General features: G+C 44.0%; 2 protein-coding genes, 2 long non-coding RNA genes and 3 other non-coding genes across 15 annotated transcripts in view; 2 read left to right on the forward strand and 5 right to left on the reverse strand.

Annotated features, from left to right (window-relative positions):
* The window catches only part of LOC147822191 (uncharacterized), a 6,532-nt gene extending 1,279 nt beyond the window's left edge, over positions 1 to 5,253 (forward strand). Inside the window, exon 2 of the long non-coding RNA XR_015446043.1 lies at positions 1,264 to 5,253. This is a non-coding gene — a long non-coding RNA (uncharacterized LOC147822191). The remainder of the gene's footprint in view (positions 1 to 1,263) is intronic.
* A 20,754-nt stretch (positions 5,254 to 26,007) lies between these two features.
* LOC101704035 (uncharacterized) lies at positions 26,008 to 29,800 on the reverse strand. Of its 3 annotated transcripts, none has more exons than XR_001184297.3 (5): positions 29,551 to 29,800; positions 29,039 to 29,148; positions 27,407 to 27,472; positions 26,832 to 26,907; positions 26,008 to 26,182 (listed from the first exon to the last, which is right to left on the reverse strand). It is a non-coding gene; the product is annotated as an uncharacterized LOC101704035 (long non-coding RNA). The 3 variants fall into 3 exon arrangements; XR_205779.4 differs by having other exon boundaries at positions 29,488 to 29,575; XR_015446045.1 differs by lacking the exon at positions 29,551 to 29,800 and having other exon boundaries at positions 29,039 to 29,226.
* Positions 27,228 to 27,317, reverse strand: LOC147822192 (small nucleolar SNORD12/SNORD106). Its single transcript, XR_015446141.1, has one exon. It is a non-coding gene; the product is annotated as a small nucleolar SNORD12/SNORD106 (small nucleolar RNA).
* On the reverse strand, positions 27,544 to 27,635 carry LOC147822193 (small nucleolar SNORD12/SNORD106). Its single transcript, XR_015446140.1, has one exon. It is a non-coding gene; the product is annotated as a small nucleolar SNORD12/SNORD106 (small nucleolar RNA).
* LOC147822194 (small nucleolar SNORD12/SNORD106) lies at positions 29,215 to 29,306 on the reverse strand. Its single transcript, XR_015446139.1, has one exon. It is a non-coding gene; the product is annotated as a small nucleolar SNORD12/SNORD106 (small nucleolar RNA).
* A 171-nt stretch (positions 29,801 to 29,971) lies between the features above and the next one.
* Positions 29,972 to 58,361, forward strand: Znfx1 (zinc finger NFX1-type containing 1). 5 transcript variants are annotated; one of them, XM_004858075.4, is made up of 15 exons: positions 29,972 to 30,228; positions 31,371 to 31,408; positions 33,139 to 33,249; positions 36,094 to 37,899; positions 43,169 to 43,300; positions 44,683 to 44,831; positions 45,010 to 45,159; positions 46,464 to 46,578; positions 48,194 to 48,441; positions 49,933 to 50,072; positions 51,302 to 51,456; positions 51,858 to 52,003; positions 53,726 to 53,836; positions 54,140 to 54,235; positions 54,899 to 58,361. In XM_004858075.4, the coding sequence occupies exons 3-15, from the start codon at positions 33,162 to 33,164 to the stop codon at positions 57,338 to 57,340; spliced, it is 5,778 nt and encodes a 1,925-aa protein (XP_004858132.1). In that variant the 5' UTR covers positions 29,972 to 30,228; positions 31,371 to 31,408; positions 33,139 to 33,161; the 3' UTR covers positions 57,341 to 58,361. The 5 variants fall into 5 exon arrangements, with proteins under 5 accessions (XP_004858132.1, XP_004858133.1, XP_021094759.1 ...); XM_021239100.2 differs by having other exon boundaries at positions 30,095 to 30,228; positions 33,144 to 33,249; XM_004858076.4 differs by lacking the exon at positions 31,371 to 31,408.
* A 1,485-nt stretch (positions 58,362 to 59,846) lies between these two features.
* Ddx27 (DEAD-box helicase 27) lies at positions 59,847 to 77,656 on the reverse strand. Of its 3 annotated transcripts, none has more exons than XR_015446044.1 (21): positions 77,460 to 77,656; positions 76,381 to 76,527; positions 73,773 to 73,832; positions 73,428 to 73,593; positions 72,583 to 72,629; positions 72,383 to 72,469; positions 71,531 to 71,636; positions 69,513 to 69,686; positions 68,562 to 68,712; positions 67,044 to 67,143; positions 66,789 to 66,930; positions 65,964 to 66,117; positions 64,837 to 64,918; positions 64,553 to 64,738; positions 62,890 to 62,996; positions 62,596 to 62,698; positions 61,496 to 61,590; positions 61,292 to 61,415; positions 60,837 to 60,924; positions 60,152 to 60,226; positions 59,847 to 60,032 (listed from the first exon to the last, which is right to left on the reverse strand). XR_015446044.1 is itself a non-coding variant. In XM_004858077.4 (21 exons), the coding sequence occupies exons 1-21, from the start codon at positions 77,550 to 77,552 to the stop codon at positions 60,014 to 60,016; spliced, it is 2,298 nt and encodes a 765-aa protein (XP_004858134.2). In that variant the 5' UTR covers positions 77,553 to 77,656; the 3' UTR covers positions 59,847 to 60,013. The 3 variants fall into 3 exon arrangements, 2 of the variants coding, with proteins under 2 accessions (XP_004858134.2, XP_021094696.2); XM_004858077.4 differs by having other exon boundaries at positions 64,561 to 64,738; XM_021239037.2 differs by lacking the exon at positions 77,460 to 77,656 and adding an exon at positions 76,987 to 77,057 and having other exon boundaries at positions 64,561 to 64,738.
* Positions 77,657 to 101,920: the final 24,264 nt, after the last annotated feature.

Consider the following 101,920-nt stretch of genomic DNA (forward strand, 5'->3'; position numbering starts at 1 on the left):
GCTGAGGTGAGACTTCAAGAGTATAAAATACATGAAAGCTTTCAGTAAAGAGCTTGAACAATCACCTGCTGTCCTACCTGGGCTGTACAGTCACTGCGGCCTCTCCATGCCTCTACCCCATTCTCACCAGTCATTTCCAAGCTTCCTCCTGCTCAGACTAAAAGTATTTCTTTCTTTCACAACTACCTTACTCCCAAAAGGGGGCTGTAAACTTGAGGGGCACCAGAACCTCACCCTTGTTTCCAGCTCCTAGCTGAGCTGGGCACAAAGCAGGAGACCAACAACTGTAATCAAACTAAATGTGGCAGGTGTCCAGGGCTCCTTTTGCTTGTGGGCTCAAGGCTCTTCCCTCCTACCACACCTGAATCTCTCCCATACATATTGAGTTCCAGAGCCAGATGCCTGGGGTTCAAATCCCAGATCTGCTAACAGCTCTGCAAGCTGTGCAACCCAGAGCTGGTCACACAAGCTCTCTGTGCCTCAGTTCCTCATCTATAAAATGGGCATAAAGCTAGGCATTGGTGTTGCATGCCTGTAATCCCAGCACTAGGGAGGCTGAGGCAGGAGGATCACCATGAGCTCAAGGACAGCCTGGGCTACATAGTGAGTTCAAGACCAGCCTGAACTACATAGAAAAACCCTGTCTCAAAAAAACAATAAAATGGGCATAACATTGTCTATTCTATAGAGTTATTACAAGACTTAAAGGAGCTGATTTACTTTAAAGCACTTAAAATAGTACCTTTCTGGAACTCAATAAGCATTCAGTAAAGTTACGCTTGTTTTGTTTTTAAGTCGCCCTGAACATCTCCCTCTACCATATTACTTAAATCAGTCTACAAACTGCTACACAAATCATAAAAAAGCAGGTACTTCACCCCCAACTCTTGCCCCCTTGTGGAGAGTGGTGTTAGCCATAGAGGCTCCATGTTAAATCTTACCCTCCATTGTATAGAGCAAGGAGACTCTGTGACAAGGAACCGCGTCCTTGCCAAATTAGATGTTTACCTTCAGAAATTGTCCTGGAACATGATGGACGTTTTGTAAACCTGAGAAACAAGAAAGCCCATGAGGGTGGGGAATTTCCAAAGAATTAGAGAACAAGGAAGCAGGTGTCTTTGGGTAAGGGTCATGATTAATAACCAAACTCACCTGTGAGAAAAAGGGGAGGAGAATAAAAAAGCGGCGGCGGCAGTCTCTCTGGGGGGCTCCCGACTCCATCTCTGCGTCTTTCTTTTTCTTCATCCTCACTCCCCCATTCAGGTGCTGTTCGACAAGTGACGCCTGGCTCCATCACGGGTGGCGCCCGAACAGGGACCTGAATACGGGGGACCATAGTGAAGGACACCACGGATTGTGAGCTCAGATAAGTAAATTAAGGGCGGTGAATGCACTCGGGAGTAACAAGATGGGTACTGGTAACAGCCGAATGCTTTTTGAGCATATGCTTAAAATATGCTTCGCGCTCGTGGAGCAAAGGTAGGGCATGAACAGTTATGTAATTTTTTAGAATTTGTAGAGAAAGTTTGTCTTTGGTTCCCTGAAGAAGGCACAGTAGATTTAGAAGTATGGAATAAGGTGGGAAGGCGACTTCAGGACTATTACGATGGTCATGGACCTACTAAAATCCCTATAGATGCTTTTAGTTTATGGGCTTTAATTAGAGATAGTTTGGATCCTCGGTATGAGGGAGAGAGGGTTGAAGGACCCTCCTCAAGTCCTTCCTCGGAGGAGCCTGACAAGGCTGGTGTTCCCGAGGTTGTCCCTCCGCCTCCTATAGAAAGTGAAACTAAGCCATCTGCTCCGCCAGTGTATGCTGAGGCAGAGCCTGCACTAAGGAAGGGTTTTTTTCCGGATGAGGGACCCCTAAACCCGGGAGATGCTGATGCTTTGGAAGAAGAGGCTGCTAGGTATAACAATGAGGACTGCCCCCCCCCCCCCCCGATCGTAGCCGTGGCCAGGAAAACCGAAAAATCCAGACAGCCAGCGAATGAGGACGTGACCGAAAGGATTACTAGATTGGGAAAGAGATTGGAGTCTCTTTGTCAGCAGTGGCAGACAGGCTTAACGGTGGAAGAGGAAGACCAGAAGACTCAGGGTGAGGGAGGAATAGTTCCTAGTATAATTGCTGGTCTTGATCCCCCGCCCGTTGCAGCTCCAAGATTAATGAAAAAAACGGACCCTCTTATAGCCATAATCAAACATCCCCCAGGACCCAGGCCTTTGTCTGTCAATTCTCGGTCTCTGTCGCCATTACAAGCTACCCTGCAACAGGAGGTTGACAGAGGGGAAGATACCCAGGGCTTTCATTTAGCTTGTCCAGTATTTGAGGAAGCTGACGCTCAAGGGAATATGGTCAGAATCCATCGGCCGATATCTTTTAAGGAACTCAAAGAGTTAAAAATGGCATGTGCGCAATATGGCCCTACCGCACCTTTTACTCAGGCTATGTTAGAATCGTTGAGCACGGAGGCGCTGCCTCCTGGAGATTGGAGACAGCTTGCTAAGGCATGCCTGTCTGGGGGAGATTACCTCCTTTGGAAAACAGAATTTTCCGAGCAATGTCAAAGAACAGCTGAATTAAATCGGGCTAATAGAAATGATATTGATTATGACATCAAGTGGTTTTCACTGATGGGTCTTCCAGTGGTATTGTGGCATGTTATTCAGGGAAAGCCACAGATTGTTCATACAGCCCCCGCCTCTGCTCAGACTGTTGAGCTTCGCGCCATCGCTGCGGTATTTGAACTTTTGGCCCATTATTCTTTTAATTTGTATACAGATAGTCATTATATTGTTAAATCTTTATAGGTGCTTGAAACAGTTGCTTATATTGATGCTGCCAATAATCAAATACAGGAGCTCTTTGCTCAGATACAACGGTGCATACCTGCCCGGACCTGTCCTTGTTAAGTGGGTCACATTAGGGCTCATTCTGGGCTTCCCGGACCCCTGGCAAAGGGAAATGATCTTGCGGATCAGGCTACATGGCTAGTAGCTTTCAGTCAATTGGAATTAGCTCAGCAGTCTCACGCTCTACATCATCAAAATAGCCACAGCTTAAGGAAGCAATTCCATATAACTCGAGAAGCCGCTCGACAAATAGTTAAGCAATGTTCTGCCTGTCCTATACATCATTCTGTCCCTCATTATGGGGTAAATCCCCGCGGTCTTAAACCTAATCAGTTATGGGAAATGGATGTTACCCATATTGCCAAATATGGAAAACAGAAATATATACATGTAAGTATTGATACCTTTTCAGGATTTATTATGGCCACCGCACAAACTGGAGAAGCTACGAAGCATGTGATAGCCCATGGTTTAACATGCTTTGCCACACCTGGGGTCCCTATCGTTCTTAAAACTGATAATGGCACAGGATATACTAGTAAAGCTTTTCAAATCTTTTGTAAACAGATGGGTATCGCCCATAAGACAGGTATTCCTTATAACCCACAAGGCCAAGGGATTGTGGAAAGAGCCCATGGTGCTCTAAAAAATCAATTGCAAAAAATAAAAAAGGAGTTATACCCTTTATCCCCACAGAATTATTTACATCATGCTCTCTTCATCCTGAACTTTTTGATTGTGGATGCTTGTGGATTGACTGCAGCAGAATGGCTGTGGCATCCTAAAACTAAATCATCATATGCTCAAGTGAGGTGGAAAGATCCCCTCACAGGTGTATGGAGTGGCCCTGGCCCGGTATTGATATGGGGACGAGGGCACGTTTGTGTTTTCCCGCAGGACGCTGAAGGTGCCAGGTGGCTGCCTGAAAGATGGGTCCGTTTTGCGGGAAATTCTCCTGCCCCTTAGGATGATCCCGACAACTGTCCTGCTGGTAAATCTAATGATGACGCTTAATGAGAAGGTTTATTGGACTTATGTACCTGATCCACCTGTTGTACATCCAACGAGCTGAAAAAATGGAGAAGTAATGGTATGGGTGAACAATACCAGGCTGTTGGATGAGCCGGCGGCACCTGACAAGAACGAGGTCCGATTGTTCAACTATACGGGATCAGAAACCGGAACCCCCATATGTTTCTTCAAAATCAACAGAACTGATCGTATAAGACTGAGTGCTCGCATCCTGGCAGGAAGGCAGGTAGATCAATGCAAAGGCGGGATCACTGGAGTCCATCTACATCTACCTGTGGGTATAGAGGCCACTGGTGTAGTGCCTCCAACTTTTAATGCTCCAGTGGGACTGTTCCATAGAAGAGATGTGTGGCAGATGCCCCTGTGAGATATAATATTACTGGATTTGATACTTATGTTTTGGACTGGTCTGAAAATTCTTGTCATCCCAAAAGAAATGTCACTGCACATGTCATGCGCTCTTAGGTATTGCTTGTAGGAAATATTAGTGTTCAGAAAGATTATGATTATTATAATGTAATTTACTTCAATTGTCAAATAAGCAATTGTGTCACCCGAACAGAAAATCAGATAAGGGTTTTGCGAATGTGTTCTTAGATTTGGATATTATAGATCTCCAAAATGCAGAACCCCTAAAATTTGATGCAGCCCAGGCTGCACAGGATTTTATCGAACAAATTAGAAAAGTCCTGCCATCTACATCTGCATTTACACGGTAACTCATTTCCATAGTAATTATTGGAGGAGGGATGCCTCTTAGATGCATGCTCCTTCCGGCGCTACTACAGATGTTTATGCATTGTTTAATGAGGATGGCTGGAAGTATTCATGGTCTACAATTACATGCTACACCACCTAAACCCATGGTGTAATTCCCTGCAGAGGCTGGTAGTCAATGACGGGTAAGAGGAATACAGGAAATCACCAACCCAAGACAGAGCAAGAGTACTGTGACGCTCTTGACTCCATGACGGGTAAGGGATTTCTTTATATTCCTCACCTGAGACAGGCACAGCCTATCTGCGTGATCAAGGGACCTTGATCATAATATATAAAACAGGGGGAGATGTGGAGAGCGGTGTTAGCCATAGAGGCTCCATGTTAAATCTTACCCTCCATTGTATAGAGCAAGGAGACTCTGTGATGAGGAACCGCGTCCTTGTCAAATTAGATGTTTACCTTCAGAAATTGTCCTGGAACATGATGGACGTTTTGTAAACCCGAGAAACAAGAAAGCCCATGAGGGTGGGGAATTTCCAAAGAATTAGAGAACAAGGAAGCAGGTGTCTTTGGGTAAGGGTCATGATTAATAACCAAACTCACCTGTGATAAAAAGGGGAGGAGAATAAAAAAGTGGCGGCGGCAGTCTCTCTGGGGGGCTCCCGACTCCATCTCTGCGTCTTTCTTTTCGTCCTCCCCCATTCAGGTGCTGTTCGACAAGTGACGGCGGGCTCCGTCACCCCCTAGTTGGTCCCCACATCCCCTCCTGCCTGCTCCCCTGGGAAATAGAAAATTAACCTTTCCCTGGGGTCTATTCACATGACCTTGGTTTAGCCCAACCCAGACAGGAGGGCAGGTTCCAAAGGAGCAGAACAAAGGGGAAAACAAAGCCTTCAGGGCCCAGCAGTTTCCTCTAGGAGAGCTGGGGCTGCTGATAGCATCGAGTGATTCTGCAGAGCAGATATGGGGAAGGATCCCTGCTGAAGATGGATCCTGGTGATCACTCTGCCAGGTCCCCCTGGGCCCCATCTGGGCTGAGTCAGGGACTCCAGCTCCCTCTTGCTGGCTCACCACCCCAGGAAAGCAGGCAGAAGTCCTCCCAAGACAGTCCTGCCCCAACCCGTCTGGAGGAGGTGTCACTTGCTGTGATTTAGGGGACCGCTATACCCCAAATTACTTCTTCCCTCTCTGCTTCCTTGAAGTGGAAGGAGCTGCCAAACATAACTTGGAATGAATAATGACTGTAGCACATCTGTCCATGAACTGTATGTCAGCTTAAAATAACAATATAGCAGAAATATGTTGTCTTTGTGCTTTGTGTGAGCTATTGCAAAACCCCACCTGCGTCAACTTGTCCCTGTTTGAAAACATGCTGGGTTACCCTTTCCCCTCAGATGGGGCAGCCTGTTCCCGAAAAGATAAGAGAACAGCCTTGAAATTATTTATGTAACCCCCCCAACCTTGAAGCTATGGAAAGGTCCCTTGCTGTTTTGCCACCCAGCTGTGTAACTGCAATTTGAACTTCTTACTCTATAAATGCTATACAAAGGAGAAGCTTTCATAACTCATGGTCAGTCTATAAGGACCTGTTTCCTGAGACTGGCCATTGCCTGGCAATAAACTTTTCTTATTTTCCCCAACTCTCCTGGTCTCTGAAAGGTCATTTCAACTCCCAATTTGCCGTAACATCCTGAGTTCCCATTCACCACCCAGGGCCAGGGATTTAGCTCCGTGGTGCCTCCACCTGCCTCACAAGCGCAAGGCCCCGAGTTCAATCCCTGGTACCAAAAAAAAAAAAACATTCACCACCCAAACTCATGGGAGCAGCAAGGAGCTAGAGACCAGAGGAAGAGATCTCACCACCCACCACTGGCCACCTCTCTGGCCAGACCCTGCTAATCAGGGGCATTGCTATCCCCAGGCACCCCGCAGGCTGTGATGGCCCCATGGGGTTCAGTGGGACAGCCAGGCCAGAGAGCACGGGCCCCATAATCATCACTCTCCTCCCTGATGCAGGAAAGTTGGATCATTTTCACTTTACAAGGTGACAGAATTCAGATTGTTTTTTACTCCAGGGAAGGTGAATATTTTACTTCTGGAACTTCAAAAGGACCAACTCCTCCCTACGAATGACTCAGCTAAGATCACCACTAAGTTTGGGGGCTATGGACCCACCTTCGTCTGAGCCTGCCAGCCACCAGGAAGGAGCCCAGGGGGACTTTACTGTGGCCTCTGCCTGCCTGCATTTTAACCTGCTCTTCCGCCTCCTTCCTCTTAGGCCTCCACACCCCTCGCCCCGGAGACCAGGCCAGCTGTGCTGCCTAGGGTGGCCTGGAACACTGGGGATCAAACCATCCTCCCACCTCAGCCTTCCAAGTAGCTGGAACTGCAAGCGTGCACCACAGCGCCCCAACCAGTAACACACAGGCACGTCCTATGCAGTATTTTATGCCATATTTATTCTATCAAAACATTAGTTGTTTATTGGAAATTCCAATTTAACTGGAAGGCCCATATTTTTATTTGCTAAATCTCGAACTCAACTTCAACCCAAGCACCTCCCTCCCCCAATCTCTCCCAACCTCAGGAGATCCCCTGACTCCAGCGTCCCTCCTGGCTCCTACCCGTGCTCGCCCTGGCCCAGGTCCCCTCCAGGCCCCCAAGTCCTCGTCGCTTCTGGCCCCGCGTCCGGCACCTGCGCTCAGCTGCTCACCCGCCAAGCCCTGGTCGTGCCGGGTCCCGCGGGACCATTGCCAAGCTTCGGCTGCCACCGGGACGCCCGACCCGGACAGAGCCTGCCCGCCCCGTCCTGAGCTGGGGCAGAGACGCCGGGCCGCCCCTCCTCGGACCCACATCCTCCTACCTGTCCGAGACTGAAATCCACCCCTGTTCTGCCTTCCAAACTTTGCGCTGCTCTTTGTGACGGTAAAATAGCAAGGCTACGGGGTAAGAAAACCTCAGGCGACTCTCCCGAGCTCCCCGGGTCGAGAGAGATAGAGACAAGCATCCGAGCGATCGTGTTACGATGTAACAACCGTGTACTGTTACAGCAGCAACCTTAGAGCCACTGCACTGTAACGGTAATAGCAGCCACCCGTTACTGTCAAAGTAGTAATGACAGGCATGATGATGGCCAGGGAAAGAGCCAGGTGTGTACCGGATTCCGTCTGTCATCGGTGTCGTTCAAAGCTGAGTCACTTCCATTTTTTGCCATGTTCCTACCATCTTGTCTATTATTTCCTAGATATTGCTCTTTCACACTTAAAACAACATAGGGTTGGGGCTGGGGATTTATCTCAGTGGTTTCGCCGCCCGCTGCGCAAGTGCAAGGTCCAGAGTTCGATCCTGGTACCAAAAAAAAAAAAATAGGGTTTTGGTGGTGGTGGTGTTTTATTTTTGTTTTTTGCATATTACTCAAGAGAATGAGAAAACAAGCCGCAGACAAGGAGAAAATATTTGCAAAAACATATCTGATAAAGGACTGCTATCCAGCCCAGGATTATCACTGGGGAGGCTGAGGCAGGAGGATGGCTGTAAATTTGAGGCCAGTTTGGGCTACCTAGCGAGTTCAAGACCAGCCTGAACTACATAGCAAGATTCTGTCTCAAAAACAACAATAACAACAACAAAACGCAAAGAACTCCTAGAGCTCAACAAGAAAATAAACACCTGATTTTAAAATATGCAAAACTGGGGCTGTAGCACAGTGTTAAGGGTATTGCTTACCATACATGAGGCCCTGGGTTCAATCTCCAGCACCGCGAAATTGTTTGTTTGATTGCTTGTTTATAAAAATGGGCAAGGGCTGGGGATTTAGCTCAGTGGTTCCGCCACCTGCCCCGCAAGCACAAGGTCCAGAGTTTGATCCCCGGTACCAAAAAAAAGAAAAAAGAAATAAAAATGGGCGAAAGAGCTAAAAAGACACCTCACCTGTAAAAAAGATATACAGACAGGAAATAAACATGCTTAACATCATATGTCCTTAGAGGTCAGCAAACTGAAATGAGATGCCGTTACACAACATATTACAACAGTAACATCCAAAACACAACACCAAACGCCCATGAGGATGGGGAACAGCAGGAGCTCTCACTCTTTGTTGGTAGGGAGGCAAATGCTACTGAGCAGAAGAAGACAGTTTGGCAGCTTCTTACAAAACTAAAAACACTCTTATTGTACAACCCAGCACATGTGTTCCTTGGTATTTACCCACAGGAGCTGAAAACTCATGTCTATACAAAAACTTGCACACAGAGGTTTATAACAGCTTTATTCATGATGGCCAAAATGTGGAAGCAATCAGGGTTTTCTTCAGTAGGTGAATGAATAAATAAATGGTGACACATCCAAACAATGGGACATTATTCAGCACTAAAAAGGAATGAGCTATCAAACCACGGAAACACATGGAGAAAACATAGTGTATATTACTAAATGTAAGAAGCCTTGGGCCAGGGATTTAGCTCAGTGGTTCTGTCGCCTGCCTCAAAAGCACAAGGACCCGAGTTCGATCCCCGGTACCAAAAAACAAACAAAAAAAAGAAGCCAGAGTGACATGGATGCAACTGAATGACATTCCTGAAGAAAGCAAACCATAGTGATACTAAAAAGATCAGTGGTTGCCAGGTATTGGGAAGGGAGATAAACAGGTGGAACACAGAGGTGGTGAAATTGTTCTGTATGGTACTATAATGGTACAGACCTACCCAGGCCTGGTGGTGCAGGCCTATAATCCCAAGCACTCTGGAAGGCTGAGGCAGGAGGATACAAAGTTCGAGTCCAACCTGGGTAATTTAGTCACTTAATGAATCCCTGGCTTAAAAAAAGAAAGAAAAACAAAAGACTAGGAATGTATTTCAGTATGAAGCCCCTGGGTTCAAACCCTGTGCCAAAAAAGAAGAAAAAAGATAGATGCTTGTCACTGTACATGGTCAAAGCTCACACAATGTACAACACCAAGATTACACTATGCACTTGGAGTGATCATGATGTATCAGTGTAGGTTCATGGATGGTGACAAAGGTGCCGTTCTAGTGAGGGAGGTTGATCAAGGGAACCGGGAGTCAGGTGGTATACGGGAAATTTCCACACTTTCTAGTCAATTTTGCAACTCACTATGTAGTTCAGGCTGGCTTTGAACTCACTATGCAGCCCAGGCTGGCCTTGAACTTGCAGTGATCCTCCTGACTCAGCCTCCTGAGTGCTGGGATTACAGGCACGTGCCACCACACCCAGCAAAACATTGCTTTTAAAAGAAAAGGAAAAATATATCACTATCATGAATGGAAAGCCAGTAATGTTTTTCATAAGCAAAGAGAAAAGAAGAGCAGAAAGGCAGATAAATGAGGCACAAGGATAATGCTGTAAGTGAGCTAGATCTTCTTGTGTTGGAGCAAAAATCAATAAATAATATTTAAATCTGATAAATCAACGAATGAATGCATGAACACACTATCAAACTCCAAAAAATAGCTACAAGGGGCCAGAAGTGGGCTGGGGATTTAGCTCAGTGGCTCCGCTGCCTGCCTTGCAAGCTCAAGAACCCGAGTTTGATCCCCGGTACCAAAAAAAAAAAGGCCAAAAGTGTTTGCCATGACAATTAAGCACACACAGAGGCACAACTTCCTAATAAAACATTTCAGGTATAAAATGCAGAGATACAGAGCACACAATTCAATACCAAAAAGGTTGATTTTTTTATTTGAGTAGAATTGGGACGGCTATGACAGAGAGCCCTTGAGCTCAGAGTTGGCCAGCAAGTGCATCAGTGCAGACTTTTTGAAAGACACTTTGTCAGTTCCTACCAAAATTACAAAAGCTGTGCCTCTGACTCAAGAATCTTACAGATAGAGGGATGCGTGTGTAAGAACACGTGAGTCCGAGCTTATTTTCTGCTTACTGTAATATCAAAATGTTGGCATCCACCTCAAGGTCCTTTAATAGGGGCTGGTTACGTGAGGTGGGTCCCTCCTCACAGTGGAATATTGTGCAGCCTTCTGGCAGGGGGAAGCAGGGCTGATAGAGAAGACCCCTGAGATACATTGTTAGGTGACAAAACAAGGAATGGAGCCATGTTTGCCACATGTTACCATTCCTGTTTCATTTTTCTGGCCGTTTGTATTATGTGCTGACACATGCTAGCATGTCTCTGGAAGGAGATGGAACAGACTGGTACAAGAGGTTGCCTTTGGGGAGAGCCATGGTGAAGAGGGGCACTTGCTTTTTTCTCTTTACCCTTTTCTGCTTTTTGTCATTTTTGCCAGATGTCTTGTATTATTTATTCAAATAAATATGGAAAATGTTAGATCATTGCCTCTGGAGAATTAAAAAGGGAGTAGAAACGGAGGGATTATTGATACATCTGTGTATTTGTATCTTATCAGTGTGTAATTTACAAGATATTTACAAAGACAGATTTTAAAATGTTTACAGCAGGGAGGGGTGGTCCCAATGACATAAGTGGGTTATGTAAGGCCAGGCAGCCCTTCCTAGCCATAATGTGTCCCCATAACGAGGGCCAGTGGCTTCCTGTAAAGTCCCCAGCCTTCTTTATCCGATTCTTCTCCCTTCTGCCAGGACTGAAGCATCCAAGTGACTGGTGACCCAGTTCCCAGGAAACTTTCCTTGCTGTCCTTTTGTAAGGGTCCTGGGGGCTAGGGGGCACTTGGCAGATGCCACGTCTCCAGGCACAAAGAGAAATGTAAGAATTATTATCATCTCTCATGGTCCTGGGAGTGGACAGGGTTCAGCACGGTGGTCATTGCTTGAGGTCTCACACTCACTGCAGTCAGAACGTAGCTGCAGCTGAAGGTATGGCAAGGCTTGATAGGGTGTCAGAAATGACCTCTGCATTCATACGCCTGGTGCTTCAGCCAGGATGACTGGGACAGCCAGGGGTTGGTTGGGCACCTTTTTCCTCCAAAGGAAGGGAGGCTGACAATGGGAGTGTCCCACAGACAGCAGCAAAACTCGGCCCCTCCCCAAGTGCCAATGTCTCTTCTGTACAAGGAGCACAGCGGGGATGGCAGGAGCATCCAGAGCAGCACATCAAATGTTCTAGAAGCCAGTAGAAGAAATGAGATGGACACTGAACCATTGTGGGTAAGAAATCCATTGTGTCTTCAGGGCCTTCTGTGTCTTGGCTAAACAGAACTCTGCTGGAGCTAGCACAGGGAAGGGCTGCCGGGAAATCAGAAGCTGGAAGTGTCTTGGAAAGAAACCATCCCTTTCTCATTGTTTTGTTTTTGCTTTTTTGACACCAGGGATTAAACCCAGGGCCTTCTGCAGGCTAGCCAAGTGCTCTACCACTGACCTATAGCCCCATCTCTTTTATTTTATTTTATTTTATTTTATTTTATTTTATTTTATTTTATTTTATTTTATTTTATTTTGGTACCAGGGATCAAACTTGGGACCTTGCGCTTGCAAGGCAGGCTGCATAACCACTGAGCTAAATCCCTGGGCCACTTTTAATTTTTTTGAGACAAGATCTCACCAAGTTGCTGAGACTGGCCCTGAACTTGCAGTCCTCCTGTCTCATCCTCCCAAGTAGCTGAGATGACAGGCATGCACCACACATCCAGCCCTTTCTCAGTATAAAAGAGGATGTAGTGTTCAAAATTTGAATGGAAATATAACAAAAATCTAATTTACATGAGACTTTAAATACCATTCTTCATATCCACTGCTGCAACATAAGTGGCATAAAAGGTGGGACTTGGCATATCTATAAAGAACTCTTCTACTCAATAATAAGAAAACAGAGCAAGAAATGGTGGTGTATTTAGGAGGCTGAAGCAGGTGGATTACCAGTTTGAGGCCAGCCTGAGCTACATAGTGAACTCAAGGCCAGCCTGGCCTAAACAATGAAACCCTGTCTCAAAAAGAAGAAAAAGAAAGGGAAGGAAAAGGGAAGGAAAGAGGGAGGGAGGAAAAGAAGGAAGGAAGGAAAGAAAGAAAAAAGAAGGGAACCAAAGAGAGAGAGAGAGAGAGAGAGAGAGAGAGAGAGAGAAAGTCAGGCTCTATAACAGGAAGGACAACAAACTTGGAACAAACCCTTTAAGGAAAATATTTGTAAGTGGCCAATAAGAACAAAAGAAAATGCTTGATAGCATTAGCCATTAGGCAAATGCAAATTCAAATTGCACTGAGATAGCACTTTGCACCCACTAGGAAGGCTACAATTAGACTGATCAAAACCCTGCTGGCCAGGATGTAGAACCCATGGAACTCTCACTGCTGGTGGGAATACAAAAAGTAGCAAACCATTTTGGAAAAGAGTCTGGTAATTTCTTAAAAAGTTAAACATGGCCAGGCAAGGTGGTGCATCCCTTTAATACCAACGCTGGGGAGGCTGAGGCAGAAGGACCACGAATTTGAGGCCAGCCTGGGATAGATAGCAAGACCTTGTCTCAAACCAACAAACAAAAATGTTAAACATGTACTTACCTTGTGGTACAACCCAACTATTCCACTTCTAGGCATTTACCTGAGAGAAACTAAAACATTTGTGTCCACAAAAGATTTCTATACAAGTCTTCAAATAAAGATTTGTAATCACCAAAAACTAGAAAATTTAAAATATTCATCAACAGATGAATGAATAGACAAATTTTCAATTATCCCGTTGTCATAGGATACTACTTAGCAAAGAAAAGGAATAGATTGTCCATGTCTACAACATGAAAGAAACTAAAAATCATCCTGCTCAGTGAAAGACACCAGGCCAAAAAATTATATATATCTTGAGATAGATATGGCTAGATATAAAATCTAGATATGCAGATAAATAGTGACAGAAGTGGTTTGGTGGTGGAGATGTGGGAGGATTCAAAGGGACACAAGGAAACAGGGGTGGATGGGTATCAATACATTCTCTATACTGATTGTGATGACATTCCCTGGGTGCATGTATGTCGAAAGTAATCAAATTACACACCTCCTTACAACACATGCCCTGTGTTATTTCAAAGATACATCAGCAAAGTTGGATGGAAACTGAATCAAAAGGAAAAAACAACAGAGGTGGAGGTGTTGCTCAGTGGTACAGCGCTTATCTAGTGCGCATGAAGCCCTGGGTTCCATCCCCAGCACCGAAAAGAACAAAAGAAAAGGAAAATCCAAAAACACCAAAGGACGCACATTTGAAAGGATGCACACCACACCAAACACTTGACGATAGTTACTTCAGAGAGAAGAAAAGGAGACCAAGCGCTGTCACTTGTTACCCTGTACGTGACTTTCTAGTTAAGTTGTTCACAGCAAGCATGTATTAGTTATGAGTTTGGTTTTTGTTGTTGTTTTGGGGTTTTTTGTTTGTTTGGTTTTGGGTACCAGGGATCGAACTCAGGTCCTTGCTCTTGTGAGGCAGGTGCTGGAACCACTGAGCTAAATCCCCCGCCCTAAGTGACACAGTTTTGCCCCCAACCCTCTGCCCTGTGCCCAAGAGGCACATGCCCTGCAACCAACCAGGTCATTCTGCCAAACAAAGACATCTGCTGGATTTGAGCCAAGGGTCTCTGGGAGCAAATTCCCATCTGGAGACAAAGGAAAATGTGCTCACTCAGAACAAGGACTTTATTTACACCTTTATCTACATTCCCGGCTGGTGCCGCACAGGATGATTGCCCAGGAGGATAATGGAGTCATTAATCTCTGTCCAGGCAGGGCTCCCTCTGCCAGCTTCCCATCTGGGTGATTAAAGCAGCCACAGCCCCATATCAGTCTCCACAGTGTCTGTGAACAGAGGAACAGAGCACCTCTGGATGCCACACAAGGCTGCCTCAGACAGATGGGCTCCTGGGTGACTTCAGATTAGCAAGAGGACCTCTCTGGGCTCCTCGATCCTGAGTGGCTAGGAAGGGCATCCAAGGCTCAGGCCAGCCTGGCATGCTGGGGGGTGGGGAGAGCTTCTGCACTGATGTGATTGCCCATGAGCCCACTTGTTGTTTTTTTTTCTAACTTCACCCTAAATCTTAGTTCTTTGAATGTTGCCTCCCCACAGCTAGTACCCTGGCACCCCCTCCACTTCTGTCCTTGGTCACTAACAGCACCAACAAGCTTCAGAGAAGCCCCTCGCCCACCCCAGAGGATAAACCTAGAGCAAACTTGCCCTTGCTACGTGGGGCATGGTCCAGCAGCAGCAGCCCTGGGAGCTGTTGGAAATGCAGAACCTCAGCCCCAGCCTAGATCTGCTGAATCCTCACTTTACCAAGATCCCTGGAGATGTGAGCAAGTTCATTCTCAAACCTGGCTGAGTATGAGAAACCTCTGGAGAAGAGTTTTCCATGATATCAATGCCTTGGATCCTCCACCAGAGATTTTGTTTTAATTGATCTAGAATACACGTGGACATCAGTACTTTTTCAGGTACAACATACATTTAGTAGAGCATGTAAAGTGCACAAACTTCAATTGGAAAGTTTGATTATTTTTTGTGCACACACCCAGGTAACCATCACCCAGATAATGGTGTTGAACATTTCCAAACCCTAGAAAGTTCTCTCTTTCCCCACCAAGGTAGCATGACACCCTGATTTGCCCAGGACTGTGAGGACTTCCCAGGACAGAGGACTGGCCTTGCACTCAGGCTCTTCCTGCCTTCTGTTAGTTTTTTTTTTTTTGGTACCGGGGATCAAACTCGGGACCTTGAGCTTTGGAGGCAGGCGCTGGAACCACTGAGCTAAATCCCCGGCCCTGCCTTCTGTTAGTTTTCTCTCATTGTTGAGACAAAATATCCAACACTCAAAGTTAAAGGGGGAAAAGCAGAAAACCTTTATTTAGCTCACAGTTTATAGAGGTTTCAGTCCAGAATCAAACACATGCACAAACAAACTCCTCCCAAACTCAACCTGATCTAATAATGGGATCTCTCTTCTAAGGCTATCATGATGAGTGTATGCCTTATGCTTGGATATGTGTCTACAATGATCACTAGTAGGGTTGGGTTTCACTCACTACCTTGGAGTCAGCAGTTGTACCCCCTATTGCTTTTGTACCATTGGTGGAAATGTTACTATAGGGAGGAAGGTAAATAGCAGACCAAGCTGGCCTCAAACTCACAGCGATCCTCCTGGCTCAGCCTCCCAAGTGCGGGAATTGCAGGTGTGCACCACCTTTCCCAACATCATCAGACCATTTTGCATATGAGAAAATAGGCACAGAAAGGTTAATTCACTTTCACAAATTCACTCCTCTAGTAATTGGCAGAGTCAGGGCCACTAGTATTTGCACAAAACATGAGCATTACAAAGCATTTCCTTTTATCCTCACAACTCACAACGCTGTGAGTTAGGAATCACAAATTACATTTTTACCCATAAGAAAAATAAAGTTTAGAAATAAAAATGAAGGGCCGGGGATTTAGCTCAGTGGCACCGCACCTGCCTTGCAAGCACAAGGTCCTGAGTTTGATCCCCGTTACCGAAAAAATAAATAAAAAATAAAAATAAAAATGATAGGAATGATTTTGCAGCACATACTAGGCTTCCAGAAATTCTAGTGATTCGCAGCCACCCCAACTTTCCATTTCCAGCAGCTCTGTCCTGTCTTGATCACCATACACTGCTATTTGAAATATAACAAACATCATTAAATAATCCATTGCCGCTGGAGGGGCATTTTCCTTAGCATTTTTTTGGTCTGGGGCATGTTAGGGTTTATATCTAGATGTACCCCCAAAGCCTCGTGTTTATAGGTGGTGCTCTGGAAGGTAACTGAATCACAAGGGCGCTCTAGCTGACTTGCTATTAGGAGGAGGAATCTATCTGGTCCAGAGGTGGGCATTGGGGGCGTGGCCTGGGGGGGTTATCTTCCTCCCCCCTGCCCTGTGCCATGCGCAGCTCTCCTCTACCATGGCCCCTGCCAAACTTTTTCTTCTTGGGAACTGGCTGACCATGAACTTAAACTTGAACCAAAATAAAACTCTCCTCCTTTAAGTTGTGGATGTTGGTCGGGTGCTGTGTCTCAGTGACAAGAAAGTGATTAAAACAGTGCATCTCACCCTGGGTCTGTTTTCTTATGCATCAAGAAAGCTTTTATGCCAGGTATGGTGGTGCATGCCTATAACTCCAGCACCCTGGGACTCTGAAGTAAGAGGATTGCAAGTTCAAGCCCAGCCTGGGCAATTTAGCAGGACCCTGTCACAAAATAAAACATTTTAAAAAGGGCTGGGAATGAAGTTCAGTGTGAAGGTCCTGGGTTCAATCCCCAATAAACAGAGAGAAAGAGAGACAGAGACAGAGAGACAGAGAGGGAAAAAAAGCTTTTAACAAGGACCTGAGTTCAATATCGGGTACCAAAAAAACAAAACAAACAAACAAACGAAAACTAAGTAAACATTTTGGACCGGGGATTTAGCTCAGTGGTTCTGCCGCCTGCCTCGAAAGCACAAGGACCTGAGTTCAATCCCCGGTACAAAGGAAAAAAAAAAAGCTTTTAACCCAGCACTGAGAAGGCTGAGCCAGGAGGATTGCAAGTTTGAGGCTAGCCTGGTCTACATAATGAAACCCTAGCTCCCAAAGCAGGGGGGGTGGGGGGGGTGGGAAGAAAGCTTTTAAGATATTAGCATTGTAGGAATTTGACAACAGGTTAAATGGATTGCTTGGAAAAATGGTGTCAGGGGAGTACTTTTCGCTGCCTCATCTGAAGTGCACCATCAGCCAGCTTTCCCAGTAATCATCAGCCCATTAGGAGATCTCAGCAGGGCATCTTCTAAACCTGGGACTGCCCTTGTGTAACTGGGGAGTCAGCTTATGGGAGAAGATAACTGGAAGGAGGGAAGAAGAAAGAAGAAAAACCAATTGTTTTAAGTGGTTCTAAAAAAGAGAAAGGGAGAGAATTTAATTTTTTTTACTTTTTCCAGATCGAAAAGCAATATCCCAGGGGCACAAGCCCATGGCTAAATGAGATCAGCACATCATTAAGTTGCCAACTCTGCTCACGATCTATTTTGCTAATATTTCTGATGTGCCTTAAGAATTTGTCCGTTTGAAAGCCAGGCATGCCATCCAGAGGGCTGTAATCCCAGTTCTCTGGGAGACAGAGGCAGGAGTATCACAAGGTTAAGGCAGCTTAGCAATTTAGTGAAACCCTGCCTCAAAATAAAAAATAAAACGGGACTGGAGATGTACTCAGTGTGGAGGCCTTGGGTTCAATCTTCAGTACAGCCAAAAATTTTTTTTCCATTTGATAGATTTTTTTTTACTGGTCATCTTTACTGAGCATTCCTACTAGACATTTTTCATACTTTATTATTTTTTTTCTTTTTTTTTGGTACTGGGGATCGAACTCAGGACCTTGTGCTTGTGCAGCAGGCAGCGAAACCACTGAGCTAAATCCCCAGCCCCATACTTAATTTTTGCAATAGTTCAATTATTAGGAGGAGTCTCATTTCTCAAGTGAGGAAACTGAGATGTGGAGAGATTATGTAATTTTCAGCGCTTACACAGGTGGAAAGTGATACATCCTGAAGTGTCAACCCACATGCGATTTATGACTCCAACATGCATATATATATATATATATATATATATACACTTTTCCCCTACATATGTGTGTGCATATATATATATATATATATATATATATATATATACACACTTTTTCCCAAACACTCTGGTTTCCATGGATGCCATGGCATCTCCTGTGACTTTTCCTAGCTGAAAAGTAAACATTTTGTTTGATTTTATTTGAAAAATTTTCCTAGCTGAGCCAGGTATGGTGGCACACACCTGTAATCCTAGCACTCAGAAGGCTGAGGCAGAAGGATCATCATGAGTTTGAGGCCAGCCTGGGCTACAAAGTGAGTTCAGCCTTAACTGCATATGAAACCCTGTATCAAAAAGACAACGACAACAACAAAATTAATAGCATCACAAGAGAGGCCAGCTTGAAAGGGTCTCCACTGGCCAAAGTTGTGGCAGTTTAAGCACCAAAAAAGATAATTATATTCTACAATAACTCTACCAGCTCAATTATCAAGGGAAGCACACAAACAAAGATAATTATAAACTAGTCTATGGTGTTAGAAGTCAAGGCCATGGTTATCTTGAGGAGAAGAGTTGGGCTGTGCCCTGAGGGGGCCCTAGGGGCAAGGTTTTGGGGCTCTGGCCATGCTCAGAATCATGAGCCACACAGTTGTAGTGTAGATCTGTTCACCTTGGGAATTCACCGAGCTGAATGAACTGTGTCTATTTCTATATGTTATACCTCAATAAAAAGATGAATTCAGGGACTGGGGATGTGTAGCTCAGTAGCAGAATGTGTGTTTACAGTGCTCAAGGCCTTGCCTTCAATCTCCTAAACAAAACAAAACAAAAAAAAACATGAGTTTAGGAGCCACAGGTAGATAATGTTGGTCTCACCTCCCATGAAATCCCAGCCTGAAAAATTAATCAGGTAGTTGGTGACATGGCTGTGAACTACTTTAGGGCACAGGCTGGGGAGTAATTATCCATCTTATCATTTCTTTGGCTCAGCTCAGTGCTTTGGCCCTCATGGAATGTTCAGGAAAGTTGTCTCAAAATAGTTCTAATTAAGCACTTTGGGTCAGGTGGGACAGCAGTGTTAGCTAGGAGCTCGTTTCTGAGACCTAGTCATGTAATACCCAACACGATTTTGTTGTAGTAGGGTCAGTGACCTGGCAGGCACAGATAGTTTCCTACAATTGTACTGGAAAAATGACAGAATTGAGAGCAGATCGTGGTCCAAGCCAGAATGGAGATGTCGTGCCAGACAGGATCAACGGCTCTGGGAGGCCATTCCAGAGGTTACTTTGGAGTGCTGGGGTTCAAATACTAGCTGTGCCTAGGTACCAGTCATGGCCCACAGGACACAGAAGAGGTCTAACAGTCTAATTAGAGAATGACAAAGGTGAGTGTGGCCCCCTGGAGCTGAAAAGAGAGGGGGATTGCCTTCTCCTGAAGGGGTCGGGGAAGGAACAGTGACTGCAACTCCCAAGGAGAATCAGGTGGAGGAGGCCCGGAGAGGGACTATAGCCTTTGTGGAGAAACACAGCCAGCCTGAGGTGTCCCCAAAGGTGCAACCAGGGCATTGTATCTCTCAGCCTCACCCCCAGCCCCCTGCCCGGTCCTGCTGAAAATCCCACCGGAGCCACAAGGCGAGCAACCAAGCTGGGAGCACCAGGCAGAGTGAACAAGGAGAGGAAGGGCTGAAGGGACAAAAGAGGGCATCAGCTGAGCCATTTATTATATGGCTGACCAATCACTTTTCTTTCCATACAGATAAATTGGCCTGTCATGCCAGCACTCAGGAGGGTGAGGCAGAAAGATCACCATGAGTTTGAGGCCAGCCTGGGCTACATAGTGAGTTCAAGTTCAGCCTGAACTACACAGGGAGACCCTCTCTCAAAAAAAAAAAAAAGTAATAAATAAACTAAACTAAAATTGGATAGTTAATGGGACCTTCCACTGAGAGTTGAGGTGAGGAATAAACTATGTAAAATATGTAAAGTACCTAGCACAGAGCCCTTAGAAAATGTTTTAAAAGGCCATGTAGTGGTAGTTATTGTTGTTGCTATGACTCGGGGAGGAGGGACTGGCCTTAGTGAGGTATGGTTGACTGAACCAAGGGCAATGAGAGATGTTTGAGTCAGCCTGGCACACTGCTCTGTGATAAATGCCACCTCCCTTGACAGGTGCCGCCTCTACCTGTAAGAGTGTCAGTTGGAGGTATAGCCCAGGGATAGAGCACTTGCCTCACATGTGCAAGGTCTTGGTTTCAATTCCCAGCACCCCAAAAAAGAAAACCAGGTCTACCCAAGCAGAGCCAAAGTGACTCCAAAGTCCCAGACTATATACGCAGCCATTTTAACATCTGTGCAAAAAAATTGTTTTAAATATCTTGCCCACTTGGCCTACCCTTATTCCAGTCCTTCCCACCAACAAACCATGGTGCTGGTTTATTTTAGCAAAAGACCATTTGTTTAAAGGAGCCTGACAATTGAGAGGATCCAGAGTTCTCCTTTTCTCTCTTTTTAATCCATAGATAAAAATAAGCCCACGATGGACTGTTTCTGCCATGGCTGATAAAAAAACAGTAGCCTTCTGCCATGGTTTGAAAATGGTTTGTCCCTTCCAAAATTCAAGTCAAAATCTGAATGCCATTATGGGGATGTGGGGAGGTGACAGGGTCACTGAGAGAAATTAAGGGTTAATTCTCACAGAGCTGGATTACAGAGCAGGTTGTTATCATGTGGAGCTGCCCCCTCAGATTTTGTCTCTAGTGCATGAATCCTGTTGCCCTTGTATTTTCTGCTTTTATTTATTTTGCAGTACCAGGGATTGAACTCAGGACCTTGTGCTTCTGAGGCAGGCATGGCACCACTGAGCTAAATTCCGGCCCTATTTTCTGCTTTTAATTGAAGCAGCACAAGGCCCTTCCCAGGGCCACACTATCGGGATTCCTGGCGTCCCAAACTATGAGCCAAAATAAACTTCTTTACTTAGAAGTTATTCAGTCCCAGGGATTGTGTTATAGCAATATGAAGTGGAGTAAGACACCTTGTCGCCAACCTTCGAGGAAAAATCAACAAAGAACATAAAAGTTACTCAGAAGGTGCAAGGTCCTTGGAGGCTGGATCTTAAAGAATAGATGTCATTATTCCAAGCCAAGTACTCCAGGACTAGAGTTGCCAGATTTAGCAAGTAAAGATACACAGTGGCTAATTAAATTAGAATGTCACATAAATACCAAACAATTTTTTAACTATGTCCTCAATATTGAATGGGATGTATTTACACTAAAAAATTCTTGGTGGTTTATCTAACATTCATATTTCATTGTATATCCTTTTTTTTTTTTTTGGTACCAGGGATCAAACTCAGGACCTTGGGCTTGCGAGGCAGATGCAAGAACCACTGAGCTAAATCCCCAGCCTTGTGTATCCTGTTTTATCTGGCATCTTATTACAAGAATGACAAGGGCAGGGGCAAGGATTTACCTCAGTGGCGCTGCTGCCTGCCTCACAAGTGCAAGGTCCTGAGTTCGATCCCTGGTACGAAAAAAAAAAAATGACAAGGACAGAGGTGAAAGGAACACAGCTCAAGTTAGCCACCTCAAATTGGTGGCTTCCTAGCCCTGAGGTTTTATTCTTTATAAAGTGGAGTCAATTGGCAACACTTTGAGGATTTCTGGCTTCCTTTAAACATGAGAAGCTTCAGCCATGCTGGTAGTACCTGCCGTGTAATAAGACCTAACAGGACAGAAAAGAACTTGAAAAAGTGAACACTGATTACTGACTTGTTAGGACAGGGGGATTGTGGGTAAATTCATTTGAGAATGTTTGTTGCAGGGTGAGTCTGGAGTTTGCACAGTCAGCTGCCCATGCGTCGGGCTTTGGCACACCCCATCATCACTCCATTGCCCCGCCCAAGGCTTCACTGTTGCAGTCCATCCTAGTAATGCAGGCTGCAGAGTCTGAAAACTCACCCATCTGCCAGGCCCTTGCCAGAAGGGCTTCCCTCTTTCCAGGGCCAGGATGGAAGCTTCTAATCACACGCTGGAGAAATGTGTCCACAGTGCCTCCTGCAGACAAAGGCTGGAGCTGCAGGTTCTGGGAAAGGCCCTGCTCCATCTTCCCCCGCAACTATGTGGCCACAGTTAGGAAAGAAGCAGGCAAAATGTAGGAGAAAAAGAAGGTTGAAAGAAACTGGAAATACTAAACATTTGATGTGGGAGATCACATAAGACGATTGAGGTCTAATTGTCCTCCTCAGTGAACACTCAGAAGAAAGAGGGCATGCAAGTGTACCCAGACAGGTACCATGGAGGGAGGGAGACAGATGAGTCCTGTGTATTGCTTGTGCCCGTGTCTGAGTGAATAAAGCCGAGGTGCGCCAGTCACTTGGGGCTCTATGTCGAAGGGAGACAAGAGCCCCCTGCCCTCCATATTTTAACGTAATTCTGTGTCTCTTTACTTTTCAACCTTGTCACCCCTTGGTCAGGTTCAAGCTCCTAGGCTTGTTCCTACGAGTCTTTTCCAGACAAGAGTTCTACGTGTTGATTTAGTCCTTAAACTATCCCCATAAGGTGGCGCATTACAGTACCCAAAAGAATTGAAAATAGGGTCTTGGATTCTTGTCTGACAATGTTCATTGCTGCATTACTCATAATAGCCAAGAAGTAGAACCAACCAAATGTCCATCAACAGATGGATAAACAAAATGATGTGGTACGTATATACAATATAACATTCAGTCATGTGAAGTTCTAACACATGCCACAGCACGGGTGAACCTTTAAAATGTTGTGAGCCTCGTTTATGAAGTGAGCCACTGAGCCCTACTTTTCAGATAAAGAAATGAGACCCAGGGAGCCATGAATTATTTACCCAAAGTCAGATGGCCAATAAGTGGCAGAGCCAGGATTCGAACTCAATATTATTTCCAAAGTGTGTGACCTCAAGTAAGTCACTAGACTTCCCTGAGCAGCAGTAGTCCAATGTATAAACTTTAACAATAGTGAACACTTATGGTTTGGATCTAAAATGTCCCCCATAAGGCTGACGTACAATATTAGAGGCTTGGTCTTCGATGCAACTGTTAGAGGTACAGCTTCGGGGAGGTCGTTGGATCACGACAGTTCTAACTTCCTCAGTGGATTACTCCATGGATGGGTTCACAGCTGGATGGCATTATTGGAAGATGTTGAAAACTTAGGAGGTAGAGCCAAGCTGGAGGAAGTAGGTCACTGGGCACACAGCTTAGCTTAATATGGTGGCACATGCTTGTAATCCCAGTACTCTGGGAGGCTGATGCAGAAAGATTGCAAGTGTAAACCCATCTTTGGCAATTTAGCTCAGAATTTAAAAAGGTGTGGGGATGTCACTCATTTGAACCCATTTGATAATGTGAAGGCCCTAGGTTCAAACGACAAAATATGTTTTTTGTTTTGGGGGTTTTTTTGGTACCGGGGATCGAACTCTGGTCCTTACGCTTGCGTAGCAGGCAGCGAAACCACTGAGCTAAATCCCCGGCCCAAAATAGGTTTTGTTTTGAGACAGGGTCTCGATATGTAGTTCTGGTCTTAAACTATGTAGTTCAGGCTGGTCTTGAACTCATGGCAATCCCCCTGGCTCAGCCTTCCGAGTGCTGGGATTACAGGCATGTGCCACCATGCCTAGCTTCAAAATATGAATAAAGTATATCTTGCTCCTGGTCCCTTCATGTCGGGCTTGGGTTGTCTGTCTCTCTCTCTCTCTCTCTCTCTCTCTCTGAAACCATGAGCCAAGATAAATCTTTCCTCCTTTATCTTTTTTGGATGTTTTGTCAGAACAGAAAACTAATGAAACAGTGTTAGGTGTACATTCATTGAGATAATAGTTAACAGCATTGGCACATGGCAAGCATTCAATGAACACATTCATCCTTCTTCTATTTCCCCAACACAGACCTTCTCCTGTCTGACTGCCAGGAAGATGTTATTCACTAGATGAATTGTGTCCCCACTACATGTCAGGTCCCAGGCTAAGACATTTTATCACAGACATAATTTTATTGAATCTCACACCTGATGTAGGCATTGTTATGAACTCATTTGACAGACAAGGAAACCCAGGGTTATGGAGGTGCAGGAATTTGCCCAAGATCCCTCAGCTAAGAGGAAAAAGATGGGATGAGACCAAAGCATCAAATGTTCAGTGGAATTGTGATATGAGCTGAAGCTGGGGGGACAGGCTGCAAGGGATGTGAGACCTAGGGCCTTACCTTGTCCCAGAGCTCAAGGAGGCCAACTTGGCCAAGCCGAGAGACTCTGGTGGCTCGGAGCTCCCCGGGGGCTCCTGTGCTTCTGGTTGGCAAACACGGTTCTGCTGTCAGGGACAGTGAAGTCGAGCGGAGTATATGAACCAGCCAGATATACTACTCATCTGTAGTTGCACCACTCTGGGAAGCTGAGGGAGGAGGTTCCCAAGTTTGAGCCCAGCCTAGGCAACTTAACAATTTATCAAGACCATGTTTTAAAATTTAAAAAATAAGGGACTTAGCTTAGTTCAGTGTAAAGATCCTGGGTTCAATCTCCAGGCCACATGCACACAACCACAAAAGGATGTAAACCTTAAAAAGCTGGAAAAAGGCTCCTTCCTGTACCCATTAGACTTCATTTAAGCAATATGTTGCAATTAAACTAAGGGTCAGAGTACTGGCTCTGCCATATTCTGGCTGTGTAACCTAGCAAGTTATTTTACTTTACTGAGCCTGTTCCTTCAACTCAAATGTGAACCTACTATCTGCTTCAGAGGGTTGTTGTAATAGAAAAACTTTGCTGTATCAAAGAACACATAAGGGTTCAATAAAGGTTAGCTATTATTAGTATAACTAGAGGCTGTTACATTAAAAAGGGAAGTAGGGTTGTAGCTCAGTGGTAGAGCACTTGCCAGCATCCTGGGTTTTATCTCCAGTGCCACAAGAAACAAAAAAGGCAAGGCAAGTGGGCTCCTTGCTGTAGACTGATGGCTGTTGAACTGAAAAGCACCTGATCTCCCTACAGGGGCAGACGCTACTGACAACCAATTATTAACCCAGCAGGAAAACAGGTCCACTACATCCAGCCCTTTTTGTTACTCATGCTTAGATTTGAGATAGCATCTGGCTGTGTAGTCTTTCCTGGCCTCTTAACTTCCTGCCTCAACCTCCCAGTGCTGGGATCACTTAAGTGCTTTCTTTTATTTTTTTTAAGTGTGCTCTTTTTATGCCTGGCTAGGATACCCCAAATAAATTGCATCTGAACATGTCAAGGCCTTTGTTTTCCTGTCTTTTCGGAGCTATTTGTAGCACTGGCAATTGAAACCAGGGCTTCAGGGATGATGAGCTTTTACCACACAGCTACATCCCAGCCTTTTTATCCCAGAATTCCCTTGGTCATGATTCCCCAAACATCAAATTTACACTGTATTACTCTAGAGATGGTTTAACATACATTAGGACACACACAGGTTCTATGCAGATTCACTTGAAAGGGACTTCTACATCCTCAGATCTTGGCATTCACTGAGGTTTGAAAAGTGCCACAGGATCGGCCTTGCTATGGTAGGTCTCAGAAAGGTAGCAAATCAGACCTTATTACACCTAATTCCTAAACCTCAAGGAGAACCAATGAAGGAATGAACAAGAGCCACTGTACACATCAAAGCCATCTTTTTCACAAAGGTGAAATTCTAAATCCACTCAAAATCAAGGACAAGCAAATCAGAACCATTAATAACCTACTGACACCATTGCTCATCTTTAAGACCTTGACACAGAACCCAACCACCCCTCACCCCAGAGACCAATTCTTCCCCCTCACACAAATCTGGGCCCAGTGAATAACCCTAATTAAACTGACACCTGCATGCTGCTTGTTATCCCTATTCAATGTTTACATCCAACAACCACACACAATGTCTTGATTTCAAGAATTTTATTTTCTTCTCCCAGATAGGAATGTCTTGAATTCAAGAATCTTATTTTCTTCTCCCAGATAGGAAGGCTGTTATACACAAAGTCTTGTGGGACTGGCTCAGGAAACATTGGGCTGACTTTTCAAGGTCTTCTACTCCCACTCCATAGCTGAGAAACTTCTAAACAGAAAACAAAAAGATTATATCAGTGGTCTAAATAAAGTGCTACCTTTTGGGAACAGCAATGTCTAATGAAGATGTGGTCTACTCTACACATTCTTCAGTCAATCCACCAGGCCAAAACTATGGCACACATATATGAGATTTTTTTCTTTAGAACTAAAGCCTTAGTCTTCAGATTTAATTGCAGTGTTGGCACTTTGCCCTAAGTGGGTTTTGGGTTGTGGTTTGGGTATGTCTCCAAAAGGTTCACTGTCAATGCACTAGGCTGGTACCAGGAAGAAGCTGGGAAACTTCCACTAAGATGACCTGTCTCTTCCGGACCTCAGACACTTAAGATTGTTATCCATGCTGTGAAAATGTTTCAACGTCAAACTAGAAATAAGCCTTTTCAGGTAAGAACATGGCTAAAAATAAACCCAGATTGAGGACACACACTTGTCTTTAAAAAAGGGTGGGAAGCATTCATGCTGATATTCAAGGATCAAAACCTAAATATAATTAATTGCAATGCACACTAAAAGATATTCTCAGTCATAAATAGTTATGTGGGAGAACAGCACCCGCCCCATTAATTGTTTTAAACCCAACTTAGACCTGGGTTTTTATGGTCAAATCACTTCCATGGGTTTGAGAACTGAAATCTTACCTGTTGCAGGACAGATTCAATCAAGCCAAAGGTCTGATTGACAACAAATTTGAGCCCCAAGGGCTCCTGATGTGACCTGTAGAAAGTTAACAGATAGGGGCAAAATAAACAATCTGAATTCTGGATAAAACAGAGCAAGCCTGACTCACTAAAAAGCACACAGAAGACTTGTCAAGAGTAAACAGAAAACATCTGGCGCTTGCCTTGTAAGCACAAGGTCCAGAATTCAATCCCCCGTACCACAACAACAACAAAAAAAGGGTGGTGGGGGGGGGGGGGGGTCGGGCAGGGATTTAGCTCAGTGGTTTTGCTGCCCGCGCATAAAAGCCTGAGTTCGATCCTCGGTACCAAAAAACAAAAAAACCCAGAGTAAACAGAAAACAAATTATCTCTGGGGCCAATGCATCAGACCAAACTGGCTAATGGTTTAGTTGGATCAACAAGGTCGATCTGACGGGGAAAAGTTATGTCATCAGCTGCACCGGCTCAATTTGCATTACTGTTAGGGATGAAAAAAGCAGCTACCATCTCCTTACAGGCCCTATGTCTAAGGGAGACTTGTGGGCATGACTTACCAATCCTTTCCCATTCACAGAACTCATCCTGGTCCATTCAAAGGCTGGTTTATGCCATCAGCAAACCTGAGGTGAAAACACAGGAAGATGAGCCCTGACCAGCTACATGGCCACAGAAGTGGGGGACAGTTGTTCAAGCTGGCATATCAGACAGAAACTGGCTTAAATAGATTAGATCAACATGGTCGATCAGTTGGGGAAAAAAGTTCATGTCATCATATATGCTAGCAGGAAACTCTTGAGAGCCCCATTAAAAGGAGTAAGATTTGCTTGGTATGCTGCCACATCTGCAAGTGCAGTCAATCTGTGTCTGGTGTCCCACTGCTGGCAATATTGCTGCAATGTCAAACACCCCTGCCTTTCAAAGTCTACACCTAATATTTCTAGTAGCCAGGGTTGTCAGGAAATAGTTGGCATTGAGTTCAGTTCTAGACAGTCGCAGTGGTTCCATTTCCACTGAAACCTGCCATAAAATAACCTGGAGCCAGGCATAATGGCACACACCTGTAATCCTAGCATTCTGGAAGGCTGAAGCAGGAAGGTAAATTCAAGCCAGACTGGACAACCTAATGACTTATCAAGACTTTCATAACAAAAACTTCCAGCTTCAGTTGCTTTTATTTTTGCATAACTTTTACAAAAATCACCAATCTTAACACGAGGCAACACATTAGCTTCCCACTAGATTTGCTGCGTGTGTGGGGCCACAGTATACTTTTGCTGAGATACCGACTCATTTGAGGCCACAGCTATCTGATGACTAAAATGAGTTACAAGGCCTGACATGTGTTCATATTATATCTTTCTCCTTTACAGGCCTAAACCTCAGGTCAGATTCTCAGTTCTATATATGGATGTATTCAAAAGACTAATTAACGGCTAACTTCTCATTGGTGCTAGCATGTGTTCCTACAGCTACCGCAACTCAAGTAGGTAAAATCTTTTGTCCCCATCCTAGGGCTCAGACAAGGCTGGGACATTAGAGTAGTTTAAGACAAATCATCTGGAACCGTGCCTGGTACATACATATTACCCAACGTCGGCTCAATCCAGCAATTTAAGAACTTGTCATTTATTGTTCTGCACGCAGCTCAGTCCTTTTCTCAACTAATGTTGATTTCCCTCAGCTGAGGATCCCACTAATAGTTTTGCTTGTACAAACTTCCAGTGTCACACTCTTACTGATTCTATGTCAAGAGTCAAAGATCCCACTGGCTGGGTTATCTGGTTAGGTCAACTGAAAAACAATTGGCTTGAGAAAAATGCTAACCCATTATCCATTCCAATTTGAAAATTTACAGCCCCAAATACAAATGAAATAGGATTAAAAAAATGTGCTTTTTGAAAGTAACATTAGAATGACACAAAACACCATTCATTTGGGGCTATTTATTCTAAACCTGTTTTTTTACTAGGAACCCATATCTATTAGGTTAACAGAATTCCTTTGCAATGGCCTGGGGGAATCTAACCTATCAGTAGGGCAGATACTTAGCATACAGGAGGCTGTTTCACCCTTCCTCGGAAATTATTTACTGACATTAAATCTTATTTTTCCAAGTTTGCACAGCCAACTAAGAGGGTTTCTTCAAGGCACCTTTCTTAAAACAGGCCAGAAGACAAAATGCTTACCTTGTAATTCAGGAGACCCAAGGCTGTAGATGTTTAAATGGGCCTCTCTGCCAGGCCCAGAGGTGACTCCGTACTCCCACATCCATTTTGTACTCCCCGACTGCGATAACCTACAAACAAAAAAGGTCAGCAATTGCCATCTTCCCACGGCCAAAATAACATAACTGTCTTTTGAAGCTGGTGTATCAGGAATTAACTGGCAAATATTCTTAAAGATCACCATTGTCGATCTGATGGGGAAAAAAGTGGAGTCATCATTTACACCAGCCAAGGGCTCTTCAGGCCCACGCAGAAGGTGTGAAAATTTTTCCAGCGAACTCTGAAGGCCGATTTTGGAGTCAGCTACAGAGGCCCCAACCAGCACGAAAAACCTCGTAAGGGTGAGGGCACAAATAGTTGAAAGGAGGACCAGGGCTCGCGAGCGGAAAACAGCAGAAACCTACACCTACCGCGCACAACACGTGGCTCGAGAGGCGGGAAGAAGCTCTACAAGCAAAACAAAAGACACTCACCCAAGAAGGGACCGAAGAAAAAGAACGAGAACACCCTGGAACCTCCCTTTTATAGCCACAGGCTGCTGATGCGCGTGCGCACTGGGCCTGAGGCGCTCCCTTTCCGGCCCGCGTTGATCCCTGGGAAATGTAGTCTCCATCCCGCCCAGGCCGAAGCACTCCAATGGTTGTCGGAGCCGCGCCTGGCCCCGCCCTCTTCCCCGTACACTCTGGGCCACTTGGTCTCCTCGGCCTCGCCGCCATGTCGCGCTTCACACGTACTAAGCCGCTCGCCGCGTGCCCTCGCCTCTGGGGCTGGTTGAGGCCTGCTACGGCCTTGGGTGCTGCTCATCCGCCCCCCACAGTCCCCTCCCCTCAGCCGCGCCCGCCCGAACCCTCCGGCCCCGCCGCGCGGGGGGAGCCGAGGCATCTGTAGCTCTTTCGCTCTCCCCGAGGGCGGGGACGCCGGCCGTGCCAGGGCCCGGCCCCTCGCGCCCCAGATCCCCGCTGCCTCCTCCTCCTCCTCCTCCTCCACTTCCTCCTCCTCCTCCGGGCCGTCCGCCCGGCTCCTCCCTCCGCCCAGGGTCTGCGGGGAAAGAAAAGCGAAAGTGCGCGGCGGCGGGTGGGGCCGCCGACCTCCCCGGGTCGGAGCTGAGCACTGGCCGGCGGCGACGGGGTGCAAGGACGCGCTGGAGCGCGGTGAGTGGCCCCCTCCGGTCCCCGCACCTGCCCGCCGCGGCCCCCGGCGCCCCCGCCACCCTCAGGCTCCCTAGCTCCTCTTCGTAGCGCCCCGTCACCACCCTGCGTCTCGGTCTCAACAGCCTGTCCCCTCCTCAGCTCCCGTCGTCACCCTCAGAGACCCTGTCACCTCGGCCTCCATCACCTCCCCCGAGTCCCTGCCCCCTTGTCCACAGCGCCCCTGTCCCCCTCAGCTCCGTCACCACCTTGAGTCCGAGGGTCTTGCTGCCTCTTGCCCCCTCAGCTCCCGTCATCACCCTCAATCCCTGTCCTCTTTCCTCAGTGCCCCTGTTGTCCCCAGCCGCCATCACCTCCTCCAGAGTCCCTGTCCTGTCCTCAGTGCCCTGTCGCCCCCTCAACTCCATGACCACCCTGAGTCCTTGCCCCCTCTTCCCACCTCCTGCCACCTCCTCAGTCCGCGTCATCTCCGTCAGAGTCCCTGTCCCTTTGTCCTCAGCGCCCCCTCAGCCCCTAGCATTACCCCGAGTTCCTGTCTCCTGTCCTTGGTGTCCTGTCACCCACTCATCCTTCAGCACCCCCTCACCCCCCTCAGCACTCCTGGCACCTTCAACCTCCACATCCCCCTCAAGAGTTCCTGTCTCCCCAGTGCCTCTAGCACCTCATTGCCGAACACCCCTGTCACCCCCCTCTTCTCCGTGGCTCTTTTCAGTGCCCCCTCACCTCCTCAGTGCCAGCACCTGTGCCGCGCATCTTGCACCGTCACTCAGCACCTGTCACCCACCTCTGCTTCTGGCCTCACCAACACCATCTCTGTCCCTCACCCCCATCTCTGCCCTCACATTCTACCTCAGCCACCCCTTTCATATTCCTCTGGGCTCATTCTTGCCCCATCTTCAGCATTCTCATCCTTCCTTAAGTTCCCTGTCATTTCACCAAGCACTCCCCACCTGCACCCTGCCTCATCATCTTGTTGAAGCCCCCATGCCTCTCCAATTCTGCCTCGTTCAGGGAATGGCACCTCCCTTCACAAAACTGCCACCCAGCCCTGGCTGTCCCTGAACCCTAATGTTTCATGCAAGAACTAGTGGTTCCCGGGTGCTAGTGACCCCTCTCAAGACTGGTGATTTCTCCCTGCAATCTAGGTGCTGCATCCAGCTTCAGCCTCTTTCATCTTACCCTGGTAATTATTATTTTCTTCTAATTCTCATCCCTAAACCCACTTGACCATTACTGATTTTCTTCTTCCTGGCATTTCAGTCTTGGTTTCCCAAGAAACCCACTTTTGTCTTCTTTTTTCACAGCATTTCCTATCCCAAAGCACTCTTCCCTTCCTTTCCTTTTCTAATACTTCCTTTTCCTTTCTTCTATTTCTGGGTTTCTATTTTATTTAAGTTTTTTGTTGTTGTTGTTGTTGTTGTTTTGTACCAGAGATCGAACTCGGGTCCTTGCACTTGTGAGGCAGGCAGCAGAACCACTGAGCTAAGTCCCCGGCCCCTGGGTTTCTATTTTAGTATTTTCCAAACAGAAGAAGAAGGAATTTCCCCTCAGGAAATTTAAAAAGACAAAACAAAACAACTCTAAATATTGGACTTGCACCATGAGAACAGGGTTTGATAAATTGAGAGAAAAGACTCGCCTATAACATCCCCAGAGGGGGCCAAAAGGGACTCCTTTTTCCAGTGAAGATAAAAACTGACTCTCATATCATGCTAAATCTATTCACAGTTTCTGACTATGAATATTTTAAGACAGCATGAGGACAGCCTCAAAAATCCCTTTGCTGAGGACTCTGAGTCACCTACTTTTTCCCTAGCCCCAGCCACATGATATGCATGAGTTAGATTGAAAAGTTCCCTTAAAGGGGCTTCTTACAGAGCCAGTGTCAAAAAAGTCATCAAGATGGAAGAAACAGGAAAGATTGTAGATTTCTAGCTAGTCTCAAGGAAACAGCACCCTGTAGCCTCCTAGTTATTGAAACATGTAATTTCTTTCTCTTGATTCAGAAGAGCAGAGGATTTAATCATTTGGCTGTGTTCCAAAGAGTAAGATAAAGGATAACTACTCAATAATTATTTTCAAACTATAGGGGACTGCAAGCTGTAGAGTACTATAAATAGAAATGTCAAATAGGGTGATAAATACACAGTTTTAGAGTAATAGAAATGTATTCCTTTTGTCCTGGGAACAATATTCAGTGGATCCTTGACTTACAAACTCAGTATGTTCACAAGGGCTAGTTGTAACTCAAGTTGGTCAATTGAAGGCTCAGGCTCCTCTACACAGCCTTCAAAGTCTCTCTCCTGTATACAGGGAGATCTCAGTGTCCTGAAACACTGAGATTTCTCAGTTGGACCCGGCTTTCTCACTTAACCCACACGGGAAAAGATGTAATGTTCCTTCCAGAACTCTTTAAGGGTTAAATCTGTCTGAGACCATCTGGAAGCACAAGCAGCTAGCATTTGGGTTGTGACTCAAGACTTTGATTTTAAGTCAAAACTAAAATTCCAGTTGTAACAGAAATTGTTCGCATGTCAGGCTGGTAGTAACTCAAGGGTCCACTGTTTGCCTTGTAGAAAAGGAAAATGAAACCTAACAACTGATGAAGTAACTTGGCGAAGGCATAAACCAGTTCTGTTTGAGATGTGAATTAATGACATTCCCTATACCTGAAGAAAATGCAAGAGTAAATGAACAAGAGAATTTGATCCTTTGAAATCATCTAAATTGTGAATTTAATGTTTTGTATTCTGAGTGTTAACAGAGTTGAGCACTTGTGCTCATGATTAAAACATTTAACTCTTGGCTAATAAGTCATTAAAATGTACAGGCAGAAGGACTGGTTTGATGGCCTTTGGGTTTTTCTGCAAGATGTTGTGTTTTAAGAGCACTGATAATTCTTAACCTGTGCAGTTCAGGTAATGAAAGTAACGTGAATGTACCAGAATTCAAGTGACTTAGACATGGAGGACAGAAGACCTCATCTGGAGGCCAGGCCCAGGAATCCCCATACTAACCACAGAGGTAAGTAAGGTATCCCACCTAGTAAAAAGGATATTCTGACTAATCAGAGAAGGAAATTGGGTTCCCTGTGAGTGAACAGACCCACCTGATTAAATAACTTTCAATTAAGAATGCATTACCAGGTATGGTGGCACACATCTATAAATTAGCTCCTCAGGAATTTGAGGTGGGTGGATTGCAACTTCAAGACCAGCCTGGGCAACATAGTGAGACCTTGTCTCATAAAATTAAGCTGGGCATAGTGGTGCACACTTGTAATCCTAGCATGAGAGGCTGAGACAGGAGGATAGTAATTGAGTTCGAGGCCATCTCACGTATAGCTAGACCCTGTCTCAACCAAACAAAACAAAAACCAAAATAAAAAATTAAGAAAGGGCTGGAAATGTAGCTCAGTGGTAGAGCATCCTGGGATTTTTTTTCCATGGCAGGGAGAAAAGACTTATTCCTTAGCTGTGGTTTGAATGACTGAAAAACAGAGCCTTCTCTCTCCTTTGCCTGAGAGAAGTGATGAATGAGTACAGTTCACTTGAACAAAAACAGTGATGGAGTATCAGAAATGAAAATAACTCTTGGTTTGGAACAGTGCTATCTAGTAGGAACATAATGCAAGCCAAAAATGTAATTTTTAATTTTTTAGTGGCATTTTAAAAAGTAAAAAGAGACAAATGAAACATCTTAAAAATTTAGTATTAATAAAACTTAATCTAGGGCCAGGGGTTTAGCTCAGTGGTCCCACCGCCTGCCTCAGAAGCACAAAGTCCCAAGTTCAATCCCCAGTACCAAAAATAAATAAATAAAAATAAAACTTAATCTGATGTCTTATCTAATATATCCAAAATACTATCATTATATTGTAATTGAATATACATTATATCATAGTACATTAATCATTTAATATTTTTCTTTCCCCTCAAATTTTTAAATATTAGCCACAAGTGGTAAGTGACTATATATTGAATAGAGCAAATCTAAAGTTCTAGTTATCAAATCAAAGTTCCAAAAACATTACTCTACTAAAGGAATTACTCTGTTTGCTCAAAACTTTCATTGTAAAATTTGTTTTTCTTTTTTTTGTTGTTTTTCTTTATTTATGAAACAAAAATTTTACCACAAAATGATAAGAATACCAATATTTAATACACTGTATAATTAGTGTCCTGTTTTTTCATAAGTTTGCAACATGTCTTTCAAGTTGTTTTTTTTCTGGTACCGGGGATCAAACTCCAGTCCTTGCGCTTGTGCAGCAGGCGTCGAAACCACTGAGCTAAATCCCTGGCCCCTGTCTTTCAAGTTTTAACTGTGGAACAAATTAAGAAGAACTGTGGGATTTTATCTTAAAGGATATGTGGATGTTCAAGGAAAGAGAAATGATACAGTTTTCCATTCCTTCAAGATACAGTCATTAATCAGATCAAAATATTAAAAGTAGGATTTTCTTCTAATATTTTGGGAGTTTGAAAAGTAAATATTAAGATAACAATTATAAAAACATTGTAGTCTAGTTGTATATCATTTATATTTTGCTAAATATCTCCATATTATTCTGCTAAGTTGAGTCAGCTCCAGAGTCGGTTTTAAAAGACAGGAAAGTGGGCTGGGGATTTAGCTCATTGGTTCCACCACCTGCCTGGCAAATGCAAGATCCCGAGTTCGATCCATGGTACCAAAAAAAAAAAGAATAGAAAGTGAAAAAAACTGGACTTCCGATGTGTTGAGCAAAGTGGCTTATGAAATGTGTGGCAGAACAAGAGGAGGAGTTTGGCTTCACCCAGAGTGATACTAGCATTCCTGCATGTACTGAGTCTGTTCTCACCCCTCCCCTCCCCCTGCCTTCCTGTGTGTGTGTTGTTAATCAAAAGTGCCATGTAGGTGCACCCATGTTACAGAAAGAGGAAAACTTGAGTTTTGTTTTCAGTTTCCTTAAAGGTTCAGGTTCATATTTCACTTTCCCGAAACAAAACTTGATAATCCATGTTTCACTTCACCACCTGCTAATTAGCTGAAAAAGCATCCTGTTAGAGAAAGCTCTGTCTTCCCCTTTCAAACTACATTTGCTGCTGCTGGACAAACTTCAGGTAGTATTTCCCTTCATAGTTTTATTACACTTGAGGTCTCTGTTACCTATGATAACTGTTTAGCAGAACTAGCACCTACAGGAATTAATAGGGTATCCCCAATAAAAAAAATTATTGCTACTACTACTAGCAATAGCTAAGATTTACTGAGAGCTTCTCATGTGTCAGGTACTATTCTGTGCATTTTGTATAAACATTTAATCTATACCAAACCAGACACTGAGATTCAGAGGTTACACAATGAGGAAATGGCCAAGCTGAGATTTGAACAGGATCTTTTTGGCCTCGAAATTCATGTTCTGACTATTGTTTGATATTGGCCAGAAACTAGAACCAATGAGCTAATCTTTTTAACCTTCTGAAACTTATGTCCTGGTTTGTGAGAATTAAATGAGATACTGCACATATGTGTTCTCTGGTATATATTAGGCACTGAACAAATGTTTATTCCTTTTGTCTCCTTCGGAGAAATAACATTTTCATAATCTACACAGCGATAATAAGCTTTTTTTATTTTAAGGGGTTAAGTATTGAACCCAGGGCTTCACACAAACAAGGCATATACTCTACAACTGAGCCCTATCTATTATTTATTACACAACTTGGTAGGAAACCTTTTTTTCTCTCCCAAGTAAAAACTAAACTCCTTAGTTGTTTTAGAAAATGAAAACAAAACAAAAAAAAAGAAAATAAAAACATGCTCATTATTGTCCCATTAGGTTTTCTTGCCCCTTGAATTTGTTCTTACCCAATATTTCATTGTGTTTAGGGCCTATGGATGGAGAATTACCAAGAACTAGAAATCAGGCCAATAATCCACCAGCTAATGCTCTTAGAGGAGAAGCCAGTCATCCTGAAGGGCATCCTAGAGCCAATAATCATCCTGTTCCTCACCAGCAAAGGGAAGAAAGATTTAGGGCCATGGGTAGGAACCCACATCAAGGAAGAAGGAACCAGGAGGGGCATACTGGTAATGAAGCTAGAGGCCAAAGACATGGTCAGGAGAATGATGCCAGGCGAAGAAATGACAACCAAGAGGGTAGGAACCACAGACCACCATGGTCCAGTGAAAATTTCCAGCAGTGGAGGACCTCCCACCAAAAGCCTGCAGATCAGCCGCAGCAGGTAAAGAAACTGGGCTATAAGTTCCTAGAAAGTCTTCTGCAGAAAGACCCCTCTGAAGTGGTCATCACACTTGCCACAAGTTTAGGGCTGATGGAGCTCCTGTCTCATTCTTCCATGAAACCCAGCTTCCTTGAGCTCATCTGCCAGGTTCTTCGGAAGGCTTGCAGCTCCAAAATGGACCGCCAGAGCATTCTTCATGTACTAGGTATATTGAAGAACTCCAAATTTCTCAAAGTATGCCTGCCTAATTATGTGGTAAGGATGATTACTGAACCTATCCCTGACATTCGAAACCAGTATCCAGAACACATAAGCAATATCATCTCCCTTCTCCAGGACCTCGTAAGTGTCTTTCCTGCCAGTTCTGTGCAGGAAACTTCCATGCTCATTTCTCTCCTGCCAGCTTCTCTTAATGCCTTGAGAGCCTCTGGTGTTGACATAGAAGAGGAGATAGAGAAGAACCTGGAAAAGGTGCAGACCATCATTGAACATCTACAGGAAAAGAGACGAGAAGGCACTTTGAGAGTGGACACCTACACTCTAGTGCAGCCTGAGGCAGAAGGCCATGTTGAGAGCTACCGAACCATGCCCATTTACCCCACCTACAATGAAGTACACTTGGATGAGAGGCCCTTCCTTCGCCCTAACATCATTTCTGGAAAATATGATAGCACTGCTGTCTATCTGGATACCCACTTCCGCCTCTTGCGAGAAGATTTTGTCAGACCCCTACGGGAAGGCATTTTGGAACTTCTCCAAAGCTTTGAGGACCAGTGCCTGAGGAAGAGAAAGTTTGATGACATCCGAATCTACTTTGATACCAGGATTATCACTCCCATGTGTTCATCATCAGGTATTGTCTACAAGGTGCAGTTTGACACAAAACCACTGAAGTTTGTACGCTGGCAGAATTCTAAGCGATTGCTGTATGGGTCCTTGGTATGCATGTCCAAGGACAATTTTGAGACATTTCTTTTTGCCACAGTTTCTAACCGGGAACAAGAAGATCTCTACCGAGGAATTGTCCAGCTCTGCTTCAATGAGCAGAGCCAGCAGTTGCTTGCAGAAGTCCAGCCCTCAGACTCTTTCCTCATGGTGGAAACAACAGCATACTTTGAGGCATACAGACATGTCCTGGAAGGACTCCAGGAGGTCCAAGAGGAAGATGTCCCCTTCCAGAGGAATATCGTGGAGTGTGACTCCCATGTGAAAGAGCCAAGATACTTGCTAATGGGGGGCAGGTATGATTTCACCCCCTTAATAGAGAATCCCTCCACTATTGGGGAATCTTGGAGGACTCCTGAGGGCTTGCGACATCCTAAAGTTAATGTCTTAGACCTTAACCAGTGGCCCTCAAAAGAAGCCTTGAAGCTGGATGACTCCCAGATGGAAGCCTTGCAGTTTGCTCTCACAAGGGAACTAGCTATTATTCAAGGACCTCCGGGAACAGGTAAGACAATTTTTCAGAGCATAGTACTGTGCCCTATAAGATAAACAAAGAAGGCTTTACCCTAGGTATCTAGAATGTCTCATTTAGAAACATTTCCTTGAAATAGGCATAAATGTTGTTTTTAAAGTAACTACAAATAGTGATTTCCCAGTGGGGACCATGGGCATGCATAGTAACAGATCAGCATTACAAGATCAGAAAAAACTTTGCTAGAGATTAAATTCAGGGAGATAGATTATCCATTATCTCTTTCACCAAAGGATGTATTAATGTCTTCACTTTTTTTTACAGTGCTGAGACTAGAACCCAAGGCTTTATGCATGGTAGACAAGCATTCTACCAGAGAGCTACATCCCCAGCCCTTTTGTATTATTTTTTTTCCTTTTGTATTATTTTAAATTAATATCAAATACAGCATTTTAGCACTATATGTGAACTCATTCTGCTTTCACAAAAACCCTGTGAGGTAGAAACTAGTATTCAAATCTTTTTACTGATGAAAAACCTAAGGCAGAAAAAAGATTAAATAATCCCTTACTTAAAAGGTGTTAGGTGTGTGTTTAAGCTCACACATGTGGAAAGTGCCAGACCTAGGACTTGAACTCTGGCAGTCTGGCTGTAGAGTCCTGGCTCCTATGTGTCTTCCTCACTGAACTTGCTTCTCGTAGAAGAAAACCTCCCTCTCCCTACTTCCCCATTCACCATTCTGTAACCCTACTCTAGAGTGGTAACTACTACTAGCACTTTGATGTGTATCTTTTCAGACGTTCTTCATAGTTAACACCGGCATCTATGTGTTTTTATGTGTTTAGATATGTATATGTAGGTATGTTTGCCTTTATTTTTGATAACAAAAATAGGATCATACTTGTAGGTATTGGTCTACAGTTTTTTATATATAATGACATGTTATGAACTTTTTCAAATTAATAGGTGGATTGGTCAGCTTTCCATCACTGTGACAAAATATCTAGGGGGAAAAGCTTAAATGAGGAAAGGTTTATTTTGGCTCTTTGTTTCAGAGGTCTCAGTCTATGGTTGACTTGTTCCATTCCTGTAGACCTCAAGTCATGATGGTAGGGCATGGTGAAGCAAAACTATTCACCTTATGCCAGTCTGGAAGCAGAGAACAGTGAAGGAGTCAGAGAGAAAGGGGCCAGGAACCAGGTATAGTTCCTAGGATCGTCCCTCCATGATCCACTTCCTCCACCCTGTCCCCAGCTCCTGTTTCCATCGATTCCTTATGATGCTATCATATGATGAACTCATGAATGGACTTACTGTTGAAATTAGAGCCCTTATGATTGGGTCATCTCTGGAAAAACCCAAAGACATACCCAAAACTGTACTCTAGTAATTTCTTAGGTATTTCTCAATCCAGTCAGATTGACAATAGGGGCCCAGGATTTAGCTCAGTGGTACTGTGCCTGCCTCAAAAGAGCAAGGTCCTGAGTTTGATTCCCAGTACCAAAAAAAAACATTGACAAGATTAACCATCACAGCCCGGTGTGGTGGGGCTGGCCTGCCGAGCACTCGGGAGGATGAGGCAGGAGAATCACCATTAGTTTGAGGCCAGCCTGGGCTACATAGTGAGACTGTGTTTAAAAGAAAAAAAAAAAAGATTAACCATCACAGTAGTTATAATAGGTACTGCTATATTGCCCTCCCAAGAGGATATATGAAACAACAAAAGCAAAACAGAAAGAGTTCTTTTAAAAACACTGAAAAAAGCCAGGAGTGGTGGTGCATGCTTGTAATCCCAGCACTTGGGAGGCTGAGGCAGGAGGCTTGCCTCAAGTTTGAGGCCAGCCTGGGCTACATATTGAGACCCTGTGTCAAAAAATTTTTTTTTTAATTTTTTAAAATACTGAAAAGGTAAGGGCAACTCAAGGTTTTAAAAATAGGTTAACAGAATGGAAAATTCTTTCTGATAAGAAACACCTATCAGGGCCGGGGATTTAGCTCAGTGGTTTCGCCACCTGCTGCGCAAGTGCAAGGACCCGAGTTCAGTCCCCGGTACAAAAAAAAAAAGAAACACCTATCAGATGGAAAATATGCATAATTTAAAGTGGTATTTTGAGAGCCTTTTAAAAAAGAAGGAAAATACACCAGTTTATATTCCACCAAGAATGAATTAACATTCCCATTTCTTTTTTTTTTTTTTTAACATTCCCATTTCTTAATATCCTTTTCAGCATAGTTGTATATTATTAGTCTTTTTAGTTTTTGCTCATCTGAGGTTAAAATTCTGGGCTTTTTTTTTTTTTTTTTTTTTTAATAGTACTGGGGATTAAACCCAAGGCCTTTGCACTGAGCTACATCTTCAGCCCTTTTTCTATTTTGATATTGAGTCTTGCTGAGTTGCCAAGACTGGCCTCAAACTTGATGCTTCTACCTCAGGCTCTCCAGTAGCCGGGATTATAGGTGTGCGCCCCCACACCTGGCTCAGTATTTTTAGTATTATATTTTAACAAATAATTGCTCACTTTTTTTTCCCCTCCTTCGGTACCGAGGAACAAACTCAGGACCTTGCACTTGCAAGGCATGCAGTGTGCCACTAAGTTCAATCCCTGGCCCTAATGGCTCATATTTTTATTTGTTTGTTTGTTTGTTTTGGGTACCAGGGATCCAACTTGGGACCTTGTCACTTCTGAGCTCAATCCCTGGCCCCATGGCTCACATTTTTAAAAGAGTCGGTCTCCTTGTTCCCACAATCCCAATCCATTCCTTTTCTTAAACCAAAGAATTGTTATTATTTTCCTGATTATCATTCCAGAGATACAGTATACTGTGAATATTCAAATAGATGCATTTTGCATTTATTACCTCTCACTTTCTTTAAACCCACTCTGCTATAAACACTGTTCTCTAGTTACTTGGTTCTTTATACCTTGGAGATCTTTTCATATTATTACATATAAAGAGTGTTTTACTGTTTGTGATTACATAATACTCCACTGTACATAATCCATTGTATAGGTAGATAATAATTATAACCAGTTCACTGTGGAAGGATGTACTATTAAAATAGTATATTGAATAGCCTTGTTTGTTTATCACTTTACACACAAACAGATTATATCCAGAAGAGAAATTCCTGACTGGATCAAGAAAAGTATGTATTTGTAATTTTAATAGATGCATTATTGCCAGATTGTTCTCTGCCAATGTATAGCACAGTGGTTAATTATATTTTCAGTTAAGAATGAAATTTAATATTCTTTCTTATGTTTATTAGCTAATTATATTTATGGACCTGTGGATTGCCTTTTCATATTCTTTGCCCATATTTCTTTTTTTTTTTTGGTGCCGGAGATTGAACTGTGGACCTTGCACTTGGAAGGGAGGTGGCAGGACCACTGAGCTAAATTCCTGGCCCTCTTTCCCATATTTGTGTTGAATTTTTTTTATTGATATGTCGGAGTTGTTTACTTGAAATGTGCATATTACAAATAATTTATTCTAATGTTATCACTTAAATTAAGACTCTTCATTTACACTTTAGTAATCATTTCAGGCTAGTGTAAGACACAGTGGTAAAGGATCTACTTTTGAGTATGGGAGAAAGTAGTAAAAGGGGTTATTTGGAGATGGAAATTACAAAAAGTATTTACCATAAGGAAAAAGAAGCACTGGGAGGGGGGTCAAGTAAATGTTGAATTAAAAAGATTCTGTCCTATTGAGTTATCCCTATCCATCTTGTCCTCTACAACTCCAAGGTAGGAATTACCTTTTTCTGCTTACTCACCAGCCCCAATCTGAGGCAATCCTGAAACTTTTCTCCTGTCTACCTATTTATCTGATCTCCACTGTTAAAGGTAGGCCTGGGCCTTCACTCATCTAGAAGATGTCAGGAGCCTCCCAACCAGTCCATCCCTAATCCCTCTTGCCTGTTCTTACTTCACCAGGGAAACCTCTCCCAGTCTCATTGACTAGGCCAGAATCTTACTTATGTGTTTTCTGGATACCATGTATTTCTTTCTTTTTAGTGTATCTTTGCAGTACATACTGATTGTATTCATTGTGGAGAATTGGATACTATGTGTTTCTCATTTATTATATTTATGGTTTTATATTTGTGTGATTATTATCTTTTTCTTCTATAAGTCAGGAGAATAATAAGCATGTTTACTTTGCTTGTTTTTGTATTTCTTCCTCCTGCCTAGTGCCTGACATCTAGTAGGCACTCAATAAATATTATTTGAAGAAAGAACTAGGCATGGTGACTCACACCTGTAATTCTAACACTTGTGAGGCTGAGGCAGAAGGATTGCTAGTTGAAGGCAAGCCTGTGCTACATAGTGAGTTCAAGGTTAGCCTGGACTACATAATGAGAACCTATCTCAAAAAAAAAGAAAAAAAAAAAGGAAGAAATGACTTATTGTGCTATACTGAAATCTTTGATTTTTCCTAGATCACTCAACTTTGTATTTTTTAGGACAGTGGCTACTTTAACCTGACACAGTGTAAGAATTCAGCGGTTTGTAGATTTAATCAATTAATGGCAAATTACTTATGAGTCTATAACTCTGACTTAAATAATGTTGATTTCTGTGAGTTTTCCCCTCTTGTCACAAAGGCAAGTTTACCATGGTATATAAAGAGAGCATTTCTAAAGAATTAATTATGTGAAATTGGGAACAGCATATATTTCCATCATTAGGGAACTGGCTGTTAAGGGGGGAGTGGTTTATATACTGATAACAACCTCCAAGGTATATTACATGAAAAAGCAAGTTGTAGAACAGTAAAGAGAATCTGCTATTATTTGTATCTTTTAAGAAAAAGAAAGGCTAGAAAAAGAATACATATTCATAATTTGTATATGCATAGAAAGACTATCTCTGGAAAGTTTCACAAGAAACTGGTAGCATTGGTTGCTTCCACTGAGGCAAACCATGTGGAGCGGAGACTTTAGATTTTTGGGGGGGCGGGGGTACCGGGGATCAAACTCGGGTCCTTGCCGCTTGCGCAGCAGGTGGCGAAACCACTGAGCTAAATCCCCAGCCCCAAGACTTTAGATTTTAAACCATCTTAATGTATTACCTCAAAATTTTTTTAAAAAGTCAGGTACAGTGGTGTACACCTATAGTCCCATCTTATTGGGATGCTGAGAAAGGAGAATGGCTTGAGCTCAGAAGTTAGTTTGAGGCCAGACTGGGCAACAGAGAGAGACCCTGCCTCCAAATAAACAAACATAGAATTGCTCTAAATAATTACTCCTTTATAAAGTCTACATTTTTTAACTTTTTTTCTCTTTGTTTTCTAGGCAAAACCTATGTGGGTCTAAAAATTGTTCAGGCCCTTCTGACCAACAAGTCTGTTTGGCAGATAACCACCCAGAATTTCCCCATCTTGGTTGTGTGTTATACTAATCATGCTTTGGACCAGTTTCTGGAAGGTACTGTCTATAGGCAAAATTACTCTCTATCAAGACATTTATAGGTGAATCATTAGCAACTTTGGGAGCTTTCTATTGCTCTTTGATTAAAGAGTTCTTACCCAGACCTGCAAGATTGCATGGATCTGTCCCAGCCTAACTGTATTTCTTCTCATTTATTCCCCTGAATTCCAGCAGCACTGATTACTTTCAGTTCCTTGACTTCTAGCTTTTCCCTTGGCTCTGATGTTCCCCTGCCTAGAATGTACTTCTTTTCTCTCCCTCTCTCCAACTTGAACCATCCACCCGAGTTGGCTCCAACTCATTCTTCAGGTTCTACCTTAAATCTCTCAGGTGGACTTTACCCGTTGCCCCCAGATAAAGCTAAGTCTCCTTTTATATTTTTTCTTTTGTAATCTGTCTGCCCTTGACCATAAACTCTAAGGGCAGGTCAAGTTTCTTACTGTATTCACAGATCCTGGCCCATCACACACTCAGTAAATACTAATTGCATTAATGAATAAGTTAAGTACATGTTCTTCCTTTTGCTTAGATTTTTCATTCTTCTATGCCTTCCTTTCACCTAGATAAATCTTCTTTATTAAAATCTTAATTTTATTTTATTTTATTATTATTATTTTTTGGTACTGGGGATCAAACACGGGACCTTGCGCTTGCATGGCAGGCGCCAGAACCACTGAGCTAAATCCCTGGCCCCTAAAATCTTAATTTTAAATATTAGACCCTTAAGGATAAATCTGTACCCCACCCAGATTAGGTAAGATCCTCTGGTATGCACTTACAACATCATGTACTTACAGTACTTTATTTATTGCCATTATAGTAACTTGTTTAATGAGTATGTTCTCTGCTAGAATAGAAGACAGGAGAACAGATCAAAAACTGAGTTTGTGTTTTGATCACTGTATATTCAGCACATGGCATATATCTGGAACATATAAGCAGTCATTAAATCTGCATAATAGATAACACTTACTGAGTGCTTGCTTAGTGCCAAGTCCTAGCTAGAAATTATAAAAATAATTATTTCATTTATCTAGGCTATGGCCCTATAAGAAAGTTTTTACTGCCTCCAAATCATAAAGGAACTAAATACAAGTTAAGTAACTTGCCCAGGTTTTACAGTAGTAAGTGTTAGAGCCAAGATTTGTGTCCCCTCTTGTCTGAGTCTAGAGCCTATGCTCTTAAGCACTACATGTTGCTGTTCTGCTGTTCACATCTTCTCTGGGGCATTCTTGCTCTTTAATAGGGTAAAATTTCCTATAATCAGAAGTTTGTTCCCTGAGGGATTGGTTGAGACAAGATCCCAAACATACAACTCTCATCTGACAAAGCTCAGGATTGTTCTTCTTAGCCCTGTGATTCTCCACTTTCCTCCATAGGTATCTACAAGTGTCAGAATACCAGCATCGTGCGGGTGGGTGGAAGGAGCAACAGTGAAATCCTGAAGCAGTTCACCCTTAGGGAGCTGAGAAACAAACGAGAATTCCGCCGCAACCTTCCCATGCACCTTCGAAGAGCTTACATGAGTGTAAGATCCCCAGTAAAAAAAAAAAAAGAATACAATAATGTGCCTTGGAAACCACTTAGTTGACTGGTGTGTTTATTCTTTCTTACATTTCTTTTCTTAGCTTTCTTTTCCCTTGGGGCAAGGACTGAGTTAGGGAGAGGATGATACTTCATCATTTCTTTTGCTCTGTTCTTTGCAGATTGTGACAGAGATGAAAGAGTCTGAACAAGAGCTGCATGAAGGTGCTCAGACCCTGGAATGCACTATGCGTGGTGTCCTTCGAGAACAGTACCTAGAGAAGTACATCTCCCCCAACCATTGGGAAAGCCTGATGAATGGACCTATGCAGGTAGAGTCATCCTAGAGAACACAAACAGGGCTGCACGTGCACCTCAGTTGAAGAGCAGTTGCCTAGTGAGGCCCTGGGTTTGATCCCCAGTACTGTGCACACATGCACACAGCAAAAAAAGCAAAGCGGGCTGCAAGCATTCTCTGAATCTCTGCCTGAATTTCTCTGCCTGAGCACTTGGAGGCAGCCTCCAGAAAAAGCAGCAGTCCAGAGATTTAACTATTTGGTAATCTGATGCTGCCATAGGTGGAAAGTTCAGTTTCATGACTGAAAGAGCAAGACTCAGGAGCCAGCCTGCTCAGTTTGAATTCTGGCTTTGCTCTGGGGAAGTTGCTTTTTTTCTGTTCATGTTCCTTCTATTATAACATGGGGATAATAGTAGCATTTGAGCCATATGAAATTGCCAGGATTTGTAAATTTGACTTAATAAGAATGGTGATATTTTACAAATCAGTTCAGTTCTTAGATTATTATTTGGATAAATAAGTTAGTATTTGTAAACCTGTGAACTTAATAAGTATACTACAAGTGTTTGTTAAATGAAATAAAATCATAACCAAAGGCAGCCTAGCATGTCCAGATTTTTTAAAATTTTTGGTAGTACTAGGGATTGACCCCCCAGACCTCATACATACTAGGCAAGTGCTCTACCACTGAGCTACTTCCCCAGACCCCTAACATGTCTAAAGAACTTTAGGAGTTGACACATCTGGATCATGCAGACTGTGATGTGGCCCAGTGTGATTTCAGCAGTCAAAAGGGGATGATAATAATGCCGGCCTTCAGAGACTGTTGTAAGACGTAACTGAGATGATCTCTGTAAAGTGACTGGTCGGGATCCCAGTGAAATGGATGTTCTGTTATTGAGTTGGTGGTTTTCAGGGCTACAAACTCCTTGAAGGAGTTAATGTAGTTATGTAAATAAATGAAGAAATGAGGATATGAAACTTTAGGAAGTAGGCAGGGCTGTTTAAAAGGAGTGGCAGAATCCCAACTCAAGCCTTTTATTGCTGTTTAGTACTAAAGATTATTTGTTGCCACAGTTCCTGATTTTTTCAAGGCTGGGAAATTGTTTTTCAGAATTCTGTGTAAATCATAGTGAACATTCCAGTTGCTCAAGAGTTGTTTGTAACATCTGAATTTTATTTTATTGATTCATTCATTTTTTTATCAGCAGGCAAATGCTTACCACTGAACTACACTCCCAGTCTCCAAGGGAATTATTTTTTTGATCCTTTGAGGAAACCTTGCTTTCATACTGCTTGATTCAGAATTCTCATAATTGATCATTTTTCCTTCTTCAGGATAGTGAGTGGGTCTACTTCCAGCACAGAAAACATTCCATGATGCTCGAGTGGCTAGGTTTAGTTGTCGGTTCTTTCACTCAGAATGTTGTTTCAGCAGGAACTGAGAATACAGGTAAGAAGTTCATGTCTGCCTATAATTCCATCTTAAATTGGAATACAGTACCGATCAGAACAGCAGGACTTAACAGTAATTCTCAGAATAAACATAGAGGTGTGAATCAACTAATGAAAGATAAATAGCTTAATGAAAAAATAGGTGAAAGACTTTTAGCAGATACATCATAAAGTAGGAAATCTTATAGGTTGGTAGACATGTGAAAAGTGCTTATTAGAAGCTACAGATGGCGGGGATATAGCTCAGTGGCGCTGTGCCTGTCTGGGAAGTGCAAGGTCTTGAGTTTGATGCCTGGTACCACAAACAAAAAAAAAAAGAAGAAGAAGCTAGAGTTAAAACTACAGTTAAATCCCTATTATACACCCAGCAGATTGGCAAAAATTAGTTTGATGTGGTTCCTCAATGAGAATGTGGAACAGTGGAACTCTGGTACACTTCTAATGAGTACACAAATTGGCTCCACCACTTTTTTTTTTTTTTTGCACCGGGGATCAAACTTGGGACCTTGTGCTTGCAAGGCAGGCGGCGGAACCACCGAGCTAAATCTCCGGCCCGTCCACCACTTTTTGACAGCAAGAAACAACTCAAATTTCCAATAACATTTGTACAATGGATAGATCCATCACAGGCTACTCAGATAATGAAATACTGTGCAACAGTGAAGAAGAGTGAGTCATGGTGTGTACAGCATAGACAAATCTCAAAAATATGCTGAATGGAGAAGGCAAGTTACAGAAAAACATAATAGAGAATGTGGTATTTAGAGAATAATACAACGTATACATGATAACGTTTGGTCTTTTTTTTAAAGGAAAGAATGAGTAAAAAATCAGGATAGAAGGGGTCACAAGGGGTCTTCAAAAAATGTTATAGTTTGAGGGCCGGGGATGTAGCTCAGTGGCCCAGCACCTGCCTGGCAAGCGTGAGGTCCTGAGTTCAATCCCCGGTACCAAAAAAGAAATTGATAGTTTCCTACTTAAATTGAGTGGAAGGTACCTTCATTTTTATACACTTTTATTATCTTTTAAATTGCATACTTACACTGTATTTGTGTTTACCCTCTTTCATGTATTCAATACAAGTGAAACATTTCTTTAAAAAGCATATTTATAGTCAATTATGTATGCCTGTAATCCCAGCAATCAGGAGGCTGAGATAGGATCACAAGTTCAAGGCTAGCTTGGGCTACATAACAAGACTTTGTCTCAAACAAAAAAAGCATACATACATTTGGCAGGCATGCTAATCCTGGTACTAGAGGCTAAAGCAGGAGGATTACAAGTTTGAGTCCTGCTTGGGCAACTACTGAGACCCTGTCTCAAAATAAAAATATAAGGGTATATAGTTCAGTGGTAGAGTACATGCTTAGCAAGAACAAAGCACTGGGTGTGTGGGTGTGTTTTCATGTGGTCTTTAAAATGTGGAACATGTACCAAAAAAGTACATAAAGAAATCTAGGTCTCCTTGCCCTGTCATTCTTCCCAGTTTCCCTTCCCTGAGTTTACACTTTAACCCCTTGAGAATGTCTTCATACATTTGAGTTCTTGTAGGTGTCCTTTGCATCCCTTGGCTTCAAGTCTCCATCCCTGTCATACCTGCCTTTTTGTCTTAGCCCAGGCAGAAGGGGAAGAAGAAGAAGAAGGAGAGGAAGAGGGTTCACTGATTGAGATTGCAGAGGAGGCTGACCTGATTCAAGCAGACAGGGTAATTGAGGAGGAAGAGGTGGTGAGGTCTCGGCGGCGGAAGAAGGAAGAGAATGGAGCAGACCAGGAATTGGCTAAAATGCTTTTGGCCATGAGGCTTGACCATTATGGCCCTGGGACCACAGCTGGACAGGAACAAGCTACAGGAGAATGGGAGGTAAACTCACTTCCTTTTCTTAAAACCCCAACAGAATGAGAAACAGGAGTTCAGTTATTACTAGAAAATGGATATTTGTTAGACTCTGTGAAACAGACTTAAAAGTATCTGACCTCTCTCTCTTCACTTACTTCTGTTGTAATATATTCACTTCATCCTTACAATGAGCTAATGTACCCATTTTGCAACCTAACCCTCATATAATATTGATCCAAATCCCAATGATATAAAAATTATGACTTCAAAGGGACCCTGACAAGTACCAACTTAGACAAAAAGCAAGTAGCCAAATGCTTCTCTAGAACTTTTAGAACAATGAAGCACATATGCATCAAATCAAACACAGTCTCAGTGCTTCAGGCCTTTAGGGTTACGTTCTCAACCATAAAATCTATGAACATGCATTACATTTTTAAAAGACTAAACAGTGAAGCAAGGCCTCCAGGGTGAATGGAGTACTCATCCTTCATTCACCCCGAAATTTGACAATTCTCTCAAAGAGAGAATGGTGCAAATTGCCCAGTCATCTCTGTGTAGACTGTCCCTCTGCTGCTTTTCGTCAAGTCCAGTGGTCCTTGGAGTTTACTCTGTATTACTATTATGAAAGATGCTCAAAATACCAATTTGTAAATTCTCCTGATAATTTAAGGGTCTGTTAAGGGCACTTTTGGATGCAGTTTTCACCTGATTGCTGACTTTGCATCTGATCTCCTAGTTTAGCTCAGCATTACTATATGTGGTGGGTGAAATCATGATTCTAATTATTAGAAGTATAGACTGAGCATCTCTCTGTCATGTAGCATGTGGGAGAGGGGTAGTGCTTTAATGTGGTGACATCTGTTTTATGTACCAATCCTAAAGGCCATGGCCTCACTCAGTGACAGAACCAGACAGGACCCTGTCAAAAGACCTTTGACTTCCAAAACAGTGCCTTTCATCCATTTGTTAAAGGTACTGTGATGGCATGAAGACCATTTTAGCAGACCCTGGGCCAAGCCTTTCACTAAGCACCAGATGTAAGGCACTGATAGTATGGCATTCAAGAAGAGAACCTTGCCCCTACTGCTTTCATGACACATACATTTTAGGGTAAAGATACAAGCTCTGGTCAAAAAAAGTTCAGTGGTAATCAGTGCCAGTACTTTTATGTTTTCCCTGTATTTACTCACTTTTCAAGCTACCAACCCTCTGAAGAGGTACTATTACTTCTCCCAATTTATAAAAGGAGCTGCTAAGACACAAAGAAGTTAAGTAACTTGCCACAGGGCCCACAGCTTAATAAGGGATAGAGTGGGCTTTGAGCCTAGGTATCCCAGCTCCAAAGTCCTTGTTTAGCCATGCCACAGTAGAATAGCTGTTGAGAGTGTGGGTCTGATATACTTGAAGTTCTCAGAGATAGCAGCCCATTTTCTTATATGTGAAGGGCCCCCACTTTGGGCTTATAATCAACCTCTGTTCAAGTGGTACCTTGTCTGGTATTGATGTCTACAGATGCAGCGTACCCAGAAAAAGAAAATGAAGAAGAGAGTGAAGGATGAGCTTCGCAAACTGAACACCATGACTGAAGCTGAAGCCAATGAGATCCAGGATGTCTGGCAGCTGGACATGAATTCTCGTTGGCAGCTTTATAGGTACATTGCCCACCTCTGGCCAACTCATGTCATTTCCTCAGGGGATTCCTTTTCTCTTCTCAAAACTCTCTCAGCCCTTCAACAATGTAAACTAATGATTTGAGTACCATCACTGAGCTGAGGGATGGGGTTGCAGTCATGAGATAGAATAAATACTTGCTCTACCTTCATGGCCGTTAGAGTCTACCTAGAAAAACAGTTTTTCACATAATTACAAAAAGAAAATATTACAAGTGGCCAGTCATGATGGCACATGCCTGTAATCCTAGCACTGTGGAGGCTGAAGGCCAAATCAGTACAATCTCAAGTTCAAGAACACTCTGGACTACAAAATGAGTCCATCTCAAAAAAAAATTTATATATATATGTATATATGTAGCATAAACACAAAGAAAAGAACAGCATACTAAGAATAATACTAAAAATATTATATGGGGGCCAGGGCTATAGCTCAGTGGTGCCACATCTGCCTGGCAAGTGCAAGGTCCTGAGTTTGATCTCTGGTACATGAATGAATGAATGAATGAATGAACAAACATGGGATCTGAGCTGTTCTAAGGTATCCAAGAAAGTGACTTTGGAGGTGAGCTCTGAAAGATGAGTAGGTGCAATCAAGGCCAGTGACAAAGGGGGAGCAGGTGAGGTTGAGGGGACTACGTAGGTAAACTCCCTGGGATAGGAGGGAACATGACTTTATGAGAATGGAAAGCACATAGCCAGCACTGCTGTGGTACAAAGAGAGGACCAGGGAAGTTGGAAGGGTGGGCAGGGCCTCATACAGCTCATATAAGGAGTGTGGATTTTATCAGAAGATAGCAGAAAGCCATTTGGAAGTTTTATAGCAAAGTAGTGATGTCATCTGTTTTAGCTGTAAAACAAGTACCCTGAAAAAAAAAAATAACAAAAAAAACAAGTACCCTGTGAAGAATTAGGTAAGGGACAGGAATAAGGTTGAGAGAATTTATGAGAAATTCTTCTGAAACCTTTGACATGTCCTATTTCTCTTTGTTCTTTATCTGGCTTCCTTCCTTAGCTCCTAACCACCCTGCACATCTTTCTGTTGGGAATTTTGGGCTCAGGTTCTGTACATCTGGAGCACTCACACTCACCCCCCTCCCCTATAAACTCCTCAAGGGTCTGGGGTTCACCTCACATTTGCACACTGAAGGAGGTTCCTCTATCTTCTCAAAGAGCACATGTCTTCCTTTCATGGTTCTTCCATTCTCCAGGCTGTGGTTGCAGATGTACCAGGCTGATACTCGCCGGAAGATCCTCAACTATGAAAGACAGTACCGCACATCAGCAGAGAGAATGGCTGAGCTGAGACTCCAGGAAGACCTGCACATCCTTAAAGATGCCCAGGTTGTAGGAATGACTACCACAGGTGAGAAAGTATGGGGAACTTTATCTGTTACAGCCAAATTCACTGTTGTTCCCTATTCACTATTGTAGATTATCTAGGACTGGTAAAGAGAGCTTCTTCAACAGGCTAGAGGAAAAATACCACGAAGAGCTATTAAAAGCAGCTCATATTTTGGGAACTCTTGGTGAAATTTTCCCACTTGCCACTACTGAGTTTGAAACTCCAGCAATGACCAACATGGAGAGACTCTCCAGCACTCATTCTCTCATTCAGTGGTCACCACAGCTCTAGATAAGCATAAGGGTTTAATTACACCAACTCAGGTTCAAAGTAGGTAAAAAAGGAGATTCCTAGAGTCCCAGTGGTCCTGTGGGTCCTATGTCTTAGCTCAGAGGACCCTCTCTCATCTTTCCTGATTCAAGGTGCTGCTAAATATCGCCAGATCCTGCAGAAGGTAGAGCCTCGGATTGTCATTGTGGAAGAGGCTGCTGAAGTCCTTGAGGCCCATACCATTGCTACATTGAGCAAAGCTTGCCAGCATCTCATTCTGATTGGTGACCATCAGCAGGTAAAGCAAGAGTCCTGGAAGATGGGCTTGCTTTTGTCAGGGTGGGAGGGTTAGGGGATCAAACAGGAAGACCCTGGCCTGTTTCAGTAGTGCTCGAGCTTTTGTGATTCCTTATTTCCCACAATCAGTTTTATCTTTTTCTTGTGCTGAGGATGGAACCTAGAGCCCTCACACAGGCTGAGCAATTGCTCAGTCACTAAGCTACATCCCCACCCCCCACATTCAGTTTAAGAACAGATGCTGCTTAGAGATAGCATCATTCACTTCATCCGTTCTCTGCTACTCTTTTTAGTCCACCATGATTTTCTTGGGGATTTGGTTGTTTATTTGCTCATTTTGGGTTTTATGTGGTACCAAGTGTTGAACCTAGGGAACACCAAACTATACCTTCAGCCCTTTATATTTCAAGACAGGACCTTGCTACATTGCCCAGCCTAGACTCAAACTTGCAGTGCTTTTGCCTCAACCTCTGAGTAGCTGGAATTACAGATGTGAGCCACCAAGTCTGGCTACCATAGTCTTTTTTTTTCTTTTTTTAATGTATTTTTTCTTACATTTTTAAAAAACAGTTACGTGTTTGTAGAACAAAACATTTACATTCCTTGTGGGGAGTTGGTACATGTACATATCTTAATTACTTTTTAAAATCCCCTTTCCCTTCCCTTCTCCTCCATCCATGTCTTTCAAATGAAATATGACAACAGCGGATTCCCTAGTCTTTCTGCTTCCATTGTTGCTACCTGTAAAAATTTGTAAATCAAACCAGTTTAAAAACCTCTAGTGGTTACTCTTTTTTTCTTTCTGGTCCTGGAAATCGAACTCAGGACTTTGCACCTTCAAAATCCTCAACCCTCTAGATGGTTACTGTTTTGTTTTTTTGGTGGGGGTACAGGGGATCAAACTTGGGACCTTATGCTTTCGAGGCAGGCAGCAGAACCCACTGAGCTAAATCCCTGGCCCCTACATGGTTACTGTTAAGTGAAATAAATTGGACACACACGTTTAAATACTGCATTGTTTCTCTGGTGTGAGGAGCCAAAAGTGGAAATAAGGACTGAGATGTATAATGGATGTTGGGAAATGGGAAGAAAGTGTTCAAAAGGGAAGGGGAATGGGGAGGAGGGAGGGAGAAAGCAAGGAAGGGACAAGAAAAAAAGTGAAAATAGAAAAAATAGAAACAAAGCTTTTGTACATGGGGAGGGGAGGGGGCATGAGGGGGGGACTGAGATAAAATAAAATTTATTAGTTAAAAAAAAAAACCTCTAGTGGTTTCCTATTGCACTTAATGTTAAAAATCTTTCTTAAATTAAAATGTCCTACAAAACTCTAGAAAAACCATTAAAAAAATTTTTTTAAATGACCAGTAAGGTCAGGTTTCAGCTTCTCTGACTTCATCTCATTTTTACAGTGATCCCACCACCTGTCCTTCCTTCTCCCTCTGGTGGCTTGCTTTTCAAATAACTGAATGCTGGTGCTCCACGTTGGTGTCACTGGTCAGAAAGGCCTACCTAAAAAATTCCTGTCCTTGAGCACTTTGTCACATCATCCTTGGTTCTTGTCTTTATAGCTCTTGTCACTATTAATCCTTAATCTGTCAGCACCTAGCATAGTGCCAAGTACATGGGAGGTACTTGGTGAAACTGGCTGACTGGTGGAATAGCGTGGTGAATGGGTGTTAAACTGTTTCTAATACCGAATCCTTAGTCATGTTTTTCTTCTCAGCTGTGCCCCAGTGCTAACGTGTATGATCTGGCCAAGAACTTCAACCTTGAGGTGTCCCTTTTTGAACGACTAGTGAAAGTGAACATTCCCTTTGTGCGTCTGAATTACCAGGTGAGAAGTTGAGCTTCTGTTATTACTAGATATCGTGGAAAAGGCTTTGGGGAGGCTGCCAACAAGAAAGATGTCATAAAAGTGGAATTGGTTTAGTAATGAAAAGACTCTCAAACTTGTTTTCTGTTTTAACACAAGATCACATTGTGTTGTTTTGTTGAATAAAGGAGCCGTTTACATTATCCTCTTTGTCCCCATTATTTCAAATGTTGCCTTAAGATTTTTCTACCAGCAGTCTAGTCTTAGAGAAATTATTCCTTTTTCCTCTGTCCAGGTTTCTAATGCCATACATGTCTTTTTCAGCATCGCATGCGTCCTGAAATTGCTCACCTTTTGACTCCTCACATTTATCAAGATCTAGAGAATCATCCTTCTGTTCTCAAGTATGAGAATATTAAGGTGAGTTTGTCCTCCTTGATCTTGGATGGTGTAAGCAACCTAGGTTATCTTTTCCTCAGCATGAAAAAAGCTTTCGTGCCCCCCCCCCCCGCCGCCAAAAAAAAGAAAAAAGTGAGACAAGAGCCAGCTTTTAAAACAAAGCAAAAGCTCGGTTTTGGGAGAAAGAACAGTATAGTAACTGAGTACAGACCTGAGTTTTTGAATCCTAGCTATGCCACTTAATAGCCGTGTAACCTTGAACAAGTTACTATTCTGAGCATCAGGGTCTTCTGTACAGTGAGAATAATGGCTCCTGCCTCTGCTCTTTGCTGTACAGGAGATAATCTGTAACGCAGTCACCACAGTTGAGTACCCAATAAATATCATCATCAGAGCTGCTGCTTGTTCTCTTGGTTGTAACAGTTGTATTGTGGATGGCTATTTTAAACATTAATACCAAATGAGTATCTTGAAAACTAAAATAGACAAATTCTTTGTCCAACTCATAATTTGCCATAGCCTCAAAACAAAGTAGAGGGTAACTAACTTCGTAATTAAAGATTGAGTACAAAATTCTTCACAGTCTGTCTGGAGCAGGGTCAGTGACCAGTGCAGGTGAAAACAGGAAGCAAAACCAAGTGTCATGTGTGACCCTTCTAATATGTCACTTCTTTTCCTTTTCAGGGGGTCTCTTCCAACCTTTTCTTTATAGAACATAACTTTCCTGAACAGGAGATCCAAGAAGGCAAAAGCCATCAGAACCAGCATGAAGCTCACTTTGTGGTGGAGCTATGCAATTACTTCCTGAACCAGGAGTACCTGCCCTCCCAGATCACCATCCTCACCACCTACACTGGACAGCTCTTCTGCCTGCGCAAACTCATGCCTGCCAAGACGTTTGCTGGCATCAAGGTCCATGTTGTGGACAAATACCAAGGGGAAGAGAATGACATCATCCTCCTCTCACTTGTGCGGAGCAACCAGGAAGGCAAGGTGGGTTTTCTTCAGATATCCAACCGTATATGTGTGGCCTTATCCCGAGCCAAGAAGGGGATGTACTGCATTGGAAACATGCAGATGTTGGCCAAGGTGCCCTTGTGGAGCAAGATCATCCATACCCTTCGAGAGAACAACCAGATAGGCCAGATGCTCCAGCTCTGCTGCCAGAACCACCCTGATACCTACACCTTAGTATCCAAAGCTTCAGACTTCCAAAAAGTGCCCGAAGGAGGCTGCAGCTTGCCCTGTGAGTTCCGACTGGCCTGTGGGCACGTCTGCACCCGTGCCTGCCACCCCTATGACTCCTCACATAAAGAGTTCCAGTGCATGAAGCCATGTCAGAAGGTCATTTGCCCAGATGGACACCGGTGCCCCCTTGTTTGCTTCGAGGAGTGTAAGCCCTGTCAGGTGAAGGTACCCAAAACCATTCCTCAGTGTGGCCACAAGCAGATGGTTCCTTGTTCAATGCCCGAGTCAGATTTTTGCTGCCAGGAGCCTTGTCCCAAGGTCCTGAGATGTGGTCACAGATGCAGCCATGCATGTGGTGAGGGCTGTGTGCAGTTGTGTCCAGAAATGGTCACTGTAAAACTCAAGTGTGGGCATAACCAACAGGTGAAATGTGGTAATGTGGCAGATCTCAAGTATGATATGCCAGTCGAATGTACCACCAAATGTGGAATTATTTTGGATTGTGGACATCCTTGCCCTGGTTCCTGCCACAGCTGCTTTGAAGGGCGCTTCCATGTGCGCTGTCAGCAGCCCTGCAAGCGCCTGCTCATCTGCTCACACAAGTGCCAGGAGCCATGCATTGGTGAATGTCCACCCTGCCAGAGAACATGTCAGAACCGCTGTGTCCACAGCCAGTGCAAGAAGAAGTGTGGGGAACTGTGCAGCCCCTGTGTGGAGCCCTGTGTCTGGCGCTGCCACCACTACCAGTGCACTAAACTATGCTCTGAGCCCTGCGACCGACCCCCGTGCTACGTGCCTTGTACTAAGCTGCTGGGTTGTGGCCACCCCTGCATTGGTTTGTGTGGGGAGCCATGCCCCAAAAAGTGCCGTGTTTGCCACCAGGATGAGGTCACCCAGATCTTCTTTGGCTTTGAGGATGAGCATGATGCCCGCTTTGTACAGCTAGAAGACTGCAGCCACTTCTTTGAGGTACAAGCACTAGACCGCTACATGAATGAGCAGAAAAATGATGAAATTGCCATCAGGTTGAAGGTCTGCCCCATCTGCCAGGTACCCATTCGCAAAAACCTGAGATATGGAACCAGCATCAAACAGCGGCTAGAAGAGATTGAAATTGTCAAGGAAAAGATACAAGGCTCAGCAGGGGAAATTGCAGTCAGCCAGGAACGACTTAAGGTCCTGCTGGAGAGTAAGAGCCTCCTCCACCAGCTGCTTCCTGAAGACTTCATAATGCTAAAGGAAAAACTGGCCCAGGAAAATCTGTCAGTGAAGGAGCTAGGCCTTATTGAAAATTACATAAGCTTTTATGACCACTTGGCCAGCCTGCAAAATTCCCTGAAAAAAGTACATGTCTTAGAACAGAATAGAGTGAGGACTCGACTAGACCAGGTTCATGACTGGCTGGCCAAGAAACCCTTGAGCTTTACCAGCCAGGAACTAAGTGACCTCCAAAGTGAAATCCAGAGGCTTATGTACCTGGTAAACCTCCTGACGCGCTGCAAGATGGCAGAGGGGAAGATGAAAGGTAGCATAGCAGAAGAGGTCTCCAGTATTCGGAGCATCCTTGAGAGAACATGTAAGTTCACCCAGGAAGATGAACAGTTTGTGCAGAAAAAGATGGATGCGCTGAAAGCCACCCTTCCCTGCTCTGGCCTGGGCATCTCAGAGGAAGAACGAGTACAGATTGTCAAGGCCATGGGTTTTCCTCGCGGCCACTGGTTCAAATGCCCCAATGGTCACATCTATGTGATTAGCGAATGCGGGGGAGCTATGCAGAGGGGCACCTGTCCTGAATGTCAGGAGGTGATTGGCGGTGAGCATCATACTCTGGAAAGGAGCAACCAACTGGCTTCTGAGATGGACGGAGCCCAGCATCCTGCCTGGTCTGACACAGCCAACAACATGATGAACTTTGAGGAGATCCGGAGGATGATGTAGGAGATGGCACACTGCTGCCTTTTGCCCCAGCCACCAGCTGGGGTTGGCTCCCTCATGAAGGAAGCTTTTTTATTTCTACCCTGAAGGACAGTCTTACCATCTATTTAAGAATCTACTTTTAGGGCTTGCCCACATTTAATTTTAGATTTATCCCTGCGCTAGAGTAAGCACTTTACCTCCAGAACCGAAAGCAGAATTAACATCTCACTTCTTTTCCTTCTCTGCAAGTTAGGGGACAGACTCCCTGGAGCACATCTGGGGCTTCCACCTGGGGCTACATAATGGTAACTCCAGGTCCTAACAGTCAGTTGTTTCTTCAGCAGTGTTTCCAAGGCAGAACGTATGAATCCAGTGAAGCTGACTCACTGTAACTTCCAGGCTCTAACTTGCAGGCCAATTTTCTAATAACAGAGGCCCAGAGTTTATGAACTGCTTATCCCTTTAAGGAGCACAAGAATCCCTGCTGCCCTGCTCCTCAGGCACCCAGCCCCCAGGAGATGGAGGCATGTGATAGACAAAGATTTTGCTACTACTACCCTAACCCAGCTACATATTCACTGAGAATGGAAAAGTATCCTCCCCTGGTAAGGGGCTTAGGCGGTAGGCCTAGGTTAAGGAGTGACCCCTGGAGCCTTTCTGTGACTTGCACTTGGACAGGGTTTTTCCTTACCCCTGGAGAGGTGGGTAGCAGGGCTGGTTCCCCTGGGCCTTGAATGGAGCTAAACTCTCATTCAGTGCCAGCAACACCTCTCCCAAGTGTGAGCTTTCATCCCAGCACCCTCTCACAGCTTGTTTGCCTAGGCAGGGTTAGCATGCCAGTAGCTTCTCTAGGCCACAGGCCAGAAGCCAGCTGTAGGCCTACACCTTGCATCTGCATTCCTTCTGTCCAGTGTCCCTTAGAACACTTAGGCATCTCAGGTCCTTTCTAACACTGGTCCTTTCCTATGTAAGCATTTCCTTTTTTGTCTTTACTATGCACTTTAGCCTATAAAGCCAGTTAATAAAAACATTGAGAAAATCAGTGGTCCATGTCTTTCTTCTAGAAGCAGCCTGAGCCAATGAGGGGACAGGGTGAGTGCCACCTACAATGCTTTTATGGTATGGGGTTCTTGTATTTATTAGGAGATGAGTCCTTTCTACCCGTGGTGAAAGGAGTTTTCACCCCCTACAAAAGGTAACCCAGTTTGCTTCATAAGTCCTCCCAGAGACAGTCTATACATAAGCACCTTTCCCTTTAGAAGGGTTCTGCAGGGGCCAGGGATTTAGCTCTGGTTTCGCTGCCTGCTGCGCAAGCACAAGAACCCAAGTTTGATCCATGGTACAAAAAAAAAAAAAAGAGGGGTTCTACAATTGGCTTTTATTTTTTGGTACTGGGGATTGAACTCAGGACCTTGCGCTTGCGAAGCTAGCGGTGGCACCACTGAGCTAAATCCCCGGCCCTGGCTTTTTTTTGTTTTGAGACAGGATCTTGCTATGTAGTTCAGGTTGGCCTCAAACTCAGCAGTCTTCCTGCCTCAACCTCCCGAGTGCTGGGATTACGGCTTTTTTAGCCTAATGATATTCTAAGGATCTTTCTGTAAAGCACATTCAGATCTGAATCTGACCCACATTCCTTCAAGTGTGTCATCACCTTTTGAATTGGAACCTGTGTTGGTGATTGCTAAGTGCAGCCTAAATTAATAGCTTTGAACAGACATCAGTATCTAGGGTATGTGCTACTGCAGAACTATAATTTTTTAAGATGGGGGTCTAATACACTCCCTAAAATTATACAGGACATGAACCACAGTTATCCCAAAAGATGCTCCACAGTTTTCATCTAATTCTCAAAGGTGATTCAAAAAAGGATGAGAACCATCCTGTAACATAAAAGGTGGTTTCTATGAGGAGCTAATAGATGGGGTCAGAGTTCCTTCTGCCCCCTTTCAGCTTCCATCTCCACCAGCACTTTCATAGCATACTAGTATGGGTTAGAGTTACACTGGTTTCAAAAACCTCTGAATAGGGCCGGGGATTTAGCTCAGTGGTTTCGCCACCTGCTGCGCAAACACAAGGACCCGAGTTCAATGCCCGGTACCAAAAAAAACCAAAAACAACCACCTCTGAATTACCAGCTGTGCAACCTGAGAAGTTAGTCCAAGCTTCTTCATTGGGAACATAATAACAATTCCTGTCTCACAGGCATGCAGTGAATCGACTCAGACACACCACAGCATGTTGAATGTCCAGAACATGGCTGTTGCTCATAAGTGATACCTTTAGTTCTGAACTGTGAACAGAAGAGTTTCCCTAGCAAGAATTCCCTCACTCTACACCCAACCCCTGTAGAAGAACAAACAGCATGCATTCCAAGTGTTCATGACAGAGCCAGAGTAGACTGCCACTGAAGGAAGAGATGTTTGACTTACTCTCCCCAACCAACTAGATTTCTTGTTTGGTATATCTGTTATATGAAAGCTAACCAACAAGACGGGAGTCTTGGCTAATTATGCTCAGGAAACAGCTGCACACCACCACCCCAACTTTTAATTTTAATGTGCAAATGACAGGTTTTTTAAACTTTTTTTTTTTTTTTTTAAATAAATGGGAGATAATATAAACCAAACCAGGATGACTTCCCACAGGAAAGGGATTTAAGGCTGCATCACGAACTTCTTCAGGCTATCATAATAGCTACTTCCTCCTCTTGTATCTGTTAAAAAAAAAAATCAGGACAGATGAGAAAGAGGAAGGAGCAGCTCCTTTTTGTATGAAAGGTTTCTTCTCCAACCCCACAGTCAGAATCTGGCCCTCCAAAGCTGTATACGTCACCTGGACTTGGATTTGAAGTTTCCTCCTTTTCTCTGGTGGGGCAAACCAAACTGTTTCTTTTCTTCAAAGGAAGGGCTGAGTGAGAGAAGAGGAGGTGCTGAAACAGGCCAGCTGTTGGACACATGAGGGATGTGTCACCCCCCTCAACCCCAGCTCCTTAAGAGCAGCACCACTGCGTACATGGTGTTCAGGGTCTGGGTTCTAAGTCATATTTCTACCTGACAACATGCATTTCTGGAAGTCAGGCCCCAACTTAATACAAACTTGGAAGAAGCCCTTCCTTCACCTGTACATACTAAGATTATCTGGGACACACTGTGTGTCTCCCCATCCCACCCTGGGATGGAGGAATGTGACAAGGGCAATTACCAAGGGCAAGCCAAGACTCTTTGGGGTTCTTTAGGTCTGATCCTGAGGTAAGAGTTGTTACTCCTCCCCTGAGAGAAGAAAGCTCTATTTCTGTACTTGAAAATGGGCCAGTATTTGAGAAATGGGAGTGGGGAAGGAAGTAAAAGATTTATAGTTTCCGGGCTGGGGATTCAGCTCAGTGGTGCTGCCGCCTGCCTTGCAAACACAAGGTCCTGAATTTGATCCCCCAGACCAAAAAAAAAAAAAAAAAAAAAAAAAAAAAAATTTATAGTTTCCATACAAATACCAGAGGCTCCATGACAACTTAAAACCCTACCCAGCTCGATACTGTTTCAGGGCCTTCTTGCTTGTATTGGTGAGTTCTTCATCAAATACAGATTTCTTCCTTGGATTTTGCTTCTTGGCTGTGAACAGAGAATGGGTTAGATATGGTCCTCTCTGGCCTAAGCTGCTAAACCAGTTAAAGCCCTAGGTAATGATTCCAAGTCTGGAAAGTCTGGCACCCGAAGACTGTTCCCTTCATTCTACCCTCACAGGCTCCTCTAAGTCATAGCCAGGAAGCAGTTAGGCTCCAAAGTCAGAAAGGTCCAGGTTCAATCCTAGCTTTTCCCACCAATGACAGGGTCACTCCACCCCTTAAAGGCAATAAAGGGACAGTTGTATACACTGGTACATACCAATTACTCAAAATATGTGAACGATTGTTGTTATCCCTCAAACGTTCTCCCTGACTGTAAGCTTGGCTTCAGGCAGGGCTCCCCAACCACCTACCAGGGGCTTTCGCTGGTTCCTCCTCAGGCATTGCCCTGGCCCGCTTGGCTCTGCGACTCCTCTTGGCCAACCGCTCAGCAAACATCTGAGCCTTGAGGATTTCAAACTGGGACCTTTCCTCTGCCTGGGGGAAAAGGCGAGGGGTGACCAGATGGCTCTGACCCATTCACTCTGTAACCAAACTCCAAAGGGGAGGCCACTCACCGTCATCTCTCCCTTTTTCTTGGCATCCTTCATAAACTTCCTCCTTTTCTTTTTGCCTCTTAAGGCCAAGTCAAACTCCTGCAGAGCCTTACCAACTGCAATAAGAAGACAGAATGAGATTTCAGGGACCGCTTCAAATTTTGTAAATTTACAAACAGGACAACTACTTTAAACTGGTACATAACAACTTAAAATGAAAAGTAGCAATCACTCTTCCAGTGGTTACCTTCATCTCACTAAGTAACATGCCTGTCTTACTATTCCTCATTAATCCATTTAAGGCATTCATTATCTACTGACCTCCTGTTGTGGAGGATGAAGATCTGACTTACAATAAATAGTCCATTCCTTCCTACCAGTATACTTGTAACTGTAGTTTTGACATGGAAATTTAACATACATACACCATTCTTGTCCCATCAAATATAGGCAGTATATCTGAAATTCCCAGCACAACATACACAAAAAGTAATTTTGTAATTTCTGCAAAATTAATAATATATGTACCCTGTGCCCTACAATTCTACTTTTAGGAACTTATTCTGCATGTCAAATACACTTGCCCAATTGTAAAAGGGCACATGTTTCAAGGCTCACCTTGTGGCATGTTTCAGGACTTCACTACAGATGAATAATATTTCAGTGAGCACGTGTGAAACATATATATCACTTCATTTACCCCTTAACTTTGGCGGGGGGGGTACCGGGGATCAAACTCAGGTCCTTGTGCTTTTGGGGCAGGCAGTGGAACCACTGAGCTAAATCCCCAGCTACCCCTCAACTTTTGATGGACATCTCTGTTTCCACCTTCTGGCCACTACGACCAGTGCCTCAAAGAACACTGGCATACAAGTGACTGTAGGAGCTCCTGTTCTCAGCTCTTAGGAGTATACGCTTAGGAGTAAATTGCTGAATCCTATGGTAATTCTAAGCTTAGCTTTCTTTCTTTTGGTTTTTTTGAGACAGGGTCTCACTATGTAGTCCAGGCTGGCCTCAAACTCACAGCAATCTTCTGCCTCAGCCTCCTGAGTGCTGGGATTATAAGTGTGTGCCACCATGCCTGGCTAGGATTAGCTTTCTGAGGAAGCTCCCTGACTTACTTTTTTCCTTCTTCCTCTCCTCTTTGGTCTGGAACCAGCTCCTCTCAGGTTCTTGGTCTGGTGCCTCCTTCCCCTTCTCCAAGAGGCGCTTGGCTGTGTTGATCTGTGGGGGCAGTAAAGGGACAAGTGCCATGAAGACTGTACCTGCTAATCCACACAACATGGCAAGTGCAGACAGCCACTGCCTGCAAACGCTGAGAGCTCTGATGGCTTGCTGGCCTTTCAAAGGTGGGGCCACAGGGACCCCCGTGGCGGGCTCACTGGGCAGCCATGAGGCCTCGTCCACACCCTCACCTGGGCTTCTGACTGCTGCATCTCTCTTTCCTCCGCTTCCAGCTGCAGCACTGCATACACATCTTTCTCCATCTTCTCAATCCTGTCCCGGAATCTGAGGATAACATCTAAGGAAAGAGAATAAAAAGGACGTTCATGAGGGTAAATACTATGTGGCTAATGAAAATAATGTAAATATTTTCTGATATAGCAAAGTGTGGTTCAGGCCTGGGATTTAGCTCAGCGGTTCCAGCGCCTGCCTTGCAAGCAAAAGGTCCAGAATTCAATCCCTGGTCCCAAAAGAGAAAAGTGTGGTTCTTAATGTGTGACTTTTCAATTTAATATTCCCCCACTAAGAGCTGGACTGGTGCCTATAGTCCCAGCTTCTTAGGAGGCTGATACAGGAGGGTAACTTGAGCCTAGGAGTCCTAAGTCACCCTGGACAACGTAACGAGACCCTACTGAAAAGAAAAAACCAAATCTGACTTCCGCACTACCCCAGAAAGCTTCTTGTTGCTCTTTGAATCAATCCTGAATTCCTAGGAGTATCCCTGTCTACCTCTCTAGATTTCTCTGTTCCCTAGCTCACCAGGCCCGGGGCCTCCTAACATTCCTTCTCTTTTACTCACACACACCAAGTTCATTCTCACCTCAGAGCCTTTGCCTGTGTCCTCTCACTGGGTACACTCTGATCCCTCAGGGCAGCCTCCTTCTTAGGATCCAGGACTGAGTTCCATGCCAGCTGCTTAGAGGCCTTTCCTGAACAGCTTTTCTAGAGCAGGGCCCTTCTTGCTCCTACAGTTGTCATCCTCGAGTGCAGGGACCATTAGCTTATTCACTGTCTCTTTCTCCCCGAGAACATCAGCTGCTCTAGACTCATCTCCTGGACAAGACGGGAAGGGGCCCTACAACTACTTGCTGATGGGCAGAATGCAACAGAAATGAGACAAAAGTATATCTGTAAGTCGGGTCTGGTGGCGCACACCTGTGATCCCAGCACTCAGGAGGTTGAGGCAGGAGGATAGCCACGGAGCCTGTGCTAACAGAGGTGAGATCTTTCATGCAGAATTAGACTTTTATTATTTTTCATGTATAGTAATATATAATAAACATATTATTTTTGTAACATTTAAAAAAGTAGCTAGGGGCCAGGGATTTAGCTCAGTGGTTCCACCGCCTGCCTCGAAAGCTCAAGGTCCTGAGTTTGATCCGTAGTACCAAAAAAAACGGGTTGGAAATATAGCTCAGTGGAAAGACCCTAGGTTCAAACCTCAATATCAAATACACAAAGAAAGTAACTTAAAAGATGTTTGTCCTTTACATGATTCTATGGATCAGAGGAACAAAGAGAATGAAAGCTACCAAAAAATTATGAGTGCTTTTCCTCCCTACCTTCTCCCCCACCAACAGAGAGGTTAGTGGGAACTTTGCCACTAACCAAAAGAAGAGATCTTTTCCTCTCAATTTCCCCTAGCAAAGTACCTGCGAGGAGGCTCCTCATTTATGTTTCTATCATCAATGTCTTTCACACACGGAAGCCTGAAGCCCAGAGAAATGAGGCGACACCTGCCCAGGGGGGTTGGCAGCTGAGACTCAAGCTGGTCCTGACTGCCAAGTGCTGCTCTCAGGTGTCACCCTGTGCCCCTGCCCTGCAACAGGCACCTTATGCTAATGACAACTGTACCTCCTCACCCTGGGGAAGAATCCGGGCCTTAACGGGGGCCTTGGCAGCCTTCACAATCTCCTTCAGCATCTTCCGTTCCTCTTCTCCCACCAGAGACACAGAGCGCCCAGCTCTGCCAGCACGAGCCGTTCGTCCCACCCGGTGCACGTAGTGCTTGATTGTGTTGGGCATGGTAAAGTTGATTACCTGGAGGGTTGGAATCGAGCATCAGTTAGATGGGGAAAGGGGTACTGCAAGGAGGCACAAAGATCCCACCAAGTACAAGGAAGACAGGACCCACTCACCGTTTTGACCCCTTCGATGTCAAGTCCACGGGCTGCCACATCGGTGGCCACAAGGATATCAATCTGCTCATCCTTAAAGCGCCTAGAAATAGCCATAGAGATACTTCTTCAGATATCCTACCCCAAGATGCTCCCCCAGAGCCTCAGCTATCAGAGAACAGAGCAGGACATTAGTCACCACAAATCATGTGAGTCAAGAAGCAGGGTACAGACCATCAGAGTGGGGACAGAGTCTAAACGTCAACCCATCCAACTTACACACTCACACTTAGCCCATTGTGTAGGGCAAAGATACATCTGTATGTACTACCTCAGGCAGGAAATCCCATACACACTCGTATTTGGAAACCTCTGAGCTAGACCACAGAAAAAAACAGCCAAATATCTCAGTGTTCACATTGGCCTTGCTTTAACACACACCTCTGAGCACCTATGATGAACAGGGATGGAGGGAGGGTTCTGTGAGAATTAAATGAAAAAAATCACACAGAAATCATGGTGCCTGCCAAAGCAGATGCTCAAGTAATGGCTGCTGACTTCAAGTCTAAATCCTGTTCAACTGGACCCAAGTATGTCACTGCTCTGGGAAAGCTGCAGAATAGACTATGTGTTGTATTTCCCAGTTTCCTGCTGTACCCCATTTAACAGCTTCCATATAGGATGAGGTCCTGGGCATGAGGGTTATTATCCATGAAGACAAAGGCAGAGTTCTAAATGCATGGAAGACATGACATTACTGTGCTCAGATTTTTTTTAAAAAGTTGTTTTTGAAAAAAATGACATATTGCTATGTTTCCCAGGATGGCCTCAAACTCCTGGGCTCAAGGGATCCTCCTGCTTTAGTCTGCTAGGTAGCTGAGACTATAGGCACTACCCACCACCTCAGCTTAAAAATTTTTAAAGGCTGGGGATTTAGCTCAGTGCTGCTTCCACCTACCTCACAAGAGCAAGGTCCCAAGTTTGACCCCGATACCAAAAAAAAAATTTTTTTTAAAGCACAGCATCATGCTGTGTCTGCTACTGCTCTACCATACCCTTCTGGGTCCTACTTTTCTGTCGAATGAGGATACCCTCTCTGACCTGCCCAAGGAGGGTTAGGGAGTGTCAGCCCTTGCCCAGAACATTACCGGAGGGCCTCCAGCCGCTGGGTCTGTGACAAGTTGCCATGGAGCTCACCCACCTGCAGCCCCAGGAGCCCCAGGAGGATGTGCATGCGGTGGGCCTGCTTCTTGGTCTGAGTGAACAGCATCACGTGGTCAGTGAAGGTTCTCGTCAACAGAGCTAGCGGGGGCGAAAAAGAGTAAGCCAGCAGCTGTTTTCAGGTTCCTACACAACACACACCCTTTCCTCACCTGAGAAGGCCAGCTACTGTGCCTGGACTGGGACAGAGAGGCCCAGACCCTGCCATGTGGAGAGCGATAAATGTCAGGGAGTGAAGAACAAGAGTGGTGGCATGAGAAGCATCAAGCAGGCAGATGTGGCAGGAGCCACCAAGCCTCCCCAGCTGGAGATTGCACGGAGGCAGGTATTGGAGGGTTCTGAAGGACACTCTAGGGAGTTCGAATTTCTGTCTAAGAGCAGTGGAAGCCACCAAAGGGTGTTAAATAACAAAGTAATAAGAGCCAATGTTCTTTTGTAAAGACCTGCTGTGCAATGTGAAGGATGAATTACAAAGGGCCAAGTGGAAACAGGAAAAGAAAATAAGAAGCTGCAGCAACAATCCAGGTACCAGGCATCAGCGTCTGCACCAAAGGGCTGGAGCAGCAGAGTTCAGGAGGACATAAAGCAGACTGGATGGGCGGAGGGAGGCAAGGTGATAAGAGCAAGGACTGGGGTGAATGAACAGCAGTGTGGCTCACTGAGCTAGGGCAGATGGATGGAGAAGACAAGCAGGCAAAAACCATGTGTTTTAGTGTAAACCCCCATAATGCAGTCCTGCCCTTGACATTCACCTGCAACAATGGCTTCCCGGTCCCCTTCCCGATTAGGCCGGATCCGTATGAACTCCTGCCGCAGGAAAGGAGCCACGTCTGTGTTGCTGTTAACAAATATCCGGACAGGATTCTTCAGGGAAACTGAAGCCAGATCTTTCACCTGCCAAGCACAAAGCCAGGGACACTCAGCTCTCTGAGAGGAGGTGAAGGGCTCACCCAGGCAACCCCTCTCAAGCCCAGCTGAGGTCATCTGAGCCACCCTCTGACACCCACCTCATCTGTCATGGTGGCTGAGAAGAGCATGGTCTGGCGGTGGTGGGAGCACATTCGGATGATCTCTTTCATCTGCTCCTCAAAGTACTCATCCAGCATCCTGGAGAGGCACAGAGGAAGGACACAACAAGCTGGCGGGGCGGGGGGCTGCTCAGTGAGGGACAGAGAAAACCACACAGGCCGCAGTTCTGCTGTCACTGGTTATATTTACAGCTCATCTACTTTATGATTGCTATTTACCCTTTCTCCAAGATTCATCAAGAATTATCATAACGCCACATTTACTTTTTTTGTTAACCTCTTTCCAAGTCACAGATGTCATGACATCTTATCCCAACTACTGCAGCACTATCTTCTAAGAAAAATGACCTTCTACATAACCACAATGTCACAATCACACCCAAGACATTTAAGAATCTGAACAAATCTGAAGTACAGGGTATATTCAAATCTCCCCAACTGTCCCAGAATGTGATTTTATAGCTGTCTTTTATTTGAATCCAAGAACCAAAGTTGCTGTGTGACAAGTGGCTGTATTTCTTGTCTCTTTAGTCTCCCGTCACCTAGAAAGTGCCCTCAGCCTTGCTCACACTTTGGATTGTCTAGTTGTCTCCCATTGAATGGATTCAGAAAAATCATCATTGGGAGGCTACTGAGCAAGGGCCCTTCACTCTTGCTGAAAGAGAAGTCATTCCACGGAGGCAAATTCCAAGGAGGTCAATGACCAAGGAGGTCATTCCAAGCAGGAGGAAAGAGTACTGCAGACCCCTACAGTGGGGGTGCACTGACAGGATTCACCAGGAAGAGACAAGGACAACACTAAGAGTTTCAGCCAGAACAACTGGAAGGATGGAGCTGATACTGGCTAAGCCAGGGAAAAGACAGGGCCAGCCACACAGGGTCAGAATCTTGCCCAAGAACTTGCTTAGTTCTAAGATGCCTCGATTTGCAAGTCAACCTTCCCATGTTCTGACTTATCTGTGATTTCCCTGCCCCAATTCTATCATCAGTTCCGTTCCCTTGGCTCAGCTGAAGGATGAGGCGAGCAGATGGGAAAAAGGAAGTGAGACACAGAAGCAGCAGAATGGGGGTAGGGGAGAAGAGAGGTTGTCCCCATCAGACAGCCGGTGGAAGCCTCACTACGCACGGCACTTTCCCTGTACTACCACTTGGTGCCTCCTCACTGTCAGCTGGGTACTATTCCTGTCTCCAAGTACAAACAAGGAAAGGCTTTGTTTTGAGAATCTTATTAACATCCCAAATCTCAGAGAGAACATGGCAGAGCCCATATTTGACCTACCTTATCTCTTAATCATCTTATTACAGAAAGAGAGAAAAGAAAGCAGAAAAATCTAGGCTAAGCCTGGAGAGAGGTCAAGTGAGGACGGGTAAAGAGGTATGGCACACCCATGGCTGACAGCTCTGTAGCATCATCCAAGGTGGCAGCTGCTATGTCCAGGGGTGTGGCCCTCAGGACCTCAGTCACTGGCCCCCTCCACCCCCACACTGCAGGCATACCTGTCAGCCTCATCCAGGATAAGCACCTCAATGCTGCTCAGGTGGAAGGAAGGGCAGTTGTGGAGGTGATCAATGAGCCGACCCGGGGTGGCAATGAGGATGTCAGGTGCTGCCCGAAGAGCTGCTTCCTGAGACTTCACGTCTAAGCCACCTGTGAAGCAGAGAGCCCACCAGCTGGCCAGGTCAGTGGGTCATTCATCAATGTCAAATGAACACCTGCCACTTCCTCTGCCTCAGCCAGATGCACGGTAAACCAAGAACAAGACTGACTGAGGCCCACATGGATTTTGCAATACGCTGGGAGAGACAGCTGATTTAATTATAATTGGACTAAGTGCAAAAACAAACCATGATAATGGCCCCAAAACACTTCAGAATAGAATGATTAAACCTTCCAAGGATTGAGAGGGGCATCTGTGAAAACTGCTGATGTCTGTACACGCGCACAAAAATCACTTTTGGGTTTTTTTTTGAAACAGTCTCACTGTGTAGTTCAGGCTGGCCTTGAACTCGCTTTGTAGCCAAGGGTAGTCTTGAACTTGCAGCAGTCCTCCTGCCTCGGCTTTCTGTGTGCTGGAATTACAGGTGTTTGCCACCATGCCTAGCTACAAAAATCACCTTTAAATTCCAATTATTTAACAGGGGAGGAGGAAGGGGAAAAGGAAGGGACAAGAAAAAAAGTGAAAATAGAAGAAAAAAATTTAATAAATTCCAATTATTTAATAAGGAGGGCAAAATGCAGGGTAGATAACATTATCATATAACTTCATATAAGGAAAGTTTGCCCCAAATACTTTGATTCATGGGACCAGGGATTTAGCTCAGTAGAGCTGCGCTTGCCTTGCAAGCACAAGGTCCTGGCAGCCCCCATGCCCGGGAGAGCAGAGCACAACCGTCCTCCCCCACAGTGCAGACTGGTGCGGGCTGGCAGCCCTCAGCCCACAGACTCACCCACAGCCAGGCAGGTGGTGATGCTACAGAACTGCGCGAGCTGCCTGGTGACAGAGTGCACCTGGATCCCCAGCTCTCGGGTGGGAACCAGCACCAGCACACGGGTCACTGGGGCCTGGCGGGGCTTGTAGATCAAACGCTCGAGGACCGGCAGAGCAAAAGCTGCAGTTTTACCTGGAGAGAGCAGCAGGAAAGCAAGGAAAGGTTCAGTTCCTTCTGGCTTCTGGCTTTCACTTGAGCACAGTAAGCCTGTCTAGTCAGGACATGAAAAACATTTTTCATGGAACTCTCTGCTGCTTTCAAACTATATAGTCAATGCAAATATACCTTGGAAATACAAAGAAGCATGAAAGTAATAAAAATCAGCCAGAAGGCAGCCAAGCAGAGATAAAATTTTGTTTGTTTTGCAGCGCTAAGGATGGAACCCAGGGCCTCACACATGCTAGGCAAGCGGTCTGCCGCTGAACACCTCAGCCCTGAGATAAACATTGCTGTCCCACAGTTATGTGGTATATTACCACCAAGTGAAGGATTAAAGGGACTCTAGTCACTATTTTTATTACTTCTCATTGCTCTATAATCATTTCAAAATAAAAGAGGGGGATATCTATGCATTTGCATTGAAATATATTTCAATTATATATGCATTTGTAAATATTCTCAAGTGTCCAGTGATACTGACATAGCAGTGGGCTGGGGAGAAAGGGGGCAAACTGGGGAGCTGAGGGCACTTGTTACTGTATTTTTTCTAATGTGGTTTTTTGGGGGTTTTTTGGTACCAGGGATGGAACTCAGGTCCTTGTGCTTGTGCAGCAGGTGGCAAAACCACTGAGCTAAAACCCCGGCCGGAACTTTTTCTAATGTATTTGATTTTTGAATAAGTCAGACCTTGTCAACCTCCAAAAAGCCCTGCTTACCAGCATCTTTCTTTCTTTGTTTTTGGTACCAGGGATCGAACTCAGATCCTTGCACTTGCGCAGCACAAGGCGAAACAGCATCATTTCTTTAGTACAAGTGAGTATAAATAGGCTAACTGAACAATTCTTTTTTTTCTTTTTCTTTTTTTTTTTGATACTGAGGATTGAACTCGGGTCCTTGCACTTGCTCAGCAGGCAGCGAAACCACTGAGCTAAATCCCCGGCCCATAACTGAACAATTCTTAATAAAGATTTCAGAATTGGGCCATGGATTGCCAAAGTGACTCCAAAAAGAATGTGTGAACAAAGTAAATGTAGCAATTCTCAATCTTTTACAAAAAGAGGCAGATGTGACACCCACTGGGCCCCATCGCTTGCTATGTGGTTTGGAAAGGACCAAGCACTGTCAAGAGTGACAAGGGAAATAATGACCATACACACTCCTGTCAGGTGTCACTTGTGACCTGAAGAGAGGCTCAGAATCACTGCCCCATCCCATTCAGGTTCACAGGATGTTGATTCTTGGGCTCTACAGACTGACTGGCCCAACTGTCCTGGTCCTTCAAGCTGTGTATGTGTGGTAGACTGGATTTACATTTCGTCTTCATCAAAGAATTTTAAAGACTAGACTGTTCAGTCTATCTCTGCCCCAGCAGCCGCAGGGAGCTGGGTCAGTGAAGTGACCCGCAGGGGCCAAAGTGGCAAGACCTAGTCTGCCCTAGTTTCCGTGCCCACTCTAGCTCTGGCAGGGACTGGAAGTCCAGGATGTGCAGGCTGCTGGCTCACTTCTTGGTCTCCTTCACAACAAAGGACCCTTTCTGTCTCCCCAATTTCCATCCAGCTACAGCCTTGGGGTGAGGGTAAGCAGGGTGCCCAAGAATCAATGTCGATATGCTTTAAAATGCTCCTGTGAAGCTAAAATGGAAACTGGTCACCTCAGAGTTCCTCCCCAGTTTCAAAAGCCATTAAAACCACCAACTGAGTATGAACTGCTGTAAACTTTGTATATAATCCAAAAATCCAAGCATGTTTCACAAACCAGCACTGTCAAGCCAACCTGGAGCCCTGTTCTTGCTTCCACCCACGACCCCAGCTCCTCACCTGTCCCAGTGGCTGCACAGGCACAGATGTCCTTCCCTAGCAGACCTACAGGGATGCACGCCTTCTGGATTGGCGTGGGCTGCTTGAAGCCCATGGCTGTAATGGCCTGAAGAGAATAGACAGGGACAGGTGGGCAGAGTCTGGCAGAGTCTCAGCACAGAATGAACAGAGTGAGCTTCCAGAAAAGTGTATATCTCAGTTCTCTCAGGCATTCGGTCCACACACAGATGGGGTACCCATCATGTGCAAGGTACTGTTCTATGCACTGAGCGTATAGCAGTAAATAAAACGAACAGAACAAAAAACAAAAGCCCTGCTCTCAGGAGGCTGACAATCTGGCAGAGACAAACCAAGAGACAAATGTTATGTCATATGGAGATATATGCTATGGACAAAAACGAGCAGTCAAGGGGCCATGGAGGGAAAGGAATGCAATTCACAACAGGGCTGTCAGGGAAGGTCTCGCTGAACCCTGAAGGGGTGAGAGAGCACCCAATGGACTCCTGCAAGAAGAGTCTTCCAGGCAGAGGGAAGCAAGTACAAAGGCCCTGAGGAAGACTGCCTGACCTAGCTGAGGGCCAGCAGGGCCATGTGGCCAGAGCAGAATGAGCACAGAGTGATGTTGTCAAAGGGACCAGAAGGGACACAGTGTTTTAGATCAATGTAAGGAAACTGACTTTCATCCCAAGTGAAAGTGGGAGCCATAAAGGGCTCAGAGAAGAGGAGGGACAGGATGGAATTTACTACTTAAAAGGGCTCTCTAGCAGCTGTGTGGATAGCAGAGTTGAGAGAGCCAGGATTCTAGTAAGGGGGCCCTGTAAGAATCAACCCAGGCTCCCCAAGAAGCCTTACCTTCAGAAGAGGCCGGGAGAGGTTCATGTCCTGGAAGGAGAGACTGTCATCATACTGAGATGCATCTTCAAAGAATCCTCCTGCTTCCTACACCAGACCAAAAGAACGAGGATGAAAATTCAGCCAAAGGGCCCAAGAAGACCAAAACCTTAAAATCTTTTCAGATTGCCCAAATGAGCTGCTCTGTTTCCCAAGCTCACCTGTCCTTTCTTCTTCTTCTTCTTCCGCTCCTTTACTTTGAGCGTATCTAGGGAGAAAAACCCAGCTGGTGCTTACAGCTCACACACTGAGCACCTGCATCTGTTTCCACGCTGTCCTGATGTTTTGTGTGGGCCAGCCCTGAGCCCACACAGCAGCCTCGCTTCCCAGATGAGGACAGTGAGTGGCAGCGCGGCTAAGTGACTTGCCTAAGGTCAGGCAGGAAAGCAGAGTGGCCAACCGCTGTCCAGAGACCAGGGTCTCAACACTACACTACATTATGGTGCTTTATATACATTTCTACCACTGAGCTACATGGGGGAGCCCACTGGATGTAGGTAACTTCAAATAAGTTCGAGTTACACAGCCATCTGGCAGCTCTGTGCGGCTAGAGATGGATAAAAGGAGGCTGCCTGCAAAGTACAACAACCTGAACAAGATGCCAAGGGAAGAGCAAACCTCACAACGGGGAGATCCTCAACACTACTGCATATACGAGAACAGGAATTCCGACCAAGTGGAAGTAGAGGCTTCCCAACTTCCCGTCCCATTCTTTTTGTGTGTGGAGTGGTACTAGGGATTGAACCAAGGGTCTTCGGACTGAGCAACACCCCCAGCCCTTTAAAAAAAATTTTTTTTTAGGGCCAGGGATTTAGCTCAGTGGTTCCGCTGCCTGCCTCGCAAGTGCGAGGTCCTGAGTTCGATCCTTAGTACCAAAAAAAAAATTTTTTTTTTTTTAAATTTTGAGATAGAGTCTCACGAAGTTGCAACAGAGCACTTGGGTTGCAGGCAGGTGCCACCGTTCCCGGCTCCAGTCCCATTTCTCACACCCCACCACCATGTCCACCTGCTTTGGTGAGGATGTTCTCCTCAGTGGATGAGTAGTCGGTCTCTGATTCTTCATCTCTTGCAGAGCCTGCTTCCTCTTTCCTTTCAAGGCCCTCCTGTTCCTCCAGGCCAGAGCCTGCCTCAGCTCCTTTCTCCTCCAACTTTCCTGATTTGGCTTCTTTACCCTGGAAACAAAAGTCAAAATAAAGCAAAGCGACTGCAAATTTCAGGGAATTCAGAGCTCTGCAGCCTAGATGGGCTGCTGCGTGCTTCTTATTCAGCGTGCAGCTTAGGCTCAGAGAGGATGGTGCTGCGGGTACAGCTCAAGGCACAACAATGAGGAGTCGCTGTGCTTCTCCCTCACCTCCGTCCCCCTTCTCTTTCGCACTTTCTCGATCTTCTCATCCAATGTAGTGGCTGCCCTCTGCAGACGAGAACAGAGGAAAAAGAAACGGTCACGAAAGAAGAAGCCTGTGCAAGGGTTCTTGGCATGCCGGGCCTCAAACAGTGACGCAGAGAGGGCCTCTCAGGCTTTAGGTAAATTAGTCAATCTGCAGATTGTTCACCCTCAAAAGGGAGAAAAAAGTATTACCGAAATAGTACATTTGTAAAAAGTAAAACCTTTTGACCAACAGAAAGCAATACAAACATGCAGTTTGGTTTGTTTTGGTTTTTTGTTCTTTTGGTGCGTGTGTTTGTGGGGCTGTTTTGTGTTTTTATAACGGAGGACTGAACCCGGAGGGAACTCTACCACTGAGCGACAACCCAGTCCAGCTATTTATTCGTCTGGTTGAGACTGGGTTTTGCTATGTAGTCCAACCTGGCTTGCACTCACTGTGTAGTCTAGGCTGGCCTCAAACTTGTGGTGCTCCTCCTGCCTCAGCCTCCCGAGTGCTGGGATTACAGATGTGCACCACAGTGCCCAGCATAACAGCCTACTAATTAAAACGTTGAAATCTGAGTAAATTCAGATAGTGCTGGTACTGCTGAAACTTCAGAAAAGGGTAATTAATGGTGGGCCCCCCTTATGTATGCTCAGAGCACCCTGCACCACTGTGGCACTTGCCGCAAATGCAATTCACTGTATAATTATTTGTCTAATTATTTTGTACCCTGGTAAACGATAAGCTGCTAAGACAAACTGCATGGGGCCTGTACATGGCACCATGCCTGCCTCAAAACTGCCAGGTCCTGAGTTCGATCCCTGATACAAAAAAAGAACCTGGAAACAAATGGAATTTTTTTTTGGTACTGGGAATCAAACTCAGGACCTTGCGCTTGCAAGGCAAGTGCCAGCACCACTGAGCTAAATCCCCAGCCCCTCAAATGGAATATTTGTTAAATAAACCTGAAATGAATTTTAAAAGATGGACAGGAGGGCCAAGGATTTAGCTCAGTGGTTCCACCACCTGCCCTGCAGGCACAAGGACCCGAGTTCGATCCCTGGTACCAAAAAAAAAAAGATGGACAGGAAAACAAATACTTCATCATTAGCTTGAAAAATGCTATTCTCTGAAAAAATATATATACCATATATACTTATATAAATTCCCCTCAAGATGATCTTGAAAAGGCAATGCTGATTTACTTCAGTCAGAACAAGGACCAGAAGAATTTGGGTTAAACTGTTCTGAGCAGGCAATATTTGTTTCTCTTTGAAGCACGTGAATGGAAAAAAAATGCTGCAACTTCTAGCCTGTTAACCAGATTTACAGAAATGCATGGGATCTTGGCAAACAAGAAAACAATCACATTGGTGGCAGCTTTGGCTGTACTGTGTAGGAATCAAGGACCCTGAAAGTGATACTGCATGAAAACACCTAGCAAGTGACAGAGAAATGGCAGTTATCTGTGGGCCAGAGGCAGAGTTCAACTATCAAAAACACCAAGGCTAGCAAGGCATGGTGGCACATGCCTGTAAAACTAGCACTTTGGGAGACTGAGGTAGGAGGACAAATTCAAGTCCCACCTGAGCAATTTTACAAGACCCTGTCTCAACATAAGACATTTCTTTAAAAATGGACAAGCGATGTAGTTCAGCGGCAGAACACCCGGAGTTCAAGCCCCAGTGCTGCCAAAACAAAGAAACAAACAAAGAGAAGAGCCAGGCATGGTGGCACATGCCTGTAATCCCAGCACTTAGGAGGCTGAGGCAGGAGGATCGCACAAATTCAAGGCCAGCCTGGACTACACAGTGAGACCCTGTCTCAAAAAAGAAAGAAAGACAGACAGACAGACAGGCAGAGAGAGAGAGAGAACAAAGGCTGTCTGGAAGATTGTCCTTCCTTACAAACTGATCTAGGTTATCTTTCTAATACTCAAAACAAGGGGGCCAGGGATTTAGCTCAGTGGTTCCGTCGCCTGCCTCAAGAGCACAAGGTCCCAAGTTTGATACCCGGTACCAAAAGAATAAAAAAAAAAAACAAGGAGTGAACATGTAAACATGAGAACTCTTTAACATAGCTACGTACATTTTTTAACTCAACTATTGGGCCATCTGCAAATTTCCTCCAAAACTTTTTTTTTCTTTTAAGGAAACAGGATCTCACCATGTGGCCTGAGCTGGACTTAAAGGCCTGAGTTGCTGGTACTATAGGCATGCACTATAAAATCAAGGTCTGTCTTAATAGATGCACTGAAGTAAGTCAGAGCTTACCAGCTCCACCTCCAGGGAAAGCTATCATCATGGGGTAATACTTCTACATGTCATCTGTAGATAGATGAATATGACTGTAACTATAGTTTGCAATAAATCCATTTTGCAACATTTTATACCTTGGTGTTAATCAAGACTGTGGGTTACTTGTGACCTCCTTTCCTTACCCCATCAAAACTGTATCACACGTTTTCAAAGGAGTTTCAGAATCCACTGAATGGTAAGAAGCACTGAGGCCAGGGTTAACCCTCCCCATGACCCGGTGTTCAACCTTTACAGCCCACTGTCTGGAACTATTCATCAATGTCAGTCTTACCTTCTTCTTGAGCTGGCTCATAACATCAGCCAGGGCCCAGCTGTCATCATACATCCCCCCCTTCTCGGTAAAAACGAAGTCAGGATTGAAATCAGCACTGCGGTTCTTTTGCAAGGCTTTCTGCTTTCGGCCCAGCACAATGGGCCCCTGGGAAGAGAAGAGACAGGGTGACTATGGGGCCGAGATGAAGGGAGAAAGGAAAGTGGCCCATAAGAGGACAGAATTACACAAGGCCAAACAGGTAACTAGGAGAAAATGACTGATTTACATACACATTGAGAGATTTTTAACACACCTCTCTCAGTAACTGATAAATGAGGCAAGCCAAAAATGAGTAAGCGTGTAGAAAACTTCACTGAAACAATTCCAACACAGCTCCTACCCCTACAGAATGTATGCAGGATCTAAAAAGTCCAACTCATAGAAACTGAGAGTAGAGGAGTGATTGCCAGGGGCTGGGATGTCGGGAAAATGGGAAGAGAAAAAAGCTGCCAAGAATCACGCCAAGGCTTCTGGCTTGAGATGGAATAGGATGGAAAGATGGGAGGGTGAGGGAGAGCAGGAGTGAATTTGCAGAGGCCATGGAGAAGAACAGAGGGAAAACACCTGGGTCGAATCTCTGAACTGCAAGCGCCTTTTTCATGCCATGGTGTATATCAGACGATACCTCCCACTCCAATGTGGGCTTCTGGAGGGTGGCGCTTATGTTGTCCACTGCTAAGTCGCAACAGTTAACACTATGTCTAGCAACGCTGAGTACCATTGGCTCTCTGAACAGGAACCATGACTGACTTCACCTCTGAACCTCTATTAGGCAGGGCCTGGATTAACAGGTCAGTGAACGGATAATGTATCCAGCAAGGCGACACGTAATAGCACGGCCAACAGAGCAGAGGAGTAAGAAAGCTAACGGTAGCTAAACTGAGGAACATCTCGGGATCCTGGTGAGACCCATCCTGGGGGACGCTGAGGATTCGAGGACAAGGGCCTGAGGAATCACGAAGGGGCGCAGTCAAGGTATTCCATGGGGCCGGGACCCTGCCCGCAGCTATCTTTCATAACCACTGCCCGGCTCATACCTCTTCCTCCTCATCTCCGGAGTCAGACTCGGGATCCCCTGGCACCTCGTCATCTTCACCTATCGTCCCGATTAAACCGAGCTCCGCGAGCATGGTAAAACAGAAGCCACTTCCGGAAGCGAGCTCCCCACGCCGTCAGGCCCGCCCTCCTCCTTGACTTCCGCTTGGTCACTGCTGGCATCACTTCCATTTACCTCCCTCGCGCCCCACCCCCACCGAACACCTAGAGTGCGCATGCGGCAGTCTGGGGCGTGGTTTCCTGTGATGAAATCAAGGGGGCGTGGCTTTGATTTAACATTCCGTTGTCTAGGATGAGGCTCAGAAAGCAGTAGAGATCTGAGGAGTGTGCAAGTGTGCAAGGAGGAAGCCCGAACTGCTGCTTTGCTGAGCTCTATATCTGTACATTCATAAACCAAAGCTTGTGGCGGAAAATACAATAAACGGTTAGCACTTTTAAATACGTGACTTTTATTTTCCACAGTATTCACTTTCATGAAAATGAACGTAAGGATTGCAAACATGTTTACTAAGTGCTAGAACTGATCTAAGTACTTTTACACGTATTCACTAATTGAATCCTTAGAACAACCACAGCCTGCAGGTATCCATTGCTATTGCCATTTTACAGATGAGAATGGAGGCTCAGAGAGGTCCCAAGGTCACAGAGCCAATTACTAACAGAGTCAAGATTGTAAACTAGGCAGTGGCATCAGGGTCCTTAGGGAAAAGGACTCAGAGCTTACTGATAATTTTTCCTCTCATCCACTTGTTTTGTTTGTGACAAGGTTTCGTCCAGTTGGTGTTGAATTCACTATGTAGCCCAGGCTAGTCTTGAACTCACAGCCATCTTCCTGCCTCAGCCTCCTGAGTGCTGGAATTACAGGCATGCACTACCTTGCTGGGCTTCCTCTCATTCACTTGTGAAATCTTAAAGTCTGCTCTTGTGTCTCCTGTAGGTAACTTTCCTTTAAACATCACCTCCTATATGAAGTCACCCCACAGCATCTATCTTCCCTTCCTAATCATCATGTTCTACCTACACCAGAGTCATAGTGTATCACACAACTAAGTTCCACTGGCTTTTTTATTGCAATTTTTTTCCATTTTTAAGTGTACAATTTGATGGCATTAATTCACTCATGATATTTTACAGCCATCACCACTGTTTCCAAAACCATTTCATCACCCTAAACAGAAACACTGTAACCATTAAGCAATTACTGTCCCATTCTATTTCCCCCACTTTCCTTTTTTTTTTTTTTTTGGTACCAGGGATCGAACTCGGGTCCTTGTGCTTGCGAGGCAGGCGGCAGAACCACTGAGCTAAATCCCCGGCCCTCCCCCACTTTCTTCGTCTATGATTTGACCATTCCTAGATGGTTCATGTAAATGACACTACACAATATCTGTCCTTTTGTGTCTAGCTTGTGCACCTACCATAGTGTTTTCATCCGTACTGCAGCAAGAAATTAAGGGAGGAGAGAGAAGAGGGGAAGGAAATGAAAAAAGAATTAAGCTGTTATGTACATTTACCAATTCCCCATAAGGAATGCAATCATTATGTCCTGCAAACATGGACTAATAAAAAAATAAAAATTGAAAAATTATGGCTGAATAATGGTGTATTGCTTGTATAAAGCACATTTTGCTTATTTATGTATCTGTTGATAGACACTTCGGTTGTTTCTACCCTTTGAGAACAATGTGGAATAAACATTGTGGTTCAAAGATCTGAGTCCCTGTTTTTTATTTATTTATTTTTGTCTGTTTGTTTGTTTGTTTTGTTTTGTTTGGTACCGGAGATCGAACTCAGCACCTTGCCCTTTCGAGGCAGGCAGCAGAACCACTGAGCTAAATCCCTGGTCCCATAATATAATTTTATATTTACCGTTCTGAGGAACCACAAAACTGTTTTCTACAAAAGCTACACCATTTTCCATTTCTACCAATAATGTATGAGGGTTCTAATTTCTCCACATCCTCACCAATGCTTATTTTTTGGATGACAGCCTGGATGACTTTAAGTGGTGGTTGCAACGGTGCTGAGTTTTGTACTCTGGCTTCAGATACAGAGGCTTGTGAATGAAGAACAGCTGACACTTTACTGGATGTTATTTCCTAGCCCAGTGTGTCTTTACCCACAGATCCTGAAGGAAGATGCGCCTCTCCTTAGTGCAAAAACTGTTCTCATGAGAATGTGACAGACACATAAACAAAAATTTGCATCAGCCTCCCAAAATCCATCCAGTTACTCCAATGAAATCCCTTCTTCCAGACAATGGGCAGCAGAGGGTTGATGTGATTCATCTTCTGTCCACTTCTCTGCCTCCACTCCACCAAGTTCAAGTTCAAGTCACCATCTTCTTTCATGTTGAGGTAGGATAGAAGAAAAAAACATAAGTAGAAAGGAGATAAAGAAACTCAATTTTTTGTCTCCCTTATTACCTTAAAACTCTGGATCAGATCCTACTCAGTCCTGCACATAGGAATGTTAATACTTTAGGAAAAGCTGCCAAAACAAGGTTTATTTGCTCAAAATTTACTCAGCCTATCTCATCCCCCTTCAAGACGGAGGACACCAGGATAAGAGCAGCTAAAGTCATTTTCAGGACTTGCAGGGACACTCACTTGGCAGCGTTCACAACATCCAGTTTCAGACACCCTGGAGGGAGGCCTAGAAGTCTCCACACCCCCAGTCACCTGGGTTCCGGGAAAGGCAGAGCCTTGCAGAGCACCCCTGAGGTCCCCATCCCCCAAACAGGAGCAATCACCTGCTGAAGACAGTCACCTCCCGGGAAACAAATGCCCCTCAGGCTATGAGGATTCCTCCAGAGCTCTGGTAACCAGAACTGAGGACAATGACCCACCAGCCCCTGGCCCACCTCACAAAACCCACAAAGCTAATCCACAAAAGCTAGCCTCTTTCGTGAGCGGCCGCTGAACCCCTGCAACAGAGCCAGGCCCTCCAATTACTCCAGGCAGAGGCTTCTCCTAGCCTCCCTTACTCTCTAACTCTGCCTGATAAACATTTCTATGTCTCACACTGATACATCCTGAAATTCGTTTTTTGTGATGTGAGTCAAGAACCTACTTGGCAGGCCAAGTTGAGATTCCCACCTCCTCTTTGGAGTACCTCCTCAGGCCCCATCAGGTGACATTCCCACTGGTCTCTCTGATTTCACTCTTGCCTCCCCTTCCATTCGTTCTCCTCGGGACAGAGACCTTTTAGGAACTCAGATGGTACTGCTATGGGCCTTGCTTCAATATTGCAGTATACTTAGAACAAAACCCTGATGTAGGCATGTGGTTTAGTCCCAGCCGACTTCTCCAGCTCTACTTCCTCTTGGTCCTCCCCCTTGTACCCTCTGCTCCAGCCACATTGCCCTTCTCACCATCACTCAAACAAGCCAGTCTCACGCCTATCCCCAGCCCCCGGCCTTTGCACTGACTGCTCCCTCTGCCTGGAATGCTTTTCCTTCTGCCTCATGCATGAGTGACTCTTTCTCATCCTCCAGATTCTGCTCAAAAGACACCTCCTGGAGAGTCCTGTTTTGATTACCTCACAAACCAACAGAGCCACCCTGCAGATCCTCTCTGTCCCATGCCCCTCTGATTCGCTTCAGGGTTCTCAGCACCTTTTGAAATCATCTCGTGTATTTGTTTGATGAACTGCTTAGTCTGTCTTAGCTATGAGCTATGAAGGGCCTCAGCTCTCTTATTTACCACTGCACCCCCCGGTCCGGTCCAGTGCTTGGTGCAGGTGTTCGGTCAGCATGAGATGAATGAATGAAGGAATGAAGGTCCTTATGTGTTTTAGGGTGTATGTCAAGTCTGCATGTCAATTTCTCCTTGGCTCTAATAGATTACGGATCATTTCCACTCCCTCCACCCTGACCACCCCAAGCCTGGGAACAGTGCTTCCCAAACCACTGTAGTGAAGGACAAGCATTTTTGTTTGTTTCTTGAGGCATGGTCTTGCTATGCAGTCCAGACCAGCCTCATACTTTCTATGGAACACAAAGCTGGCCTCGAAATCACGATTCTCCTGCCTCAGGCCCCCAGAGTGCTGGGATTACAGGTGTGTACCATGACGCCAGGCCAGGATCAGCATTTTAAATGTCCAAGCCATGGCAGATTGATTTTTTTTTTTTTTTTTTTTGAGACAGGGTCTCACTATATAATCCAGGTCAGCCTTGAATTCACTATGTAGCCCAAACTGGCCTCAAATTCACAATCTTCTAGCCAGGCAGGTTTGGGAGGGTGAGGCAGGAGGATCATCATGAGTTTGAAGCTTACCTGGGCTACATAGTGAGTTCAAGGCCAGCCTGAACTACATAACGAGACCCTATCTTAAAAAAAAAAAAAAAAAAAAAATCTCACAATCCTCCAGCCAGGCTGGCCAGTTGCTGGGATTACAGGAAATCCAGCTTTAATATGAAACAGGGTCTCACTAAATCGCCCATGCTGGCCTTGAACTTGCAATTCTCCTGCCTTAGCTTTCCAAGTACCTAGGATTGTAGGCATGTCCCACAATGCCTGGCACAGTGGAAACAACTCCTCCTTCTCCTTCTTTTCTTCCTCTTCCTCTCCCTCCTCCCTCCTCCTTCTTCCCCTTCCCCTTCCCCATTTCCTTACCCTTCTTCTTTTTTGGTAAAAGGCTCTTATGATCACAGTGGATGCAATTCTCCTTTGAAGCACCAGACACAGTTGCAATTTGATTTTCATTTGTGGTGAGTTAACTAATGCTCTTCCTCACCAGATTATCAGCAATTTGAGAACCAGGACCAGGTCTAGTTTCGCTTAGCATTTTATTTCACTCCCTGGCACAGTGGTAGTGGTTAATAAAAATGTGTTACCAAGACAATTTAGCACAGCAGCTGACCTCAAAGTTCCTAGAATCAGCTCCCTAGATTCGAATCCTGGCTCCACCTCTTACTAGTTGTGACCCTGGGTAAATTAAGTCTCTCTGGACTTCTGTTTTCTCACCTATAAAATGGCAACACAATAACACCCATGTTTTAGAGTTGTTAAAGGAGTATAGAATTTGTTTTTTGTTTGTTTGTTTTGTTTTGTTTTGAGATGACATCTCACATGTTGCCCTGGCTGGTCTTGAACTCTTTTGTTGAAGCAATATCCTGCCTCAGCTCCCCAAATAGGTAGACCTACGTGCCTGAGCACGGAACACAGCAGACTGCATAATTTTTGTTTGTTTGGCTTGTTTTATGTTTTGTTTTTCAAGACTGGGTCTCACTATGTAGCCCAGGCTGGCCTTGAACTCACTATGTATCCCAGGCTAGCCTCAAACTCATGGCAATCCTGCTGTCTCAACTTTCCAGGATTATAGGTGCAGCCACTATACTCAGCAATTTTTTCTATTGTGTTTTTTGAGACAGGGTCTCACTATGTAGTCGAGCCTGGCCTTGAACTAGCTATATAGCCTAAACTGGCCTCAAATTAGTGGTCCTCCTGCCTCAGCCTCTCAAGTGCTAAGATTATTTACTGCATGTGCTCGGCAGAGACTACAAAATTTATTTGTTTGTTTGGGGGTTTTTTTGGTACCGGGGATCGAACTCAGGTCCCTGTGCTTGCACAGCAAGCGGCAAAACCACTGAGCTAAATCCCCGGCCCAGAGACTACATAATTTAAAAGAGCACTTAGCATATACTGAGCACTTAGTAATGTCAGCTATTAGCTTAGCACTGTCCTCGCTGCCCTTTCTCCCTCTACATGGCCATGACTGATTAAGGGTCTTCCACTCCTGTCCCATCACCGCCTTCTTCTGGCAGCCACAGGTGCAAACTTTTAAAATGTAAATCAGATCCAATGTAAATCAGGGCTGGGGATTTAGCTCAGTGGTTTTGCCACCTGCTGTGCGAGCACAAGGACCTGAGTTCCAGGCCCAGTACCAAAAAAAAAAAATGTTTTTATTAGTACAAGTTTGCAATACATAGTGATTGCACTCCTGGAGGGGTGTTGGTACATGTATTTAATTCCTTTAAGTCAAGCATTTCTCAGGCTTGGCACTGCTGGCATTTTGGCTGCTGGGGCCTCTCCTCTGTGCTGTAGGATGTTTGGCAGCATCCCTGCCTGTACCCACTACGCATCAGTGCCATCCTCCTCACCTGCTGTGACAACCAAAAGTGTCCTGGCATCGCCCACGGTCTACAACCTGCTGCAGTGGGGCCTGCTCACTCCAGCTACCCTAGGTCCCCCACACCCTGAGGATTGCCACGTGCCTCGCACACACACACACACACACACACACGTAGGCTGCCTGCTAGCCCTAGGAAAGTTCAGTTTGTGTATTACTTTACTACTTGGAAGACTGAGGCAGGAGAATTGCAAGTTCAAGCCCAGCCCAGGCAGTTTATCAAGACCCTGGCTCAAAATAAAAAATAAATAGGGAGCTGAGTGTGGTGGTGGATGCCTGTAATTGAAGTCTTCTTAGAGGCTGAGGCAGGAGGGTCACAAGTTCAAGCCCAGCCTGAGCAACTTAGGAACTTAACAAGACTCTGTCTCAGGTCTGGGGATTTGGCTCAGTGGTTTCGCCACCTGCTGTGCAAGCGCAAGGACCTGAGTTCAATCCCCGGTACCAAAAAAAACCAAGACTTGGTCTCAAAAGTTTTAAAACGTGGAAGTAGGTGGGCTGAGGATGTATCCCTGTGAAAAAGCCCTGGGTTCAAACTCTAGGTTCAAACCCAGAAAAAAATCAGATGAAATTTAAAATTTTTATTTCTAGAGAACTTATCACACTGAACCATTGAGGACATATTTTATAGCAACGCTGTTTGGAAGACAGGTATGCTAACCACTATACCAGCAATGCAGTAATGCTGTTTGAAACAATGAAAAATGACGGCACATTTAGAACAGTTCCTGGGATATCTTAAGAACTATAAAATAAGAAAACGTTGTGAAATAAATAAACCTAAATGTCCATGATAGGAGAGTGGGTTAATAAGATGTGGTAAGTCCTAATCAGAATGTTAATAATGGTTAAATTATAAAAGTAAAGCTATTGGTATCAACATGAGAAGATCTCAAAAAATATGATTGTGGAAAAAAAAGAAGTTATAGAAAGATGGGTACATAAAACATGACTATGAATCACATATGTAGGTATTGTGCATAGTGGTGGTTGTTGTTGTTTTGAGACAGGGTCTCACTATGTAGCCCAGGCTGGCCTAGAACTCATGGCGATCCTCCTGCCTCAGCCTCCTGAGTGGTAGGATTACAAGTGTTTGTGCCACCACCCCCAGCAAGCACAGATTTTGGAACTGTGCAGCCTTAGATTAAATCCTGCATCTGTCCCTCACCATATGGCCTTGGGTAACTTCTAGCTTCTCTGTGTCAACTTTACCATTTATAAAACCAGGACACAGGAAGGATGTACAACAGTTTATTAATCAGAGTGGTAGCCTCTGGGTAGGGAGGATAGAAAATGGTGTTGGGGTACAGGCATTTTTATCCTTTGACTTTTTGTGTGGCTTATCCAATAATTTTCAAATTAATAAAATATGCCAGGGGCTGGAGGTGTGGCTCAGTGATAGAGTACTCGCCTAGCATATGTGAGGCCCTGGGCTTGATCCCCAGCATTGCATATACAAGTAAACAAACAAACAAATAAGTAAATAAGTAAAGTGTATCACTTAAGCCAGTCTCATCTTCAAACCAGCCAGGCCATATCTGACCTCCCAGGCTGGACAGGGTCCTGCAAACCACCTTTGCCCTTTGCCATCAGCCTCCTTGCTGGCATCTACCTGCGGGCTGTGCATGTGAGAGGCTGGAGACCTGGAGGAAGAAGGGAATTGCTCCTGTGCTGCTTCACTGGCTGAGTGTCACTCAGCAGCACTTCTCCCTGGAAATGCAATTCAGTCCCATTTGCAGGGTTCTCTGTCTCTTGGTAGCACTCACGGGACCGGCTTCTCCACCCAATCAGAGCAGCAGCAACAGTGTGCCCAGCCTCCTCTCAGAAGCTTGGGCGCCAGGCCATGGGAACCTCCTCTGCTCAGAGACATTGGTGCCTCCTGGCAGATCTGAGCTGCATGGGACTCTCCTGTACTCTTTGGGGGGAGACAGGGATCAAGGCCAGCGCCTCCTGCAGGACAGGCACTAAGTTACACCCTCAGCTCCCTCTTCTGTAAACTTCAATTTTAATAATTGTAGCCTCTCCCCTATATGACACTAACTGCAGGTGTAATGCAGTTGCTACCTCCAAATATCTGGTATTCCTTTTTGCGTGTTAAGTGTACAACATGTAGTACAGTACAGTGGTTTTCACATATGTTCACAGATTCTTTCATGTCCTCCGCTCAGGAGGGTAAGCTTACTTACCTCCCTGTGTAGGCTGTACTTAGTATCTTTCCACTACACATTATGATGGACTTTGAATTCTGAGGCTCCATCATTAAAAAATTGTCTATCACGTGCTCTCTTTCTGGAATCGCACACTCTGGATGAAGTGAGCTCCACATTCCTAGGAATCAAGCTACATATGGGAAAGCCCCTGGAATGAGGAATTGGACTCCTGCCAAGGGCCAGTCAAAAATGGTGGCTCTTGGCAACAACCCTGTGCACGCTCTGTCTTGAAAGTGGGCCCCCGGGTCCTGTGGCTCTTCAGATGATGGAGCCCTGCAGATACCCAGCTGCAGCCCGGGGAGACCCTGCCCGGGAGCCTGTAGCCCTGCCCTTCTGAATTCCTCACCCACAGCAACTGGGAGATAATCAATGTGTATTTTAAGTCACTATGCTTGAGGTGATTTGCTATGTAGAAATACAGTGAAAGGCTAGCTAGATGTGGTGGTATAAGCCTATAATCGCAGCACTTTGAGGCTGAGGCAGGAAGATCATGTGTCCGAGCCCAGCCTGGGCAATTTAGCTTTTTGGGAAGACCTTATCTCAAAATAAAAAGCTGAGAAATGGCTAGGGGAATCACATGTGGGATTATATCAAATTAAAAAGCAAAGAAGCACAAATGGCCAATAAATACATGAAAAAATGTTCAACATCTCCAACCACTAGAGAAATGCAAATTGAAAAATGCTGAGATTCCATCTTACTCCATAAAGAATGACCATCATCAAGAAATCAAATAATAACAAATGCTGGTAAGGCTGTAGGCAGTTGTGGGGGAGGAACCCTCCTATATTATTGGTGGGAATGTAAACAAGAACAATAACTACGGAAATCAGTATGGTGATTCCAAAAAAAAGCTAAAACAATTCTCCCTCTAGGTAACTTCACAGAACAGAAAAACATATTCCAGTGATACGTGCATATTCATGTTTATAGCAGCACAATTCATACTAGCTAAATCTTGGAAGAAGCCTGTATGTTCATCAACAGGTGAGTGGATAAAGAAAATGTGGTATGTATGCACAGTGGAGTATTACTCTGCTATACAGAGGGATAAATTTGAATCATTTGTAGGAAAATGGACACACCTGAAAACCTTAATGTTAAGTGAAATTAATCAGACACCCAAGTTTAAATATCACATGATTTCTCTTATATGAGAAACCCAAAGTTTAATAACTCAGAACAAAATAAAAGATAGATAAGAGAACAGAGGGAAACAGATCTTTTGCAAATGGGAAAGGGACCAAGAGGTGGAGAGGGGGGAAAAAAAAAGAGGTGGAGAGGGGAAAGAGAGGGGAAGGGCACACAAAAGGGTTAAGATGTGTTATTATGTACGTGTGCCGACCTCCCACAATGAATCTAATCATTGTGGACTGCAAATACATGCTAATAAAAATAAAGACAAATTTTAAGGGTTGGGGTGTAGCTCAGTACAAAGGCCCTGAATTCAATCTTCAGTACTACAAAAAAAGAGAGAGAAAGGGGCCGGGGATTTAGCTCAGTGGTTCTGCCGCCTGCCTCACAATCGCAAGGTCCTGAGTTCGATCCCCGCTACCAAAAAAAGAAAGAAAGAAAGAAAGAAAGAAAGAAAGAAAGGCTCATTGATCTGACTAATAATTCTTCACACTACAAAAGCATTGTCGCTTTATCTACTTGGAGGGGAAAACACAAACGAATAAAAGATATGGTTTTAAAAACAATAGAGGTACCAGGAGCTAAGGGAGTTCTTAAAGAAATACATCTGCAGCTTCCTAAGGGAGTAAAATTACCAGAAACCCCTGGCTTCTTTAGCAATTCTGTCCTGACTATCTCTACCTACAGGTAAGATCTCCCTCCGGCAGTTGCCAAGTCTGACCTGTCCACAGTTGTCATGCAGGAGGCAGGTTTTCTACTGATGCAACCCTGGGTCCTCAAGACTGTCCCTGCAGCACCAGAAACTCCCTGCACCACCCAGGGGCCCCTTATGTGGAGCATTAATTACATATTTAATTCTTTTTTTTTGATACCAGGGATCAAACTCAGGGCCTTGTGCTTGCAAGGCAAGCAGCAGAACCACTGAGCTAAATCCCCGGCCCTACATATTTAATAGCTGGAGCCAAACGCAGGACCTTCACATTCTTAAGTCCTTGAAGTGATTGACAGTGGATAAGACCCAAGTACATGTAAAACTCTTAAAAGTCTTGCCCAAGAACTAACAAGGCTGCTGAGATGCTTGGAGGCCAAAGTATTGGAAGTTTCAGAGGTTTACTTCACCTGCCCATAAAATCCACCTCAGCTTTCATCCCCAGTGGCTTCCTTACCACTCCCACCTGCTTCTATTTATCTCCCTTCCAAACCAGAGGTTCGAAAGGACTGACTGGGAAAATGGGGAAAGCTTTTTTTTTCCTTTTGAGAGACTAAAATTTAGCTGTGTTTAGAAATGAGATCCGCCCCCCATTCAAAGCAGGGATTTTCCAATTGATTTGATTCTCGAATGGATGTTACTTGGTGATTAATGTTGAGCAATGCCCTACTATCAAATAGAGACACCAGCTCAAGATCAACTTATTTACACAGTAATTTTATTAACTCCACAAATGCTTATTGAGATCCCACTCTGTTCTAAACCCTGCTCTAGGCACTAGTGATACTGCTTCCCCCCTCCCCAGAGCCAATCATTCCTAGGAATTAGAAGTGTGACCTTCCTGTGGCTGCTATTGGAGCTATTTGACACATGAAGAAATTGAGGAAGAAGGAGGCTAAGGAACTTGCTCAAGGCCACAAAGGTCACAGAACCAGTACAGACAGAAACCAAATGAGAAAAGGAAAGGAAGGCAGGTTGACAAGAGGAGACAGGAGCCTGTGGTCAGGGCAGCCCCTTTGGAGAAGGCGGCCAACTGCATTCCAAAACTAAGAGGCACCAGATGATTTCCTGGGAGAGGAGCAAGTGTAAGGCTCTAACATGGGAATGAACTTGGATGGAATGGCTGGCACTCCAGCTGCCATTTTGGACCAAGAAGATGAGGATGGTAAGAGAACTAGAAGGAGGCTGCATTGTGAGGGGCTTTGGAGAGCCATGTAAGCCTTGGACTGCTGTCCTCAGACTTCTTTTATGTGGAGCCAAATTATTTTCTTTGTTGTAAAAGCCACAAATGTTTTGTCACATGCAACTGAATCTAATCTTAATTGTCCATTGTCCCTTCTATGATGGACTGAATGAGTTTCCCAAAATTCATGTGTTGAAATCCTACCCTGTCCCCCATTTGGTATGTTAAGAGATAATTAGGTCATGAAGGCAGAGCTCACAAAAGAGGCCCAGAGAGCTCTTTCCTGCCTGATGCCTTCCAAGGACACAATAAGAAGATGGTCTATGAACCAGGAAGGAGCCGCCTTCAGACATTAATCTGCAGACACCTCTATCCTGAACTTTTCAACTTCCAGAACTGTAAAATAAATGTTCGTTGCTTAAGCCACCCAGTCTACGATGTTTGTCATAGCAGCTCAAACTAAGATGGAAAACATTAATATATAGAAAGTCCATTGTATTGATCTTATTACCTGTCTCATTTTGGCTTCTATCTCTTGATTACACCTTTTTTTTTTTTAAGAAAGTTAGTGTGGCCATGCATACTGGTAACCCCAGCACTCAGGAGGCTGAGGCAGAAAGGTCACAAGTTAGAGGCCAGCTTGAGTTACTTAGCAAGGCCATATCTCAAAAAAGAAAAAGAGGGCCAGGGATTTAGCTCAATGGTTCCAATGCCTGCCTCGCAACACAAGGTCCCAAGTTCAATCCCCAGTATCAAAAAAAAAAAAAGAAAGAAAAGAAAGAAAGGGAAAGAACAACATTTCAGAAGTCTCATGGAAATAATAATAATCTAAATTTTATTGAGTAGTTTATCAAGCATTAGTCTATGACCCATACATAGTAACTCAGTCATTTCTCATAATAGCCTTATGGAGTATTTTCAATACCCTAATTTTTTGATAAAAGCTTTATTTTTATGTAATTCACCTAATACATAATTTACCCACTTACAGCAACATCACATCACCAAAATCAATTTTAGAACATTTTCTTTAAATAAAAACTGAAGGAGGGCCGGGATTTAGCTCAGTGGTTTCGCCACTTGCTGCGCAAGCACAAGGAGCCAAGTTCCATCCCCAGTACAAAAAAAAAAAAACACCTGAAGGAGAAACTCTATACTCTTTAGTCATCACCTCTAATCTTTCGCGATCCACCCAGCCTTAGGCCACCACCAACCTACTTTTTGTTTTTATGTTATTTGCCTATTCTGGACAATGCCTATAAGGGGAGTTGTACAATCTGTGACTGGTGTCTTTTATTTGGTGTAATGTTTTCAAGGTTCACCATGTAACATGTATTAGAATTTCATTCACTAGGGCCAGGGATTTAGCTCAGTGGTTCGGCCGCCTACTTCTCAAGCACAAGGTTCTGAGTTTGATCCCCAGTACCAAAAAAAAAAAAAAAAAAAAGAATTTCATTCACTTTTTGTGTAACAAAGGGAATTATATGGATATACCCCCCCCCTCTTTTTTTTCTTGCAGTGCTGAGGATTGAACCAAGGACCTTGTGCATAGTAGGCAAGCACTTTACTCCTGGGCCACAGCTCAGCTCCCAACATACACTTTTTTTTTGGTACCAGGGATCAAACTCAGGACCTTTTGCTTGTAAGGCAGGCGTCAGAACCACTGAGCTAATTCCCTGGCCCTAATACACATTTATTTATCTGTCCATCAGTTGATGGATATTTGAGTTGTTCCCACTTTTTGGCTTTTATGAGTAATGCTGCTATAAGCACACATATACAAGATTTTATGTGGACATATATTTTCAATTATGTTGGATTCTAGGAGTGGAATTGGGGGTCATATGTTATTCTATATTAAAGTTTTTGAGTAACTGCCAAAAAAAATCAAAACATCTTTTTTTTTTTTTTTTTTTTTTTTGGTGCTGGGGATTGAACCCAGGGATGCTGTACCACTGAACTATATCCCTAGACTTTTTTTATTTTTTATTTTGAAACAGAGGCTTACTAAATTGCCTAGGCTGGCCTTGAACTTGAAATCCTCCTGCCTTAGCCCTGCCTTAGTACTTGGGATTATAGATGTACACCACACACCTGGCTAAATCTCCCTGTCTTATTAAAATAAGTATTTTCAACTTAAGCTCCACATCCATCCTGCATTGGTAAAAAGCTCTGTTTGCTGAAGTCTCTTATGGTCCCAGGCTCCCAGAGCTTCATTCTCCAACAGCCGTGGACCCTTACTGATGCAGTAGAAAAGTGATATGGCCATGGTTAAACCACTCAGGGATGCCTTATAAATGTATTAAAAATCTGGATAGATTTCAAGTATGAACTAAGGCTGGGAGAACAAGGTGATTTTTATCTCTTTAGCAAAGCTCATTAGTGTGACTGCTTAGAAAGACGAAGATGTATCTAAAAACAGAAAGCTTTGTAGGCAACCAAGAGTTCAGCAAGAAAGAGAGGGTATGGGGCAGGGCATGGAGAAAGAATGGTTAAGGGGCTCAGGGGTGATGAGTTTACAATAATTAGTGTATATTTCAAAGCAGTGGAGGCTGGGGATGTAGCTTGGCAGTAGAGTGCTTGCTTCACATGCACAAGGCCCTGAGTTCAACCCTCAGCACCAAAATAAAACCAGTAGGGAGGATTTTGCATGTACCTCTAACACACAAAAATGATAACTATTTGAGGTGATGGATGCTCCAGTTATCCTGATCTGATCATTAGACATTGTATACACATGCTGAAGTGTCATACCATACCCCTCAAATACGTACAGTTCTTTTGTCAATTAAAAAACAAAAAGCTTTGAGGCCAAGCAAGGGTTCAGTGAAAAAGAATGTAGTGATTGACTAGCAATATCTGTCATGGACAAGGGAGAAAGGAGTAGAGTCCTGGACTTGATTAGTAAATGTGGAATTAGAGGGAAAAAAGAGAGGGAGGATTGAGTGTATGCTCGGGGCTTCATAGACATGATTTTATTCAACCAGCACAACTCCATTTTACAGATGAAGCACACAATCAGGAGGCAGTTGACATTTGGCTCTAGGTGTCTGACTCTAAGAACTGTCTTCCCTACATGACCCCAGATCTGATCCAAGTATATAACAACGACCTCATTATCAATGAGATATTTTCTGTGCTCCTTGGGCAAGCTTTATTGTGTCTTGGTTTTTAGTTTTCCATGCACCCCACTCCTTTTGGCAGTATGGGAGTGTTGAACGTAGGGAGTGCTGAGCCCTAGCCCTTTTGTAAAATTTTATTTTTAGACAGGATCTCACTAGATTGCCCAGAGTGGCCCCTCTAACTTGCCATCCTCCTGCCTCAGCCTTCTGAGTTAGCTGGGTTGCACGTGTGCTCCATGCTTGGTCCCAACTCCATTTTATTTTACTTCATCTCTCTCTCTCTCTTTTTTTCCTTTGAGACAGAGTCTTGCTACATAGTTCTGGCTCACCCTGAACTCACTGCATAGCCCAGGCTGGCCTCAAACTCACAGAAATATTCCTGCCTCAGGCTCCCGAGTGCTGGGATTATAGGCTTTCTTTCACCTTTTAAAACAGAGTTTGACCGTGGTTCCGCTGCCTGCCCTGCAAGCTCAAGGACTCAAGTTCAATTCCTGGTACCAAAAAAAACCAAGAAACAAAAACCAGAGTTTGAGGGCCAGGGATCTAGCTCAGAGGTTCCAGAACCTGCCTCGAAAGTGCAAGATCCTGAGTTCGATCCCTGGTACCAAAAAAAAAAAAAGACTTTGAAATAGACAGAGGTGATGTTTTTATCTAATTGTATAGCTATTGGGAAGAGTAAATATGATGTCATAGGTGAACCTGGATTTATTTCCTCAAAGTCATTTACCTGCGTTTTGAATTTGAACTGTGGCTCATCTTAACTATCCTGAAATTTTTCCAGGGAAAATTAATTAACTGGATAACTAGGCAAGCTTTAAAATATGAGTGTTATTTGCAGCATTGGTTATAATTACCCCAAATTAAAAACAAATGAAACATCCAGTGGGAGAAGACTGGATACAATAAATACATATCTTCTGATCCCAAGAAAGAGGGATTGTAAAAGTGTTATTGACTTGTAAATGTGTTTGCACCACATTGTTAGCTGGAAATATAGAACAGTATGTGCAGCAGCCCCATTTCCCGGGGATAAAATAGTCATATGAAAGTAATACGCCTCTAGGGCCAGGGATTTAGCTCAGTGGTTTCCCGGCCGAGTTAGATCCCCGGTACAAAAAAAAAAAAAGAAAGTAATACGCCTCTAGATGTTGGCAGAACTTAGCTCTGGGTGTGTCATTAAAGGTAATTGTTTTTCTTCTTTGTGCTACTCCATATTTTCCAATTTTGTTCTAATAAATATGTATTACTTTGTAGTAAAAAATTTCAAATTAAAGGAAGTTTTATTTCCTCTTTTATATTTGTATACTTTCTATATTTTTGTACAAGACACAGAGGGGTTTTTTTTGGGGGGGGGTACCAAGGATCGAACTCGGGACCTTGCGCTTGAGAGGCAGGAGCCAGCACCACTGAGCTAAATCCCCGGCCCACACAGGGATTCTTTTAAGAAAAGTGCTTTTTTAAAAAAATTTAAAGAAAGTCTAATTAATTCCTTTCCTTTCCCTGGTCCGGCTAGGTTCCCCTTCTGCAGTACCACCTCTGCGACACTAGGTGGAGCAGCAAGAGGTAGGAGTTGAGACCAGGCATGGGCCAGCTGGTGTGAAGGTCAGGCGGGGACACTGGGGCGCCAGCAAGGTGAAGAGGGGGTGCCATGGGGAAGGGGCTGTGCCAGGAACGTGAGAGACTAATCAGGGGACAAGGACATCCACACAAGTGGCGGAGCATTAACAGGGTGACCAAGATGTCCGCATGGGGGGTTGGAGAGTGTCTGGTAAGTGGTGTTGGGGACCAAAGGGTGCAAAGAGGGAGCAGAGGGTGAGGAGGCAGGATATCTATGTGCTGGGTGACCACGCAAACTACTGGAACCCGAGGTGGGTGAGGGGCGTCTGTGCGGGGCAGATGGGCAGCCCTGTCCGGAGAGGTTGGTTTCATGTAGAGAACTGGTCACATGTGAATATATTCTAAGAATAACAGAAATCTTGTCCCTGTCAGATGCAAAAAGGGAAAAACATCAAACAAACTTTGTGGTGTTAGATTAAAATCAGAAGTATTGAGGCAGACTTACGGTTTTTGGGGGGGTTTTTGGTACCAGGGATCGAACTCAGGACCTTGTGCTTGCAAGGCAGGCACCGGAACCACTGAGCTAAATCCCCAGCCCCAGACTCATGGTTTTTAATACATATAGAAATAACAAGTGGTGTGTGTGTGATATAAAGTTAATGGTATGCTAGAGCCAGATCAAATTGACTCAGAAGCATCATCCTGGGCATCTCCCTCAATGTTGTGTTCAGTGCTGCCATGTTGGTAGCCTGAATATGCCATGGTGGAGATATTTAAATGATGGAAATCAGCAAACACTGAGCAACACTACATATTCCCCCTCCCCTACACTTCCATTTCCAACATGGTACTGATATCCTAGCTAGAAAAAATTAGGCAAGAAAAAGAAATAAGGAATAAGAGACATTCAGATTGGAAATGAAGTAAAATTATCTGTTCTCAGATGACATGATCTTATGTAAGAAAGCTCTAAAACTTCTCAAAAAATTTAGAACTAATATAAATGAGCTGGATGTGGTGACACATGTCTATAACCCCAGCACTCCCAGAAGCTGAGGCAGGAGGATTGCCGCAAGTTCAAGGCCAACCTGGGCTACACAGTGAATTCAAGGCCAACTTAAACTACACAGCAAGACCCTGTCTCAAAAAAAAAAAAAAAAATGAATTCAGCAAAGTTGCAGGATATAAAATCAACATATGAAAGTCAGTTGTATTTCTATACACTAATAATGAACAACCTAAAAAGAATTAAGAAAACAATTTCATTACAATAACACAAGAACAAAAAATTTAGGAATAAATGTAACCAAATGAGCAAAAGACTAGCACACTAAAAAGTACAAATTGTCACCGGGGATTTAGCTCAGTGTTGCCACGCCTGCCTCACGAGTGCGAGGTCCTGAGTTGGATCCCTAGTACCAAAAAAAAGTACAAATTGTTCCTGAAAACAATTTTTAAAAACAACATAAATGAAAAAAGCATTCCCTATTCATGGATTAGAACACTTAATATTATTTAAATGTCCATACTACTCAAAGATCCACAGATTGAATTCAATCCCTATCAAAATCCCAATGACATTCTTTGCAAATATAGAAAAATCCTTCTTAAAATTGAGTGGGACCCCAAGTTATCTTGAAAGAGAGACACAAAAGGCCAGGGGTTTAGCTCAGTGGCAACACACCTGCCTCAAAAATGCAAGGTCCTGAGTTCAATCCCAGGTACAAAGAAAAAATAAAGACACAAAAGCCAGGCGTGGTGTGCAATGTGCCTGTAAACCCAGCATTTGGGAGGATAAGGCAGGAGGATCACAAGATCAAGGCCAGTTTGGGCTGCATAGGAAGACCCTATCTTTAAAAAAAAGAGAAACAGGCCCGGGGATTTAGCTTAGTGGTTTCACCACCTGCTGCGCAAGCGCAAGGACCCGAGTTCAATCTCCGGTACCCCCCACCCAAAAAAAGAGAAACAGAATTGGAAGTCTCACACTTCCTAATTTCACAACTTACTGAAAGCTAAAATTATCAAAATAATGTGGCACTGGCATAAAGACAGACATACAGACCAGCAGAGAAATAAACCCTTGCATATAGTTAAAATTATTTTGTTATGTTTTGGCCTCAAACTCACAATCCTCCTGTCTCAGCCTCCTGAATGCTGGGATTATGGCTTGTACCACCCTATATAGTGCAAGCTGATTTTTGACAAGGATAATAACACTGTTCAACAGCAGTCTTTTCAACAAATGGTGTTAGGAAAACTGAATACATGCAAAGAAGGAGGAGAAGGAGGAGAAATGGAAGAAAAGAAGTTGGACCCTTACCTTACATCACAAATAAAATTAACTTAAAATGGCTCAAAGATAGCAAGGCCTGGTGGTGCGTGCCCGTAATCCCAGCACTCTGGAAGGGTGAGGCATGAAGACTGCCAATCTGAGCACAGTCTGGGTAATTTACCAAGACCTTGGAGAGAGAGAGAGGAGGGAGAGAGAGAGAGCTTTGGAAGTCTCACACTCCCTAATTTCATGAAAAGATGCAGAACCTTACAAATCATTAGGGAAATATAAATAAAACCACAAGGAATTACCTATCACTCCACATCCACCAAGAAGGCTGTAGTTAAAAAAAAAAATGAAAGAGTAACTGTTGGCAAGAGTGTGGAGAAATTGATACCCTTATACATTACTCATGGAAATGTAAAATTGTGCAGCCCTTTTGGAAAACAGTTTGGCAGTTCTTCAAAGAGTTAAACATAGAGTTATCTTATGGCCTAGAGATTCTGTATCTAGGTATATAGTCAAAAGAATTAAAACATCTATCAACACAAAATCTTGTACATGAATGTTCATAGCAGTGTAATTCATAATGGCCAAAATGCAATTAGAAATTAAAAAGTTGAAATCACAACAGACACTCCTGAAATCCGGAAGATTAGTAGTATCTACTTCACAAACATATATCCCAATAAATTGGAGAATTCCGAAGGAATGGATAGATTTCTAGATACATACGAATTAGCAAAACGAAACTAAGAAGATATAAAAACTCTGAATAATCCAATAACAGGCAATGACATTGAAGTAGTAATAAAAAACCTACCAGTTAAAAAAAAGCCAAGGTCTTGATGGATTCACTGCTGAATTCTATAAGAACTTCAGGGAAGATCTAACACCAATACTCCTCAAAGTCTTTAATGAAACTGAAAGGGAAGGAGTACTTCTGAAGTCATTCCTGGAAACTAGATTATTCTGAGTCTAAAACCAGATGATCCAACCAAAGAAGGAAACTATCAGCCAATCTCTTTAATGAACATAGATGCAAAAATCCTCAACAAAATACTCAACAGAATGCAATAAATCATCACAAAGATCAAACATCATGACCAAGTAGGCTTCCTCCCAGGGATGCAAGGATGGTTCAAGATACACAAATCAATAAGTGTAGTATATCATATAAACAGAAGCCAGGGCAAAAATCATGATCATCTCAATAGACACAGAAAATGCCTTTGACAAAATCCAACATCCATTTATGATAAAAACACTGAGGAAAATAAATATAGAAGGACCTTATCTCAATCTGATGAAAACTATGACAAACCTTCTCCCAACATTAAGTGGGGAAAAACTGAAAAACTTGTTCCCTCTAAAATCAGGAACAAGACAAGGGTGTCCACTGTCACCACTCCTGTAAACATAGTACTGGAAACTTTAGCTGAGCAGTTAGGCAAGAAAAAGGAATGAAAGGGATACATACAGGAAAGGAAGAAGTCAAATTATCATTATTTGCAGATGACATAGAAGTTACAAAAATTCCACCAAAAGATTCCTAGAATAATCAAATTGAGAAATGTAGCAGGATAAAAAAATCAACACACAAAAAATCAGTAACATTCCTGTACACCAATAATGAACTCATTGAGAAAGAGATAGAAAAAAATATCATTTAAAATAGCACCAAGAGAGGGCTGGGGATTTAGCTCAGTGGCACTGTGCCTGCCTTGTGCAAGGTCATGAGTTAGATCCCCAGTACAAAAAAAAAAAAAAAAAAAAATAGCACCAAGAGAAATTAATTACTTAGGAATTAACCTAACAAAGTAAAAGACCTCTACAACAATATCTACGGTACTCTGAAAAAGAAGATTGAAGAGGACATCAGAAAATGGAAAGATGTCCCCTGCTCCTGAATAGGCAGAGCCAGTATAGTCAAAATGACCCTACTTCCAAAACTGATATATAGATTTAATGCAATCCCAATCAAAATACCAATAGCATGAGGCCGGGGTTTTAGCTCAGTGGTTCTGCCAACTGCTGCGCAAGCAGCATCACAATCCTACATTTGAAGTTACATTACAAGGGTAAAGCTACAGCATAGTACTGCCCCCAAAACAGATATGAGGATCAACGGAACAGAATAGAGGATGCAGAAACAACCCTAAGCACATTCAATTACAGTATTTGATTTTTGATAATGAGACCAAAAATATATACTGGAAGAAAGAAAACCTCTTTAATAAATGGTGCTGCGAAAACTGGATATCTACATGCAAAAGACTGAGTCTAAACCCATATATTTCATCATTTACTGAACTAAAATAAAAATTAATCAAAGATCTAAATATTAAAACAGAAACTCTTCATTTGCTGGAAGATAAAATAAATAAAACTCTTGAAATCATAGGTGTAGGCAAGGACTTTCTGAACAGAGCCCCAGTTGCACCAGAATTAGTACAAAGAAACAATAAATGAGATCATATCAAATTTAAAAGCTTCTGAATAGGGCCAGGGATTTAGCTCAGTGGTTCCGCCGCCTGCCTCGCAAGTGCAAGGACCTGAGTTCAATCCCCGGTACCAAAAAAATAAATAAATAAAGCTTCTGAACAGCAAAAGAAACAACCAACCAAGTGAAGAGACAACCTTCAGAGTGGGGAAAAAATTGCCAGCTATTCCTGAGACAGAGGACTAATATCTAGAATATATAAAGCACTCAAAAAAAATTTTGACCCCTTCAAAAATAAAAGACACAATAAAAAAATGGACAACTAGCCAAGTGTGGTGGCACATTTCCTGTAGTCCCAGCACTTGGGAGGCTGAGGCAGGAGTGTCTCCATGAGTTGGGCTACATAATGAGCTCACTTCTCAGAAGTACAAATGGCCAATAAATACATGAAGAGATGTTCAACATCCCTGGCCACTAGAAACAACACTGAGATTCCATCTTACTCCAGAAAGAATAGCTATCATAGAGAAATCAAAGAACAACAAATGCTGGTAAGACTGCAGGGGAAAAAGGAACCCTTATACATTGTTGATAAGAATGGAAACTAATACAACCACTATGGAAATCAGTATGAAGATTCCTCGAAAAAACTAAAACTAGAAATTCCATTTGACTCAGCTATTCCCCTTCTAGGTATCTTCCCCAAAGAGTAAAAGACATGATATTACAATGATACATCATACTCATGTTTATAGGACCCCAATTCATAATAGTTAAATCTGGGAAGCAGTCTATATATCCATCAACAGATGTTTGGATAAAGAAAATGTGGAATTTACACACAATTGACTACTACTGTCTTATCAAGAAGGATAAACAAACCATTTGTGGGAAACTGGATGCACCTTGAGACCATAATGTTAAGTAAAATAAATCAGACACACAAGCTTAAATATTGCGTGGTTTCTCTTATATGAAAAACCTAAAATATGAGTAAAAAGTAAAATAAAAGACAGATACCAGTAATGGGAAGTAGATCTTTCTCACATGGGAAGAGGATGAAGAAATGGAGAGGAAAGAAAGGAAAGGAAAGGAGAAGAAAGAAGATGAAAAAAGAATTGAGATATGTCATGAACGTGTACCAACTCCTCACAAGGAATGTAATCATTACTTACTGCAAAAATGTACTAATGAAAAAGAGAAACAGGGCTGGGGATTTAGCTCAGTGGTTTCACTGCCTGCTGCACAAGTGCAAGGACCCAAGTTCGATCCCCAGTACCAAAAAAAAAAAAAAAAGAGAAACAAAAAATCTTTAAAAACATTAATCTTTCTCAATTTATGGGTTTTGTTTTTTTTTTGTACCAGGGATCGAACTCGGGACCTTGCGCTTGCAAAGCAGGTGGTGAGAACACTGAGCTAAATCCCCAGCAAGATTCCTTATTATCACTTGAAATTACCCAAAGAAGGTAATAGGTGGCTAGTTTAGGATTTGAATCCAAGTCCATCTGAATCCAGAACCTGAGCTCCTCACCATGGCAACCAGTTATCGCTCTACTGAGCCACAATTCTTCCCCTTTTCCCCTGAGTGCTGATGAAAACCAAAGACGGTCCCTTCACCCAGCTTCTCAGCAGTGACTTCCTGTTGTCTTTTCTTAACACTTGTAAACAAAAACTTGTCAAGCCAGTTGGTCCCTTTCAGAAGTTCAGTCCATGCCTACAGCCTCCAAAAACTTTTTCTTCACTGTTTTGCTGTGTTTTCCTTGGGTGAGGTTATACTTCTAAGTGTAGAGGACATTTAATCCAAGTACTACGGTCCCTAGGCTTTGCCCTGGCATGTAGCTGCTGAAGCTATCATGTGACATTGCTCATGCAATGTCTGTCTGGCTTCTCTCTAAGCACTGGCCTTTCTTCTGACAGTTGATGGAAAATTTAGGTTAAGGGTCTGAGATGTAGCCTAGTAGGTAGAATACAATCCTGATCGTCTTTAAGAAAGAAACAAAAGGGCCAGGGACTTAGCTCAGTGGTTCCACAGCCAGTCTTGCAAGCACAAGGACCTGAGTTCAATCCCCGGTACCTGCCCCCCCCCCCCAATAAATAAAAGAAAGAAACAAAAGGAAAGGAAAGGATTAGGTCAACATCTCAAAGAATGCCATTCTCTGAAAAATGTGTCTATCACTTTTGGCTTTGACTTTTAATTTTTTGAATTTTTTCCTTTTTCTTTTTTCTTTTTTTTTGAGACAGTCTCACTAGGTACTCCGGACTCTCCCGGAACTCAGTATGTAGCCTGAGATAACCTTGAACTCATGGCAATCCTATCTCAGCCTCCTGGGGGCTGGAATTACAGATATGTGCCACCATGCCCGGCGTTTTCTGAATTTCAGGTTTTGATATTTTAAAAAGGTTGCTAGAAGTGTGGATCTGTAATCCTAGCTTCTCAGAAGGCTGAGGCAGGAGGATCCTGATTTAGATATCAGTTTGGGTAATACTATCTCAGTCCCTGTCTCAAAGAGGATAAAAAAAAAAAATCTCCTTGACCTGGGAGAGTCTACTCCCTCACCCCACCTCATGAGTCAATTCTTACGAATTTCATGTGCAAACCAACTGATTCCAAGTTTATAACCCTATTCATCCCTTTATCTAATTCTCACACCCCAAGCCAATATTATCCTTCCCCAGACCATCCCAGGTCGGGTACCAGACAACTAGAGACTAGGCCATAACCCACCCTGCAATTATGCAAACTAGCCAATACTAGATGTTTGTCTGCCTTGCCTTTCCTGTTGACCCCAGCAGACACTGCTCTGGCTTTCCCTCCCTCCCACCTTCTCCCACACGGCCCAAACCTGGTGCTTCCCCTGTGGCCCTAATGGCAAGCAGTGACTGGGACCTGTGAGTGTAAGAACCTGCCTTCCAAGCCTTGTTCTGTTTCCTCCTGTAGCTGCACTGATTTGCCATATCCAAATGTCACACTCTTAGCACAGGTGTTGTGGGTCAATATTTTTTTCTAAAGAAAGTTTGATTTATATTTATTGTTAAAACACTACTACCAGGTGTGGTGGCATATACCTGGAATCCCAGCACTCAGGAGGCTGAGTCAGGAGGATTGCTGCAAGTTCAAGGTCAGCCTGGGCTATATAGTGAGACCCTGTCTCAAAAAAAACCAACCCACTACTAATATATGTTATTATAAAATTTATAGTACAAGAGACTGATAGGACATTAAAGAAATTTTGAAAATTTTTGACCAAAGATAGCTCCTGTAACCTACCATTTCAATAAAATTGTCACTTTCATTTTCCAGTCTTCCTTCTAATTTTGTTCAATATTCATTCCTCTCTTTATATGACTAACAAAGATAACATTAGTGACCTCCACTAATTACAGCGGTCAGACTTTGAAACACACTTTCATATATCGCCTTTGAGACCTTAGGAAGACAGAGAGGTGCTAGGTGTAGTGGTTCCTGCCTATGATCCCAGCACTCAGGAGGCTGACACAACAGAACTGCCACATATTTGAGGCCAGCCTGGGCTACCTAGTGAGTTCAAGGTCAGCGTGGACTACATAGCAAGACTCTGTCTTAAAGACAGAAGGAGAATGGGGAGGCAGAGGAGGAGAAAGAAGAAGAGAAGAAAAACAAAAAGAACAGAAGACAGAGGGGCCAAATGGATAGCTCAGTGGTA

This window comes from Heterocephalus glaber, unplaced genomic scaffold (genome assembly GCF_053883595.1).
Source record: "Heterocephalus glaber isolate CG9 unplaced genomic scaffold, H.glaber_assembly_v1.0 deba00001673, whole genome shotgun sequence".
Taxonomy (NCBI): domain Eukaryota; kingdom Metazoa; phylum Chordata; class Mammalia; order Rodentia; family Bathyergidae; genus Heterocephalus; species Heterocephalus glaber.

What these genes read in the sequence shown, in the direction of transcription:
- Znfx1 (XM_004858075.4), top strand. Translation starts at nt 33,162, where the DNA reads ATGTACCAGAATTCAAGTGACTTAGACATGGAGGACAGAAGACCTCAT. An exon ending in TTTGGACCAGTTTCTGGAAG is followed by an intron (nt 43,301 to 44,682) that starts GTACTGTCTATA and finishes TTTCCTCCATAG; the next exon opens with GTATCTACAAGTGTCAGAAT. An exon ending in TGATTGGTGACCATCAGCAG is followed by an intron (nt 52,004 to 53,725) that starts GTAAAGCAAGAG and finishes TTTTCTTCTCAG; the next exon opens with CTGTGCCCCAGTGCTAACGT.
- Ddx27 (XM_004858077.4), bottom strand. Translation starts at nt 77,552, where the DNA reads ATGCTCGCGGAGCTCGGTTTAATCGGGACGATAGGTGAAGATGACGAG. An exon ending in CAGCGGCTGGAGGCCCTCCG is followed by an intron (nt 64,919 to 65,963) that starts GTAATGTTCTGG and finishes GGCTATTTCTAG; the next exon opens with GCGCTTTAAGGATGAGCAGA. An exon ending in CTGAAACAGTATCGAGCTGG is followed by an intron (nt 60,227 to 60,836) that starts GTAGGGTTTTAA and finishes TCTCTCACTCAG; the next exon opens with CCCTTCCTTTGAAGAAAAGA.